General features: G+C 37.2%; 16 protein-coding genes and 2 non-coding genes across 31 annotated transcripts; 7 read left to right on the forward strand and 11 right to left on the reverse strand.

Annotated features, from left to right (window-relative positions):
- The first annotated feature begins 22,810 nt into the window (after window positions 1-22,810).
- On the forward strand, window positions 22,811-27,805 carry LOC113761319 (shewanella-like protein phosphatase 1). 2 transcript variants are annotated; one of them, XM_027304271.1, is made up of 10 exons: window positions 22,811-23,175; window positions 24,208-24,308; window positions 24,432-24,545; window positions 24,830-25,042; window positions 25,430-25,565; window positions 25,653-25,828; window positions 26,151-26,239; window positions 26,363-26,432; window positions 27,028-27,147; window positions 27,385-27,476. In XM_027304271.1, the coding sequence occupies exons 1-9, from the start codon at window positions 22,890-22,892 to the stop codon at window positions 27,112-27,114; spliced, it is 1,272 nt and encodes a 423-aa protein (XP_027160072.1). In that variant the 5' UTR covers window positions 22,811-22,889; the 3' UTR covers window positions 27,115-27,147; window positions 27,385-27,476. The 2 variants fall into 2 exon arrangements, with proteins under 2 accessions (XP_027160072.1, XP_027160063.1); XM_027304262.1 differs by lacking the exon at window positions 27,028-27,147 and having other exon boundaries at window positions 27,385-27,805.
- Window positions 27,806-28,499: 694 nt separating this feature from the next.
- Window positions 28,500-32,259, forward strand: LOC113779717 (malonyl CoA-acyl carrier protein transacylase). Its single transcript, XM_027325417.1, has 10 exons — window positions 28,500-28,948; window positions 29,851-29,936; window positions 30,056-30,122; window positions 30,616-30,758; window positions 30,937-30,985; window positions 31,066-31,203; window positions 31,318-31,398; window positions 31,467-31,643; window positions 31,747-31,833; window positions 31,972-32,259. Exons 1-10 carry the CDS (start codon window positions 28,595-28,597, stop codon window positions 32,032-32,034), a joined length of 1,245 nt encoding a protein of 414 aa, XP_027181218.1. The 5' UTR covers window positions 28,500-28,594; the 3' UTR covers window positions 32,035-32,259.
- A 115-nt stretch (window positions 32,260-32,374) lies between these two features.
- On the reverse strand, window positions 32,375-33,293 carry LOC113779726. Its single transcript, XM_027325430.1, has 2 exons — window positions 33,166-33,293; window positions 32,375-32,998 (listed from the first exon to the last, which is right to left on the reverse strand). Exons 1-2 carry the CDS (start codon window positions 33,272-33,274, stop codon window positions 32,496-32,498), a joined length of 612 nt encoding a protein of 203 aa, XP_027181231.1. The 5' UTR covers window positions 33,275-33,293; the 3' UTR covers window positions 32,375-32,495.
- Window positions 33,294-33,371: 78 nt separating this feature from the next.
- TRNAG-GCC lies at window positions 33,372-33,442 on the reverse strand. The gene has a single exon. It is a non-coding gene; the product is annotated as a tRNA-Gly (tRNA).
- A 129-nt stretch (window positions 33,443-33,571) lies between these two features.
- On the forward strand, window positions 33,572-36,782 carry LOC113751198 (probable protein phosphatase 2C 26). 2 transcript variants are annotated; one of them, XM_027295122.1, is made up of 11 exons: window positions 33,572-33,780; window positions 33,894-33,945; window positions 34,124-34,203; window positions 34,494-34,575; window positions 34,940-35,010; window positions 35,118-35,197; window positions 35,312-35,409; window positions 35,827-35,953; window positions 36,038-36,120; window positions 36,219-36,267; window positions 36,341-36,782. In XM_027295122.1, exons 1-11 carry the CDS (start codon window positions 33,632-33,634, stop codon window positions 36,391-36,393), a joined length of 924 nt encoding a protein of 307 aa, XP_027150923.1. In that variant the 5' UTR covers window positions 33,572-33,631; the 3' UTR covers window positions 36,394-36,782. The 2 variants fall into 2 exon arrangements, 1 of the variants encoding a protein (XP_027150923.1); XR_003464800.1 differs by lacking the exon at window positions 36,341-36,782 and having other exon boundaries at window positions 36,043-36,120; window positions 36,219-36,239.
- Window positions 36,783-37,139: 357 nt separating this feature from the next.
- LOC113776392 (mitoferrin-like) lies at window positions 37,140-41,217 on the reverse strand. Of its 2 annotated transcripts, none has more exons than XM_027321538.1 (2): window positions 40,060-41,217; window positions 37,140-37,772 (listed from the first exon to the last, which is right to left on the reverse strand). In XM_027321538.1, exons 1-2 carry the CDS (start codon window positions 40,861-40,863, stop codon window positions 37,557-37,559), a joined length of 1,020 nt encoding a protein of 339 aa, XP_027177339.1. In that variant the 5' UTR covers window positions 40,864-41,217; the 3' UTR covers window positions 37,140-37,556. The 2 variants fall into 2 exon arrangements, with proteins under 2 accessions (XP_027177339.1, XP_027177347.1); XM_027321546.1 differs by having other exon boundaries at window positions 37,681-37,864.
- Window positions 41,218-42,102: 885 nt separating this feature from the next.
- Window positions 42,103-44,397, reverse strand: LOC113775639 (UDP-glycosyltransferase 87A1). Its single transcript, XM_027320594.1, is given in 3 exon segments — window positions 42,103-43,078; window positions 43,081-43,104; window positions 43,745-44,397. Coding segments are annotated over 3 exon segments (1,392 nt in total). The 5' UTR covers window positions 44,250-44,397; the 3' UTR covers window positions 42,103-42,215.
- Window positions 44,398-45,278: 881 nt separating this feature from the next.
- LOC113782152 (UDP-glycosyltransferase 87A1-like) lies at window positions 45,279-47,394 on the reverse strand. The gene is made up of 2 exons (XM_027328065.1): window positions 46,824-47,394; window positions 45,279-46,311 (listed from the first exon to the last, which is right to left on the reverse strand). Exons 1-2 carry the CDS (start codon window positions 47,326-47,328, stop codon window positions 45,446-45,448), a joined length of 1,371 nt encoding a protein of 456 aa, XP_027183866.1. The 5' UTR covers window positions 47,329-47,394; the 3' UTR covers window positions 45,279-45,445.
- Window positions 47,395-50,440: 3,046 nt separating this feature from the next.
- LOC113749705 (protein CHLOROPLAST IMPORT APPARATUS 2) lies at window positions 50,441-52,012 on the reverse strand. 2 transcript variants are annotated; one of them, XR_003464569.1, is made up of 3 exons: window positions 51,359-52,012; window positions 51,028-51,203; window positions 50,441-50,868 (listed from the first exon to the last, which is right to left on the reverse strand). XR_003464569.1 is itself a non-coding variant. In XM_027293535.1 (3 exons), the coding sequence occupies exons 1-3, from the start codon at window positions 51,953-51,955 to the stop codon at window positions 50,827-50,829; spliced, it is 789 nt and encodes a 262-aa protein (XP_027149336.1). In that variant the 5' UTR covers window positions 51,956-52,003; the 3' UTR covers window positions 50,441-50,826. The 2 variants fall into 2 exon arrangements, 1 of the variants encoding a protein (XP_027149336.1); XM_027293535.1 differs by having other exon boundaries at window positions 51,028-51,177; window positions 51,359-52,003.
- A 3,627-nt stretch (window positions 52,013-55,639) lies between these two features.
- LOC113750553 (LOB domain-containing protein 12) lies at window positions 55,640-56,358 on the reverse strand. The gene is made up of 2 exons (XM_027294516.1): window positions 56,203-56,358; window positions 55,640-55,981 (listed from the first exon to the last, which is right to left on the reverse strand). Exons 1-2 carry the CDS (start codon window positions 56,356-56,358, stop codon window positions 55,640-55,642), a joined length of 498 nt encoding a protein of 165 aa, XP_027150317.1.
- Window positions 56,359-60,413: 4,055 nt separating this feature from the next.
- Window positions 60,414-63,833, reverse strand: LOC113774351. The gene is made up of 5 exons (XM_027318900.1): window positions 63,777-63,833; window positions 63,476-63,683; window positions 62,618-62,761; window positions 61,708-61,861; window positions 60,414-60,622 (listed from the first exon to the last, which is right to left on the reverse strand). Exons 1-5 carry the CDS (start codon window positions 63,788-63,790, stop codon window positions 60,414-60,416), a joined length of 729 nt encoding a protein of 242 aa, XP_027174701.1. The 5' UTR covers window positions 63,791-63,833.
- A 3,289-nt stretch (window positions 63,834-67,122) lies between these two features.
- Window positions 67,123-71,171, forward strand: LOC113780342 (protein FLC EXPRESSOR). Of its 2 annotated transcripts, XR_003469520.1 has the most exons (5): window positions 67,123-67,861; window positions 68,679-68,851; window positions 68,965-69,041; window positions 70,388-70,457; window positions 70,568-70,655. XR_003469520.1 is itself a non-coding variant. In XM_027326151.1 (4 exons), exons 1-4 carry the CDS (start codon window positions 67,353-67,355, stop codon window positions 70,667-70,669), a joined length of 861 nt encoding a protein of 286 aa, XP_027181952.1. In that variant the 5' UTR covers window positions 67,123-67,352; the 3' UTR covers window positions 70,670-71,171. The 2 variants fall into 2 exon arrangements, 1 of the variants encoding a protein (XP_027181952.1); XM_027326151.1 differs by lacking the exon at window positions 70,388-70,457 and having other exon boundaries at window positions 70,568-71,171.
- Window positions 71,172-73,504: 2,333 nt separating this feature from the next.
- LOC113761388 (transcription initiation factor TFIID subunit 15b) lies at window positions 73,505-78,471 on the reverse strand. 6 transcript variants are annotated; one of them, XR_003467140.1, is made up of 8 exons: window positions 78,095-78,471; window positions 77,817-77,967; window positions 76,875-77,505; window positions 76,433-76,583; window positions 76,272-76,353; window positions 74,780-74,985; window positions 74,627-74,659; window positions 73,505-73,947 (listed from the first exon to the last, which is right to left on the reverse strand). XR_003467140.1 is itself a non-coding variant. In XM_027304354.1 (6 exons), the coding sequence occupies exons 1-6, from the start codon at window positions 78,348-78,350 to the stop codon at window positions 74,871-74,873; spliced, it is 1,386 nt and encodes a 461-aa protein (XP_027160155.1). In that variant the 5' UTR covers window positions 78,351-78,471; the 3' UTR covers window positions 73,505-74,870. The 6 variants fall into 6 exon arrangements, 1 of the variants encoding a protein (XP_027160155.1); XR_003467138.1 differs by having other exon boundaries at window positions 74,609-74,659; XR_003467137.1 differs by having other exon boundaries at window positions 74,627-74,985.
- A 933-nt stretch (window positions 78,472-79,404) lies between these two features.
- LOC113750597 (glucan endo-1,3-beta-glucosidase 9) lies at window positions 79,405-82,928 on the reverse strand. Its single transcript, XM_027294557.1, has 2 exons — window positions 82,460-82,928; window positions 79,405-81,105 (listed from the first exon to the last, which is right to left on the reverse strand). The coding sequence occupies exons 1-2, from the start codon at window positions 82,816-82,818 to the stop codon at window positions 79,989-79,991; spliced, it is 1,476 nt and encodes a 491-aa protein (XP_027150358.1). The 5' UTR covers window positions 82,819-82,928; the 3' UTR covers window positions 79,405-79,988.
- Window positions 82,929-85,018: 2,090 nt separating this feature from the next.
- On the forward strand, window positions 85,019-88,437 carry LOC113764683 (cinnamoyl-CoA reductase 1). The gene is made up of 6 exons (XM_027308653.1): window positions 85,019-85,250; window positions 85,395-85,567; window positions 85,690-85,875; window positions 86,301-86,463; window positions 86,838-87,024; window positions 88,110-88,437. The coding sequence occupies exons 1-6, from the start codon at window positions 85,133-85,135 to the stop codon at window positions 88,252-88,254; spliced, it is 972 nt and encodes a 323-aa protein (XP_027164454.1). The 5' UTR covers window positions 85,019-85,132; the 3' UTR covers window positions 88,255-88,437.
- A 527-nt stretch (window positions 88,438-88,964) lies between these two features.
- Window positions 88,965-93,140, forward strand: LOC113782558 (gamma-interferon-responsive lysosomal thiol protein). 2 transcript variants are annotated; one of them, XM_027328522.1, is made up of 5 exons: window positions 88,965-89,539; window positions 91,118-91,183; window positions 91,777-91,917; window positions 92,148-92,240; window positions 92,619-93,140. In XM_027328522.1, the coding sequence occupies exons 1-5, from the start codon at window positions 89,273-89,275 to the stop codon at window positions 92,841-92,843; spliced, it is 792 nt and encodes a 263-aa protein (XP_027184323.1). In that variant the 5' UTR covers window positions 88,965-89,272; the 3' UTR covers window positions 92,844-93,140. The 2 variants fall into 2 exon arrangements, with proteins under 2 accessions (XP_027184323.1, XP_027184268.1); XM_027328467.1 differs by lacking the exon at window positions 88,965-89,539 and adding an exon at window positions 90,558-90,919.
- A 350-nt stretch (window positions 93,141-93,490) lies between these two features.
- On the forward strand, window positions 93,491-93,572 carry TRNAS-CGA. Its single transcript has one exon. It is a non-coding gene; the product is annotated as a tRNA-Ser (tRNA).
- Window positions 93,573-98,314: 4,742 nt separating this feature from the next.
- On the reverse strand, window positions 98,315-101,365 carry LOC113752051 (protein LIGHT-DEPENDENT SHORT HYPOCOTYLS 6-like). Of its 3 annotated transcripts, none has more exons than XR_003464869.1 (2): window positions 98,781-101,365; window positions 98,315-98,681 (listed from the first exon to the last, which is right to left on the reverse strand). XR_003464869.1 is itself a non-coding variant. In XM_027296201.1 (2 exons), exon 1 carries the CDS (start codon window positions 100,724-100,726, stop codon window positions 100,055-100,057), a length of 672 nt encoding a protein of 223 aa, XP_027152002.1. In that variant the 5' UTR covers window positions 100,727-101,365; the 3' UTR covers window positions 98,315-98,681; window positions 100,034-100,054. The 3 variants fall into 3 exon arrangements, 2 of the variants coding, with proteins under 2 accessions (XP_027152002.1, XP_027151997.1); XM_027296201.1 differs by having other exon boundaries at window positions 100,034-101,365; XM_027296196.1 differs by having other exon boundaries at window positions 98,315-99,263; window positions 100,034-101,365.
- Window positions 101,366-111,267: the final 9,902 nt, after the last annotated feature.

Raw genomic sequence — 111,267 nt, forward strand, 5'->3', positions numbered from 1 at the left:
GAATGCTAACTGATGAATTAGTGGTGGGGAGTTAGCAGTGAGGGTGAATACAACAGTCCTGAACAATAGATATTGAAGGGGTGGAGATGCGTTCAATTCACAGAGTGAGAGAGAGAGAGAGGAAAAACAGTTCGTTTATGGATAGATACTACGTAGTATAGTTCTTTTCGACGGTTCATATTTTAAGAGTCAGTTGCTTTTAGCGGACTTGTAGATTTCCTGTTTCTGTAGCCCAGCACTGCATGGCCAGATTCCATTCCACCCATTTTCCAAATTTAGTTTGTGGGTTCATCTTTCTTGAATACAAATTTAGTTAGTGGGTTCATCTTTCTTGAATACCGTATTATGGGCACTAGAGATTGTCCTGTCCTTGAACCAACTCTGCTGTAGGAATCCAGCAAGGAATTCCAGTTATTTATGTTTGTATGCATTGTTCAAAGATTTTTTGAACAGCACAGCATAGCGTTCAAGGATTATATGCACCAGAAAACACCGGTGGTGGACGCTGGGTGACCGAGGCGGGGAGGGGAGGGGACGGGCTGACGTCCCCAAGACTTCAGGAATTTTTAAATACTTCTTTCTCGCCCAATTGAAATTGAAAGTGTCATACTTTTTTTTTAAAATTTTGAAATATTCCAAAATGATGATGAAAAAGTTAAAACATTTTTCAGTACCCTTTTTTTAATATAGTCCATCCCTCTAATTAATCATATACATGTTGTCATTCAAATTCAAATTTATTAATTCGTAGGAATAGTATTAAAAAGAGAAACACGAGCATGACAATCAAATCACACTATTTTCAAAATAATTAGGATGGAGTGAGTATTTTTTTAAAAAAAAAATAATCAAAATTACTTGTTTTTTAATCTTTATAAAATTAGACTTTGTCCCCCTAATATTTTAAGAATCCCTTTATATTCCTTTGATGTTTTCTAGTTTTTCACTCATGTCCTTGAAAATATTAAACTTTGCCCATGGAATCTTTTACACAAAAATATACAGAAAAGGAAGTGGTTCCGATTCATCTTACGTGAAGGATGTTAATTAATAGTCCAAACAAAAGCTGACATTGGCCAAATACCGTGAGAGTCAGTCACACTCTCAATCGTATTTATTTTCCCCTTAATGGTACTATTTTTTAAAAAAAAAAAAAAAGAAAAAAGAAAAATGATATCCACACCCTCCCACTATAAAAGGTGACTTAAAATGTCAAGAAAATGTTAGGTGTGGATACCAAATACTACTCGAATAGATAGAACTTGGTTGTGGCTACATCAGCTAATTCAGGCTTTCACTGCCGCAGAATGAGTATGGACAGCTTCATCAATACGAATGCAATTTGATGCAGACCTAATCAAAGTAATGGGGGACCAATACCATTGTTGGAGCTTCTTCTCCTCCTTCTTTCTCTTCTTCTAATGGTACATACAGCGTAGAAGAATTAAGGCGCATCAGCGAAATTCCAGCCGCCATCTTGCAGTTTGCAGGCCTCCATTCTCGCTCCTCAGTCCACATGGTACATTAAAACTGGACGCCAGATGACAGCTGAGCCCACCCATTTATGGTTCTCATGCATGCTTGGAGTTGGAGGACCACTCTTGATTCATAGGAATATTTCCCAGTGAATGTTCTTTAGATCATATGCCCCCCCAATTTAATTTTCATTTAAATCATCTCACATCATCTACTCCGCTATCGTATGAGTATCAATTAAGTTGCTGATTCTTGTTAACATCAATTGGAAATCTCCCTTAACATTGTGCCTGAGCATTTTGGAACGATATTTCGCTTTATTTATCCTTAATTTGCGACATAACTTTTCAAGAACAAAGCAAAAAAAAAAAAAAAAAACAGAGTTACTATTTCCTAAGAGCTTTTCATTTTGTCTGAGTGACAATTAAGGAGTCCATTTTAGAAGTAACCAGTCACGTTTTCAAGTATTGTTCCTTTCCAAGAGGAAAATTATAATGATTTCAAGTATTGTAATAATTAATCGTTTTTGGTCCTTGCGAGATCGATCTTATTGACAAAAAGGGACATATTTTCGAGTACTTGGGGGCGATTGTAACTTAGAAGTACTGAAATTACTTTTTACTATAGACCATTTCACGGCCAAACAAGCTTGATATCATGCAACTTTAATGGCTTCACAACATTTTTTAACAAGTGGGTGTGTTTGGATTGCATTTTTCTGGACTTTTTGTAAAAAAATTACTCTAGCGATCTGATACATGTGAGACAAAAAGATAATTGAAAAATGTGTTCACGAAAAACGTAACAATTTTTCTTTGAAAATCTGCAATCCAAACACACTTGACACACTTGAAGTTTAAGAGGAGATATTGCTAAACTTAGTAGTATATATAGACATATTTCATTTGTATCACTAAAATAGTCCAACTTGCTCTTCTTTTACATGGCCTCGGGGGGAAAAAAGGACGATATTGTTGATAATAATGCAACGATGACATTGTTGATAAGCAATTATACTACTATTATGAGTTTTTTTTTTTCTTTTAATTATTGTTTGGAAGAACCATAAAATGGACATGACAGCAAGTCGCAGCACACATTACGTGCTCGACCATCCTATATAGTATACTACTAGTAATTGCAAACACTACTAAATAGTAAATACGTTCCCGATTAGGAAATTGGGTTCAACAAATTGGGCAAACTAGCCAGGAGATTAGAACGTACGTGTGCACAGATTAAAGACTTTTTTGGTCGGAGGTAATAAAACTCAATCTCTAAAATCAAAATTCTTCATTCTTCTTTTGTTTCAATATGTGCGTGTGAATCCACCTTAAAAAAAAAAAAAAAGAAGAAAGGAAAAAGAAAAAACTCAACATTAATTAAGGAACTAATGATCCCGTAAACATTTTTTTTTTTTTTCCCAAAACGGCCACCCCTAGTGGTTCTACGAGCTGTCAATATACACATACACACACATCTAAAGTCCCAAAAAGGCCTAGTGCGACATTAAATCAACAACAACAGAAGAAAGTGACTGCTAATTCAGCACAAGCTTCGTGGAATTCCAGAACTTCCTCCATGTAATGATTACAATTAACAGTCATCTGAAAAGTTAACTTGTCCCAACAATTTTTCCAAATGGCTTCATTCATTCAGTCTGTGCTAGTATTGTATTACGCACACCAGCTTGAGCACGTGCAATGATCGATCGTTTAGTAGTAGTAGTAGTAGCATCCAGCACTGCAGTTTCATGATCAGGATTGTGGATCAAGAGCCAGAAATGAGACCGAAATTCAGGTCGAAAAATAGAGAGCGAACATCTATCTATCTCTCAGGCGGAGCGATGAATGAGTAGTAGTAGTGGGGGTTTCTGTTGAAGCACATTGTGCGCTATCTTCAGATGCAAAGAGATCTTTAAAATATTTTGCAGTGAAATGATCACAACGGTGGGAGATGTGCAACAGGTAATCTGGTTTCTTTGTCCCCATATAGTAAGACACGCAATGCACCCTAAAGTGACATCAAAATTTTCAAAAAACTTGCATCTCAATAATTTTCTCTAAAATCCCAAGCCTACATGTGGCCGATATAATGGCCAACCAGACCTTCCAATATTGCCTCTCATTAGCAGGAGGAGGGGAGGGGAGGGGAGGGGATAAGAGTGTTGGCATTAAAATAAGTCACTTCGTCAATTGTTTGCGCAAGTCCTCATCACGAGTCTATCTCTGGTATCATGGTATTTTGGAATGAGAAAGGTCCTTTGCTTTTGGCCATCATTTTCGTTGTACAGTTTGTGTTAACGCAATGTGCATGGAAAATAAAAAAATGTGAATGATTTCGGAAAATAAGATAAAATACTAGTACCAGTAGAAGAGAGATGATGATATTATTGAATGGACCATGAAGTAGCAATAGCAGCAGCAGCAAAGCTAACAGTAGTATAGCAGTAAAAGAAAAAGAAGAAGAAGAAGAAGAAGCAGAAGAAAAGGGACGGGATGGGGAGATAGTGACCTAATCGAAGGAGTCAACATCCCACAGTTGCCCTCATACCCATAAATAAAAAAGCCTGCCACCAAATTTAAGTCAAAAGCATGTAAACCCTAAGCCCATAACTCCCTCTTAAAGGCGCCTTCTGAAGAGTACTGCTCACAACTCATACCCCCTCAGACTCAGACTGCATTTATTCCCCACACTCGAAGCCCCTTCTATTGCCACCTGCAAAAGCTTAATTCAAGTCTTCCCTTTTGACCCAGTTTGGTGCATCGAGGATCCCTTGAGAGAAAAAGTTAAAAAATGATAAGATCTAGAAAGCAATTCATGACCAACAGAAAAAAGCCTAGTTCTTTAACAACAAAGAAAGGAAGGAGGGCATATAATTAAGATTTTCCTTTTCAAGTTTCAAGAGGAAGAATGAACCAGCTGTGGCCTACGTAAGCATTGAGCATGGATGTTCAAACAGCAAAGTAAGTACCAAGGAAAAAGAATAGTTCATCACACAGTTGTAGTCCTGTCTTTTCTGCAGAAGCTATACATCTATTTTACAGGCGAAGTGGTTACCTGATCAGAAGCCCAGTTTTGGGCTGAAAAGAAAAGACGAATCATCTTACTGACCCTCATAATATTCAATATCTGGTAGTACTACTAAGATAAGTCTGAAAGACCTATGAGAGGGAAAGATCCTTCGTCCTTGAATTTGACTCCCGAAAGATTGTCCCTACAAATCAACTAGGGAAATCAAACAAAGACCAGAACTTCGTGTTGAACTATGCCCTCTCCGGGTGGAAGTGGATGGAATCAAATCTCGAGTGAAGCCGTAGCCGATTCACATGTTTAAAGAATCTGATAGTACGACTTCATGACGGTAAATGGTTAAAAATCTATGACTTCAGATCATGCTCAAACAGAACTAAACACAGTACAATAATCAAATTCAGTTAGTAGGTAGTTTGCTTCTATGGTTGATTATAAAAAAGAAAAGGAAAAGAAAAAAAAAAAGGAACATTAAAGTACTCAAAAAGAACCAGATTACATAATTAACGTGGAAACTACATGATGTTGTCTCAAGTTGACTGCTCAGAGAAGCATCGCTGCTCGGCTATTATGATTACAACAAATCTAGCATTACACTAGAGAGAAAACACATGAATTTTAGCAAGGGGGTACAAAACAGATTTAGTACTGATATTTTAAGAAGCTGACAGAACATACCAAGGTTTCGAGACGGAGGATTTGTGTGAGAAGTAGCGAAGAGTGAAGCAGAGCGAGCGAGCAAGAGGGACCCGTAAAACTCAGGATGGATAGCGCCAAAGCAATGATGAGAGAAGAAGCTGCGGTCACAATATTCACAAATCACAACCACGGCCATCATCATCACTTTACTCTCTATGGCGCTATCCCTCCTGAGCTTTACCGATCCTCCCATGCTGTTTATCAACCTGATCATCAAGATCATCTCTTCGCCCTTTTATTAAAGACAGACGAGAGGGGAGGGGGGGGGGGAAGAGAGAGAGACTGAGAGAGAGCTCACTTCAATGGTGAGGGGAGCTCAAATATGGTGCTTCTAATTTATAGGCGAAGAGTGAAAGTACGTGGCATTGGGGCTCAGAAGACCAATCAAAAGTATGGGGGGATTGGGTTGGCTGATGGGAGGACGGACTTTCCTTGGGGGTCTTATTGACTACTTATAGGAAAATATTTGGTCCTTCTCCATAAGCTATGCGTTTTACATTTATTTTTTCTTCCTCTCTACGCTGCCGACTACGTTAACTTCCAACGTTGCACTTGTTTACATACGTATCTACGATTTTATCTTATTTTCTCCACTAAGGCGGCATACTTGTAATTTTTTTTTTTTTTTGTTTTGACTTTTGGAACTCGAAGAAAACATGAAGCGAGCAAATATGGCGGTCGAGACATAATAGTTGTTAGGAATATTTATCCAATGCAGTCAAATCCAAATTCCAATTTGTAAAGATGTCAATGCAATATCTAATTATGGCCCTTGTACACTCTAATTTCAACCTTAAAGTCATGCTTGTACTAGTTACCTCCCCTTTAACCCAACGTCATTTTAGGTTCAACATTAATAAATTTTTGTACTAATTTCCAAGTAAATAATTGCATTTGGGAATAAAATGGCTATGGAGATCATAGAAATTTTTTCTAACTGTTCCTTCACTCATCTAAACCACCTAAAAGATGCCACCCTTTAGAATTCTTTTGGAGTAAGCTCGTTTTCATGTAATTATCTCTATCTATTAGCAATTGAAAGCAATAGAGAATATGTTATCCCTATATAAGCAAATGGTGATGCAAGTACAACATTTTAAAGTAAAGAAGTTGAAATGATCCCAATTTGCCAATTAATTGGTGCGTTTCATTGTTTGTACAGGAGATTATTTGAAATAATTCTTGTAATATTTTTGCGATGTAATGTATGTGAAATAAAAACGTAATTCAAAAGATTAAAAAATGTGTGTGTGATGCAGATAAATAATTTTTTGACAAATAACTCCTATCATCGTGACCAATAGAGAAGATAAAACTTAGCCTTTCATTCATAAGAAATAATTAATTAAGAAGATATTCGGGAAACATGTATGGACAAATTGAGAAGATGATATAACTTCAACTTCAAGGGGCAGACCTCATGATTATCAGAAAGATATCACAAGTGCGATGATTTGAAGATATGGTTTGAAATTAGTTAGAACACAAAGTTTTACAAAAAACTTTTCTTTTTGTCTTGTGGGCATCTCAAACACAATCCTTCTAGCCTACTAATTGGTGATCTAGTTAGGATTCTTAGACTATCATGAATTTACAAATACTGCAAAACAGTCTGTCGGACGCATAATGTTCCACAGTTATATTCTGTACAAGCAGCGGCAGAGTCACAACCTCAAGGTCAGGAAGTTCAATTTTCGACACCACATCAAATATATATAATCATAATGAATTTACAATCAAAAGATATTTATATTAAATATATTTTTTCTATTATACCAATTATATTTTGACACTATAATACAGTGATAGTTTAGAAACGTCAAAAGAGTTTGTTCTTATATTAACAATATAGATTCAACACTCTTGTGAAGCATAAAAGTTATTGTGAAGCATAAAAATTAAGGTTTTTTAATTTATTAAGGGAGGCAAATCCAAATAAGAAAGAGACGTTAAAAAATTTTAGAGGGGCCAATATAGATAAGTAAGAGAATTTCAAAAACATCGGAATGTAAAGTTGATAAGAATGAGAATTTTAAACATTTCAAGGGCCGCAGATAAAAGAGTAACTTAAACATTTTCAAAAATTCTATACCTAGAATAAAATTTTCTCAAAGTTGAGGGGGGGAGGGGCAATTGCCACCCGCATATTCATTTGGCTGCGTCCATGTGTACGAGTCTTTACTTGGTAGGAAATTCTTATTTAGATTGTTGGACGGATGAAACCTAACTAGTTCTGAAGCTTAGGCTTCTATTGAGCTGCAGGGATCAAATATTTTACGCGGCCTATGCACTGCAGGAGAAAGTACTCGTGTTGTAGATCCCCTCAACGCGAATATGCTAAGGAAGGGAAACACTTTCACATTCAAGATTACAGGCCAGCAAATATAAATATTAATGATAAAGATTTCAGCTCAAAAAGGTGTCATCGACCAATGGATGAGAGACATGGTGCATGACTGCAGGAGGAGGGTTTTCCTTAATTAGCCTCTTTTCAGATTTTGATAAAGTACGAAAATGATTTGTTTAGTGTTGTTTGTACCATGGGTCAAATAACACTAAATCATGGCTCCATTTGTTGTCCATCACCACCCGAACATCACTTGTGGAGTCATACTTTAGAAAGCCCACCCTCCCGGGGCGGATATTCGTCAAAGTAATGATAATGAGTTAATAATAATCTCATGTAGAGTCGGCAAGCATCAATTTTGTGGCTCTCCTCTACGCATTCTACCTTTATTCTACAAATGTCTAAGTTTACGTACGCCCTCCAAACGTAGAAATCCATGTTCCCGACGTCCATGCTTTGTACTCTCCTCTCTCTCTCTCTCCCTGTCTTTTTTTTTTTTAATATTTTCTATCGTGGTTATGATTACCATACCATTTGTAATTACTGCAATTAGAAATTTTTGTTCTCTTTTGTGCATCTCGTGTGAGATGTGAGGATCTCCGCAGTGAAAGAGGGGAAACTAGTGTTTGGATTGCAATTTTCTAAATTTTTTTGTAGAAAATATACTACAATGATTTGATATATATAAGATAAAAAAATAACTGTGAAATATATTCACAGAAAAACGCAGAAATTTTTTAATAGAAAATCCCTTTCCAAACAAGAAATCGCCTGGCGGAAATTGATGGCAGCATCTTAGACGAAGATTTGCTTCAAGTTCCAAGCCATTAATGTCAAAGAAAGTTGCGCAAGGTTTCTGCTTTCTAATATACCAAGTAGCAGACCGTGGTGTAGCATGCCAACAGACAGCAATTTCCATTTCCCATACCTTGAAATCCCTAATATTAGAAGGGTTTTCCTAATATTTATTTATTTCAATTATTACCTTCTTTTAAATTTATGTACATTCTTTATTTAATCTTACCTACCCTCCCTTGCATATATTTACTTTTCTTAACTAATCTTACATTTTAAAAAAATATGACACTTAAAATATATCTTAATGCGTGTCCAATGAACGCCTGTTAGAGAGACCCATAATATAATACAGTTTTGACTTATAGGTATCCAATGAGCACTTGTTGTGAAAGATGTCAAGTGTTAGTTTCTAAAAAATCATAGTTAATTTAGTTTCTAAAAAATCATAGTTAATTTGGAAAAAATCTAAATCCAAGGGTTGCAATAAATTGTGATTGTGTATATTCGCATGGTAAGTAAGTTTAGATATAATTTAGATGTATTAACAAGTGTCCATTGGACATCCGTTAAAAAAAATCCTACTATTACATAGACGTAATTTATTTTAATTTGTTGCTTCCCTAGCTTATAGACGTCATCAATTTTAATTTGTTGATTCCCATTCCTAGATGACGGGTTTGATTGTAAACCTTAATTTAAGTCCAGAAACAAGCGTGTTTGAATAATTGAAGTACGCTAGACTTCAGAAAAGAATTTCTGTTTGAATTACTATTTCTTGAAGTTTTTGTAGAAAAAATATATTGTATCGATTTGATATATGTAAATAAAAAGATGATTGAAAAATGTACTTATAAAAAACGTAAAAAATTTTTAGTAGAAAACTACAATCCAAATACCACATAAGTTTTCTCTTACAGAAGCACGTTCATACACAGGTTGGGGGGTTGGGGAGGGGGGACAGGAGGTTGTACAAAATCTACACTAAACGAGTTCATTTGGCATAACTAGTGATTGATTTTTCTTCTTTTAATTCCAACGAATCATGGAAAAATTGACCAAATAATTCATACCTATAAAAAGTTAAAAAAAGGAAAAATAATTATGGAACAATCGACAATATTTGATATGGGAAAATATTGAAGTATTTTGCTACTAATTTAGTTCCTTCTGTCGTGTATAATTGAGGAAAAAAAGGATGCATCGTATCATTGTGTCACAAGCTTCATTGAGTTAAGCTCAATGGACGTGCTTTAGAATTATTCGAGTGATGTTCATTTTGTGTCACTGAAGCTTTAATAAATAATAATAAAGACCTCCTGGCATATGTCTTGGCATAAACTTTTTGTCTGATCCATACTTAAATCATATACATTCATGAAACACACAGTGCTTATGCCATCTATCTTAATTATACCGAAGGCTGAAAATCCCCATGATGTCCTTCTAAGCATGGTTCGCAGTCTTAGGTTGCGGTCGCAATCGCGACTGTTCCACATTCGTAGATGTATAACGGTTGGATATCAAGTGATGCGCACATTATAACACATAAAATTTTCAAAAAATCTAAAAAATTATTAAAAATAAAAAAATCATAAAAAGGCATAATTTGAAATATATATATATTCGAATCGACTCCGAATTTATTCGAATATTTTGACCGATTTCATACATCACGAATTTGAATCGACCAAGTTAGAGTGAGTCATCGAAAATATGAAATTATCGACGATTCAAGAATCAATATTGTACCAGTCGCCTCCGTTCTGGTTATGACTCGACTAAGATGGATAACCATGCTTTCTAGGAGGTAGAGTGCAGATGCATCATCAAGGGTTTTTTTTTTTTTTGAAAAAAAAACTAATCACAAACTTCAATGCTGCTACAATTGGATAAATATAAAAGGATGACTTAGTCTTTCTAATTTATATATATATATATACTTGGGCATGCCTGACTATATTTTCTGTGCAAATTGCTGGCTAAATAAAGAAAGATTGAGCAGTAAGAAGTTGCTTGATTGAAATAATATCTACTGTGTTTTTCCGGCGGAAAAGGATTATTAAATTGAAGACAAAAAGAAAAATCCAAATAAACTGTAATTTTTGTCTTGACATTGGGGGTCAACGAGTATGGTATTTAAAATTTCAGGTGATTGTATCAAATTATGATGGCGAAGTATAAATTAAAATAGTAGAAGATTAGGCCATTTGGTGCTTGGTCAAACTCTAGGGAAATGCGCATAGATATATATATATATATATATATATATAATATGCACACAAGTTTAATCAAAAGTAGTAAAATCTTTAGCTTTATTCAGCAGGCATAAATAATCCCATATTAATGGCAAAATGGACATAGAAAGGAAAGGGCCCTGGGCCTGGCTACGTTTTCATATCCACGTTTCTCGACCAATTTGCGACAGGGAGAAGCCATTTACTTTTCGTCTCTCTCTCCCTTGTCGGTACTCGGGACGGACATAAAGAAAACCTCTCCGCATCTCCGGCGAGCAGCTTAACCAATATCCGGATAACTTGATACTCCTCCTATTTTCTAGCTCGACAATTAGTATTAGTTTCCTGATTATAAGTGGAAAACGTTTTCTTGTTAAACCCTTACGGGTCTATTATGGTTTTCTTGTATACAACTAATTATTGCTGGATTGGAACCTGAAACGCGTGATAAAATTTCTTACCAAAAAATTTCTTGAAAAATTATCATCCTGCTAAAGTGGCAAGACTTCTCTTAAGGTTTTCTTTCCTGTTTTTTTTTCAAAAAAATATTTTCTTTCCTTAATTTGTCATTTTCTGTTTGTTCCTTTCTTATGTTGCTTAGTACAAATGAAAGGATACCGATGAATAAGTTTTGGTTCCATGTGCAGGAAACGTTAACCCGCTCATCCATTTGGGAAAATAATGGTTCAATTACTTTATACTAACATTTTTTTTTGGGGAATCATAACAATTGTATAATCTATTCTATCCTAATCTACAGGGAAGAGGAAGTCTAAAGAGGCTTGTGTGTTAGAAACTAGTACATATATAGACCTAATTAAATCAAAAGAATACTATGACACCACGTTTAGATTTTTTTAGGCTGCAGGTGGGATTTGAACCCCACCTACAATCCAAAAAAGGACTTAAAGTCCCTCTTGGTGGCCGCTCAGTGGTTATTTACTTTATACTAACAACAGTAACATAAATGATGCTATTCATATTTTCAGGATGGAAAATAGGAATGTCACAGACATCATCGTAACTTCATATTTTTTTATATAGAAAAAAACAAAGAATGTTATAGATGCCATAGCTTTCAAAATCACATACAACTCATAACTACTAAGTAATTTTTTCTATGTTTATCGTTATTCTATGTCCCTGTATTTTAAGTATTTCTTCCCTCTGATTTGTACAGATTTTTTTTTTCTTCAAATCTTTAAAATCTCAAACGATATAAATATAGAATCAAGAAGACAACTATGGATTCACAAACCTAAGAAACAATTATTTGGGGTACAAGAAGAACGTAATTGCAAAATTGAGTCGATTACTTTGTTGGCCGATTTTCAGTATAGTGGGATTAGGTTATTTTGCAGGTGACATCAAACTGGAGCAGAATCATTGCAAGGAAGTCATTGGGTATAATTCCGAAACCACTTTAATTGGATGTGCATGTTTCGAAGGAAAGCCCCTAAATTTGTGAAAATTTTTGGGCCAATTGTTTGTTTATATGTAAAGAAATAACCAAAGGCAAAAAAGTGTGAAACAGTTTGAGAAAAATAGCTCCCTTTGTTCTGCCAATGTGAATGACTGAGCAGATAGTTGATCTGCCCAGTCCTCCAAACACCATCTCAATTCCTACCAAATTTCAAGAGAGAAGAAAATAGGAAACATTAGCGAATGAATTTTTGACTGGTTTTAGGAACTCACTCGAACTCAAGCTGAGATTGGTCCAATCTGAAGAACACCGCCACTGGATAACGTATCGTGATGTCTCTTTTGCTCAACGAAAAGCAAAATATAGGGAACTAGTATAGCTAAGCTCTTACTACTGCAGATGACCGAGAAATCTTTGCTCTTTGATTTTTTTGGGTTGTCCGTAATGAAATTCTAATCAATTTACAAAGCGATTTGATAGATGTACAGGTGTAATCCGTCGTCGTGACTCTAACAGAGTACACCAGCTGACTGAGAATGGAGCAACAATAATTCAGGGATGGTTGATTTTGTAAACGTAGAGACAAAGAACGTAAAACGTGCCCCGTCCGGTCCGGTCATTATATTCCTCTTTTATCTCTGACTCGGAGGGACGCCTCGGCACTTGAACCATACCCATACGATGGCTCAGCTGACCCCCGGGACTCACCAGTCACCACCCACCCACGAAGCTGGAGTGGAGGCTCCATTCATTCATGAGAGTATAAAAGTCTTTTGCACAAGAGGACAAGGGGTGTCAGGTCAGCAGCTAATTTCTTTCTCCTCCTCCTCCTCCTCCTCCTCCTGCTCCAGTCCTCCTCCTCCTCCTGCTCCTCCTCCTCCATCAATATCATGGACTGGCACGGAGTACCAGACGAGCGTCTCCCTCTAAGTAAAGTACTTACAAAGTATATTCACGGAAATCGAAGGAGCCCCCTTTGCCATGGTATTTTATGTTTGGGACACTGTTCAAATGACATGATTGCCCTTACAACCTCTGTGACATCAACTCATTCAATCCCCATTCGTATCTACAGATTTTGGCCGCTTTCTCCTTAAGGAAACCCGAATCCTAGGGCAATTTAGTCATGCCAGTTTCTTTATTCCTGCAACCACTAGCTTCTTCCTCTTCTTTCTTCTTTTTCGCATGCTGCTATGCTACTGCAATCTTATTTTATCCTCTCAGTTCCTGGCCCATCCAATCCAACAACTCTGCCCAAAAGGTGAAATTCATCTGCCATGGTTTTATATACCTAGGGGAGAGTTGGGGCCTGCTCCTTGCATTTAAAGATTTTTGGCACTTTTTCAGCTTTTCTTCCCGAAGTCATACTTGCTACTGAAGCACTGCTACAATTATAATGCCCTACGTGACATGAGTGGGAAGAAAATGAGATGCTCGTATCTGAGTTCTTTGACCTCTCTGCATAATAATGGGTAGTCACAGCAATATACCAGAATCATATACTACAATAATCTGATCTGATTAAATGGTAACTAATTTTAGGGTTAGTTGCATAGTTATTAAAACCAACCCAGCAGAAGGACGGGTTGGTGGATCAATGGTTCAATCGATGGGTCACGGATTGAATCATTGGTGTCACACTATATAATAAAAATATATATAATATAATTAAATATAAATATAAATTATAATATAAGTACAAAAATTCTTAAATGTTAACAAGTTATAACTCATTCATATTTCATAGTTCATACACACAAGTCATACACATACGTGTTTCTTAGTTCATGAATTCATATTAATATTATATACAAATGTAAATGATAAATCTAAGTGTTAAAAAAAAAAGAAACCATAATTTTCAAATTTCTTTTTAATTTTTCTTATCTAATGGTCAAAAAAATGACAATGCCCATGTTGGTGTGGCTGGTCAAATTTAAAAATTGTGTAAAAAGGTAATTTTAAAAAAAAATTTCAAAAACCGCCGAGTTTAATGGATCACCAATTCGACCGTCCGAGTCAAACGGTTCAAAACGAGTTATCTGCAACTTTGATCCAATTGTTAAACCGACCCGGTTCCATGGCGGGTCCACCGATTTGATCGGTCCAACTATCAAGTTGGATCGAGTTTAATAACTATGGTTAGTTGTGCTGAAACCCTCGTACAGCGTCCTCTTGAACTTCAAATAGGCAACTTGCAACTCATTCTTAGACGAAAATACCATCAAAATGTGGATTTTTCTGACCTTAACAACTTAGTATTCTTTTATTTTTCCCCCGTTCTTACAACTGTCAATGGGGCTAAGACAACCTTAACTCAACATAATCAACCCGTAAAATTTGGCTCATGATATCTGTGCTCCAAAATCATCCTTCAACGCTTCAATATTTCACTCAATAAAACACAAGATCAGAGCACCAAGAGCTGATGTTGGAGCGCGAATATCAATTGCCTAAATTTTGGGAGAAAACCTTAGGTTCAACCATACCGAGTAGAGCTTGAGCTTATAGGCTCGATTCGATTAAAGTTTGACCCAGATAATTTTGTATATAAGTATATATATTATATGTATTATAGTGAAAATAATATGTAATTATATTTATTACAATGGCAAAAAAAAATTAGTATAACTCTATAATAAAATATAAATGTTAAACATATAATTATATATTATTATATCTTAATTGTGAGATTGGGCCAAACCTATACTAGGTCTGAAATCCTAATTCTTATGTAACCCAACTATGAATTTCATATAATATGTCCAAAGTCCAAATCTCGAAAAATAAAAAAAAATTCATTAATTTTTCAAGCCGAGTTTGGACTTATTAAAATCCAACCCAATGTAGACAACCCAAGCTATTCCTTCCATCTCTTTTTGACATTTTCTTATAGGAGTAAGAATTTACGCAAATAAACCTAATCCCCACAGGAACTTCAAAAGCCGGCAACTTTTGAAGTCCTATGAGGGACTTATCTATCCAAACCCCAACCTCCCAATACCGATGTGGGATAGAAAACCCCACAGGGTGCCCCGCTGCTAAGAGATAAAGACCCCTCAAGCTCCTGAGAATGAGTTTTCTTTCTGACATTTTCTTACAGAAGTAAAAAATTACGCAAATAAACCTAATTTCCACAGAAACTTCAAAAGCCGGCAACTTTTGAAGTCCTGTGAGGGACTTATTCCTTCCATCTCATGCCCTTTATTTTTTAATGTTTGCTTACAAAGTTGCAGGTGAGAAAGTACAAATCGCCCCAGAATCCAACTTTTTAAATTTTTCTTGGGCAAAGTACTCTAAAACCCAACTTAAAGAATACAATTCCAATCAAACTTGAAAAAAATTAGTGTTGTACTTGTCTTAGCGCACATGAATTTTTCATGTTTCTAGGCATTACCACTAAGTTTGTATATAATAACAAAAATCAACTTCAATGATTCCATTTCTTCTTTTGGCAGGCTTTGTCAATCAACTCGATCGCCAAAATAAATGCATTTCTTAATTTCTTTATTTTTTTCCCCTAGTAGAAAGAGCTTTTTTTTTTTTGTGTGTAATTCTAGGAATCCATCTATCAAATATTACTCGACAGATATTCCACGGTCCGCCGAGAATAGTATCATACGTACTCCTCCCAAGTCCCAACGCATTGATTATTGATCCATTGAGAAAGCATAGGAACAGAAACAAAGCACTATATACTACTACTACTTTGGTAGTATAATCAAGAAGAAAGAAAATACTAAAGAAATACCATGGTGTACCGTATCAGGAAGGAAAGTGGAGCCAATCCCGAGAGAGATCACGTTGGTTTTTTAAGGTGGCTTTCAGAAAGGTCAAATAGTCACAACAATCATCAACCTTGGATTTGGTACAATAGTCAAATCAAGATTTTCTCATTGGGCCAAGCTTGTAAAGATTCTCGGAAGAAAAAGAGAATGATTTGGCAGAGGATTAGGGTCTAGTACGTGTGTTTAAATAAATCAAATTAAGGAAGAGAAAATATTAATGGGGATTGCAAATTAAGAAGAGAAATGCTTTCGTCTCATATCTTGAATGACAGGAGTTAAAATCATCTCTCTTTTTTTTTACTCCATTTTTTGTGCTTGCTTTGCCAAAGAGTAGACTGTAACATGCATTTGGTATATTTAGCATTTTACAAAAGTTAGCCATAAAGGTATTGTTTAGTAGCCTCCTCTTTTCCCATGAGTGCACAGTACATGCATAGCAAACACTAAAGAAAGACGAGGGATGAAAAATTACGTCACCGTTCCATTCTAGTGACATTCCTTTTCTCTTTTCGGCCTGAGAACTTGTAACTTGATGGTAAGTTTACTTTTCTAATTCACCATTTTTTATCCTAAAAGTACGAATCTACTACTCTAGCAAGAATGATTCTAGATTAGGACTTCCAAGGGACCGGGTGGGTCAGAACCCATTTAGCAGGGTATAAATTTACACAAAACCCAGAATGGCGGCATGAGTATGAAACTATGAATGTACTGTCGTGGGTTACGTGCAGTCATCCGTAATATTGGTTAGATATGAATTTCCAACATTTATCCATTTATATTTACCCTATTATTAATATTATGGGATTCAATCGTAATCTTGTACTCTAAACAATATAAAAGAAGAAGAAGAAGAAGCTCCTTTAGATTGCCGGTTTTTACAGTTTTTGTCAAATATATATATATATATTGTAATGGTGTGATTATATGTGAAGCAAAAAAAATAATTAAAAATGTGTTAAAAGAATTTTTTTTTTTTTGGCAAAACTTGCAATCCAAACAACTCCTTAATACTGAATTGAAATCCTTATATCATCTAAGAATGAGTTGTGATCAAAGTGGGGTTTGAATTTCAACTGCATGGATAGAGACTTTTTGGGAATATGAAATGTTGTGTAAGATTTTTAAAGCTTTTGATACAATTGGGGGAGCATGTGTTTAGGTATATTTACCGAAATACCCTCATTTCAGTACATTTAAAGTTTTGATTTATGGAGACATCCGTGTATATCTAAAATATGGAATTAGTTTGCAACCGTTTTTGCATCGAATACAACTCATATAAGCTTATGTGTCGGTGTAATTACTGAAATGGTGTTATACACACATTAATTGAAGTGTACCTTTTGATTTTCAACTCACATTTGTAGGAATCTTTTGAGAATGATAAAATTGTAAAAGCATTAATAAAGAAAGTATACAAGTGTATGTTGTAATTAGAATGTACTATTATTAGTTTTATCACATTTGATGACTATTTCTTTTCAGAATATATAATTATTTATCCAATAAAAATTCTCCTTAATCACAGGCATCAAATACCCACGCCATACGCAGGCACTCGCCCCTAATAGTAGTATATGAAGGAGTATCATATATCAGCAGGTGAATTAAGTAACAGGATATTGGACCCCATGCCGACACATGAAGCGATGGTGCAGACCAAGTTGTCCCAGCACAGATAATACAGCTTGCTCAAGACCCGGATCGGGCGCTTGGCCATGGGAGTCCCCGGCCTCTTCCCCCAGGCCCTGCCCTCTATTACTCTATGTTGTTGGGAGAAGATGAAGCACAAACCTCTGCTTCATCAACTACTTCGTGCCTACGGATTCTGCTGTCTTCTTGTAAGTAATTCACATGATTCTACTGTGTTACTTGGTATCATTGTATGCTAGGCTGCTAGCTACAACCAAACCCCCCCCCCCCCCCCCACGCTCTTTCCCAAAACAAGAAACAAATACCAATGCCCATTTTTTCCTAGTCCTTCCACAACATGGTACTGCCCACTAGCTTCTTTGTTTGACTTCACTGTTAAATTATGTCATTCGTTCCTAAATTAATAAATAAATCAATGAAAATGATTACGAATCAAAAAGAAAACAAGTAATCGAAGAAAAGAGAAATGGATCCTAGTCCTCGTATAGCTCTGGTTCTGCGAAGATTTTTTGAATATATATATATATATGTAACGTTGAATACACGCATGCATGCGCAGCTTTATGGTGTCTGATACACGCAGTCTGATACATACATGTATATGTGGGCTGGAGGAGGAGGAGGATAGGGAGAGCAGGTAGGACTAGAGAATCATGCATCACAAGTTCACAAGTGACTTCTTCCTTTTTTTTTTTTCTCGGGTGTTTTGTCCTCATTATGTGACCGCTGATCATACGAATGGGTTCCACGATATGATGGTCAAATGCATCAAGTTTGAAGCGTGGACTCAAAGGACCATCCCAAAATTTTCTACCCACAATCACAAATGGAACCGTTTCAAGTTTCCATTTCGCTCTTGACCAAACGCCTGAGTTCCTTCCGTTTTCACTTCTTGTTTCTTTAAAAAAAAAAAGAGTATATTCTAATCGTGGAGGTGAGGACATAGCAGAACTATTTTTTAATATCATCTTGGCGAGGATTCATGAAACATATTTTGAGGGGACATGCATTTGAGTGGTATCCGGTATGTATGAATGGCTATATGATGTTCATACTGATCATATATTAATTCGTGCTTTGGTTTGTGGGGTGTCAGCATTAGCGGTCGTGTTTGAATAAGAAGCATCATATTTATTAGTTGGTTTCTGGGCAACTTGCATTAGTGGAATTTAGTTAAAGGTGGATACTTCAAATCTTTTGTTATCATAAAGTATTTCAAAGATCCAATGATGCCGCAATGGTTTGTCATTTCGAGAAATTAGATTCATCAGGGCTACATGCATTGAACAGCTTTTGGGCAATTATGATGGTGTTTAATTTTCTGTGGCCTCTAGTACGGAACAAGGAGCCTGGACTGCCATGGATGGCGCTCTCTCTTGATCTACAAATTGGTTTTGTTTGGATTGTAATTTTCTAGGGTTTTTTTTTTTAAAAAAAAAATGTATTGTTACGATTTGATATATGTGAAATAAAAACATAAAAAAAAAAATGTGTTCGCAAAAAAACATAATCATTTTTTGTTAAAGAATTGCTTTCCTAGTTCTTTCTCCTCAAGGGAACAAAATAAATAGGAGGAAAACTTTTTATTTCTGTGTCGTCAATCCATCAAAAATAAAACACATATTTCTTAATATGAATTTAAAGTATAGTGGTGAATAAGTCGTATTCACAAAGATTGGGCTGATTTATTTCATTTCAAAATAAAGAATTAAATATACGATTTTAGATAATTAATTAATTCTAATATAGGAAAACATACAAAATTTAATCAATAATAATAGAACTCTGACCAAAGGAATAATATCATAATTGGTCCATGCAATTGAACCTTGATGCAAAGATAATTCAAACACTTATGAATAAATTCGTTATCGTTCTTAACAAGTTTTGACAATTTGTCTTTCCTTACTGTTTTGACAACCAACGCATGACCATCAGTTACTTATGTAATTAAAAGACTACCCTATGTACGATTGTAGCATTTAATTCTTTCAACATCGGTAAGAATTAGAAAAGATGTCAATTCTAATCAACAAACTCATTGCGGTGGTTCATTTAAATTGGACCATATATTTTTCTGACATAAAATCCAATTATGCCAATCACTACAAATATCAAAATAGCCAAATTATTATAGATTTGATGTTTCAATTGGCAATGCATTGTCGTGAACAGTCAAATATTAGCTACCTATTTAATTACACACAACAATCATCACGCATGTAATGTAGAAAAATATATAAATACCCATGAATAGATGAAATAGTAAAATTAAATTAGACATTACAATTATCACAGAACCAAATTTTCAATTGTCCTTTGACTAAAAAAGGGTTTAGCCACCCCTCAATCCTCATGGAGAGAACACAGCCAAAAAGAAAAGAAAAAATATTATCTACTTTTCCGGAAAGAGCAAGAGAGCCTGCCTAGAACAAGGGAGGAAGAATAGACTCCTCGGTCTCCAAGAAAAATCTATCTAATATCATCATTCTTCCACTTTCCAGAAAATTCTCTGAATGGAAAGGAATTCTACTTAATTAAAACCCAATCTGAAAAGGAATAAGACAAAGTAGTAAACTAATTTGTTTCTCCAAAAGCTTTCCTATAATAATAAGATTCTTGTTCCGTCTTCAAAATTAGAAAGTCGGTCATCGAGTCCCCTTTTATTGCTGGAATTGATCTCAAGCCCCGTGTCTTTTGAACTTCGGAAATTCTATGCACCCATACTTTGTAGAAAATATTATTTTTTCCAGAAACTCCTTTAAGTTCTTTTTCACCCCAATTTCCTGCACACAGCACCAAATATAAAATATAACCATATATAATTCACTAATTAACACGATATATGATCAAAATCAAGAGAAAGTTCACACAAAATTTGTACCTACTGGCATTTCCCCAAAATAACCAAATACACAAATAAGGGATCTTGTTAGACCAAGAAGTGCTAGGGTGGTGGTGGTGGTTAATTAGGGATTCCATCTTCATCGCCCCTTTCTTTTCCTGCTTCTTTAGAAAGATCAATTTCAATTCATCATTCCTTGTTCAAATTGTCACAGAAGCATCATCAGTCAAGGTTCAGCTGAATTATTCTTTTGTTAATTATGTACCTAAAAGATTGGCTAAGGAAAAGAAATCAGTAGCCATAATCTACTAAAGATGGCATGGCAAATTAGACAAGACAGTTCGTTGGATGTATGCTCTTAGTGATCTTTTCAGATACAGAAAATTTCATTTGGCCTTCAATTGCTTCATGAATAGAGCCCTTCAAGTAGTATTTAGCGTTCAATCCTAGAATATATTTGACGTCTGATAATATGATGGTCTGGATAGCTGAAAACCGTCGGCTGAGGGACCTCTCCGCGAATGAGCCTATCATCTTGACACTGAAACTTGAGTGGGTGTTTTGTGATATCCACATCAGTTGGAGGGCAAACAGTGAAATAACCGATTTTCTGGCAACCTTCGATAGGCTTACAATTTGGGCCGACAGACACGACAATGCAAAACCTTATCGAACTTGCCCAGATCAGAGGTCCAGTAAAGACAAGGTTTAGAAAACAGTAGCCCACAAACTAAAATTCGTCGTTTAAACGAATCCCAAAAGGCAAACAATTAAAAGAGTGAATCTAATTCCAGGGTCCAAATCTATTAAATTTAGTTAGATCCCGACCTTCATGAATTTGGATATCCAATCGGTATCTATGAATATTTTTCTAAACATATAATGAAACACTAGAGTAAAAACATTTTTGAAAATATATAGAGTTCAAGATTAACATAAATACCATCCAATTTCTATCTTCAAATAATAATAATTAACATTTAAAATGTTGAATGCAATATTATAAACTCAAAGAAAAAACTATTATCAAGTAAAATTATTTATTTTCAAAACTTTATTTGCATCTACATTCGATCTTTTATTTATTTGCTTTTACTTTTTCTCTTTTTCCTAAAAAGATTTGTACCAATTACAATGACATAGAATATTAAACTATTTTACGAATTTATTAATATATATATATATATATATTATTTATGCATGGGTCTGAATAGGATTTGATATAGATTTGAATTTGGATCTGAATCTGAATCTGAATCATAGAAAATAAAACCTTACTCAGATCCATGATTGCCTTACAGGGTTTGAATCTAAATAGGATTTGAATTTGCCAAATTAAATCCAAATCGTATCTAAGTATATTGAATTTGGGTAAAATCCAACACGTTGATATGTCTAGTTATTCGTATTGACAATCACTCGTAAATCTTTCTGACTTGAGATGCTACTCTTTACCGTTACCATCTTTCATATTCATAGCCTTTTTTTCCCCTTTTCCTTTCATACCCATTGCCGAGTATATATTGCATAACACATCAAAAGTATTTAAATTTGAGTAAATCTTATGTATACTGACAATGTATACACTATTACGGTTGGATGTACGATACATGTGCAAAATTTGGATTTCAAATTCAAATTTGCATTACGTGTCATGTATCTAATTGTGAAAGTGTATACAATATCAGTGTATAGAAATATTTTTTAAATTTCCTAACTTCAATGATATGCAGAGGATGATTTTGGTTTTGTTAAAATCATATGTGTGAGTAAGTCTAATCATGTGCGTAGTGTACCCGTCTGGTCCGGTGATGGTTGGGTCTTTACCGGTTCCCCTAGATCCATTGGGTCTCTCCTTTATATTAGAATAATGTAGGATACTGTAGATAAAATGAGGATCGAACCAAAAAAAGAGTAGGTCTAATAGTGTACTTGCCCAAATTAGGTCAAAACTGTCTGGGTCTCTTGGAAGGAGTGGAGGCTGGCTTGTAAACTTCCCCAAGAAAGTCACTGAAGCTGCTTCTTGCATATTTCACATAAATGAAAATGTCTTTTTTGTTTCAAATACTATATATCTATGCAGAGGAAGAGCAGCATCTTTTATACTCGTAGCCTTTGATTTTCTTTTTTAATTTTTTAATGTATCATTTATACCCATAGCTTATTACCGACGACGCATGGAAAGAAGTCTAAATTCCTAGCACCCAAATATAGAATTGTCAAAGACCCTATTCAATCACTAGGGACATCAATCACATGATCGTCAGATCTATGGTTCAGCTTTTAGAATCTAGCGTTTCCTATTAGCTTCTATTTTTATGAGCCTTAAAAATACACAAAAGAAAAGAAAAGGTTGAATACATATAGGCGGATGTAAAGCTGCCACAAACGCAGGCAGTAGCTCGTCTTTCTTGTTGGCAAACTGGGCTTTGAACCACAACCGGAAAAAATAAAAATAATACTCCTATGGACCTATTAAACCCCAAGAAAAAATAAATTAGAACGACAAACCAAAATCCTAAAAGCTGAGAATAATCCTGATTGAGGAATGAGTGGGATGAGTCGTCTCCCGCACCCGAGTCCTGAATGAATGGCTTCCTTTGTTTCTCTCAACTGTTCCTTCCCACTCCAACCACCGCCATCTGCTTCTTCTTCTTCTTCTTCATTATCTTCACCACAATCTCAGCCACGTAAACTTATCGACATCTTATCTTCCACCTGCCACCAAACAACAACAGCAGCAACAAGAACAACTCCCGCTTCAACTCCACCACCACATAATAACTACGGCGGCTGCAGCAACTTAATAAAGCCCATCGTCGTAAATGGGGAGCCCCCCACTTTTGTCTCTGCCCCTGGTCGCCGAATTGTTGCTGGTAAAACTCCTTTCCTTTCCTCTTCTCTCTGCTTTCCACGTAGTAGTTTGGAGTGCTACATGTTTCTATACTACTACCACTACCACTACAATTTTGGTTTCTGTCCAATCTGTTTGCTTCAACTTTTAAAGTCAAACCATGTATATCTGCATTTATATCTTCTATGTTACTACTGCGTAGGAACTAGAATTCTTTCTCCTTTTTTCTTGTGTTTACGATTTCAGTCCAAATGTGGTAGTCTACTGTTGGAGCTTAAGTGATTGAAAAACTGTACCTCCTGATGCCGTAACTATCTTTAGTTTCACTTAGTTTCTATTTTACAAACTTAAACAAACTTAACCTTGTAATTCCAACAGTCAGGTTTTCTTCCTCCTCTTTAGCTATTTATCAGGTTATTCCAGTAGAGTTCGCTCGCATTATCTGATTCTTGTCCTGGCTAATTAACTACGGATAGGTTACATTTTGGAATCGTTCGTCATTGTTACCACTTCATATCTTAAATCAGCCATGCAAACCCCGATGATTAAGCTTTTCCATTGACAACTGTGTGTACGAATGTTTTGATTTCATGGAATTGATATTTGATCAATTTATTTTTCGTTACAATTGAACATGATAAGCAGATGGAATCACCCCAATTACTGGAGAACCTAAAGGTTCTTCACAGTGTGGAATGAAGTACTTTGATAGACCCGGCCTACGGTCCTATTGTATCATGTATACCATTAGTTGTTTTGAAGCGCCATGTACGTTTTTTTTTTTTTTGGGGCATCATCACACATCACTCACCAGAGGATTTGTTAAATCATCGTACATCACCATGAGTATGTAGTATGTGAGTATAGCACATGGTCTACAAGTGGATCCATAGACCAAGCCTAAGTAAGTATTTTCCCGGAAGCCAATATGCTTTTTACTATGAGTTTGTTAAGCAACTTTAGATTAGATGGAACATCTTCTGTCGGGTGAATGGTCATTCCGCATTGCCCTGGTTGATTACTTATTGCTCTTATCTGTGAATTGGACTTTTAGTTGGTGATCTACATGGGGATCTCGACAAAACAAGATCCGCACTTGAGATTGCTGGTGTACTCAGTTCTGATGGTCAAGACTTGTGGATTGGTGGAGAAACAGTATGGCACTGCATTCTTTACACACACGCACTCACTTAATTTATATGAGGAAACACATGTCATCAAAATGTATCAATTACTCACCTGCTGAAATGGTCAATTTAATTTGTTATCTTCTACCAGGTATTAGTTCAGCTTGGAGATATACTTGATCGGGGTGAAGATGAAATTGCTATTCTTTCTCTGTTGAGGTCATTGGACATCCAGGCAAAAGCAGACGGTGGAGCAGTTTTCCAGGTTTAGATTCTTTCTTTTGTATCCACCATAAGCACGGATAAATTTTTTTCTGCTGATGGTAATGTTCCATTTTGATATGGTAATGTTTGAGGTTATTATGGATCGGCTACTATACAGCCAAGTTATTTGTTTATGGTGTGTGTCAACATTTAGAAACTTGTGTACTTGAAGCCCTTGCGGTTATTCTCTTTTATTAGTATGAGCTTCCTCTATATTTTGTCTTCTGAATTTGCTTGGAGCATTCACTGCTAAACTTCTCATTTTGTGATGAACTTGTGACATAGGTCAATGGTAATCATGAAACCATGAATGTCGACGGTGATTTCAGATATGTTGATTCTGGGGCATTTGATGAGTGCACAGACTTTTTGGAGCACTTGGAAGAATGTGAATATAACTGGGAAGAAGCTTTTGCTAGTTGGGTTGATGTATCAGAAAGGCAGAGAGACGAGAGGAAGAGGTCTCAAAGTTACTGGGGTCCATGGAATTTGGTAAAGGTATGTTTTATTCTTGAAACTGAACCATTTTCCTTCCACGTATAGAAAACGTTAAGTTGGCTTGGCTGTTTACTGCTCATTGTCTTTGGTCTGGATCTTTTTCCTTCCATGTATAGGAGATGTTGTGTGGGATACCAAAGCCTTACTCTGAAGTTGCCAGGCTTGTGAAAAATCTTAAACTAATGAATTTTGCAATATTATGGATTTTAAAAAGGAAAACCATATGATAGTAGATTTCTGTGTCAGTTATTGTGTGCTGGAATGTATTATGAAGCCTACTTTTTCCTCTCTGTGGCTGGTTGTTATTGAGAAACAGTGAATCCTGTTGGTTCTGGTTTGCTATTGTCCACTTTACCTTATGATTAAATCATCCAAATATTAGGACAGAGACAGAAGGGTGTGATTGCAAGGTCAGCCCTGCTAAGACCAGGGGGTCCATTGGCATCTGAGTTGGCACGACATGCTGTTATTCTGAAGATTGATGATTGGGTCTTCTGTCATGGTGGCCTCCTTCCTCACCATGGTAAGAACTTGGTCACAAGGTAGCATATTTTCTGCATTTTTCTTAGGGTTGAGAAATATATAATTCCTGTGGGGTCATCTATTGCAGTATCTTACGGCATAGAGAGGATAAATAAAGAAGTATCTCACTGGATGAGAGGTCTTGGTAACACAGACAGCTACTTAGAGACCCCTTTCATAGCAACAAGAGGCTATGATAGCGTTGTCTGGAACCGTCTATACTCCAGAGATATTTCGGATCTATATGACTATCAGATAAGTCAGGTCATTACTTTTCATTCTCTATATTTCTATATTGTCCAGCCAAAAGCTATACATTACTAGGTTCTGGACAAATCTTGGATCTGGAAATCTATGTATTTTGTCTCAAAATTTTTATACTTGTTAGTCTCTTATCGACCTTTTTTCTTTTAATTTAAATATTTCTTACTGAGAAACTGTGTTCAAAGTTAGAGCTTTGCTACCTTAAATGACCTATTGCAGTATCAAACTTTTGAATATTTTGTAGCCAGTGAAATCTTAATCATGATGTCATTGTAAAATAAAATGCTGACATAATGGAAAATAAATATCTCTGTCTTATCAGATTGAATCAATACTTGAAGAGACGCTGCAAGCTGTAGGTGGTCGGCGAATGGTGGTTGGACACACTCCTCAACCAATGGGAGCAAACTGGTATAGGTCCTTATTATCCCCGATGATACTTTATTTCCTGAAATTGATGATAAAGACTACTGTCTTCGCAAGGTAGATCTATATTTAGCTTCTAAAGGTTATTAATAGTCATTTACCTTGCAGCAAATTCAACTGCAGCATATGGCGAATTGATGTTGGCATGTCCAGTGGGGTTCTTGATTCAAGACCTGAGGTAAACTGTTTTATCTACCATGCCTAAAATGCCAGTGAACAAGCAAAATCTAACTTGCACTCTGCCTTGAATGTTGAGTTTGACAACAAGAAGATTTGGAATTATTTCAGTCATTGACTGGCTGTAGTTACTTAACGTGTGATTGGTTTACTCTTCCAATCGCCTTTGGAGATCTGACCCAAAATGGCTAAAGAAAAAAAGACAATCATTGTTGTCATTTTTACATTTTCACCTGGTAGCACCTCTGATTTGCAAATTCTTTTCCTTTTCGGTACTTTGAACTTGTGCAATCGCACTAAGGTGCTTTGCTTTAAAAGTATTGACTGTATCTGCTGGAAAGAGTATTTCAATCGTTGGACTTGGATTTTATCCCACCAACTGTTAAGCCCAACATCAATGTTTCCTGGGGGCTCACAACAAAGTCTTCTAAGCACTTGGAAATAACTTATTAATATCTGAAAGCCTATATTGTTCCAACAACTTCAGTATTTGCACAGTAATCTTCATCTTAAATGATCTAATCATCGAGGCTTTGTCAACATTTTGACGGTTTCTTGAGAGTGCTAAGAATGAGATGCTTAAACTTGTTAATCAGGTCCTAGAAATAAGAGGCAACAAAGCTAGGGTAATACGGAGCAAAAGAGATAGGTTCAGTGAGCTTCAGGTTGTTGATCATGTATAGAGATCAGAGGACGGGCCTGAGGTCTGAGGAATGGTAAGTGTTTCTATTTGATGTACTGCATTCAGAGTACCAGATTATGCAGAGCCCTGCTTGATTCACATAGTGGGAAAGAAACTGATTAGCATCTTTTGAAAATTTGACTCTATTTTATTTTTACCAATTTAATGTCAAGAAACTTTTCAACTTGCAAATAGAAAACAAAAAAAATTATATCGGCTCCTATCAGAGCTTCTTTTCGTCTTTAACTTGTCCTTTTGTTGTCTTTCACAGGATTTGTGTTGCACATTCATTCTAGCTAGTATAACTGTATGCAAGGCTCAAATTTTCCCTCTTCCCTCCGACACTCTGTCCAGTCGTGATCAGAATGAATCCATCCGGTTCTCCAGAAAGTGGCAAGAAGGGTTTTCCCAAATCAACAAAGCAAGCACAAAATAATCAGGTCTGGCTATGACCGCGAATCGAAATTGACATGCATTTTCTATACTCCACCATGGAACATATTGTTTGATTCGTTATTGTAGAATAAGGCATATTACCAATTGTATACAGAATGTAAATAAGAAGTGTTCGGCATTAAATCACAATTATGAACATTTGCAGAATTCTGATCTTCGAAATTACCAGGGCTAGTGTTACTGGTGGTTATGCTGCGAACAAGTCAAATATCAAATGACTTGAGAATTCAACTGAACCAAGGCATGGTTAGAACAGATACACATTTGCTCATTATCCTCATTTGATTGGATGATTTCTGAGAAGCTAAAGCTCAATTTGGATTCTGAAATTTGATCATTTAAAATTTAACGTCAATGAAACTAGGTCAAGCTCATGATAGCTTGTGACCTTGTTACATCTTGAAAGTATATTCCGGTGGAGGAGAGAGTTCCAAAATGAATAGGCTTTATTGTGATATCTATTTATCGATCGAGATGCATAGATCTTGTTTATGGATTAACGAAAATGTGCAAAAGCTCTATCTGTCTCTGTCATTCTACGAGTCTCTTCTTTTTTGCGTATTGCATCGTCACTCCTTTGGTAGTATCCATTAATTCGAAACTATAGTGTTTCTCTTATATAGGTTTCAAGTAAAAAGAGTTGCGGGTAATTAAAAATTGCATTGTAAATCACCTCAAAATACATAAAAATGCAATTTAAACGTTTCTTCATTTTTTTTTTGTTTAAAGAAAAATTGCAATCCAAGTAAGTCTCCGCAAAGGGTAAGAAAAAGGGAATAATTTCCTGATAAAAATATTACACAGGCCTTGGGGTTTTTTTTTTTTTTTTTTTAAAAAAAAACTGGAGCTAGACTAGAATTCAAGCCTGCTACTACACCAACGTTAAAATTGGTGAATATCGATTTGACCTTATTTTCTCCACGCTCGTCATTTTCTTCGTAAACTCCGCTAACTTACAATACCAACACTGGACCTGAACTATGCTATGCATTCAGCATTTATATTTAAGAATTCAGCAAAAGTAAATGCATGCCCTCTTCCACCATCCTCTAATTCGATTCGCTCCCGCTGTTTCTTGCCGTCGCTCATTATCATCAGCGCCCATTTGCATTTTCACAAACACAATGAGCTCATCATCTTTGGTCCTTCCTTCTTCCATTTCTCTCAATGGGCAGCAGCCTCAGCTCGCTCTTGGGAATTCAGTGTCACTCAGGAGTTCCAAAACGTTGGGATTTAAGAATGGGATTCGAGGTTTTAGTCTCAAGAATTTGGATACATCTAAGGTTTTCATGAGTGCTGCTGTCGGATCTCAAACTGTTGTCAATGATGCCTTGTACCATGATTATAAACCCAGCTGCGCTTTCCTCTTCCCCGGTCAGGTCTGATTTATCTAGGTTCCTAACTTGTTTTGTGGTGGAAATTCTCTGTTATTTCTCTTTTCAATATGCATAATTAGCTATTCAATATGCGTGACACAACCAATTGAAGATTGTAGATTTTGAATATTTCGTGATTGCATTGTTATGTTAATTGTGCTTCAATTGGTTGTGTTATTAATGAGTCAAGGTAGGAACTTGCTTAATCAGAGAAATGCTGATGATAGTTCATATAAAGATGACAAGAAATATCAAAGAACTGCTCCCTGAAACTCATTAAAGGTTCGATATGATCCAGCGGTGAAGTTGTGTTGCATTTTACTCATTCTCGACATAGAATCTTCTTGTGGAACAACTTGTATGTTATTGATCATCAAGATCTCGTGTATATTTCAGGAAAAGCGGTCACGAGTTTAAGTCATTGTTTTGGTGATGTTAACTTGTGTTTGAAAACCTTAAACATTTGGCTTGAATTGGTCGTACTGTCCACAGTATATGTTGCAAATTACTGGATGTGGTAATGATCGAATTAGAGAATAAGTCTGTTCCAGTAGCTTGCTATTGGGCTACAAATTCCTCTAGAGGTTGAATAAAGTTTTAGAAGATTTAGCAATTGGTAATGCAGAAGAATTTGTTTCACCGCAATCAGCAGTAGCCACAACTGAAGCAAGGGAAATTGTGCCTGATGTAGTGCCAAGTTCAACTTCCACATTGACTACTAATATAGCTTGAGTATTAGTGGCTACCTCCATTGGTAGTGGCTGATTAATGAATGCAGAAAGCACAAGGAGTTTTGTTTCTTCTAATTCTTGATGCTTTGCGTGTTTGATGTGCAAGCAACATCATGGATAGCACCGGTTTTCTGACAGATGCAGAAAGTAACTGGCCTTATGTGTGCATCGTAGGGTGCACAAGCTGTTGGAATGGGTGCAGAGGCTCAGAAGGTGCCTGCTGCTGCTGAATTGTACAAAAAGGCAAATGAAATACTGGGGTAGATCCAATAATTTGCTATTTGTTGTGTATCCTGCTTAAATCAAGTTTGAAATTATAAATGCTTTTCGTTCGATTTAAGTTGGTTTAATCTCTGATGTATTGTTTGTATTATTGAAGGTTTGACCTTTTGGATATTTGTCTTAATGGACCAAAAGAAAAGCTAGATTCCACTGTTCTAAGCCAGGTACACATCAAAATTTGTTGTTTTGAACTTCTCTTCCATGTTTAGTGGAACTTTTGTATCTCAGTATGATAATGGCACAGCTTGGAAACTTGGAACAATTAAGAAGCTTTCTGTAAATGGAGAACGAATGAATGAAAATCTCTAACCATGAAAGTTAAGGTTCCCATTCAACAGCAAAGTGACATGCAAATAGCTAGTTGCAGCGTAGTGGTGCCGGTAGCCAACTGTTGTCAATCTAATATCTTCTCTTCAATAAGACCAGACAAAAGGGTGCATAGGTGCATCTCGTCCTCTCAGATCAGTCTGAATTCAAAACCTTCAATGACTACAAAATACAAAGTAAACACGTCCTAAAGAATTTTTAATTCTCTGCATCTGATTGAACACAAATGCTTTGGTATCCAATTCCCATGCTCTTTGTTCCAGAGGGAAGCAAAATGTTTAAAAATAAAGCTGTAACCTAAACTGAAATCAGTTTTATTTCTGTTTACAGCCTGCCATCTATGTCACAAGCTTAGCTGCAATTGAAGTTCTCCGGGCACGTGATGGAGGTCAGCAAATTATTGATTCTGTGGATGTTACTTGTGGTCTGAGTCTGGGGGAGTATACTGCCCTTGCATTTGCCAGAGCCTTCAGGTGACTGGCCAAATTGAACACCGAAGTGTACAGTTATTGTTGATGTTCTTTGCTTTGTGGCTTTGGTGTGAATTCACCTATAGACCCAAATTCATTAGCCTCCACCTGTGCTGAAAAGAAAAAAGATTTTGTGGCCCTTTTTTGTCCTTCACTTACCTATTAAAATTATGGTTGTCAGCTTTGAGGATGGGCTCAAGTTGGTCAAGCTTAGGGGTGAAGCAATGCAGGTGACATCAATCATAAACCATTTGTATGATGACCAACTTTTTCTGAAATGCTAAAGCTTTACCATATCATTTTTTCCCAGGATGCTGCAGATGCTGCACAAAGTGCTATGGTCAGCATCATAGGGCTGGATTCAGAAAAGGTGCAAAAGCTGTGTGATGCAGCCAATGAAGAAGTTGATGAGGCTAACAAAGTTCAAATTGCTAATTTCTTATGTCCTGTAAGCCTTTATACTTGTCATCTGTGGTCTAGTTTATAGGTCTTGTAATTGCACCAAAACTAGGAGGTTTTCTTCTGTTCGGTTTTTGAGTCTGGTGCATCATGTCTAATTTAGGGAAATTATGCTGTCTCTGGAGGTGTGAAAGGAGTGGAAGCTGTAGAAGCCAAGGCAAAGTCATTTAAAGCTCGAATGACGGTACTTATTGTTTAAACATTGACTGCTCCTGCTTTTGCAATCTCTTGGTATCTCATTTCCCCTTTCAGGTGCGGCTAGCTGTTGCAGGTGCTTTCCACACAAGTTTTATGGAACCAGCTGTCTCAAGATTAGAAGCTGCTTTAGCAGCAACAGAAATCAAAACTCCTAGAATACCTGTTATATCAAATGTAGATGCAGAGCCCCATGCAGATCCTGAGACAATCAAGAAAATATTGGCCCGGCAGGTAAGCTATCAGTCACCAGTCATATTCTCCCATAAGCTGGATATTTTGCAGATTGAGCTGGAAACAGGAAACGCTGATTTTATGTGTCAACTTGGAAGCACAGGTTACTTCCCCAGTTCAATGGGAGGCAACAGTTAAGACCCTTCTTACCAAAGGACTGAAAAAAAGTTATGAATTAGGACCCGGGAAGGTACTTCATATCTCCTTAACAAAATTTAATGATCATCGAATCCCGTAATTTTAAATTGCTTTTTTTTTTTTGCGCTTTCTCTCTGCTTTTTAGAATTTAAAGATTTTATTGAAACCCTGATGTGGAATTATCTAACAGGTCATAGCTGGCATTGTGAAGAGAATGGATAAAGGTGCTGACCTTGAAAATATCAGTGCCTGAATGCCTGGCTTGGATGACTGTGAACTAAAGAGAACAATCATCCTTTCTTCCCCATTTTTCTAGCATCTAGTAACAATCTATGTCGGTGAGGTGTGCTTAGCCTTGTTGAGTTGAGGATGGAGTATAATTGGCTTCAATTTTGATATCTGTTGTCTTCTGCTCTATTGGAACCGTTAAATTTTGGAAAGTGCAATGATGATTATTGTATTACTAATTGATTCTGTAGATCCCAAAGAAATCTGTTTTCTTCTGGCATTGTGTTCTCTCGTCTGATAAAATTTTTTTAACTGCTGCTCGACGGACTTGTTCCTGTAATAATTTCTGTGCAAAACAAACGAGAAACGTATTACGGGAAACTTCTGATGCATCATTGGATCAGTACAATCTGAATAATCATTCTGTTTCAAACACTTGATAAACGAATGACAAAGTGGACTAGATGAAATTTTAGTGTAATAAATTCAATCTTCAACTGTGGAACCAGCCGGAGGTGGCCGTCTGATTTGCCTAAGCTGATCGATCCACTGATCTTCGGGAATCCGGCAAGCCCAATCCGGAGACAGTCCGGCGAACGAAACGCCGCGCATGGCCTCCATCACTCTGACGGCATTCTCAGGCGTCAAGGGCGCGGTCCGACGGTTCTCGTCCTCCCTGAAAGCTCTCTGTATTGCCACATCAGACGCCTCTCTCATTCTTAATTCCTCATCTTCTTCCACTTCCTTCTGCTCACGTTCGCCTTCATCGTCGCTGCTTAGATCGAGAGATGAAACTCCGTTTTCCATACAATGCACGTAACCGTTAGGTAAGCGATGATCGCTCCCACTGTCGTCGTCGGAGTTGGAGTTTTGCTGATCGAAGAGGTCCAATTCTTCTTCATCCTCACCGGCTTCAGCGGAGATAGGTTGGTAGTACTCAGGCAGCTCATCCGTATTGGTTTCGGAGTCGCTTCCGACGCCGGCGTTGTCTGTGAATTTTCCAATTAATAGGAACAAATGGTTGGGGGCCTTGGGGCATTAGAAATCTTAGGAAAAAAATGTAAAATTCTAAAAAAAAAGAGAGAGAAAAAGGACGAGTTCATGTTCCGACAACCATTGAGAAGAATAAAAATGGAGATGGTGAGTTTGAAGTTACCTTCCAGGAAGTCGTGCGGAGAGGAGGTCACAGCGTTCATTTTGCTCTTCAGTCTGCCGTCGATATTGAGGCGAATGAACAAAATAATGTCGGAGAGAGTTTCAATCATCAATGGGGTTGGGGCAAAACTCAAAAGAAAGGGCAGCAGAGCGGCCCTGGACCCGGATCCACTGGTACTATACAAAAAGCCCAAATGGAAAAGCAAATGCACCAGCCGGGAATCGAACCCGGGTCTGTACCGTGGCAGGGTACTATTCTACCACTAGACCACTGGTGCTTCTTGAAAACATTTAGCAAATAATTCAATTCAATATTAGGATTGTCGAATGGAAGCATCGTGGCAAGATGAGTAACCGGGGGACGCTAGCTAGTATGAGTATGACATGACTATGAATTGTGTCCTCAGCCATGGAGGGTAGTGGGAAAACAGGGAATCTGGGGAGGCTGCAGCTGGAAGCGGTGGGAAATGGCGGCTACCGCAGTGTCTCAGTATTACCTATCCTTCCATTCAATTCCGGAGGACGGTGGTACGTGGAGGAGGAGGACTGGTAGCTCAGTTTGTTGCACGCCGCCCGTGGCACCCATTCCCAGTTCCAGCCCCCCACCTGTTGTTGGGTAAATTCCTTTTTTGTTTCCATTCCTTAAACGCAAACTAATTTGACATTGCGTTTTTTTTTCTAGTGGTAAAACTGGTGTTGTACAATTTTGGTATGTTGGTCTTGTTTCAGACCGGAGCTATCGTTGTCTTTTAGAGCCCATGTTATTCCACACCCCAAGAAGGTACCTCTAGTTATGTTACGTACTACTAGTTAATTCTTAGTTCTTGTCATTATTCACTTTGCGGGAGACTCCGTTTTTGAGTAGTTAGTTCTAGACTTCCAGTATACTTTTAGTTATGGACCCATTTTGTTCAGTTTGCACTACATATAATAACCGCATGCTGCTCAATTTTCGGAAGGTCGAGAAAGGTGGGGAAGATGCCTTCTTTATCAGCAGCTATAATGGGGGTGTCGTTGCTGTCGCTGATGGCGTCTCTGGGTAACCGTTACTTCTTCATTTACTCCTCGCTTTTCCTTCTAGTGCATCCATCTTAAGACTATAAATTTTCTTACTCTGAATCTGATGATTTTGAGGCTGCAATCTTGTTATTGTTTCTTTTTCTTTTTACCCCTCAGGCTGGCAACTTTTCTGAGTTATGTGAATGTGAGAAGAAAGGCAAAAATTCCTGTTGTCTACTAAATTTCTGAAATCACATGATTTTTTCTCGTGAATCTAATAAGATCTCTAGGAGGTACGGGAATTCTCTAAAAAATTTTCCTACTTGGCAGCTGGGCCGAACAAAATGTGAATCCGGCGTTATTCTCTCGAGAATTGATGTCGAAGGCTTCATCTTTAGTTGAGGATGAAGAGGTTAGCAATTCTCATTTACACTCTGTATAAGCTATTGTTTAAAAAGGACTTCATGCCACGTGCTTGTCCTTGAATGCTTACATGTCTTCACTGCAGTTGTAGAGTGACTAAAGGATCTTGGAGGCTTCTGTAAATATTAGATCCAGATCCTTGGCATAAGAGCCCATATCTTTTGCGTCCTGCCTGAACTCTTTATATTGAAATCTTAACTTACATCTCTAACCAATTTGCTATCAACATTAAAAGATAAGAGTGTTTAAGATCATTCTTATTGTGGTAAAAGTAAGAAATACTTGATTGATTATCTCATGATTGTCTGTCAATGCATGCTTAGTCACTTTTTAAGTCTTTCGTGCTTTGACAGGTTAGTTATAACCCCCGAACTCTTATTCAGAAAGCACATGCTGCTACTTCTTCAGTTGGCTCTGCTACTGTGTATGTTCATTAAAATGTCCTTCCAAGTCACATCTCCAAGAACTGATGCTCGAATTGTTCATGTCGTTAACCATTTGTCAAACAATAATCTCTGTGTGACTTATTAGAATCATTGCAATGTTGGAGAAAAATGGGACACTGAAGATTGCCAGTGTTGGGGATTGTGGACTGAGGGTCATTCGAAAAGGTACTCTTTCAAGTTTTGTGTTCCTTCTGATTTCCAAAGTTACTAGGCTATCATTGTACATCTACTTTTCTTCCACTTTCATTCATGTGATTGTGTGGTTGCTGCCGGCAATAGGTCAAGTAGTCTTTTCCACTTCCCCTCAAGAACACTATTTTGATTGTCCCTACCAATTGAGCTCAGAGGCAGTTGGTCAAACATACCTTGATGCCACGGTATGAAGATCTATGCATCTAGAAATTTTCTGAACAATGATACTATCTTGTTTCTTGAATTTGTTGGTGTAAATTTCTGTAAAACAATATTAATTATAAATTCGCAAGATAAAAGAATATTTTTATGCGATCAAGCTCAGTGCCTACTTAAATGTTGGCAGGAAGTAATCTAACACATCTGTGTGTTCTCTCTGGTAAAAGTTTTGAAGCATGAATAGGGCTAGCTATAAGGTCTTGCTTCTATGCATGCAGTTACTTGAAGAAAAGGATCCTCGCGTTTTGGAGGAGCATCTTTCGTTTGTGAAGCATAACCTAGTTGTAACCTTTAAAGTGCATGATTCGCTTAATGCTGCATCAGATTAGTGCACCACCTTTCTTGTACTCGTTATTCTGAGCTCTTTGTTGGCTAAAATACAGGTCAGCAGTGTGGAATTAGTGAAGGGAGACACACTTGTGATAGGCTCAGATGGGCTTTTTGATAATGTATTTGACCATGAAATTGTCTCAGCCGTGGGTACTACGAGTGATGATGTTACCAACACTGGTAAGCTTCTTTTAGCACAGTATGATTGTTTTGACATAATACTTCTCTCAATAACATTTTGATTGATTTTGGTACCAATGCTAGCAAAGGTATTGGCTAATCTTGCTCACACGCATTCATTGGATTTGAGCTATGAATCACCTTATTCCCTGGAGGCTAGAGCGAGGGTAATTGGATTCAGAACTTTCCCAGTTCATCCTTGTTCCAGCATTGCTCTATTGACAGTCTCATGACACTGATCTTAAATTATGATCTCGACTAGCAGGGGTTTGATGTTCCTTGGTGGAAGAAAATTCTTGGGATGAAGTTAACAGGCATGACATGAGAAACTTTTCCGTGCCTTGTGTCATAACGACAAGGTTAACTCTCTCTTCTTATTTTTCACAGGGGGGAAGCTTGATGACATTACTGTTATCGTTGGACATGCGGAGAGCTCGTGAATCATCAGACCATACATACCGTTAGACATATCATAGGACGTTCTGCTGCCCGGTTGTCTCGCGGATCATCTCGTTACCCGTGTTTCTGTCCTTGAATGGTGTTAAAATAAGGAGGAAAATGGCCTATTCGTTCGTCGTGGCATTATACGCGCCACGTTATATGGACTATCTTATCTTCTTCGAAACACCTGTAAATTGCAATATCTGTTGAACAGTGTAATTAGCAGCACCTTTTTTTTTTTTTTTTTTTTTTTTTTTTTTTTGTTGTTGAAACAACTTCACCAAGCATTCTGAAGAATTTTACCTTCTGGTCTTCATGAGGGGTGGAAAAAAAATTCTTCACATGGCAAAAATATTCCTGATTATATCTATCATCTTGAATTTATCAAGTCATCATGAATAACTAATTTTTGTGTCAAAGTGCATAGCATTATTACCGTTGCCCTTGAAAATTTGGAGGGCATTAATTGTGAGGTCTCAAACTAGGTACTTTTAACATTCACATTTTTCCACACCGTTAAAGTACAGGGCAGCAAACTGGATAACTGTAACTCAGCATCAACCCTTTGTCTTTTTTTGCCATTTCATTCGTGCACCTAGTCCTCTAACCATCTTTAGACGTTAAAATTGCGGCCTCTCTAAACCAGAGGGAGATTTGTGACTCTAATTTAGCCTGAGAAAAAGGTTTAAATGGAACTGTGTTCAACCTGAAAACCTAAAAAGAGCAGGTCACCCATCTGAAGCAATAAAACAAATAACTCCCTCGCCAAAATCGGAACACAGGATGCAGGTATTGCTGAGTCCATAGAATATTTAATTCGGCAGACTAATTTCCGTTGCTGCATCATCTTATGATCTCGAAGATGCTACTACAAAGGGTACATTATTGCATCATCGTGCTTCAGGAAAACAATTAACAAAATTATGGGGCCTCTTCCTCCAAACTATGCCATCTTATTGAAGCTAACAACAATTTACTACAAGCAGATGACTTCCGGCTCTAGCGACTTGACTGCCCACTAACATCTGTTACACATCTGTATCAAGTATAAATACCGCCTGAAAGTTGATGCTGTTCAATCATTTTTGTCATCTATATATCTCTTTCAATCAAACATGGAGGGATTCCTTAGTGAAGGAGGAAAAGCAGGGTGCCTTAAACCTCATTGAACATTGCCATTATGTTCACCATCATTAACGTCCTCGAAGAAGTCTTTCGCAGATTCATACGTAGACCAGCAAATTGCAGCCGCAGGAGCATGGAAGAGCATCCTTGGTAGCCAACCTCTCATGAGACCACGATATCCATCTTTTTCTGCTATAGTCCGCAGAACATCTCTAATTGAACCAGTTACAAATCTGTCACATCCACAGACTCCCTGGAAGACCCCAATTAATGCATGTGATATTTCAAAATAAGAAAAACTCATTTAAATGGGATGTGTACAAGACTGCTGTCACCAAATATTATCTGCACAAAATAAGATAGACCGAACTAAGAATACACCATTCCCTGAAGATCTAAAGACTATTTGATGAAAATAAAGTGAAATTTTCACCATATTGAGCCAGTTTTTGTAATTCCAAATTCCACGATGAAACTAGCAATCAAAGCGTACAAAGATAATAGAAAAGAGCAATCATCTTCAGACAAGCTTGTTGCAGAACCAGAGCTCGGAATACTACTATCTATGCGTTTGTCCACTAATTTACACTAAATTTAGTCAAATGTGGAAAAATGTCAGAAAGCAACCACCATTAACATCAATAGCTGCACTGTATCCCATCCATCATGGCTTCAAGTATAAGCTAAAACTTTATTTCATCATTTTTCACCTTGAAAATCCATTGAGACGCTAAACCTGCAGTCTGATATATAAAGAGAAAAGGGAGGCAGCACGTATTGTCTAGAACAGAGGAGAATGCTAACTAACAAACCCCCCCCCCCCCCTCTTTCACTTGGGCCGTGGCCAATTTCAACTACCAGACAAAACAGGCCGCCCCCCCCATATCTCCTCAATTTTCTAGCCATTTCACTCCTCATTCATCAAAATAAATTGAAGGTGATTATTTACCCTACCATGGAAATTATTTTCATCTCAATCTTCATCTCTCCCATTGCCAAGATTAGAATATCATAGACAAGGTTTGTCCACCAAGTATCATTTGTAGAGACCAAAAGTGGTTATTTTGCTGAACTTGGCAAAAGTAAATCAAGCCTTCAGTAAATAAATGACTGGCATGCTTCAGCTTAATGTGAAAAACATCATGCTTCTAGTAAACAATACAACACAGACTTTCAAAGAAATATTGACAGAGATCTTAGCTAACAAACATGACAATGTGGTTGATGACATAGATATCCACAACTTGAAGGTCTGATGCAAAAATGGACAAGTAGAGCTATCAATGTACAGAAATACTACGTTAGTAACCAGCTATTTCTTTATAGTGAAAAGAGTAACAAACTGAACGTGGCAAGCCTATTTTAGGTGCTAGCATATAGTATAAAAACCACGCTCTGCAGCTTAACTGAGCATTGCACAGAGCCAAAAAGAAGTTTTAAATTATGCCTATACCTCCTAAAATCCAAAAAACAATAGATAATTGAACTTGGAGAATGATTTGAATACTGCTCAAATTATGTAACCAACAAATCAAGCATAAAGCTATTAAACAAGTAAAATAGAGGTCAACAACATAAACTCGACATTTCCACAATCAGGCAAATAATGAGCTTACTTGTTCTCGTCATAATTAAAACCAATTTGGTTTATTGGAAAAACATAGAGGATCTATACAATCTCAAAGTCAACAAATCATTATAATCTTGTGCTTCATCCAAGAAACAAAATTGAAAAGCAATACATCTCAACTCTGAAATTGAAAAGCTATACATCTCATTTATGATCATTTATTATCCCCCTATTAATGCATGCTTATCATAATTGAAGACTTCCTAATCTTTGAAAACTAGGCCAATCTCATATGAAGCTATTTGGCTTCACATCTAATACTAATAAAAACTATTTGCAGTCATGAAACTAAATCAAGGAGCTGCTTCACAGTGTATAGGGATTTACAAATTTGACCTGTGGCTAAGTTTCTATATGCCATGATTATCTTTAGACCAGTACCATGTCCTCATGTTTTGCGCAAGAAATTAGGGCAACAAAAGAATTTTAATCAGCAGGCAGAGTTTGCAGCTGTATATAAATCCAAAGAGCATGCACTCTCCAAATGACCAAGAAACGTGAGCATGATCAAGAGGCATTCAATTCTACTCACTTACCTCAGCAACTATACACATAAATCTTTGACCAAGAACAAATTGCAGCCCTGGCAAGCATCACAATTTCAATTGTAAAATGCAAATATATTCAAAGAAATGATCATACTTCAGCATAATTCAGTTCATATTTATATCTATCGACATTCTTAACAAATCACCAAAAGGTTTCCATTATATTCTTGTAATGCGTCGCAGAACCTATTCAGAACAACAAATATTATGAGATTGCAGCAAAATTCGCTTCATGTTTTGTATCTTAACACAATCTAAGGAATCACCACAAGGCTTCCACACAAATCACAACATCTGCACAAAGCATTGGCACATCTAAGTATGGGGGAATAATAATTAAAAATATTACTCTGGTTTAATACCTGACACTGTAGCTGAGTTTTCACAACATCAAGGGGGGTTGTGAGTGCCGCAGCCGACGCCCCAGCTGCCGCCCCAGCCGTAGCATGGACCACCCATCTCTCATCGCTGACACTGTCGGGTGAGACCTCCATTAAAGCCCTTTTGGCGGCCTCATAGATGGCAAAATGCACAGCGGTATAGGGCGCATTCATAACCACAGTAGTCTTATAAGAGGCATAAAACGCCCCAATACCCTCCTCCCTCAAAACCCTCTTGACACAATCCAATAATCCTCCATACGGACTACTATTCAGCTGCAGCCTCTGTTTAACCATGTCCATCGGCGTAAACACGGCATCGCTAGCCACGGTGGCAAAAACCCCCGAGGCAGCGTGTGCTAGAGGATTATTTTCTTTTCCGCCAGACAAAGCTTTCTTACAAGTTTCATAAACGGAAAAATAAACCGCGTGGGCGGGGCCGGCACCGATGCCCATAGCGGCAATCCCACGGTAAAGTCCGGCTGGACCTTCAGATTTGAGAATTGACCGAACAGCCTGGCTAATGCTGGCGGATTTCATGGGGCAAGAGCCCATAGCTTGCATTTGGGTCTTAATAGTGTCTACGGGGAACATGGCCATGTGTTCTACCATGCCGGCGACGGAGCCGGAAACCATGAATTGCCAGAAGTGAAGGCCATCGTGGGGTGGCTTGGCCATGGTAACTTGTGGGTGGTAAGTTGAGGATTGATGGATGGGCAAAACGTCGGAGTTTTGGAATTGGGCAGAGGCAGCAGCATCAGCAGTAGCAGTCGTGGTGGTGGCCATGAATAATATATGGAGCTAGAGATTGTAACGGCCGAGTGATAGGTACAAACAGGGACACGGATATTGGTAGCAACCTGGGTCGGGTTCAAAAAAATCCGATGGGAAATGGCTGCCATACACCCGTAACAAAAACGGAAAGCATTAGCTCCTTCGATTTGAAGAAAGAGAGATGAGAGTGGCGGCCGGTGACGTGGAAAATATTGGAAATACAACTGTACAAATGTATAGGACCGAGAGGTGACCCCCGGCCGGGGCGGCGGCGGAGAAGGCTCCAAGGGATGGACTCTGAGCGGCGCGTGGAGGTGGTGGATTTTGTTGTTAGTTTTGGACAAGAGGAAGGAAAGGGGAAGAGGAGGGGGGGGGGGGGGGGGGTTTTCTGTGTCTGGCTTAGGGGTTGCGTATTGCAGTCTGTATTTAGGGTTCCAAGAATTGTGGGGATTTAATTCAGGATTAAAGACTTTGCTATATTTGTTCACATTTGACTTTTCCAACAACAAGAAGATCTTCACAAAAATTAATAGCACTAAAATGAAGGTTACGAACCGTTAAACTTAAATCGGGTGGAACTTGGATTAGGTTTGGTGGCTTGGTTCTGCAGTTGTAATTGTATACTTAGCAGCATTTTTGCAGAATTTTACAGCCAGCCACACGGGAAGGGGGACCCGAAGAATTTCCACATTTCGTGACGTTCGGGGCAGATTCGCGTGCGCATTTCAACATTTGGACTTTCTTGTCTTCTTTTTTATTCTTTCTTTTCCGTACTTTTTCATTTTTGGTAAGCATGATTTGCTTGTCTTGATTATAATTCAGAAGATTGAATTGGGGTTCTAAACGGTCTCATTTTATTTTGTGATCCCATCTTTTCTTGTTAATTTTAGGTAGAGAATTATTATCCGCACTTCACATTTATACAACTTCTTACATAGCTTCCAAGGAGCTTTAGAAACTATTTGGAAAGTAATTGAAGATTGATTTGAAGTGCATTGTTTACCTTAGATAGATTATCACTGCACTAATATATTTTATCATGAGCACTCGTTAGCATATCTAACATTCACCTGATCTACCATGTATATACACACATTAACAATTATTACACTCGTTTGCATTTATATACTTTTTTTTTTTATCTAATCTTACCTATCTTTCCTTGTACTTGTATACTTTCTCTAACTAATGTTATATTTCCTAAAATATGCATATGTGATATATATGTATATATCTTAATTAGTACCCAAATAGACCGTTTTATCAATACATTTGTTCTTATCAATAATGCCATCAGATTATTGTTCTAACAAAGCTCGCTTGCTATCAGGTCAACGATACAATATATGAAGAAGGAAATAAATTCAACGGATGTGGCATGAAATGTCCTCCATGAAAGCATCAATGGCACTCTTGGAGGATCCACCTTTTTCTGTTGCCTGCTGGCAAATGACCTGCAATTCTTTTGCCCTTCTTCTCATTTCTCTTCCTTCGTCACTTTCCAAGTCCATAAACTTCTGCAGAAGTCTCGCAATTTCCTGTCTTGTTATTAAACTCTCATCATCTTTCTTCACTCTCCACCCAATCTTCCAGTCTTCCACAATTTGCTTAGCGTTTGTCGTTTGATCCCAGAAAATAGGAAAGCCGAGCATCGGAAGGCCTGAGAAAATACCTTCTTTAGTGGAATTCCACCCACAATGAGACCAAAACCCGCCTATAGAATTATGTGACAACACCCTCAATTGGTCACACCAAGGCACTATAATACCCTTGGTATCACCTCTTTTTGGATTATGACTCGTATCCTCTCGTGTCACCCAAAAGAACCGGACGCCACTATCATGCACCCCTGCAACAATCTCATCCAATTGGGAACTCGAGACAGAAAGGAAGCTTCCTTGTGATATGTAAAGAACAGAATTTGTCGGTTGAGCATCCAACCACTGAACATACTCAGGTTCATCGCCGCCTCCAGCATTTGTGGCCGCATTACCATTGAGATTGAAGCAAGGTATTGCAGGACCAATGGAACAGATAGGGAAGGCAAATTCTTTTCCTAGTGCATCAATCACTGAAGCTTCAAGCTCATAGGTGGAAGTGAATAAAAGGAACTGTGCTTTAGAAACCAGTGATACGCCCTCCAAGCAATCGTCCAACACTTCTTGGCCTCTAGCAGAGAAGAATGGCGTTGGAAGATCAGAAGTGCGCATTTCAGGGACCCCAGGATGTAATTAACCTGCTCCTTTCCTTTCTCTGCATCAGAAACAATGCAATACAGTAAAGAAGATAATAATGGTTTCTGTCAAAATCCTTGCTTCTTGTTCATACTCCTAAGCAGACAGTGAAATACTACCTAGTATACTAATTTTATTCGGAGTTCCCTACCCTGGACATGACTCGATCATACAAAATTTCGAGAAAGTTCCCAAACATAGTAGGGATTGTTCTTAGCTTCAGTTCAGGATTTGGAACTTAAGAGGGGTACCAGAAGGTCTCGAAGTTAATTTGACCTGGACAACTCTATCAGAACTACAGATGCAGGTTTGGAATCCATTTGTCATGTCCTGTTCCTGTTTTAGTCACCAAAATTGCCGTGTCCTCACTCGTTGAAATTAAACCGGAGGGAAAAGTGAAAGGCGAAAAAACTGTTTTAAATAAAGTTGACATGAGTTATCTAATGTCTTCTGATCAGCGGATCAGGTCATAAGCCACTCTGACAATTGGTATTTAAAGGCCAATGAATAAAAGGTGCTCAATAGTTGCTATCTATCTATCCCCCCCCCCCCCCAAACAAAAAAAAAAAAGGATTTGCACTAGAGCACAGTATTGTTATAAAGTCGTAGCAGCAGTAATTTTGATTTCTTTACTAGTAGTCTAGTACTTAGAAGCGCACCTGCCAAATTGAAACTAAAATGGCCATTTTGAAGTACGAGGTCTAAGTGATGGAAAATGGAGAAGACGGTGGCGGACTGCGTCCAAAACGAAGCCACCGGAATATTCCTCCGATTCCCTACACCCACCATCCACTTCAAGTAGGTATCGTGCACGATAACGTTAGGCTTGGGCTGCTCAAGCCGGTCCAAGAGCTGCTCGACCGGAGCTTGTAGCTTGGTCAAAGCTGCTCGAATGCAACCGGGCCAGTCTTTGGCTCGGCCAATTTCTGAAGGTATTACATTTGGGACGGTGACTAAACGGATGTTAGCCGGCCTGGGATCGGAGCTGAGGAAGCCGTACCACTCTTCAGTAACGATGAAAGTGATGAGCGTGTTAGTGTTACGCGGTGGACTCGCGGCTATGAGTTTGCAGAAGTTCATCAACGGGTTAACGTGGCCTCTCCCAGGAAACGGCATCGCCACCACGTGGCATGTCACGGTTGGCTCCAAGCTCGAAGGCTCCATTTGCAGTGCACCGATAAACCGCCGCAGTCAGTCGAAGGAATGATTGATTACAACTTACAAGGAGACGAGACAAGTAGCTAGAGCTACAAAGTCTCCGAATAGAGGGGATGATACAAGGTGAAGGAAGAAGCGGCGCAGTGCATCCGCTTTTTACGCTTGAACTTAGAATTTACTTGAGTTGAGGTTCGACAAAAACCTTAATTTTGGGGGGTGGGGGGCGGTGGCGGTGGGTCACCCGAAATCAATGCCCGAAACTAGCCCAGCTGGCTAGAATCTCTAACACCGACATTGATCGCATGTGAATTTCATTGCCCCAAAAAACGAATGCATTATTAATTTCCCGCAGCTTCAGCAGATGGACCATTTACATCATTTTTTTTTTATATATAATTCACAGGTATTCGCGTCTGTTCTACGCTCTACAATTAATTCTATTCGAATTGCGTGGAACCTCTTTCGAAGAAGCTCTCCCAATATTATCTTTTTCATTTTTATGAATTTCGAATCCGAGACCTGCTGATTAAATGATGCAAATGCCTTCTATTTGCACCAACATCCGTTGGTATTGGCCATTCACATCATTGAAGAATGGGCCACAAAGAGGAGGAACCCCATGGCCGACTTGGTAGCTTTAGGGTAAAGGGATCTGCGACGGGACTGGCTATGCTGGGATTGGATCGACTTATTCACTAGCTTGGGACGTTTCATTCGTTAACCTTTAATTACAATATAGACTTTGTCAAATACGAATCACCAAAATCACCTTCTCGTACTGAACAAATAATCTCCTGATGTCCAATACTGAGCGAGAAGGTGCATTACATGGTACCATCAAAGTTGCTCGTAGGCAGGGGAGAACTCATGACCAGAGCAAATGAAAATCAAGGATGATGATGGAATGTATCATTTTTTTTCTTTTGGCCCCAACAGTTTGGTTCCAAAGCCTGTTTCTTTTACGACTTCCTGAAATTGTGCATCCTCTCATCCACTCAAGCAAAAGCATGGGTCTACAAATGAAGAATGAGTAAGTATAATTTCACTAAGAGGTCGAAAACATCTGTTGCCTTGAAGAATTTTATTAATATTCAAGAACAAGATAGGTCTCAAGTTAACAACTCTTTTAACTTGCACAAATTACGCACTAGGCTAATCCCACAGCAATCCTTCACCTTGATCCTGTCCAAAGAATTCTTGAGTTATGCTATGTTCTCGATGAAAGCCTCAATTTCAAGCTCAGAAGATCCACCACCTTCTGCGGTTGCTCGTCGGCAAATCTCCCGGATTTCTTGGGCTCTTCTCCTCATTTCTTTCCCTTCATCACATTCCAAGTCCATAAACCTCTTCAAACTCCTGGAAATTTCCTCTCTTTTCACCAGGCCTCCATCATCTCTCTTCAGCCTCCGACCAATTTTCCAGTCTTCCACAATTTGCTTGCTGTTTGTGTATTGATCCCATGCTAATGGGAAAGTAAGCATCGGCAGACCAGCAAATGCACCTTCTTTAGTAGAATTCCACCCGCAATGAGACCAGAATCCACCTATTGAGGGATGGCACAGCACTTTCAGTTGGTCGCACCAATGCACAACTACTCCATTACCAGTATCACCGCCACTTGCTTGAAACGTAGAAATGTCTTGGCGGTCTACCCAGAAGAATCTAATCCCACTTTCATGAACTCCAGCAATTATTTCAGCCGACTGCTCATTGGATGCAGATAGAAAGCTCCCCTGGGAAATGTACAATACGGAGGATCTAGGTTGAGCATCTAACCAAGCAATATGGTCATTGTTGCTGCGGTTTCTCACATTGAAAGAAGGTATTGCCAAACCTATGGAGTAGATGGGATTGGGTAATTCGGCCTTGAGACTGTCTATGACTCGAGATTCCAGTTCATAGACAGAACTAAATAGAAGGTACTCCGCCTTGGATGCCAGAGCAACAACTTCTAGAGCTATACGGACCGCTGTCTGACTTGTACCATGCAACAATAGTTCCCTAGGAAAATCTGCAAGTCGAATAGACGGGACTCCCGGAATGCAGGTTACCCTGTGATCCCCTTCTTCTGTAGTTGGTTCCATGGCAAGTCGCAAAATTATAAATTAGTTCATTATACGATGCCCACAGAGCATGAATTGACATTTGAGAAGTCAGTCTCATTCAAGAAGATGTTTGATGATCCCTCATAATAAATAAAGGGCTTGAATCCATTACCTAATCTATTACCCAATGAAATTACCCCAATTCATAGACTAAGAACTTCGAAACTGCAAATTCGTACAAGCAACATGAACTACTGACAACATTCGAGGCCCTTCTGATGACAAGTCATTGAAAACAACCATCACAACATATTCCTTAATTGCAAAGAATATTAACAAGGTCACTGACTGTGGTTAAAGCTTTTAGCAAGGATTTTCTTTCTTTTTTTTTTTTCAAAGCACAGAGTTACGCTATCATTGATTAACCACTTTCATTTTGACTGAAGTACGAATTCCTACTACAGGCTACTGGGATGAAAATTGTTCAAAGACGAAATGGGGAAAAAACAATGCAAGTGCAGACTGATAAACACACCTACTGGATTGGAAGGGAGATGCCCATTCTCGACAAGACTTTCATAGTGACGAAGAAGCGAGAAACACGTGGTCGACATGGGCCAAAGCGAAGCTGCGGGTATATTCCTCCGGTTTGCAACGCCCAATCCCCACTTCAAGAATGAATCGAATATTATCACACTCGGCTTCGGCTGCTCCAGCTGATCGAGCAGATGCTCAACTGGACCTTCCATCTTGTTCAAAACAGCTTGAACGAAGCCCGTAAAATCTTTGGCTCGGCCTATTTCAGAAGGAATGACATTGGGGATAGTGGCAAATCGGATATTGTTTTCATGAAGAGGTTCGGAGCTAAGGATGCCATGCCATTCTTCAGTAACGACGAAGGTTATGAGAAAGTTATTGGGTCTTCTGTTGGCCATGATTTTGCAGAGGTTCATCATTGGGTTGATGTGGCCTCTTCCGGGATATGGGACGGCCACCACTCGGAATCTAAAATTTGAGTTACCATTAACCGATGAATCCATTGATCCGTCCACCGACAGTTTTTCCAACTAGAAGAAAGAATTCAGAGAATGAAGCGATGCACGTAATTACTGCAACTTTAGATTCCTTATAACCTATAGTACACCATTTGCTAAGATTTTATAGTGGAAATCTTTATTACTAATTTGTTTGGTAGAGTCCCGGAGCATTTGACATCCTTGCTGACGAAATAAAGTGGAATGCGAATTCCAACAACTGATGCTGTTCAAGTCACCAGTCACCACATGACAATGGATGCTGACTGATGTACCAAAGTTGATTTTTTCTTACTGGCTCTTAAATAGTGAGACTGTATTGTGGGAAAATAAGTCAAAAGGGAAGACGCAAGCAGAACTTTTTTGCTCCGGGACGTAAGGGCAAAGGGAAAGCAGGTATGGGGATGAGAACCTAAAGATTACACCCAATACTACCAGAATATCAACTTCTTTCTGGGAATGTACCTGCTCTAGAAGGTTTGCAAATCAATGGACGTTACTTGCAGTTTTGTATATTTCTGGCGCATCATCCTTTTGACAACAGAGCAAGAAAACACAACAATCTTCAGTGATGCAATCAGATCAACGGTGCCTATGGAAACTTTGTAATGTCCCGTATGGAAGCTTGAAGTTGCAAGTTGACAAGGTCCACGTTCACCACTTCCGGAGAACCTGGACTTAATTTACAGAGTCCAGTCAAATAAATTTTTCCTATTTCCTATCGGGCCATTCTCTATAGTCTCGTCACAAAGTCCAGTCAAATAAAGCTCACAAACTTGATTTGCCTTAGTCTAATCGTCTCCTTAAATAATTGAGATCCTCAAAGTCCCGGACAGCTTATTGCGTCTCACCGTTACCTGCTGTCTTGTCTCCCCCATTCTATTGGCTTGCCCCCCACTGAGATGTGAGGCATGTGAGAACCAAACCAAAGTCCACGTGACATCTCACAAGTCTCTACATTCATTTTCATTTTGTAAATTTCTACCCAACTTTTGTCATAAAAATAAGTTTGCTTGTGCTCTTCATCGGTTCGTCTTCCTAAGGCTACAGGCTCCAGTGCAGCTGTTATAGGCATTCTTTTATTTTTTTTATATTCTTTTTAACTAAAAATTGAATTACGTTTTGCTGGTTATACAATTTTTTTTTTTGTGTATTTTCCTTTCAAAGGTGAAACTTTAATTTTATGCTTTTTGTATTTTAATTCAAGGTTAAAAGTCATTAACCCTTTCTTCGTTAGTCAAATAAATTGCCATTTTTGACAATTACCTCTTTCTAAAATTGCAATAATTGGGAAACTAATAGATTGATTTTAGTCTAGATAATAAATATTGATTGTATAGACAACTTGTCAATAGATGAACCTTAGAATGCTTAGAATTAAGTCTTTCTACTGTTTTAGCTGAAAATAAAAAAGGCTTTGAAACTTTTGAAACATAAGAGTTATAATTGATTATGCTAAATTGACTTTTTAGGTTATTTGGAAACTTTTTAAAAATTTGAGAATCTTGTGATCACGGTGAACAAGAAAATTGACTCATTTTTTCAAGAAAAAGGATGATTGACATAAGTGTTAAATCGGTGGTAACTTTGAAACATCTACATCCAAGAGTGTTCAGATTCTCATGGCTATTTCAAAAATAGCCAACATTATCCAAGTATTTTCTGCTCTCTGAAAATTTCAATGGAGGGAAATTCCTAGAGCTGAAACTCAATCAACATATTGCCACTAATAATTATTGAGTAAAAAACTTGAGCAATCCCTAAACTATCATAGTTGTCCACTTTTGACCCCTTATCTATTTTTTGTTTTCGACCTACTCCTAAACAATTAAAAGTGTATAGTTTAAGAACTTTTGGCCATTTTAAACATAAATTCAGCCGGAATCCAAGGGCATTTTTGTCCGACAATAACCAAAATTATTAAGAACTTAATAAAAAGCATCAAGAGGAGTAGAAACCCTAAAAAGATAAAAAAAAAACCCTTCATTTTCCATGAACTCTTCATCAGATTTCTCTAAAAAAAATTCCTAAATTCATTGATTTCACACCGAGTGGCCAACGTTTAATCAGATTTTTCATGTCCCTCTCAAATATGAAATCAATGAATTTGAAAAATTTATAGAGAAATTCAATGAAGAGATTAAGGAAAATGAAGGGTTTTCTTTTCTCATAACTTCAATTCCTGTCCTCGATGCTCTTGATTAAGTTCTCGATACTTTTGATTAATAATGGACAAAAATATCCTTTGATTCTGTCTGGATTTATGTCTAAAATGATCAGAAGTCCTTAAATTATGCATTTTTACTTGTTCAGAGGCCAATTAGAGATAAAAAAAAATAAATTAATGACCAAAAGTGGACAACACTAATAATTTTGTGGCTCCTCGAGTTTTTTACTCTTATAATTATTTGAGTGTTCTGAATTTTTGTTTGCTCAATTAACTTGAGTTCATTCCTAAGTTGACATTAAAAATTAAGCTCATGTTGAGTTTCACACCTCCCCCTCCCCCTCCCCCCAACAAATACGAAACCCCTGACTTTGCGTCTCAGCCCCTCTCCTGAAAATTTTCTCCCTCCCCACAGCACCACCCCCCCCCCCCCTCCTCTCCCTCCCCCAGACCAAAAAAAAAATATCTAAAGGGTATAAATCGCATACAGCCCCAGCGAACTGTCAGCATTGCATCTTTTTGGCGGGACCACATAGGCTGAAACTAACGAAAGCAGCCTCACCAAAATATCTACCTTCGTTTTTCAATTTCAGGGAAAAGAGTCCCAAAATATCTGCTCCAAACAGATTTGCCGGCACAGAAGAATATACCAAAAGTTGGGAAACACATGATGTAAATGTGGCAGATTTCCTGTTTCTCCAATTCACATGCAGTAAATGAACGGAATATTATGATGTGTGAACCCAAAAGTTGGGAGCAAAAGACTGCCCATTACCATTAGTTGCTCGTTTACTTGAACATCTATCTATATCTATATATATGTGACACTCAATCCAAAATTGAATGAGTTTTCTTCATTATGCTCATATGTATAATTTCCTTTCCTGTTTTGTGAAAAATGGAACTCATTCGAACCCATTATGAGCAAATCAATCCAAGCTACGATGAAAATGAAGTGTAAAAAGGGCTACAGTACATTTTATACAAAAACTTCAGAAAATTGTAATTCAAACAGGATAGACCTCAGTATCATCCTCTTCTTCTTCTTTTTCCCTGTTCCAGAGGTAACTTTAAGGTCCCAATTGAGAAAACGACTCATGAGCTGATAAAAGTTTGACATGCCTCAATCTTTGCATTCTGGGACGTAAACTCAGCAGGTGCTAGACTTCTCTATAGTACAGCACAGTAGACGTGCCCCCTGCCAAAAGAAAAGAGATGTACTACTTGTAATTGAAAGACATTGATAGATCAAATCGAAGGAATCGGTCAAATATAAAAGTACTTACAGACAGGAGTTGAGTTAGGTAAGATATTTTGAGGATTTTTTTTTTCTGCAATCATTTGTGCATCTCCTCGGCTACCCTTTTCACAAAACGGCCCTGAAATGATAATTAGGAATGAAAAGATGAGTGTTCTAAAAAAATCTTCTAACGTTAGGCGAGTATGTCTGGAGTTAGACCAGACTTATAAATCAGTACACTTGATTTCTGAAGGATGGAGAAAAATTAGTACTAGTAATTGGCTAGCCAGTCACGTACCTTGAATCTTGGTCTTTTATCTGCATTCAGCTTCCGAACTTGATATCTTATCTTCTTGGAGAACAATCTGGTTTGGCGTTTTTCTTTGTACCTCAGCACACTTGCTTCCCTTCTTCTCCTCTCTTCTTCTATCACCGGCACCTCTCCCATCTACGCTTCCAACATGATGAATGAATCTTATCAAACAAAAGAAAAAGTAGCAGTATTCTTTATATTATCCTTCCAGCAATACATATGATATTACGAGGCTAGGCAGCCAACTTAATTATATTGGAAAAAAAAAAGAAAGAAAGAGAAAAAGAAGAAGAAGTGAAAGGTGGAGATGGAATACTCTAACATAGGCATTATTTGCAGAAACAAAGATTGAAGAAGATTCATCAGCGCAAAGTGTGCGGTCGGACCATGCATCCAAAACCTCTTGATAGTTTAAGCTCAGATTCAAAGAAAGCTTTTTCTCATCATCATCATCATCATCATCATCATCGTCATCATCTTCCAGCAACCCACACTCGGCCTCTTTCTTTATGGTAAACCGCATATCACCAAGCGTGCTACGTGAATGGTTCTCTCTTCCATCAATAATATCATTATCTCCGGCCTCTTCATCATCTTTGATAACTAAACCATCCCAAGCAGGAGGCATCAAACAACCCCAGTAGTTTATAAGTTGACCGTACGCGATATCCTGCTCCTCTTGAACTTGGAGGTTTTCTGCATCATCATCGTCGTGGATGTTATGGAGATTAGTGCAGTAGTCGAGCTCATCCATAAGATCAATCTCTTTCTTGGCGTGGACGTGGATGTTGCTCTCTCTTTTCGGGTTCTCTTCTTCATTAGAACTACTACTAGTAACACTACTGGCACTGATTTCTGCAGGTACTCGCATTTCTTCTTTCTTTAAACTTGTTAACAAAGTTTTTATCCTCATATCCCTTGATTTTATCTCCTTTCTTACCTCGTTTTTCTACTTTCTTGCTGCGACTTATATGGAGAAGTAGAGGATATGTCACATGAATACATCGCAAAGAGAGAAGATATTTTGGGTTTGATAGTAATATATAAAAGTGACAGGTGCTTTTTCCCACGAGACACCTTATCTCTTTAGCTATTGGTCGTCGCTGCATGGCCTACAACTTCTGAGATTATCCAGCTTGGAAATTACATCCGGGGTACTCTAGAAAAATTTTTGATTGCTTTGCCATAAAAAAAAAATAAAAATTTTATATTGTGATTCTAGTAATTTTGGCAACTCCCCATTCTATCACATCACCTGCAAGATCTGATTACTACTCAAAGAGTAAAATATGTAGGAAATATCAAAATATTACAAGAAAAAAAGAATATACGACCAAGATGAACTCAAAATGCATAAGTTGAATGAGATATAAGCACATATTCCATTTAGATTAGCCATTTTTGAGAATATTTTTAAAAAATTTTACTGTAACAGTGTATATAAAAAGTTTTTATTTGAAATTTTTGATATAATGTATGGATGAAATGTTTTTTTAGTTATTGTGTATTATTGTGGTATTGTATTTAAAAAATTTATTTTTTAAAAAAATGGTCAATCCGAACAAAGTGTTTTTCATTGGTTTATGGGAAGCTATAAGATAGAAAGGCAATGGGAGAGATTGGGGGAAAACAAAACAAAAGGAGAATTTAACCAGAAAATAAGAAAAACTAACGGAAATTAACAAAAATATGTCTAAATTTTTAGAGCATGTTTGGACTGTAGGATTGAAGTACTTGACTGAAAAATGTTAGCGGGATAAAGTAAACTATTTCATGGGTTTTAGTGTCACTTTACCCTTTAAACAATGGCGGGACGCGGGCGCATTTTTTCTCTGTTCCTGCCTTATCAGACACATGGGCCATATCCAATACAAATACTTACTGGACACAGCACGGCATTTTTGGGCCCTCTTAGCCCAGGACAGCAACGTCAAATTTCTAGGCACCCAAAAAAATAAAAAAGAATTTCACCTGGGCTTCTTCTCCTTACTGGCTATTTTTTCATGGGTCAAATTCTTACGCCGTTTGTGTGGCTTAGATGGCGAAACCTACAGCCGGGGGAATTTAAAGAAGATAACTAATGGTCAGGTCAGGTGAGAAAGTGAGATCACAATAAACCACTAACTGGCCACAATACTTACTCTTTTTTTTTTTTCTTTTCCGCGTCCAGTCGGGTCATTCGAAAACAAAATGATGATATTATTACTAGAGATAGTGACCCCAAAAAAAAAAAAAAAAAACACAATTCATGAAACGTACCTGAGGGCCACATGCCAATCCCTGGCAAGGTACTTGCAGACAAGTTTTAACAGCCCAAACTAACCAGATAGCCGTAACAAGGTAAATAACCAGATAGCCTTAACAAAAAGATGGTCGAGTATATGCTTGATCAACGAGAGTTGTTCAGAAACACTACACATGAGATTCTGAATTTAATAAGCGAACAAGTGAAAAAACGATGCTTAACGAATTTGAATCGACTTTGAAATTTAGTTTTTCAAGTAATTTTGGAGAATGGACATATTTTAGTCATGAATTTACATTTTTATTTATAATTACTAGGTGTATATTTCATTGCAAATCTAACATTTTTAAAATATTTTGTATGATTGGTCGAATATAACCAAGAACTTGATTTTAATATTTTTGAAACTTATAAAAATATTAAATAATTATGACACTATGCTAACATCAGCGAGTTTTTGAAAACAATTCGATCAGTTGATCCCTAACCCAGTAGTTCAGTCGAATGGCGCGCTATCCGATCTGTATTTAATAATATTGCTGTGAACTTTAGCAACTGATATATTGGTTTTTAGCGACACATTCGACCTCAGTGTTAAATTTCGGCAAATGAAAAAACAAAACGGCATATATATTTCCTTCAAAATGTCATCACGCATCCGTTCTGGGAGGCTCCAAGTACTATAGTTAAAGCCGGAGGTGTCTTTTCTGATTAGATTTGAAGGCAGAGGCATTATAAGTATCGAGAGGGTGCTTCAAATAATTGGAGATTGGAAAGCATTCTAGCCGTCGCCATCAAATAAATGCCGAAACCTCACATAGATCTTTAAACCTCTGCATAATTGGCTAAAGTCAAGTCGCCCCTTCTCCCACTTAAGATTGGTAGTAAACTAGTATGCGATGCATCACAATCGACCATAATAAGTGATCTAATCAAGTGGCCTCTTTTAGTGGTTTCTATCTGTATTCATTCTTCTTTTGGTCCTATTGTTCAGTCACAGATTAAGCCATTTTTTTCTTTTTCACGAGTGACAATGGAGGAAATAATATAAACACTACTCCACATGCAAAAAAGTCTTCAGAAAATGACTTATCTTGGATTCAGTTCATGCACCGCCCTCACCTTATTTGGACTTCATGAGATAGTATGATAGTAACTATATAGATTGGACACGACTAAGCTTGAAAAGGTAAAAGGGGCAGCATATAATACAAGATTATAGTTTAAAAGTCAATACGAATCCAGATTACAAGGCAAACCATTATCCTGGCCGTTAGTCAGTTTCGATTGTTATTCTGATTTTAGCTTTCTGCATTTTTGAGGGCTCGAGGCAATGCTTCCAAAAAACAAAATTACATTCCTTTGAACATCAGTTACCTTCTAGACATGGGAAATCCAGAATTCAGCTACTTTTGTTTTGTATGACTATAAGCTCAAGGAAAAGAAAGAAAAGCACAGAACCTAGAGGACGAGACGCGTATTAGGTGTATAGGCCATTAAAATTTCATGGAGACGAGCAATATATAGATGATAAAACTTGTGCAGTTTAGGGAGTAAAAGGGCGACGCATCATACTTGTTAATTCCCAGATAACAGTCAAGGAAATAATATTCTGGCTTCTTCGCTTGACAATAGATGGAACACCTTCTAGATTTCCAGGCCCATTCTCAACCAGAGCAGCAAGCTTAAAGATAATTGGATTTCTATATTATATCCTTGAAATTTAATTGCGACTTGCACGTAACTGCTTGGTTAAGCTTATGAACTTTCCTCTATTGTGAGAGAAACCAACCGAACGAGTTAAGAAAGATTTGCCCCGGTGATTAGACTTCATTTTACAGTAAAACTAACAGTAGCGGGTAAACTGTATTGCAGTAATATCGTGCTACATTAGACAAGCAACATCTTGATTATTGATCAATATGTAAGACCAGAGGGAGAAGGGAGATCTTGAGAAGAACATCCTACCATACTGCAGTTGCTTTAGAAGATTCATGAAGCAAATATTAACCCTACTTCACTCCTACTCCACTTCACATGGCAGCGTTGACCAACTACTTTATTTTGATGCATATATAGGATTTTCATGACTTTTTTCCCTTGTCTTCTTTCGATAAGCATATTAGAAGCTATTAAAATAGTGCTGAGAAAAATTCCATCTTCTTGATGCACGAAGCTGGATTAGTTTTGATACTTTTCAGTGCGTTATATCTTCCTGTCTCTGATGGTGCAATCATCAACAAAACCATGATGCCACAAACCCTTAATAGATACGAGGAAGAAACAAGTTAAAACACTTAAAGCACTTTCATTACTAACCACTAAGTAGTTAGATTAGTTCATAAAACATCGTTATGTCCAAAGAGACTCCCTCTTAAGAGGGTCTTGCATTACAGTGCTAGAAGAAGCAAAGCTGAGGTACGGTTGTAGGTTATTGAAGGTGCTAGTGGATAAGAGAAGCGACTTCTCATCTGGGACGTCCAGTTGAGTGGGCAAGGTTGCAGGCTCCTGTTGCTGCATCTGGATACACAGTATCTCTGCTTGAGCCACTGCTAACTGCATTTGTAACTGGGAAACTTGATTCTGCAGATAGGAGATAGCACCTACGCATCCGTAGACTGGGTCTCTCATTCTTGCATTTGCTTCATATACTAGACTGCCTACTGCATCTGCTCGCTGCTGAACAGGAAGCTCCTGAAGAAAGGATGGACACAAATAAAATTAATTGAAGAAAATATCAGACACAAATGAATTAAGTGCAAAAATGTTCACACGGATATACTTGTTCAGACGCGAGTATATATGATCAAAATTTGAACCCTTAACCTCCTGGTTTCCTACACTACGAAATAGAGAAGCATTGGCACATATATATAGATATGAGCCTGAGAAGAAGAAGGAGGAGGAGGAGAAACCTGCAACATCTTGCTGACGTTGCTAGCGCCGAAAACCTTGTGGACAATGGCAAACTTATGAGGATCATCAGGAGGAAAATAGGGTGCAAAAATGCAGTCTTTGGCGCAGCGACGCCGCAACAATTTGCAGGAAGCACAAGGTGAGCTTCCTCCCATGATGTGAAGCTAAAGATAAGTAGTTAAACCAAGCGAGGTGTTAATAAACTCGCAAGATGCCAGGGCTTAAAAAGGAGCTGAACTAGAGCAAGAGAGTGATTTGAAAGAGAACAGGTGGGGTGCCTATTTATAATGGTGTTAAGAAGCGTAAGGCGAAGTGGAGAATGAATCCAAGAATAAAATATTGGAAACGGTCTATTTTTTGCGAAGATAAATTGCGACAAGCAAAGAGAAGTAGAATGACAAAAGGGAGAAGTGAGAACTCTGAGATGTTGTGGGAGTTGAAAAAACAAACCCCACGAAGGTGTGAGCATCTGATTCCCGTCCAATGTTACAGTTGAAGCCTCCCATAATAACAAAGAATACTGTAGCCGTCAAGGGCAATTAAGTCTTTCTGCATAGAAATCGTCTTGAAGAATCAAGTGCGAGAAGTTGACCACCGCCATTCTGCGTGCTAGGTTGGCTGGCGATCAATGGATTTGTTTACTTTCCACGTTCGTGTTTCGCTATTACTTGTGCGATAGAGTACTGGCACTTTGCTTGCAAAACATGAACCATAGGAAGGAAATTATTGAATATTAGAAGCTACTGCCACCATTAATTAGAAATTCACTAATAGACAAACGCAATAAATTTACGAGAACAACTAGGGTTAGGGTTTAGTAAGTTTTGATATGGTGCGAAATTAACGAAGCAAAACCCTGGTCCCAACCAAAAGAAAAGATTGGCTCAACGTGAATGTTTGTTGGCGGACATTCACATGAAAACATAAAATTTGATGGACGTGCAACTCATCTCTTATCATTTGATCGAAGGTCCCGCTCAACCTCTCTCTCACTCGATCACTCTTCTTTTTTTTTTTTTTTTTTTTGTTGAACCTTTTTCTTGATCGAATTAAAGAAGGCACGAAATTAAGAAATATTAACCGTTGAATATAGCTGCTTGTTCTTATTCATCTTCTTAACCGGAAAACATGGTGAGGGTATTTTTCCTGCGATGAAGTCAAAATGAAGAAAATTGAGCTCATCTTCCTAATTAAAGAATATGTTATCGCATGCCCGGTCCCAACAACCATCGCAGCTGAGATGGTGTGATCCAAAACGACAAACAAGGGTCATAAGAGTTGAACTCAGATTTTAGACAATTTATTTGGTCAAAAATGGACATTTATTGTCCTCCATAACCTTAACATTTTTCTTTATAGTTACAAATAAAAATTAGAAAGGTCAATCAAGCTAGCTCCGACAGAGGTTGTACCAAGAGGAAAAAATGGAAATGCGAACGAAACTCCAAGATTACTCGACCGTGTTGCATTCCACTCCCAAACATTTCCTGTCTTCACCGTGTTCGGCTTTTTTGCCACCCATTTTCAGTCAAACATAAAAGGTTTTTTACACTTTTCTTAATTAATCTTAATTTTCTAAAAATTTAACGCCTAAAATACATCTTAACGAATATCTATCAGACACCTGTTAAACTGAACCAACATGATATTATCACTTCGTCTACAATATAATACAGACCCAATTGATTTTGTTTAACAGCCATCAAACTTAAAATTGATAAAAATCTTTTGGTAGGGGTATTAATTAGTTTATGGTAACTTTGTCCGATCATTTATTTTATACAGTTTTGCTGTCAACGGCTGAATTCAGGAATTAGCATTAGCATGCGAACAGGAAAAGTATGAACACGAAAAGATGTTAATGACAGAAGTTCATCAGAAACGTACGTAGTATTAGGATTTAGCAACCTCAAAGAATTCTTTTCTGAGGTTTGGAAATTTGTCAATCTATTAATCAGGAAATTATTATATGAAGAGAAGAAATATAAAAGCAAAAAAAAAAAAAAATGTTGAAGAGCTTCCAAAAAACAAAGGAAAAAAAAAATCTTTAAAAATTCTTATCTGAGGTAGGAACTTCATCAATCTGTTTTATCACCATCGTCAACTTTGTCGAATGAGCAACAAGCCTTAAAAGAAATTGACCATCCGCTCTTGTTTGTTTTCAAGAAATTTATATCATGTACATTTTATTTTGTATACTTGAATACATATCCTTGTGCGAGTTGTAGAAAGTTAGACGCAGTGAAACTCTAATTCTTCGTCTCATTCAGTTCTATCCAAAACTTATACTACTACTACTAATAATAATTATAATTGAAAAATCATTACGACAGCCATAACAACAACCCACCATGGAATTAATGATAAACAGTTAATGAGAGATCCGACAAGAAGCTGAAATCTAAGGTAACAGAAAGAAGCGTCTTTTTTTAAGAATTTTTCTTAATTTCAGAAAATTAGAATCGAGTGTGCAGGTCGTAGACCAGTGATTTTAAAACCTAGCAGTCACATGCATAGGATTAAGTTAACTATTAGGCATCTGATTCACCATTATATATGTTGGTCATGAAACAAAAGGAAAAGATTCTTTCAGATTTCAATTTGCAAGATGTGAAATTAAATCTATGTATTAGCTTGTGGGTTATGCATCACGAGGCTTCTGAACTGACACTCCTAAATTATCAGAGTTGTAGAACCCTAAGATCGATTCCCCACTCCCTTGCATTTAATGCATTCCACATGATTCCAAGCTTCTAATCTTCTATTCCGAGGAAGAAAGCTCTGTTTCCCTGGTAGTCGTAGCAAGTGCATATTTTACCAAGGTTTTTTTAAAAGTGCACTTGTCTTATAACAAGTCCAAGTCACTGTTTTGCTTACTCGTAGACTCTTTCTGGTCCTAGACTCATGTAAATAAACATGGGACCCCACCAACATTTAATTGAACTTGTTAAATGCTTGTTACCTCACAAAACGCGTATTTTTTCTGCTTGAGTTCCATATTTCAAACCCCTACGCTCTTAGGAAGAAGAGGCAGCGGAGACAGGATGAGAACCTTGTAAACTTTGTTTTATGTCTTAAGCGTGTTTTCCAAAACGATGTGCGAAGTGTTAGAAAAACAGACATCTTCACCGTCTTAGAGAAAATAAAAAAACATACGATCTCCAATGCAAACATTAAATGAGCTTTGTGATATGGAAGATTCGATTATTGGGATATGGATGTTTTTTCAAATTCTGAATCGGTGGAGACTACGATTGAAGCAATCTTTGACAAAAGACAAATAGCAATTTATGTGTTCAGGAGTTACAAAATGCTACATACCTCAGGTCCAATTGCTACTGGGTTGTTTTAGAGTAAGCATTGTTAGGTCTTCAACGCACAGATGTCTATCCAAAATTCAAGTGTCAACCCTAAGAAACCAAAATATCGAGCAGAATCAACTGCAGAATTTCATGGACTCGGAACCATATCAAGCACATATCTTGCTGCAAATGTACCCTTTCTGGCATAGAATTAATTACAGGTTCGCCGTGGCTTGCTGTGTTAGCGGACTATTAAAAATGAATTAATAAAAAATAGACTAGTAATGGCCTCCTAGGTTCATTAAGCTGTGTTTACAGTAATTCAGTGCCATCCCCAATGGCTGTTGCAGGGTTACACTGACATGTCTCCCGAAATATCAATACGTCGGGGAGTCTACGCAAACAACCATATATATATCAGAATCCATTTGTGACGTACATCATTTGTAGCAACAAGAAACTTCAAGAGAAGTGGACCAAGGTTGTTATCCTCAATTACCCCTACAAGAAGTAAAAATTTTTCATGTATATTCCTGTATAAGAATACCTTGAATCCCCCTCTGAAAATGTTCTCTTGAACTTGCAGTAGGACTATAATTTAGGTCCACCATTTCATGAAAGCATGAAGAAAAGGTATTGCCTGAGTGACAAATCAATTCTTCCAAGAGTTCCCAACCTCAGGACGCATGCATATTGATATACTACCTTGTTAAAAGCATGTTTGGGCTTCACTATCATCAAACTCACCTCTCTGGCTGTCTAGTTATACAGAAAGACAACAAATCAAGTGCTGAATATAATATTTTAGTCCAACTACAACAAAATAGAATATCCAAACAGTACTAAAGATAATAAAGGAAATATCTGAAAGGAACTAAAAATTGCTAAATTCTGTCATAAATAACCTGCTATAGACATTGGTGTTCCTGCAATTTTCGTAAATTCCGTCTTTTAATTCCATTTCTGAACAGAGTGCTTCCTGAAGAATACGTCTCAGTGCAAATGGACTCTTGTTGTTTCAGCTGCTGATTAATTTTCTTTTTCATGTATTCAGTTGCCTGAACCTGAACTGTATCATCATCAAGCTGAGTTAAAAAGTGCACACGAAAGCGCCCGGCTGTTAGTTTTAAGAATAACATAGAATTCAGTTCCAGCCATTTTCCATGACAAATGAAGCCCTTAAGAGAACGTAACAGAGCTAGCAGGTAGAATATCAAATTGGACTTTTGAAGCCTCACAACATCGAGAAACGGGATTCCAAGAGGAAAAGGCAATCCAGCCAAGGACTTGTTGATTGCTAAAGAGCAAGTCTCTTTATCAATTCTACAAGGATATACTCTTGGTGCATGGATAACAGCCTTTTTTTTTTCCTTTTACAACTTCAGAATTCTGTAGTAATATATTATTAGAATTAAGACATATAAATATGATGCAAGAATTTACTGAGGTAATCCCAAATTATAGTTTTAAATATAACTTAAAACTATAACCCAAATGTGACGTGTGCATGTGGTATTCACTTTGTGATAATTCAATGAATTCTGTTACTGAGGATGCTGATGTCACAGCAAAATGGAAGTTGTCAATTGTTTGATGAGTCTGCACCTATTCTATACCAATCTACGCGTAACCGTAAGTATGGTACTGAATATCTAGCATGGCACATTGGCACTATCTTCACAACTTAGACCCAAGTGAGGAAGAGGGGCAGGAACGGCATGGCCAAGATTCGGCAAAAAAAAAAAAATGTAAGGTTCAGATTGTATCTTGTACATCGTTTTTCACATTGTATATGAGATCCACAAAATTTTGTTCTATAATTACACATCGTTAAAAGTGAGTTACACCGTATGCATACAAAGTTACATTTTGTATATTTTACACAAAATCAGTCGAAACGATTTTCCTAACAACCGTTGGTCGGTAAACACCGCATCCTGTTGAACCTTCTTAATTATAAATATGCACTTCTTGTTTTAAAAAATGTGATTCCAGAAATCATGACGCTAGCCAAACAACATTTCGTCTACTATCACCATGATTTTTTTACCAAGGACTGTTAGAAATATGCGATATGTCCATTAGCAAAGGAAATGATTCCAACAAAATAAATAATCACACCTTTTGATGCCTCAGAAACCTTACACCAGAGGTCTTACATCTAATATATCAACAAATTGCAGATCATCTCAAGAATCTAACCTCGGTTTGTACCAGTTTGTGAAGCAGCTAATATGATAGCAGCATCCTTGAGTCTCTTAATATTCTCAGAAGCATGCTCATAATTAAAGCAGTCATCATCTTCAGTGCAAATCCCGTTGTCCATCTGAATGCATAAAAGTGCTCTCTCACATGTCTGCAGAAATAGTTATCCAGTTCAACATGAAACTTAATCACGAAAGGTGGAGGAAGCGTAAAAGAAGTTGTGCAATTTATGATGTACAAGATAACATACTTTTAAGCCAAAGGACAAAAACATGAGGACGATATGCTTGGCATTCAACAAGTGAGACAAATTGATGTCCGAATAATATTGTTATTAACCCTAACATTTATCTTTTCGCAAGACACAAGAAAAATTTGAAGCATATTAAAGAAAAGAAAGCTACTTAAAGGGGAACCAAAGATTGTTCATCACTACTTTCATTCCCAGTTTAAAAAGGACAAAAATGGTGGACCATTAAAATGTCCATGAAGTCCCATATGAGAGACTCCAAATTACTGGAAAGGTAAACCTCTCAACTAAGAAACATGAAAAGGCTTGGCTATCTGAGCAAAGGAATTGAACAATTGTTCAGGCAGGCGAACCTGAAATTGGAGTGAAGACTAAGAGAAAGTGCAGCTCAACAGTCTCTGCAATAAAATCCTGTGATGCTCTGAAAGAAATATTTCCAGGTAGTCTTGGGCATAATTTGAAACTTGAAACAAGAATGTCTAGCAAATCGTTCTGTTATAGTTTAAATTTTTTCCTATTGTCCTCACCACGGACCGTGATAATATTTTGGGTAATGAATGTTGATGAAAAATGACAGAACAATTAGCATCAGTAAAAACAGCATTAATAATACGATGACATTTCTGTGACTAATTGAGGCAACTGAACATTCACTACCTTTGTTGCAGCGGAATAAAAACCATTATCAAACAATTGCTCTGCTAATGTGAGCCACTCGTGGTATGAAACCTCTAGCCTTGTGTCACTAGATGCCTTTTCATCTCGCAGTAGCAATGCCTCATATCTCAGGGCCAAGCAACTCTGTCAAAAAGAAAAATTGCAGAATACCAAGTGAAATAAATCAATTATTGCCGCAGATTTTTCTAGCACAATCATGTAACATCCAATGCCAACGTAGAATAGGCTATTTCAGTCCCGTCGGTTCCCCTGGCTATTCCAATCATGTAACGGCAGGACTGTTATTCTTCTTTACACCCAAAAAAGAAAAAAAGAAAGGAAATACTGAAGTACCCTGACTATTACATATGGAAGATCAGAAAACTACTTGGACTCAAAACTAGACAAAGGACAATGAAGCTAGAGTACTTTCTCTTAAACACTGGAAATAAGTACAAACAACTAGCTTGAAGTCACCATTTTAGATCATGTATCAAAACAAAAACTTATGTGGATAATTATCACAACAATAATTCAAGGATGAAATGCTAGTCGAGTCTCTTTTAATCTAGCTACTTAACTTTACTTTGACCAATGAAAGTTCTAAGAGACGAACGAATAAAGACGTAATTATTTGAGCAAAAGTATGTAGTCCTATTCCTGTAGGAAAGATATGTAAAACATGAAAGAACCTATAAAGCCAATATATGATCTCATTCCTCAAATTTGCTACATAAGCGTCATACTCTCGATTCTTGGAATTTTTTTTTTTTTTTTTTGCAAAGATTATGAAATCTGAAAGCCAAATGTTTTGAGACAATGTAGTAGGATCGCGCAACAAATATCATTTAAATGTACCTCCACGTCACCAATGAGAGCGAAAGCACGAATGAGAAAATCAGCGATCAGTAGCTTATTCTCGACGGACTTCTCAGAGATTTCTCGAATAATGCTGAGCGATTCGTGTCTCATAAACTCTTTCAAAGCTGATCGGATTTCTAGTGACGATTTGACGTCCTTGGAAGCTAGAAGCGATTCCAGAATTGCAATGGTTCCGTCGCCGAATCTGAGTCAAAATAAAATCGTTTGCAACTGATCAATTCAGGTGTCTGCAAAAATGGAGGGAAGATTTGATACGGATTAGGATGAAGATTACTACATTCGATTTTGCATTTGGGTGCTAAAGAGGGAGATTTGCCGCGAGACTTCGTTGGACATTCTGTGGATTTTCTGTCGTTTGATTTGCGTCGGTGGAAATTTGGCGGTTTTTATTGAACAGCCACAGGCCTTAAAGCTTAAACAGAGCAATTTCAGTGTCGGAGTTTGTGGGCCTGAAGTAATGTGGACATGGCCCGTGTTCAAAATGAGCTAGGGCCAAAGATTAATAAAGTTTGCGACACACAAAACATTCAGTGGACGTTTAGTATTTGCGCCGGAAAATATGTAGTATGAGCTGGGGAAAAAACCCCAAAACCCAACAACCCGCCCAATCCGCCCATTAATTTTAAAGGATGAGTTGGGTCAATTGGGTTATGGGTTTTATTGGGTTGGATAAGAATAACCCAATTTATTTATTGGGCGGGTTGAATTTTTTATTTGGGTACCTAATACCCAACTTGTTTAAAAGTATGATCCTAGATGATTCTAATTAATTAGGTGATGAATTATCTAACGACTAACGGTATCAAATCAATAAAAAAATACCTTCTAATATATATTATATGTATATAGATCGTGATATTAACTTCGAATCAATGTAGTTTACTTGCATATTCTATTTGGTTTTGATTAATTATGGCAGCTTAGCAGTCCAACGATTTCATTTCGTCTAAAGTAAATACCTCCAATCTTCAACTTCATGAGAAGTTTACAATCAGCAAGACAATTAATTTTCCCTCTTAATTAGCGAGTCCAAGAACCACAGTCATTTAATGGAAGAAAGCAATTTGCATATTATCCCCATAATGTAGTTCTGATGCATGGACCTTTCACAACAGTTTGCAAAATTTCTAGAGTCATGAATCATAAAATTTTTGAGAATATAAGGACTAAAATACAAACTTATTTTCTATAATTTCAAAATTATTATACAACAAATTATATGTCTCTTACTTACATTTTCAAGTATAATATAATCTAGCATTCAATAATTTAAATACATAGAATATTACAATTTACGATAAAATAGCTATGAATAGTAAAAGTGTTAATAAGTTGTGACAAAAAATAAGCTTCAATCAATTAGTAGTATTTAAAAAGTATAAAGTAAACAATTTTTTTAGCTAATCTATTTAAATGTATAATTTATTATCTAAAATTCACAATACAAGCAATATAAAATATTATTCTATTTGTGATGTGTTTCCAAGGAACTTAAGAAGTGAGTGTATGTTTGTGTGTGTGAAAATACATTTATGCATGTGAAAATGTGTTTATATGTGTGAAAAATTTTTTTTTGTGTGTTAAAATATATGTGTAAAAGTTTATATATTAAAATGTATTAATTAATTTATTGGGTCATATTTGGGTCATGGGTTTGAGATAACCCAATATGACCCAACCCAAAATCAACCCAATCTAAAGTTGGGCGGGTTGGGTATAATCCATTTAAGTGAAAATCCAATATTAACCCACCCAACCCGCCCAACAGCCAGGTATAATATGTCGTCATAGTTTTCAAGTATCTCCAAATATTTGTCCATTAGCAAAGATATTTAAATCAAATGACAACAAAAAAAAGAGGGAATAAAAAAGAAAACTCAAAACGTAAATTCATAGAATTTAAAGAATACGATAGACATACTTAGAGAAGACTGACATTCTAATTTTTCAGTCAAGGAATACGTAATATTACCTTTTTTTTAAATAAATTATATACATTATTACTTTTGGATCCATAATACATGTACAAAAGTCAAAATTTATATAATTGTCATTCATCCAAAAATAATAGTGTATACACTAATGCATAGAAGACTAATCTTTTCTTTTTTTGGACAAAATATTTGAACACTTATTATACTATTGCTCGTATCAACTTTTGACTATCAAACAATTTTTTATCATGAATTAGCTACTAAACTAACTAATCAGCATAAGCGTAGCCATTTTCGTGAATTTTGCCTCTTAATCCATCAAAATAATCAAAACACCAAATGGTTTTTTTTTATTACTAACTCAGCCCTGTACCCTTGCTCCATTAAGTTCCAGTCCCTTTTAACTTTCTCGACGATAACAGCTACATCATTCCTCTTTGCAGAAAAATAGTACTGAGTGTATTAGATCCTATTTCTTGTAGTTTTTCAAGGTCAATGCGTGTGGTATTTTCGCCAGCTCCAAAATTCATTAAATATAATTAACACTTTGAGTGGATAAAAATACCTTTAGACCTTTTAATTATTTTGTAGATTAAGAGTCAAAATCCATGAAATGGGCATGGTTGTGCTAATTAGTTAGTTTAGTGACCAATTTGTGATAAAAAATTATTTAATAGTCAAAAGTCGATACAAGTAATAGTTTATCGGCTTATGAGATTTTTGCCTTTTTTTAATGTCTTTCTTTCGCTTCTCCAAACTATGTCAAAGAATTTGTTAATTTTTTCACATATGTAAAGAAATTTTTGATTAAAAATAAATTTTTATGATGAGTTTTCTACATTCAAAAGGAACAAGGTTACTCCTTATTTAAGCAGTAATTAGTTTTATGTTTTAATAGCTTTGAAAAATTTGTACGTAGGAGAGATGTCCAAAAAAATTGATTATTTAAAGAGGTGATATAAAAAGAATGGAAATTTCTCATAATATAAGGGGCAATATAAAGGGAAAAAGATATTTTCTAAATTCGAGGGGGGGTGCAATTATAATAAAAACATAAAAATGCGTAAAAGTTTCAAGACTATTATTTCAATTTTACAAAATTAAGGGGGTGCAATTACCCATCTTCTACACAATGTGGCTCTGCTGCTAAATATGTGTAAATTTACTAGCACTTACTATTACTTTGTATGAGTTTTTTTTTTTAGGTCAAAATAGACGTCATTCAATTATATTAATCATAAAAAGCATTGCAAATCAGATGTCATTACACATATCTAAGTAAAGTTTTGATATGAATGTGCAAATTTACATGGCGTGTGATAATATTATCATCGAATAAGCATGACAGATGACTTGTTAATTTTTTAGAATGTATTTATTGATTGCTAACTTGTGTATTTTTTTTTTCAATAAAATACTATTGAACCATACAACGAGGATTCATGCGCTAAGGATTGTGAACGATGAGGAGAGAACTCATTCCACTCCTTAGTGCCAGGTACTCTAAACATGTATGAAGAGGACTTGGTCCAATATGTATAGTTACCCTTTTGATCTCGTTTTTTTTTTTTTTTTTTGTTGACACAGGTGTCCGGTCAATTTTTACGGGATTCGACTAATCTCCTGCGAGCCCGAGCAGCTTTTTTCTTTTTTTTTTATCTCGTTTCGAGAGACCAAAAAAAAAAAAAAGTCGTGCTACGAGCATAAAGGATTCTCCAACAAGCCCGGCTTACTACTGCTGATGTCGCGAATTACGCGCCCCCTCACTGGCACACTGATTAGCTGAAAAACACCTTTTGCTTTGCTTCTTTCCCTCGTAGCCGCCCTTCCCAGAACTTGAGATCAATACTTCTGAATAAAAGAAAACAGGAAAGGAGTCCCGGCGGCAGCTGCCTTCTCCTCAAAGGCGCGAGGTAGCAATGGCCGGACGAAATCATCCTTACTCAAGACAACAGCATCGTCGTCCTTCAATTGACGGACCCCGACTTCTCCACCAAGGCCTTCATCGACCTCACCCTGCCGCTCTAATCGAGGCCCAACAGCGGGAGATCCAAGCTCTCCTCCTCGACAACCAGCGCTTGGCCGCCACCCACGTGGCACTGAAGCAGGAGTTGGCCGTCGCCGACCAGGAGCTCCGCCACCTCTCTTCCACAGCCGTCAGCGTCAAGGCCGATACCGATGCTCGGGTGCACGAGGTTTACGAGAGGTCGCTCAAAACCGAGGCGGAGCTCCTCTCGATTGATGAACTCGGTGCTGATTTGTCTCAGGTAAAAACTGATATTCAGAATATGACGGCCGACCGTAAAGAATTCACGTCAAAGCTGCGTGAACTCAACGAAGAGCTCGTGTTGGCCCACTCTGAATTGGAGCAATTGCCTGCGATCCAAGAGGAAATTCAGGACATGCGCCAGGAAATAAAAAGAGGAAGGTATATAAATACTATGAAATTCTCTCCCATTCACTTGATTTTCATGGGATAAGGCTAAATTTGATGAGTTATACCTTATGTTTTTTTTGCATTCTTTAACATAAAGGTGATTTATCTGTAAGCTAAACATTATAGCGAGCATAGAATAGGTATCGTCTTAGGGATCAAATGCTTGATCATGATTGATTAACGTATTGCTGGAGGAATTCGAATATTCGTACTGGCAAGAGGTCAATCCGTGGCATCTCAAGGGAGCTATAGTTAACTTGCAACATTTGTTGGCAAGCAAGAGGTATTTAAGCTATTTGACATATAATTGGCCAATGTAGGTTTTTTCAAACTTAAAAGAATGTGTAGCTGATATTTTTAGTGGGCATTAATGTGAGTACTGTATTGCACGCAAACGTGCTGAAGTTTTCAAGGTTGTACTGAAAGACCAATGTATGTGTAATTCGAGAAACTGAGATTGATATTTGCACAGAAAGATGAAAACAAATAAAGAAAGAAAATTACTTGATACACGAGGAAGACAGAACACTTCTCACAAAAGAAAGAAATGAAGATGAAGATAATAAAGAAAGATAAGATCAGTTGAAGGACCATATCTACAAGCTAATCCTACATGGTCTGATGAGGTTTTCCTCTGTGCTATACTTCTTGCCTCGCTAGTTTTTGTAAGGTAGGATATGAAAACAAATATGGTAGGATAAATATAGTTCTGCAAGATAAATTCATTATGTTAATGCGTTCCTATTAGCTCAAAGATTCGCCTATTATTTTATAACGTTTTCTTCTACTGTTGGTTATTTTGAAATAGGGCGGCTATTGAATATGAGAAGAAGATGCATGCCACTAACCTTGAACAGAGCCAGATTATAGAGAAAAATATGATATCTATGGCTCATGAAATTGAAAAACTGCATGCTGAGCTTGCAGATGCAGAAAAGCGAGCAAGGGCAGCAGCTGCAGCATCCACTGCAGCTACTCCAGGTTATTTTAGATTCTCGATCTCAACTTTCTTGCCTTCTTTTTCCCTCTCCCTACTGATTGTTAAATCTTTATAGCATATCATCATATTAACGCCTGGAACTTTTGTATTGCAGCTCCTGGTTATGCATCTGTCTACTCTGAGGCTGTATATGGTGGGAACTTGTATTCGGACCACTACCCAATGCAGCAGGTTTGTCTTAATACAATACAGTTATGAATTCCAGTGCATTCCATGGAAGGCTCTTTACGTTGCGCACTAAGACTCCATACTTTTATCCATTCAGTTAGAAGGGTCCATGAATCATTGACTTGCTATACATTTGATGATAACCCTCAATCTGAGACTGTCTCTATTATCACGTTTAAAGTGATTCTCATATTGAACTTTTATTCTTTTTGAATAGAAAAATGAGGCAAAAGTGGAAATGTTATGGTACATTTTGCATTTATGCTTGTCGAGCATCGTTTTCTTTCTTTGAATTAATGCATTATCAAATATGTCCATTTTTCCAAAAGATTAAAGTGCAACTACTTCCAGCAAGCCAATTGTCTTGCTGCTTTAATTTGCTCACTTCCTGGCATGCCGGTGATTGCAAGTGACATGCCATCCGCATGGGTAATAGTGCATAAACAAATTAAAGCCTGAAACTGTTGAGTAAATTTCGCTGTCTCTCAAATGTTGTCATAATCATGGACTGCCCATCAGATTTTTAATGCTGAATTGGTTGGTTAACATTTTGGTTTGATCACCTCCACATTGCATAGGTTTGTTAAGCATAATTTTGGAACTATATGCCAAACTTCCTCATCAAAGAGAGAATGAATGGCTGTCATTTTAGTTAGCAACGGTAGGTGGAGTTTGTATAACATGATAAGAGAGCTTAAACTGGAGTTGCTGGGATTCTCGCTTGTTGGCTTTGTGCAAGTATGTGCAGTTTGAGAGGACTGGCCAGGGAACGAAACAATCATTGTTGACAAATACATAAACAATTTGTCCTGCCTTTTGTATATAGATCTATCAACCCCATACTGCTTTCTTGATATAGAAGAGTTGAAAATCAAGACAAGAAGATTATCAAGATTATCTTTCTAGTCTAGTTACAAAGAGAAATGCACCGCTGTTAGATAAAGAACAGAAATCGTAGAAAAAAGGAGATCAGCAGCTCCTTATACAATGTAGTCAAGCATAAACACCTATATGCATGAAATTAGTTTATAAGAACCTCACTTCTGCCAGCCCGGAGAAATGAAGCGACTTCTGCAGTTCTGCTGCTTGCTAGTTTCCCTCTCCACCCTCATATTAGTCTGGTACTACTGATTGGTCAGCAATAGCAATCTGGCACAAACTTGTCTAGAGAAAAAAATCTTGTATTTTATTGCCCAATGTTGTAATGCTTGCTGTTTTAGATCATTTCTATCCTAATTTGTTGTTTGCTTGCCCAGTGTGGTGTAAGTGGTCTTACTCTGTTGCAGTTCTTTTTTGGCCATATGTCAAGTTTCTATTAGATGTTAAATCCTCATTTTCAACTGTCACAGATTCTTGTGTGAACTCTAGAAGAGTTGGCATTTTCATTTACACGCCCTACTTAACAAGAACATCTCAAGTGTATGAATTGTTTTCTTTATTTCAGGTTCAAGGCAGTATTTGACATTTGATTAACTCACTCTGCTTGACAGAAACATCTGAAAGTGTATGTATTGCTTCGTTTATTTCAGGTTCAAGGTGGTATTAATGTCAGTACTCAGTACGGCCCTGGAGGAGTGCCTCATGGAACTAGTGCGCCTTATGACGTTCAATGGTCAAATGTACATAGATAGGTTGTTGCTGTAGAATTTGTGAAGCTCAACTGAGAAATTTTGCTTCATTGGCTACCTACCCCGCAGAAATTTGACCAGCTGTTTAGTGACCTAAAAGAACAGTTTGGTTGAGTTAAAAGAGCGTCTAGACAGAAATACAGAATTAGGCGTGCAATTTTAAAAACATGTAAAGAGGATTAGAATTTAGAAATGTGAAATTTTAAAAACTTACAAAGAGGTGCCTACAAGCCATTGGATTCACCCCCATGGCTAGGGGAAGCCTCTTAGAATCCTCTACGATGTAGGTTTGGGTTAGAATCATATGCTTAGTTGATAGGGATAGAAAGCGCGTGGAGTTAGGAGGATTTTTTTTTTTTTTTTTTTTTGAGAATGAATTTGTGCTTGGAGGTAGAGGTGTTAAAATGGGTGATTTAGATGGATTTGGATTGGTTAAAATGGGTAATAGGAGTGAGTCAATTCATTTATATCCATTTAATTAAATGGGTATAAATGGGTAGGTCAAAAAATGAATTGGATAATCCAATTAACCATTTATAACTCATTTATTTTAACTTTTTGTAAACTTGTTTATATTCATTTTTGTAAACTAAGTTGTCAATTTATACCATCTTTTGTACCCATCATTAGTTTTAAATATTTACGTATAACGGTCAATAAGTTTAATTACCAATTTTTTTTCATCTGTATTCTATGTTGCAAAATTACATACTATTTAATAATTGAACGATAAGAATATAAAATTTGAACTAAGTACTATAAAAGTTAATACAAAAATTTAATTTAAAATTTTGAACCTCTAACATTTTTTTTGTGTGTAAATTTAAAATTTCATTTTGAAAAGATAGGAAAAGAGATTAAAACTTGTCATAAATTGGTAATGCTGAAAAATGAGCAAGTTAACAAACTAAGAGAAAATAAAATGATAAGATAAAATCAACAAATAATAATAATAATAATAATAATAATGAAACAAAAGTAGTTAATGTCATGAGAAAATGAAAATTTTGAAGAAAAAAAAATGGGTGAGAGAAGAGAGGAGATTTGGAGGAAGACAATTTTAAATGAGTTAATTGAATTTGATGAGTTATCCAATAATACCGGATAACTCATGTATACTCATATGCAAAAATTTAAGATAGTCATACCTATCTATTCATGGGCGGGTATGAAAAAATTTAATTAAATGGATTTGTTTGTCACTTATACTTGAAGGAGTCATAAGTGAAATTATCAGAGTATTTAGGTCTTGTTTGGAAAGCAATTTTTCAAATTGCTACGTTTTTTGTGAACACATTTTTCAATTCCCTTTTTACCTAGTACTATATATTAAATCGCTATAGTAATTTTTCTACAAAAAATTCAGAAAAATGCAATCCAAACATGGCCTTAGTATTTAGTGTTTCTTCTTAAATTATTTTCTGCCTGGTTACTTCTAGATTGAGGGTCAAGGTGGAAAGGAATTAGAAGTACTGCAACTATGTTTTTTTTTTTTTTTTTTTTTGTTGGTTTTAGATTTAGGACCAAATTTTTTTTTTCTTTTCAGTTAATTTTCAATATAGATGTGCCTTGCGAGTGTCTTGATAATTTGATCTGAACCATCTGCTCTGGTATGCCAGTTTCTCTCCAAGTCTTTGGCAGGGCTTTCTTTTTAGTGTTTCTGTTTCTTCTTTCCTAATTCCTATGTTGTTTAATAACGACATGGCTTCCATTCCCGGTTTCTCTTGTTGCTAATTTCCTATATAGGTCATCGCTTACTGTTGAGTAATGGCACAGTAAATTTTTAAGCAACTATCAAAGTCATTTTCTGGCGAGGGAAGAACTTTGGAAATGGTTATCGTGTCATTTACTTAAAATATTGGCGTGTAACAAAAGATCTATTTGGATGGTGTATTTTTTTTGAATCTTTATGTAAAATTTTATTATAACTTACTGTAAAATTTATAAAAGAAATCTTTAAGTATTTGGAGAAATTAAAAAAATTTCCTTTCCTTTCTTCTTCCTTTTTTCCCCCTTTATTTCCCCTCATCTACCTCCTCCCCCATCTTACTTCTCTCGCACCAACGCTGCTATTCCTCCTTCCTAACTCTCCATTGTCTCCTCACCCTCTCCCTCCCCACTCTCCCTTCTATCATCTTCTTCCCTTGTCACCCCCTCTTTCCCCTCTCATTTACCTTGCCCCCTTACCAAAGGCTGTAGGAGAGGTCGCGAGAGTGGTGAGGGAAGAAGGGAAGGAGTACAGGAGGGAAAGAGAAGAAGAGAGAAGGATAGGAAGAGAAGAAACAAAAAAATGAAAGGCAAGGTCGCAGCAGCACTGAGCAGATTGAGGTGAATGGGTTATGGTAGATTAGGAAAATAGGCGTATTTTTGACTGTGAAGGTTGGTGGTAGATTAGAAAAATAGGGGCGTTTTTAATGTTTTGAGCTGTCTATTTTAAAAATTTTATACTTTTTTTTGAAATATAATATATAGGCAAAATTGTATCTTAAACGGTAAATTGGTCACCAGATAAAAACATAAGATGCAAGCTTGATTACAGGTAAAGAGTTCAAACTTAAATAGTCACTTCTTTAATTTAGAGGTGCTAACCACCCTCCCTTAATCCAGTTAAACCCTTCCTTGAATAGGGTTGATAGAAATAATATTTAAGCTAACGGTTGATATATAAATTAAAAAAAAAAAAACTAAAAACTATCTTTCACCTACGCTTCTATCAATTGCATATATCAGAACACCCACGTACACCACCCACCCACACCCACCCCCCCCCCAAAAAAACAAAAAAAGCATATGTCACCGGACCGTGGGCAAACAAGAAGGAAAAATCAAAGTCAATTACAAAGAAAAAAATTAGACCGCTTGCCTCATTTCGTGTTTATGTATGATCTGCTCCTGAAAATAACCTTAGGATTACAAACGATATTTACATCGTCAACTAGGTAACCATCAGAAAGAAAAGGGCTAAAACGGATAGAGAGAGAGAGAAGCGAATAGAACAACAACATAGCCGCATCAACAAGCTAGGGAGAGAATCAGATGAACACCAAAAACAGTAAAAGCATTTTGCAACACTTTGAAAATGTTGCTGTCGATCAGACCCAAGCGCAAGAACCAAAGCTGACACCTTAGCCATTTGATCCCAAGTCGATCACAAAACGTAGTCCCAGTGAGCTCCACGCGTTTCTACAGCGCACCAACTTCCAAAGGTTTCAAGCCTTGCTATTATCACGAGGGTTTGATTCCGAACAGATTCAATTCCTAGGTCTACTATATAACCATGCCTAATAAAAAGATATTATTAATACAATTCCCTTGCAATATAATACCAGATTATCATTGATATGATAAATAAAACATATGGAAAGTTCCCTGCGTTAAATTGTCTTTGTTCCCTCTTACAGAGACTTGCAATCAAGTTGGGAGCAATAGCTCTGACTTTTTGGGGATTAAAAATCATAATTAGCTCCAACTCCTCAAGGGCTCGTAGAAACTAGAAAGCCCCTAAACGGAGAGGCAAAAAAACTCCTATTCAGCTTCGGAAGTTCTGGAACACGGAAGTAAATTAACCATGATATGGTCTGGAGACCAACGACAGAGAAAATTCCAAAAGTAGTTTCCGGTGAAAGCTTTTAGAACATTCTCCTCCTAACTCGTGATTTGGCTCATCACTTACAACTTTCACATTCCCAAATAACTCAAAAGTATGTGGAATCTCATATCAGCACTTTGGTATAGAAGACATAAAGGCCATAGAAGAGACAAATTATTCGATGCATGAATTACGCCATGCCAAATACAAATATCAGAAAGATGCAAAAACGTCATTCTTATATGATGCAAACATCAAAGCCAATACGCATGAACCAAGCATGCAATCCACAAAATGCATCACTTAAGACCAACTTAACAGCACAATGTAATCACTAGAAAAGCAACACTCACCTGATAATTTCAACCTACCTTAGCAGCAATTTGGAGAATATCCACTTCCCTCTATAAAAACATTCACACAAGTTCGAATCAATCTGTAGCTTGAAAAGGAAAAGAGCCCGACAACTAGTACTCAAAACAAAAGGAGAAAAAGGGTATCGCTCAGAGTAGTGAACAACCTACCTCTTAATCTCCCGTTAGAGAACAATCTGCAATGGAATAAAATAAAACCCCTCCCACCACAAGTTTTAGTACATATATGCTTGGATGAGGTCTAATAAGGGCGTGAACGGTTTCCTCCATGATAATTTCTATCCGGACCAGAACCTCCACCATCTCTGTAGTTGTCTCTACGTCTATCACCCCCATAACCGCCTCTACCACCTCCCCTGTAGAATAATCAACCAGTCAGACTACAAAACCATGAAATAAAAGACAAAATATCATCTTGTAAACGAGCAAGAGTACATTTAGGAAGAAATCATATTGAGAATTGAAGCACAAAAAATGCTAAAATTATGATTTACAATGCAATGACTCAACAGCACAAACTCAAAATTCATAGCAAATAACAAATAAGGCATAGGATACAAAATAACTTGACCACCAACACAAAGCATTAACCAAGATAAGATTGTTGCACAATCACCCAAGACAGACCCTTGACAGAAAAATCTAGAGTTAATCAATTGAATTATCAATCAAGGGCTACATCAAGAGGTGATACTAAAATCACCATCTATCCTTACAAAGACAATAGTCCGCATAAACACCAAATCAGAAAAACGGGAAGCCAAAAGATTAATAGGCCAGGGGTTCATAAGTTGAATAGTGGACAACTTCCAAGCAGTGCAAATAACTTACATTGGAGAAGCTATGCATAAAAACCCACATGCAAGCAGTAGAAAAATAATTATGAATGATTCAACATGATCAAACACGACTTTAATAGAGAACTTGCATCCAAGTGAGAAACTGAATAACCATCTACAAAAAAGTAAAACTATATCAACTACTGACCCCAAATTTTTGGAAAATGTCACTGTACATTAGAAATTCTTTTGTCAGAGAAAATCATGTTTCGACTTCTTAACCAGCTCAGGTGGAGCCAATTAAATTATACTCTGAGACATCTCCACCAGCAATATGGAAGACCACTTCATGATACTAAGATCAACAATGTAACGTACAAAAAGTCCAACCATCCGCAAGATAAGAAGAACAAAAAGAAGATAGCAAAACATATAATTACAGTTGACCACCAACAAAGGAATTCAGAGGCAAGGGAGTGAAGACTGAACTACGGTTCCTAATGTCTTCAGGACACCAATGAGCTACCAGTTATTTTACCCACATGAACTGTTTCATACATGTATAAATGCAGATTGCAGAATTTCTAGAACTCAAGCAAAAAACTTCTCAGACTATCAATGACTTTACAAACATTTGAACATTGATAGATTTCAGATTTCATATCAAATGATACACGACATAGTAAACTCGCCTCAATGTGTAAGTATAAAAGTACAAGAACTAACAGCAAGTCAACATAATGAGTTAACTCAAAAATCTTAATGCAAGATGCTTAGCAACCCTTGCAAAAGAGAACAAGACAACAAAGAAGCTCATCGTCCTGGATTTACACAATGATATTTAGTTGAGAAAGATAGAATACCCATATCCATGCTGTGAGGCAGGTTTTGGTGCAGATTTCTCAGCCATAGCCACACTGATTGCATAACCTCGTAGATCGTGATCTGAAAAAACAATTTCAAATGAGTACATGATGACTATATACAATTTAAATTAAAGATGAGAAGTCTGCTTCGGGTTTACTATTGAAAAAGCCACCAGCAGAGTGTGCTGCAGAAGGATCTTCATAAGATAAAACTGCATCTCCTTTGTTTTTTCCTTGGTCATCTGTGTACAGTTTTATACTCCAGGGCCACTGATCTTTATAACCTCGCTTTTGTTTGATCCTTGCAACCTAGCAAAAGAGAAAGGTAAGAACCCATTTCTTTTTTACTCATGCATCAGCTACTGTATCTATGTACCTGCAACAACTAAAAGAACTTGAACATAGCATAATCTGCTAGACCAATAAATAAATTGCAAAGTGATTTAATAAAATGAGATTCTCCATTTAATGCAACAATCTTTCCTTCGGACATAAGTATTTGGGACAAGATGTATAATTCCCAGATCAATTTGCAACAGCAGGCCAAATACGATTTTTATATCGTTCAAAATAATAAGCCGAAGGAAATTTGCATATTACTTGTCCAATGCTTCCAAAAAGTTCTTGAAGTTCTTCAATGGTCACATCTGGAGGCAAATTTGAAATGTAAATTCTCGAGTTGTCACACGCATCCCCACAGTTTTCATCACACTGCTTCACTTTAACAGGAGCTTCAGCTGGAGCACCACCATATCCACCACCCAGATTCCGTGGACCACCTCCGTAGCCTCCATCATAGCCACCAGGTGGAGCACCATATGATGGAGGATATGAAGAAGGCCCCCCACTATAGCTTGAAGGTGGAGGAACAGCATCTTGAGCATAATTAGGGTTTCCACCAAAACTGCTAGGTGGTGGTGCATAGTTACCACCATGTCCACCATAAGAAGGAGCTACAACAGGGCTCTGACCAAAACCACCATCATCTCTTCCTTGACCATAACCTCCATCACCTCTTCCTTGACTATAACCACTATCCTCTCTTCCATGACCGTAGCCACTGCCTCTACTGCCTCCACCTCTCCCACCTCGATTATTTCCATATCCTGCATTATTGCCATCTCTATTATAATTACCACCACCTCTGTCACCACGGTCACCAGCACCAGCAGGAGGGAGTGCACCACATTTGTTACACTTATCTCTTCTAGCAAAGTTCAAATTCCCACAGCTACAACCACACAGGCCAAAATCAATGACCATTAACATGTTTAAAAAATGATAACAAGGTTTTACCCTCTGCTTCTTTTATGTCACATACTTGCTATAGCTTCTTTGTACAGAATGACTGAAGTCAGCACAAAATTCACAAGTTAAGATCCAACATAATACAATCTTATTAGGTCCTTTATCCTTCCAAGTATCATAGAGATAATAACGTAAAGAACAATCTCAACAAAGTAATTAAGACACAGCACACTTTCTGAGGGGAATAAAAGGAAAAAAAAAGAAAAGAAAAGATGAGCACCGGAAATAGGTTACCTTGGGTTAGGACAACGCCAGTCCCCATCTCTGCCACTTCCACCACCGCGGCCACCTCCTCTACCGCCACCTCCACCACGACCTCCGCGGTCCCCCCCTTGGTAGCCACCACCACCCCCACGATCTCCTCCTTGGTATCCACCACCACCACCTAAAATGAGCAGATATCGAGGAAACAAGAGAAAAAAAAATGCTTAGTGCAAAAAATGTTTAGTGAACTTGAACGTTTAGATAGAGTAGCGAAAAACAGAAACAGAAGTGCACCAGGTCATCATTACCTCGATTCTGCATATTACCGCCGTAACCACCACCTCCTCTGCCTCCACCACCACCACCTCTACCGCCTCCCCGGCCACCGCCGCCACCGTATCCTCCACCGCTTCCTCCATAACCACCATCTCCTCCACCATAGCCACCACCTCCTCCAGAGCCACCGTAGCCTCCGCCGCCGTATCCTCCAGAGCTTCCGTTACCTCCATAACCTCCTCCGCCCATAGGCGGTGGACCAGATCCGTCGCCTTGTTGACCGTACATGTTTTTTGATATACGATGTCGGAATAGCAAAAGAGAAAGCGACGCTCAGAAGGAAAATTGGTTAAGAGGATAAAAAGTGGATTTAGGGTATTGTATTGCTTTATATAAAAGGACAGCTCGAGACTGGAAAGAGGATATTTTCTCTTCTGGTGTTGATGAGCGTCCAGCAAATCAACTTGTATGCTGTTCTCGGGTCCACGGTAGCTTACATGTGCCGCTAAATTCTGAACGGGAAAGTACGCGAGAGTCGAATCCAACTCCGTTTAAGCGTTTTTTCAAAAAAAAAAACTCCGTTTAAGCGTAAAAGGGCCAAATGGTTAACCGTTAACCTTTTCAACCCAATTGAGCTATTTGTTTTTAACCCCTCAAAAGTAACAAAGCCCAAATATATATATATATATATATATATTAACAAGTCTTTTGCAACATATTGAGTAGTAAATAAGTTTTTTTTTTTTTGCGTTGAGGGAAGATATTACAGTTTCTAAACCAAAACAAATTTCTGAGTAGCAACCCCCTATGATTAGTAAATAAGTTTCACCTGATAATATTGAAAATATTGCGCCTTCCACAACAGAAGTATACATATCATCTTTATTATGCCAAGACTTTGGGCTTAGACAAGAAGCTCTTACTTTTAAGAGAAACCGGTGTGAACTTGAATCAAGCTATGATAAAAGCAAGCTTTGTAAAAATATGGAGTAACATATAACTCGTTGAATAAATCAATCAAGTTTGAACATTTTAGCTGGTACCACCAATGGTGGGGGTGGAAGGTCAAGGGAAAATCACGTCAACTTTCCCTTCCATTAGACTAGGTTAGAGTAGATTATACAAATATTATCGATGCGACAAAGAAAAAAAAATCAAGTTTTAACATTTTAAGTTTTTGGCTTAATGGGATTTTGTCTACACTACTGATACGTTAAAAAGGCAGTACATCATACCACAAATCTGTTCAGAAAGTGCAGTATACCGCGTATAGAATGCTCCTGTAAAGTAAAAAGTGGAATAATTGCCTAAGTTCTTTACAACTTGGTAACTTTTACCTGGTTGGTTGCACATCCATCGTTTGCTCTCTAAATTACAGTAGTAAAAACTTGTTTAAAAGTGTTGGGTGGTCAAGGATGTAATCTTTGCTAGTCACCCGTTATACGGTTTGGTTTAGTCTACAGCAGTGACATTACGTATCATGACGCCTTTAACCAAATGCACCCTACTCAAGTCTAATAGTAAGTATATACCAATTCATGGTAAATCAGGAACCAAATGGCCAACCGTCAACAATGAGTTTACGAATTCCAATTGATCTACGTGAGTGCCAGGCCAGAAGGAAACAAAAAGGGAGCCAATTTGCAAAATCATCCCCTTTCTCTTCTTCTTTTGTTTTTTGTTACTTTGTATCCATGTAAATGCGTGCATATACTCGAGGGAAGTCAGAAGACGCCCTTTTTCCAGGAAGTGCCCAAGCGTAAAGGGGATAATCTATCATCTTAGTTGCACTACAAATCGAGAAAAGAGAGGTACAAAGCTCAGAATCAGCTGATGCAAAGCGTCAGCCAACATCCAAAACAGCAGAGAGAGCAGTCTGAGAGCCGCAAATATATTAGATAGACTTGCACGCTATGAAGCAAAATCTCACCAGGTTACGCATACTAAACACAACAAAATGGTTGCAACTGGCGAGATAAACCAGTGGAACTGAGAAGACCTGCGAAGGGACACTGAGAGTGAATTCCTTAGTCCAATCATGAACCGACAATTTTCAACTGAAGGATCAACTGTAGTTATCAAGCCCAAGCCCCCAAAGTCACAACTGTCTGCACTTTGATCATGCTGCTGATAGAAACTATTGAAAGCATAGGAAACATTTCCAGTCCAAGAAAGGTCAGAACAGGAACCATCAGGTGACAATGCACTACAATCCGCAGCAGAACATGCCTCCAGAGCATGTGCACTTATATTGGACAAGTCTTTGTTGTTATTCACAACACACCATTTGGGAGAGAGGTACTGGACATTCTGTGCATTTATGAGTTTTCCGGAGCCATGGACAAAATCAACCTGATATTTTGCTTGACCATCAAAAGTGAAGATGCCCCAGTGCCTCTCAAAATTTCCGGGAGTTCTGCTTCTCTGATCTTCATCTAATAGGCTAAATATGTAAGTCTCCACTGGCAGATCTCGAGGCCTTAGTGGAGTTCCTAATCTGCTATCAAGGTGGTCCACCAGGCCTTTTAAGAAAACCTGAGCTAGAGATGAGGTAGCATTTGCAGCTCCATCTGTAGGCCAACCAATTTGCCCAATGATTATATCCATCCGAGGGAATCCAGCTGTTGATAATGCCATTACAACTGTATCGTAGCTCAAATCAAAGCTGTTTTTGTATGATCTATGACTGTCATTACGGGGATGTGCACCTTCTCGGAAGAGAGCAAAGTCCAGGGAAACATTCTTATTTTGATGATAACTCAGAAAAGGGGAAATGGCAACAAAGAAAGGAGATCTGTGCTTGTTCAAAAACGTGAGAACTTCAGCCATGGTTTTGTTGAGATCTGGCCTAAATTGTCCTCTTGATGGCAGGCCAGATTCCGACTGGAAAGCGTCAAAGCTGCACGGAGTGACAACTTTTACCTTGTTTGCCAGGTTAACTTTGACCAGAGCTGTCTGGATGTTGGCAGCAGCACCAACTACAAATGGATAGAATTGCTCACCAAAACTCTGGAGAAACGGATCATCTCCAACAGCAATAAACCTGTAAATATGAGATTCAGCAGCACGTAAATCCATTGGATGTCTTTGAATGTAAAGAAACACCGATTGATCTCCTACCACTCATTTTTGGAGAACCCCCTCAGACACACATCATACAGAAAGTAGAACATAATTTTTCTTAAACACAGTTAAGATAGCATATACCCGTTACAGATCCGTGTAGACACAGCAATCACATTGTGAACCTAAGTTTCTTTGTCTAAATTAAGAACAATAACAGCAAGATTTTGAGTCTAGTGGAATATTTGCTATGAGCAAAAGCAGCAAAACAGCAGCCTGCATCAAAACCTAGCTTCATAAAGAAATTAACACTAAATAACTATAAGATACATTAATTGAATCAATAAGAGACAGGAAAGAGAAGCAACTGTCATGTAGGAAAGAGAAGCAACTGTGATGTATTTTTAGCAAGCAGTGGAATCATCCAGTTAGCTCAAAAGCCTCAGAAATGAAGGACTATAGAGTAAAAGTGCACTGCTGAATTTTTCTATATCTCTAATCCATTTCAAACAGCCATCACTGATGCAATAGCAGGAATCCACAGAAGTAGACTTTACAGGCTGATGTATTATTACCTGAAAAATTCCTAAAGCACTTGATAAAGGAAACCTCAGAAACAGAGAGAAAGGAAATAAAAATAAGTCCTAGACATTGCTCAATAACGTGCTCGAAAGCATATCAAACAGTGATCTTGATCACATAGGTCTCCCGTCGAAGAGTCAAAGGTTGACAAAAAGTATGATAACCAAAAAAATCAACAAATGCTGTAATGATAAAGTAATTCAGTGGAAAATCTTCTTAAATCAATCAAAATCCATTGGTTCTACACTTCTCTTAATAGGGTTTCATCCATTTGAGAAGGAAAACATGATTAACAAATTAAAATGCCTGGATTCAATATTTCATCAAACCAAACATGGAATTATGCAGTAATGGACGCTAATAATGCTCCGTTGCACACACAGTAAATGAAAATTGGAAGAAACGAAAAAAAAAATGAAGCACTATATGTTCTATCCAACAGGTTAAGTTTCAACTGCACTGAATGCAACCATTAATTATCTTTTTCTGGAAAGCATAAAAAGAAGACGCAAGAATCTAAAAATTGAGAGTTCCACTCCAGAGAAGAAACCAGTACTTCAGCATTCAGAAACTACAGTCCTAACTCCCAAAGTGAAGCCAAATTTCAGCTTAATAATGATGCAAATATGAAAAACGAAGGGGTTCCCCTGCTGAGAGGTTTACTTCATCCATTAACTACAGCACAATGACTGTATACCGTAGCTGGAACCAGTTCGAAAATGAAAATTAAAGTAAGAATGAAAGAAAAATACTCTACACGGACAGAGCCGGCACCATCAGAGACGTAGCGGGTGAGATTATCGTGGACCCAACTCTCAGCAGCCTTAAGAGACCAGTTCAAGCTACGAAGCATAGAATTGGGAATGCCAACAGTTACGTAAATATTAGAACCCGCAAGAGCCTGGAGGACATCTGGGTCAGCATCAAACAGCTTCACTTTAGTGACATTATTGGCCTTCAACAGTTGCACCACCTGGGCCGGGGGTAGAGGATGTGACGCCGAGGTGCCCCAGTTCACACCTATAGCTATAACCCTAGAGAAATGGACAGTACTCAACAGGGTTAGTAACTGCAAGGCAGTGTAAAGAAATGGGAGGGTTGTTGAAGCCATTGATGGATGAAAGAGAGTTTCCCTCGGCAACTTCTGCTTATTGAAGCATTGTGGGCTTAAGCTGGACTAGGGCGATGATGGTAGAGGGGAAGGAGAGGACAATAAGAACAGCACGGGTCCGGAAAAGTGCAGCTAAAAAGCTGGTTCAAAATATTTAATATGAATGGTCGGAATTTTTGTCACACGACAGCACTTTGACTAGTGAAATTAACTCTCTTTTTTTTTTTTTTTTGTGAAGGTGCTAATCCAGTTCGCGGTGAGGTGGATGACTTGTGGTGTTAACTTCAAATACACTTATTGACATTACATGTTACAAAAAAGGTCTCTAATATAGAGCTGCAGTGCTTTTTTTTTGTCCAAAAAAGAGACAAATTAACGGAAAATCCTACCTCTTGATTTTTTTTGGAATTTTTTTTTATATTTTATTAGTTAGACGTACGGCTCGTATGGATTAGGTGTTTTTTAGCATGCTTTTAAAAATTTTTACTATAATGATATGTACAAAAAAAACTTTTTAGTGTAGGTAGTTATGTGTTTTTAAGGGAGTGTTTTAGGATATTTTTGAAATCGAATTTTTTTTGGAATTATATTTTAAAAAATGAAAAACCACCCACCACCTCCTTCGTCCTCTATAAGGTGATGCTAAACTAAATAACTCAATTCAAACTTGCAAACTACTCGATCAACAACTCAACTCGAACTCATTTTGATCACATTCGAGTTCGAGCTACTTGTTTAAACTCGTGAGTCGAGTTTGAACTCCAATATTTTGTAATCGAATGTTCGATGAGCCTAAGCGAGTTTTTTATAATATTTATTTTTTTATATTTGTTATTGTGAAATATCAATAATATCATTTATTTAAAATTACATGTAAAATATTAGTTTTTATTACGTAATTTTGATTCGACTCGATTGAATTTGATTAGGCTCTATTAGATTTAATTAAACTCAAATTCGAGCTCGAGTTCAAGTTACGTAAATTGAAGTCGAACTCGACTTCTAAAATCTCGATGAGTTCGAGCTCAATTATTTTATATTGAATCGAGATTGAGTAGTGCACTATTCGAGTTCAACTTGATTCAAAATGCGCTCCTAATTCTCTCCCTCTTCCTCTTCCCTCTTCTCCCTCTTCCTCTTTTCTTTTTCACTCCCCTCCTCTCCCTTCTACTTTGATCACGGCCCACGCTCTAGTTGCAGCCCCTACTCTATTAGAGTTAATTTTAGAGTGTTACTATAAATTCCACGTCTAACCTTATTTGTGTTTGGCATACATATCATGATATATCATAGCTGAATATTTATTTTTCCATTTAGTTTTTTTTTATGAATTTATCTCTATGTATTCATCATCTAAAGATATATATTTCACTACAATGGTCATATGATAGATAGGTCTCTTTATTGGATAACTACACCCCCAAGTTTGAGGTTTAAATTTCTTTATGGTAGCACCGTCGTCGACTTTAGCATTACTAATGAGTAAGTTAGCATTGTTGGAACTCATATTATAACTAGCATTTGCTGTTAGAGAATAAACTAATTTAAAAATTGAATAACATACTCAACGGGGCATGAGCTCTAGTATCATAGGTATATCTTTGAAAGACCGAGATCTTATTGGAAATGTCATTTTTTATGTAGTCTCAAAGAAAATGCCATTTTTATTGAAAATTTTTTAAACATTTTTTCATGAATATATTTTTTAGTATTTTTTTAATTTCACATACATCAAATTATTACAATATATTTTTTCATAAAAACTTCAAAAAATAGGAATCCAAATGGATTATAAGTTTTGGTAAAAAAGTATTTATAATAACACTTTAAAATATCCTTTTAAATTTTTAAAAATATCAACAAAAATACATTCAACAGGATACCAGTGGCGGAGATGTGTAGCTGTAGCCTGTAGCTGTTGGTGAGTGGGCGATGGTGGAGGGAGGAAGAACCGGCTGTTTTGAAAAATATAAGAGTGTTTTAAATTTTTTTAGATAAACACTAAACATTTTTTCTAACAAATACTGTATAATAATTTACAGTAAAAAATTTTAGACACACTTTTAAAACAAATCATCCGAGCTGACCGAATTGCAGTTTGAGAATTCAATTGTATTGTATTATTACCCAACAAAAAAAATATATTTGTATTGTACAGTAGAATGTTTTTTCGAAAGCAAGCCAAGCCAAGGGAATCTTACACTATTCACAATTTCCTCTTTTTCGTAGGAGATAAGACATGGAAGGCGGTCACTGGCTAGGATGTGCTGAGAATTGAGTAACCATAATTTACGGAGTAAATTATTGTTGGAAGATGGCAAAGAAAGAAGAGGTGGTCTGTGTGACGGGAGGCAGCGGCTACATTGGGTCTTGGTTGGTCCGTCTTCTGCTTGACCGCGGCTACACCGTCCACGCCACCGTCAAAGATCTCAGTAAATATTCATATCCCTTTCTCTTCTATAGTAATTAACTCGATTTTATCACCCCCTCCCCAAAAAAACCAAAGGGGCCCTGATTCTGGGGAGCTAGCAATCAAGTTAGTTATATTAGTAACTAATTTCATTAAATCGGTGCAGAGGATGAGAAAGAGACGAAGCATCTAGAAGCATTGGAAGGCGCTGAATCCCGTCTCCGGCTGTTTGAAATCGATCTCCTTAACTACGACTCTATTGTCTCCGCTGTCACCGGCACAACCGGCGTTTTCCATCTCGCTTCTCCCTGCATCGTCGAAAAAGTTGACGACCCCGAGGTCTCCTCTTCAATTCTCACACTTCATTTACTTGCTAGTTGCTACTACTTGTCTCATTAATTAGTCTAACTGGTGATCATGGAAATCCATATTCGCTGTTTCTGGTGTACGCTTGATTAAAGAATGAGCTATTGGCACCGGCGATAAACGGCACCATTAATGTGCTGACGGCAGCGAAAGAGCTAGGAGTTCGGCGTGTGGTGGTCACCTCGTCTATATCCGCAATTATCCCCAGCCCTAATTGGCCTGCGGACAAGGTCAAGAATGAGGAATGCTGGGCAGACGAAGAATACTGCAAACAGAAAGGGGTAAAAGATTTTTTTCTTTTTTTATTCCGGTGATTTCAGTTTTCTAAAGTAATGGTTTTCCTACTTTGTTTGATCAAGTCCTTATAAGGGTTTTGCATCTCCCACAGAATAAAGGCAAAATATTTTTATCAAATGTATCAGATTTCTGCAATGGAACTGCATTCTTTTGGCAAAAATGAAACAGGAAGGAATATGTAAAACACTATGTTCTTTATCTCCTTGGAGATGCACACAGCCAATTGAGTATAAAATGTCTCCCTTTTTCTTTTCATCATCAGAATATGTATACCGCTGGAGCCTCGATTGCCATAATGTCACACAATAGTCTTCTTCTTGTTTGTGTAGATACTAGTATTCTTTTATGCTGGATGTCCTGAGCTTCAAAACTTTGCTGGGGATTTACCTGATGACTTTTGGTGGGACAGGTATGGTATCCACTTTCTAAAACACTGGCTGAAAAAGCTGCATGGAAATTTGCCAAGGAGAAAGGATTGGATATTGTAGTGGTCAATCCTGGAACTGTAATGGGCCCTATTCTGCCCCCAGCTCTGAATGCAAGCATGTTGATGATTCTGCGCCTTCTTCAGGGTAACCATGATTTAAACTGACCTAGATGGTTTAAGTCAATTCTGCATTTTTTTTCATGTCAGAGCTCTTAGTAGATGCATGGGGATAGCCTGTGATTTGTGCAACACATTTATACACATGTTAGGGAGCAGATTGTTTAAAGTATATATACTCCTCTATACAGGCATGATGCTGTGGTATCTTTCTGAGTCTCAGGTCCTATATCTGAGTTAATAGATTCCTTCGGCTGACTCTATGTAATAGATGTTGCTTAAAGAATGTCAAGTCCTTTACAACATGGTGTCACTCTTCTTTTTTTTGTTTTTTTGGGTTGTCCAGATGTGTACATGCTTATAATCTATGCTGAACTCTCTGTCTTTTGGTCTTGGATTTAGGCTGCACAAATACATATGAGGATGTATTTATGGGGTCAGTCCATGTCAAAGATGTGGCCCTAGCACACATCCTAGTCTACGAGAACTCCTCTTCAACGGGAAGGCATTTATGTCTTGAAGCCATATCTCGTTATGGTGATTTTGCTGCTATGGTTGCTGAACTTTACCCAGAATATAAAGTGCCCAGGTAAAGTGCCCTAGTTCATACTTTAATAAGGTGTATTTATGAAGCAATAACATATAAGCTGGAGACATATACTGCTGCTTGAAACTTAGTAATCCACCATTTTCTTGCAACCAACCCAGTTCCATTGCTAGAATTAGCACCATACATCTATTAGGATCTGCGACTGTACAGTCTGGGTTTCTGATGGAGGATGAAAGGAACTTGATTTTGGAGTTGCTCCTATAAACTCAGATCAACTTGTTGGGGTTAGTACGGCAAAACGAATTTCATTGTTTTTGGATTCCATCTTCGGAGTGTTTCAACTCCAGCTCCTGCGATGTATGATATGTTAAATGACTTAAATCCTAAAATGAAGATAATGCCCTGCACAGATTTCAATAAAAGTATGAAGCAAAGAATATAGAATACAGCCATCCTTGTAAGAGCCTAGATGAAGCCTATCTGTTAGATTGAAATTAGAGTACATTGCTGCTTTCTAAAACGTCTTATCGGCACTGTACGAGTCCTGGCTGTTGCTAATTAAAGATTCAAAGCCTGCATGGATACTATTTTGTCCTTTATCTCTAAAACTTCTTATTGGCACTTGCATGAATCATGGCTCTTGCTATTTAAAGATTTAAAGCCTAGATAGATATTAATCTCCATCTATTGCTGCGCCTTTGAAGAGTTGCAATATTCCCATCCAGTGATAGAGGTAGGAAACCATGAAGTTGGGGAGCAAAACACAAAATCACACTTTCCTTTTGTTTTGCTCCAAATATGTATGCTAGTGCGAGTATGATTTGGGAGCCTACTTTGAGAAAGATGTTTGCTATTTCAAAATCTTTGAGAAAGATGTTTGGAATTGAATGCTACGTTTAACCTTATGTAGCCAAAGCATCAAAACTTTTATGCTCTTGTGGAGCTTCTTTTTCTTTTAAAATTTTCACCAAGCAATGCGGATGGTAACTGCTAAGCTGGATTAAATGGTTGTACGTTCTTAAATCTATTTTGTTTTGGTCCCTGAAGGGGCAATTACTTGCTTGACTTCTAGAGGGCACCAAAACCGCGGGGTTAATGACTTGGTGTCACCACACTTCCTGCAGGTTGCCCAAGGATACTCAACCTGGACTGTTGAGAGCCAAGGATGGGGCTAAGAAGCTAATGGACTTGGGTCTTCAGTTCATTCCCATGGAGCAAATTATCAGGGATGCTGTGGAGAGCTTGAAGGGCAAAGGATTTATTTCTTAAGTGTCTGATGTATTGTAATTTTTTTTTTTTTTTTTAAAAAGTACCATTCTCCAATTGAATGGGCTGTTACCTCTATTCTGGCACTTAAAAACATATGCGCTGTGTTGTGACAGTTGAATTAGTATATGTATATCACGTACGCGAGTGCATTATAACATCAAAAACTGTTGCCAGTGCCTTGAATGACTCTCTGACAATAGGCATTTGCTTGCCCAGATGAGAAATTTGTCAGTATTCATTTATTTCAGCGAGAACTGCATTAGGCCTGCGGTTCGCCTTCTGTCACTTCCATCCAAGCCAAGAGTGACACACCCGGCTTGTTTGTTGATTAGTAGCCAGTAACTATAACGTTGGTAAAACAAAAAAATCATTGTTAGGATTCCGTGGTGACGATTTGGAAAGTTTCGGGCCGGGTCAATATGGGGGAAATCTGGAGGCAGTTGCCAAAATAAATCAACAATTTGGGGGGCTAAAACTGGAGGATAGAAATTTGCGAGATGCTCTGCTGTATTGCAATCGTTCCTACCGGGCTAGGCGGGTAATTTCATTTTCAGAGTTCAGTTGCGTGTGATTATTGAATTCAGCCTCCATCATCATCATCACTATTATTATATACAAAAGGACAATCTGTCCAGAGAGGAGGAGCAGTCATTTACTGACTTCAGTTCATTCAACAATGCATCTAGACTAAAAATAAGGACATGTTCACGAGTTCGTTTGATGGGTCGTTGAAGTGTGAACGTGAAAGTAGCAAATACTACTACTAGTTCTCCCTCGTGGAAACTTCAAAGCCATTAGTGGGCACATTGCTTGACTGCACGAACTTCCCCAAATTAAATTATTCCGTTGAGCGGACTAAAGCATCTCTTGCTTGTGAATTGTGAAAATGAAACTGAAAGCAACGCGAGGGCACAACACAAATATCTAAAACTTAGAGGGCACTTGGCAGACTCCAGCCAGCTTGAAGATCTCCGAACGACACAATACTAACTAACTACTCCCTACGCAGTTGTCTGCAATGGACGCTCGAGGAAGAAGACATGTACCTCTTCGATGGCCTCTGCTAATGCTATCCTTGATCATCTCCTCTTCCTTAATCTCTGCTACTTCTTCTGATAAAGTTACCCTGGAGCTGTACTATGAGACCCTTTGTCCCTACTGCGCCAATTTCATCGTTAATTATCTGTACAAGCTTTTTGATACGGGACTCATCGAGATCACCGATCTCAAGCTCATCCCTTATGGCAACGCTAAAATCAGACCCAATTCCACCGTCGTTTGTCAGGTAGTACCAAAATTGACCATCCCATTTATCATCCTCTCATTCTTGCAAGTGAAGATGTACACCTGCTTTATTTTTCCTAAAAGAGAATACGTGCGAAAGAAACAAGCTTTATATGTTTTTGCTCTGTGAGACTACTGTTTGGAGTCTCAACCACTCTTCTTTGGAAAGATGGTAGAATCTTTGTACCTAACCGTCAAGACTCGAGATTGGTCTTCTCCTTTAGCTTTCCGCGTCTCCCTTTACAGTTCTTAATTTTCTGTTTCAATTCTATAAATATGAATCTTAGAGTTGTTACTTGAAGCATATCCAATTAGCCACACAACACGCTAGGAATCCACGTTACATGTCTAACGCTTTTGTTGTTAAACTGAGCTCAGATATTTGTTGAATAGGCAAAAGTATACATCATTATAGTGAGACGGGCATGCTTGTGAGACATATACAAGAATATTTGCTTTTGATAGGTATATAGATACATAAATTAACACCGATCCTGCTGTTCTCGGGTGCAAAAAGGCTTCACAGTGTATTAAATTTTTTAACATTTATATACACAAGAAGAATCTGCCTTCTCGAAGACTCATTGTTAAGACAAACTGTGTGGTGAGTTGATAAGAGTGCACTGTTGAACTCGTGGGATTTATTTCTGCTTGCTGTTTAATTTTCTGAATTTTTAGTTATCTTTTTGAAAATTGACATGCTAGGTTGGTGTAACTTCAAGAAAAATGAGAGCCCTTATGTATTTAAGATTAGTTGACGGACAATTTTAGCCGTTAGCTTAAACTTTTACAGCAGTGCATATTGTGGTCCAGTTTAACATTTCATTACTTACAAAAGAAAGCTGAGCGGCAGAAGAAGAAAAGAATTGGATTCTCTAAATACTTAAGTTTTTCATTTACTTTTTCAAGTAAAGGAAGGGAAAATGGGAAAAAAAAAACGAAATAATAGTTGATAAATAAAGGATAACAGACTGGTGGGTATAATACTATCTTCCCAGGTTGTCTTTGTCTATGAAGAAGAATTCTTTTGCTTGTTTTACCCTATCTTTTGATGTGTAACCTCTCGCTATCATTGACGAGGAACCTGGAATATCTGTAAAGAATTATGAATTTCAAGCTTCAGAGTCATATGATTCCCACATTTCACATGACTAAGATCTATTTTCTCCTTTTCTTGCTCTTTCTCACGTTCGTCTCTCCCATTTCATGCAAGAAAGTATCATTGGGATTATCCTATGAAAGCAATTGCCCTTATAGTGTCCTTTTTGTTGTTGAAGATCTATATAAAATCTTCTATAATGGGCTCATTGATATAGTTGATCTCCATCTGGTTCCTTGGGGTAATGCCAGAATCCTTGACAACAATACCATCCAATGCCAGGTTTTTGGCACAATTTACTTTCGTTTTCTCAACCTATAAAATTGTTGATTGTTAGGCAACTGACAGTAAACAGAATTAGCATTCTTGAGTTTTTCGTTGTTGCTTTGTTAGTCACCCAGGAGATTGATACTGAAAGGAGTCAAGTATTCTACAACTGATGCACATATGTAATTATTTTCTATTTTCTGGTGGTTGCAGCATGGACCATATGAATGCTTACTGAACACCATAGAGGCGTGTGCAATCGATGTGTGGCCAGATGTGGTGAGTCCTTTTGTTTTCCTTTGATGCACCTAAATGGATATAATCCAAGCCTTATATTGCCTGATTATACTGAGAGCTTTATAACATTAGTTGCCGCTCTGTTTCTGGGGTGTAACCAATTTCGTTCTTCCACCTTGTTGTATTTTATATTTTTTATCTTTTCTTTTCCATTTTCGCTCTGAACTTCATAAATACAGTTCAGTTTGTTTATGTCGGATGATGGCATAAATTTGAGGTGTGTTCAGTAGAAAGGGGAGTTCTTACCACTTGAGCTGCATCCTTACCTCAATGAATCTTTCCTTCCAGTATGCCATATACTGGAAGGAAGACCTTTTGGTTATATCTGTGACATGTATACAATGAGAGATTATCATTGCAAACTTTCTAGCTTGTCACTAAATGAACGCATGAGCGGTACATATTGAAATAAATTCTAGCTTTGTTATTGCAGTTTTGCTTCGGATTCTTAAGGCTGAAATATGGAGTTTTTGTTTTTCTTGGATTGTTTTCCAATTTCCCCAAATGATGATATGGTTTTAATTAATTTGCTTATATCTGTAACTCGAGCCTTTTATTTTTATTTTTTTCTGCAGCATGCACATTTTCCCTTCATCTATTGCGTAGAAAAACTAATATACGATGGGAAGAAAACTGAGTGGGAGACGTGCTTTTTGAAGTTGGGTTTGGATGAAAAGCCTGTCACTGATTGCTATGAAAGTGGACGTGGAAAAGAGGTTAGTTTCCTTGGCTTATTACATACTACGAATCTTTTTTACAATGTACCTGATATGCACATGACAAGCATTTGCGAATAAGTCTCTCTAAATCGTACAACCAATGGGGAACCATGTCTGCTACTACATTTCTTTTTGTGTTCCTATCTTTTTGTGAATTCAGCGTCACTTTTGCGAATAAGTCTCTCTGGTTGACCTGTAATAAAAAGTTAAAAACCTGTCCTGTGCAGCTTAATCTAAGAAATGCAGCAGTGACAGGTGACCTGCGACCTCCTCACACATACGTGCCTTGGGTAACTGTGGATGGACAGCCGCTTTATGATGTAAGTTTTCCTTCAATAGAGTATCATGTAATTTCATGAGTATATTCTCTTTGTTTTTTCTTTCAGAAATGAGTTATCAGCTGTTTATTTAGGGTTTAAAGAATTTTCAGTGCATCGAATACTTCCTGAAGTGTAGCTGGTAGTAACATAGTTCGTGCCTAGCGCACACACTCAAAATCCCTTCTTGTCTTGTGCTTCTCTTCTTTCTCTAATCTCCAACAACACATACAATTTATCCCTTTGGGTTTGTCCAGATAGCAAGAGTGTAAGGCTGCCTATATTTAGTTGTAAGTGGAGAAGCTCATACTAGAGCAAACCGAAAGAGGAAAGTCTTCCTTATTTACTGATGAAAATCCATCATGTGTTTAACTGTTACAGGACTACATAGACTTCGTAAGCTTCATCTGCAAGGCTTACAAAGGAAGTCCAGTGCCTGCTGCTTGCAGTGGATTGTCTGCAGCTGACGTTAGCGAAAAGGGAAGTTTGAACATTTTCACTCCGGTCTGCTATACAGGGGTGACAATTAAGTCGTTATTTTCCGGCATAACAACAGCTGTAGCATCATGGGTGCGGGGTGTTACAGAGGCGGCAGCTTGGGAATAGATCCATGTTGCTCTATATCATGCTCAGGCTGCTACTGTCTAAGAAAAGACACTACTGTAATTAGTCTGTTCATAAGGAGGTTATTCTACTTTAAGCTATAGGAAAAACGTTATGCTTTTTCTACATGATTGTAAGGTTCTCGTAATGATCATATGTCGCCTGTGAACGACGCAAGTATCCATGGATCCGCGAATACAAAAACTATACCATCTTAAATGTTCTACGTGTGTAATTTGAAGGAAAAGCAGTCTTTTGCTTGTAATAATTTCGACTTGTTATATGATTCAATCTTGAATATGAGAAAGTGCAATGGGGCCAGAGTTGCAGACAAGATAAATAAAATGGCTAATTCTGTCGTAGATGCTGGTGATGGAGCTTAGCAAAACAACTGTTAATAAAGGAAATAAATTTATCAATATTAGGCGCTTCCGGTGGGGCGTTTGCTTAGTTGTTCCGTTCGGGTATAGCCGTAAAACTGTGTTAATATGATGGTGGGCTGAAACATATCCATTTTCCCCATTCATTTTGGTGGGGATGGAGCGAAAGTGTTGGAGTTGGACGCATTCTTGGTTCTCGTTTTCGGAAAATCCGTTGGTGAAGATTTCCCACACTAAATAAGATTAATGCAGGTTGTTGAGTAACAACCGGTCGATATGTCCGAGTGGTTAAGGAGACAGACTCGAAATCTGTTGGGCTTTGCCTGCGCAGGTTCGAATCCTGCTGTCGACGTAGTTTTCGTTATCTGTCGAATTGCTTTTTCCCCTTCCACGTGAGGCAATTAATTGCGTCGCAATCTCCAGAATATTTCAAATGGGAATGGGTTTCATCCAATACCGCAATTTGAAGAAGGTTAAACTTGGGCTCCTGATTTCGCGCATTACTAGGCCCAATTCCCAGCGTACGCTACCCAGTTCCACGATTCAAACCTTCAAACTGACACTCTTGGCCCCAACAACCGAATTTATCATCCTTGATTTTCTTCTTTTGGGTTTTGGAAACAAGATTTTATTGTCTTGAATTAGTTCAAAATATATTCTGCAGTTGTAATTTTTTCTTTTCCCTTATCAATTTCAATAATCTGTCGAGGGCCCTTTTCCCTCCAAATTGATAACATAATAGCCAATTTGTTTTTCATTAAACCTTAGGGACTATTTTGGTCCAGCTGCCAAAGTATGAAACAAGAAAATTGCAATTCTCTCTCTCTTTTTCTCGTTACCTATTTTGAGATATGTTAACTTGAATGTACATCTAGCTTTAATTTAAATAACTTAACAGATATGTAAAAGGCACCCCTTCAAAATATATCAAATCTGATAACCACAAAAATAGTAGAATTGATAAATTAAAAAGAAAGCTCATTTACTCCAGCTTTCACAAATATTGGGAACTACCATAAGTCACAATAAAATTAACAAGAACAGAGCCCAATATTTACAATTTAGCTAGTCAAGTCTAGTCTATGCATCCCCTTCTACAGCAATAGACTGCTATTTATTACCTTAAGGCGGAGTGAATTAGACGTTAAACAAAAGTATTGATCGAGCCTCAAAAAAGAAAATCCCCATCAACGACCAAATCAACCATTTCTCTACAGCACCCTTGGGCTGTGCATTATTATCTTCTAAGTAAACCTTATTTGGCACTTGAGTTTTTTACCAAGTTTGTCAGTTACAAGTTTTTTAAAAACTTTAGCTGCAGTAATCTCAAAAAACTTTTCAAAATTTTTAAACTATACATTTCAAAATATTCAAAAATTTACACACTTCAAATTTTAGACAAACATCCAAAAAAACTCATTTGTCAAACGGGCCTATATGCAACACGTTATTCGACCCAGCCGACAATTTAAGGCCATCTAGTCTTCATTTTAGAATGATTGGCAGCCGAATAAACAAAACTAGTAGAAAAACTGTGCTTGTGAATGGGGCAAAAGAATGAGATGGGCTGAGAATTAGTAAACCAAAAAAATAAATAAATAAAATTATAAAACCTAAGTACGTAGATGAGAGCCCTGCAAATAAGACAAGGCATATAATGTTTCTTTAAGCGCATGAACGTTGTATTTATGTTGGAGAGGATACCAGCATACGTGAGTAGAGGGCAATCATCTAGAAGAAGATGGCGTCAGCGTCACCAAAATAATTAAGTGCTAAAAATAATAATTTAGTAGTAAGTAGTACATGCATAATGGAGCACTGATTAAACAAACATATATGCTGCCAGTGCAGGGAGGCAAATGGATACGTGCGATGTCATTTCTTGAAGATTTGTGATGTTATTTTAATGTAGTATGATTTTTAAACAAAAACCAATCAAATTGTTGGATTGTCTTGCGCAAATAGTAGTAATTAACAAGAAGCGAAAGAAGAGAAAGGATGAGGGATTATCTTACCAATTCTTTCATCATCAACTGAAAACGTATGAGATGGATATTGCAATATTGCATTGCAGAAATTTCAAGACATGGTACCGGAGAACAAGTAACTTCAAAACAAAGACAAAACTATATTGAAACTGTATAACATCCTAAAAAAAGGTCTGATTTGGGATTTCAGCATAGAAAAAGAAAATAAAAAGAAGAGAAACCTCAAACTCAAACTATGAGGGGAAATGTTAAAATTTTTTTCATCTTGGTTAAGAATTTAGGGAAAAAGATGGGATGATTTAGGACGTATTGTCAACGCCAGTATTTTCTTCTGCTGCATCTGCAGAGTTACAGTTTGTGGGAGATTTTACAAGGCTTTAATTTAGCCAGTTGTCTCTTTGTTTCTTTCCAATGCGGAGGGAATTTTTGTACAGTCTGTGTTAGCCATCCATCCACCAATTTTTCTGCCTTTTGCTTCGTTTATTTTCTTCATAGATCCTATCCAATCACCGTGCTGTGACTTTTCTGCACCAATCCCAACTGCCAATGAAATGTTACGGTAGGATGCCATTTTTAGCCGAGTACTGTGCTATGAAAGCAAGATGCCAGGAGACATTCAACGTTTTTTCAATTTCTGTGCTGAAGCCTCGACCGGATTCGTCCCCCGCGTCTACCAGAAGAAGAGATCCCCAGCCATGTATAAAATCAAGAAATGGTTATTTGCTGCCTACAAGTAAGCGCCGGACTAACGTGATTCCTTTGATGGAGCAGATATACTCTTATTCTATTTCAAGATTTTTTTGCAGATTTTCATACAAAATTGCTTTCAGAACAGACCATACGTCGATAACACACAGCTTTCAACTACAGACAAGACTACTCCTGGTGCAGGTTCATTCACACGCACACACAACACACACTCTTCCTGTTTATTTCTCGCTTGTCAATTGGAGTACGCCACAGGCCCTGGCTGCTCGAGTAACGACAAATATGCATACCTACGCAGTTTCTTTTTTTTTTTTTTAATCACAAAATTGCAAGGAATAATGAAACAATTTGCCAACTTTATCTAAACAAAGTTACGACAAAATCAATTCGATAACTCATCAACGAGGTTGCTTGGATAGAAGATCATTTGAAAAAAAAGAATTTAAATTATTACGATAATACTTTTTGTAACGTGACGTATGTGAGATAAAAAAATTAAAATTATGTTTGTAATGCAAGTAAATTTTTTTTTTTTATAAATGATTGACCAACTGACTTACACTGGGTAAGATACTATATACTAGCTGCATAAAGCTTAGTGTAGTTTTCTTTTGAGACAAATTATCTAAGATTTGTATCAGCATGTATTCTGGATACGAAATTATATCAAATTTTATTTTATTTACATCAGAAACACGCTTTTAACTCTTTTTGGTTTATGTTCCCAACTGTCTTTTTTATTTTATAATAACTATTTCAAATAATAGCCTAAATGATATTTCAAATAATACTCCAAATAAGAAAAAAAAAATGTTCAAAACGTCCCTCACATTTCTATAAATAAAATTTTACATCCTTTACTTTTAAAAAGGTGGCATTACATCTCTTACAAAATCAAGTTGGTAAAATTTGGCAATTAAGGTGAGATTACGCCTCGTATAAGTCAAAGTTCGTTATTGCAAAAAAGATTGCCAAATGCACATGATAATTTATTTTCTTGCAAATATTTCAACTCTTTTTTTTTTTTTTTTTTGGCAGCACATAACTCAGTAAAATGGATTCGAGAATTAGATTCTAGTAATTAGTTCCCTAGAGTCCCATGGTCATAGCAGTTAATGGCATTCAGATTGGCTCTATGAGAGTTGAGCAGTGCAATTGTCCGATAATTAATGAGTTATGGCTCTATCAGGCAGGGGAGATAGATGGACCGAACAGCATTGCTCCAGCAGCCTAAAGTATTTTCTATCAAACTTTTTTTCCACCTGTCTATGCTGCAACAACCTAAACTATTTGTCCCGGGATTGCTCCTCCTTTTTGCCCTAAATAGAAAATCTCAAGGATTTCCGTTCATGAATACGTGTTCGTTTGGCTTGAAGCTTATTTAGAAAAATGACTTTTTTTTTGTTTGGTGTTTTTTTTTTTTTTTAATGATGTGATGTATGAAAAAATAAAAAAAGTTTTTGGAGCGTACATTCAATTCTGTTTTCCTACTTTTGGGAGATACAAATAGAGTGAGTGAAAGAATAACTCAATTGGACTCTATTTTTCTCATTTTCACTTTTGCCAAACGTTATTGCAGCAGCGACTTTGAAACACCGCTTGTGAATGGTATAAATGATTGATTCAACCAATTTTAGTATCTTATTTCTTAATATTGGATAGACGCAGCCAAGAACACTTGTGTATTTTCGTATGGTCCAATAATTGATGATTAATTGACACAATTAGTAATAGTTTAGGGGACGGAAATGAAACAAGAGCAAACTTTAGGGAGCAAAGTGCATTTTAGCTTCTCAATAAGAAATGAAAGTCAGCTGCCAACAACCAGAAAATAGTAGTGTCCTGGATAACATCTTGCATCAAGGTGTGGGGTAGGTCAATTAATTGTGTACAAGATGTTAATTGGTAAAGATTTATTACTCGTTCTGATTTTCTGAACCGGATTCGCAGGATTGTTTGGGAGTGTGATTGGTGGGTGGGTCTATATTGGATTGAATTATAAAGATACAATAATTTAGATTGCACACATAATATATACTTGATTTTAAAAAGTAGACAATGGGTAGTAAGGGTTGGCTACTAGTCCTTTTCTTTCTGATGTGGAGGTTTCTCTAAACAAAAGTAGCGTCACTCCGTCTCGTTTTTCTATTTCAATCATGCTTTCACCCTATATCTATCGTTTGTTCTTTTAGATTCCCCTTGCATCTTTCTTTCCCACAGCCTTTTATTCTTCTCTCTTTTTTCCTCCCTGTTAGTTTCCGATTGCAGCCAAAGAGATAAGTACTTTTTTTTTTTTTCCATCCTTTTCAAACAGATGAGCAATGAGAATTGTCCAAAAAGGAAAGGGGCCGGGGGGGAGAGGCAGAATGCAATAGATCCTGACCATGTAAACCTGCTGTTTCCTCTCACTATCTAGACTCATTAAATTCATTCATGACGAAGGGCCATTTAGGTTTTACAAACGAGACTGCTGATGATAAATGCAGGATGAGTTGAACCGTGTACAGAAACAGTGCAAGAAAGGCAAGACTCGGGATGTTTCTGAACTCTTTTGAGATTCCCATAAACTTTTACCAGGGTGAAGGTTCGAACTCGTACCCCAGAAACGCAATCAGCTGGTACAAAAATATCGAGTTAAAAGGACCGAATCCTGACTCTAACGATGTTGGAAACGAACACTTTACAAGCAAGCAAGCCTTGCCGTCGAGGATCCGTAAGTTTGGATTTTTTAAACACCCAAAGGGGCAAAATCAAGAACCTAAAACCTGAAAAAGGAAATGTTAGATCGATCAGTAAGTAGGACATAAAGAAGGCACCTGAAAGCTGAAAGTAAAGTGCTCTTATGTATCAAATGCCAGACCCACGTGTGCTTAACTACAAGTAGATTTCATGGCCCTTGCTTGGGTGTGGTATCCCAGCATCTGAAGCGTCCAGTTAAATGGGGGACCAAAGAAGAACAGTACATCAAGTAAGTACCAGTCTACCACTACCTGGAGCCCGAAGACAGTTTACTCATAGTTATTTGAGTGCTGTTCCCGTCCCTATTGTCATATTGTGTTTATATGCACATAGCGCTGTCGCTTCCATTTGAAAACCCTGAAACTAATGTTCTTTATGTAGCGAAGCACAAACATTGGGGTAGACCCCTGACCAACTAAGAGGGATACAAAACACTCTTTAACATGGACTGAGAGAAAAACAGAATGAATCATAAGTGTTCTAGTAGTACCTACTAGTGCCTACAGTCCCAGAATACAATCAAATTCCAAGGCCACTTTAGCAGGTTCAATTCTCTAAGACTTCTGCCAGGAGTATCTTGGGATCAGGATGTTGAGTAGGTACCATTTCTGTCAATTTTATAGATGGTGTTAAAAATCATGCGGAGTTTTCCTAAAGGGCGAAAAACATGATAATAAATTACTCATTATTTGATAGCCTATGCCCTTGGCTTATCAGCATTTGCTCTTGGCATGGATTCCTACAAGAATGTGTAATGTTGTGAAATGGCAAAAAATAGAACAGACATTATTATTGATTTGTAGACATGCATATTTGAACAATTACACATACCTCAACGATGAGAGAAGCCCAACCCCACTCACCGCAGGACATCGACCAGTATGAAGAATGCCATAGTTATACACTAGACAATAGAAGAAAAAGGATGGAGAAGTACCACTGGTCTATATCCTAGCTCCTTCCGGATATTGTCTTGGTTGCCATGAAAAAACATAAGGGCTATCTATGTACCCAAAACAAAAAGAAACAACTAAATAGGGAAAATCAGCATGACAGACGTAATGCAAGAGGAGAAAGCCGGAAACGAAGTGTTGGCAGCAAGAGAATGAAACACACTAATTAATATATATATATGCGCCTTTATGTTTTGTTTTTTTGGGCAAAATAATGCATGCGTACTTTAGCTGCCTCGTTCTAAAATTTTAACTTAAAAGCACAATTGATCAAAATAATTTCCACCGACCGACGTTCCTTCTTGAAGTTTTAGTGCAATGAGAAATTCGAGATAGCCTCGTAGTCGCAATTAGAAGGCACACAATTAGTCTAGAAAATGGGGGGAAATTTTTATATTAAAAAAAAAAAATTGGAAATGACGTACTGCTGGTAGTAATAAAATTTGCTATACTGTCGTCGTGGTAACAACCACAGTAGTAGGAGTACCTCCAGGCCCGCCACCACTACCACCATCACCTCCTCCTCCTCCTACATCCCCACCGCCACTACTACTAGCTCCAACATCACTCGCAGCCACCGACACAGCGGGCACGGCCGTAGCAGCCGGCCTTTTTCGTTTCTTCTTCTCGTAAGGTATCCCTCTAGCCTTGGCCTGGCTTTCCCTTACTTCCCTGAGATAAATCCTAACAGCTCTAGCACCAAAAGGGTTGGATTCGGGTCTTCCACCGTTTTCTTCGTAGGCAGCTCTAAGGCGTCCGATGAGGGCATCAAGACTGCCCCAAGCTTGCTTGAGCGGGCACTGGCATGGGGCTGGTGGATTAGGGTGCCCGAAATAAGGGCACCCGGCCACGTGCACCTTAGTTTTTCCGAACTGATCCAAGTACTTCAAGAACTCGATCACGTGCGCTCCGCTACACCGAGCTAGTGTCAGTGGCGGCTTGTGGTTCCTGAGGTACTGCAGGAAAGTGTTCCAATCTCGCCGCTTTTGCGACTCGTAACGACTGGGTGGCGCAGCCGTTGACCCGCCTACACCTTCGGCGCTACCACTCCCGCTGGCTGATGATGGCCCGGCCTCTCCTCCCCCGCTCAAGTCCGGTCCTCCAGACGCTGAATCCATCCACCAAAAAGACCCAGAATCTAAGAAATGATGATCTGTGGCGAAGGCCACCTTAAGATTGCAGGATGATGATGTGGGTAGGGTTTTGAACTCTTCTTGAATTTGATAGAAGGATCATGTGTGGATGATGCATATAGCCCTTCTTTCTTTTTCTATCCGCAGAAGATGTAACAGAAGCGAGTATTTGATTGGTTTTGCACACACAATAATGTAGAGTGGTGGCAGCGGTGGTGATGGTGAATGTTTCTTGGTTTCCTTCCTATTCCGTGCGTCAAGTATATTAGTAGTACTTGTTTTTCTTGCGTGAGCAATGGAAATTTTCTGTATTTAGAGCTTATGCTGATGGAGTTTGGAGGGGTATTTCTTTTCTTAGATAAACAGAAAATTCGTACTTTGTTTTTGACATGTGAGAAGGAGAGCGTTTTCGGGGAAGAAATAAGAGAAGAAAGGGGGCAGAGAAGGGGGGCAGAAGAAGTAAAATGATGGGACGCAAAAAAGGAAATGAATGAATGAGAGAAGTGAATTGGCAAAGTGTGAAAAACTAGTCCTACGGATGAGGAAAGAGTGTAAAAAAGGGGGCGAGACTCCTCTGGTCCTCTCCCTTGTCCAAAACCGAGAGAGAGAGAGAGAGAGAGCTCAGCTTATTAGTTAGGCTGCTGCTACAATGCTATTGAATACAGTTTTGATAGATAGTCTAGAGGGAGAGAGAGGACTACTGCTTGTGCTGAGATGGTGTGACTTGAGAGAGAGAGAGAGAGAGAGACACAGAGAATCCGAAGGGGAAAATGGTAATGCTAGAATTCACGTGGTGGCCCCTCATAGTGGTGACAGGTTTACTATTCAAACATTGGCGGCCCCTCCACACTCACACAGACACAAACCCTCCCTCTCTTCTTGTATTTGCGCCCTAGCCTACATTACGGTACTAGACTATATACGTCTCATTCGTACTGTTTTCTGTATTTCATTTCTGCGTCACTGTGGGTACACGCAACAGTAAATTCACATCATGCCCACGTGACAGTCGCAAATCCTCAATTCTGCGGACAAACACTTACAAGTTGACTCAATTAAAAAGAAGTGCTGCTATGATTTCATTTTGAGAGCATACTCTGACTTTCGCAGGACGGATAGCGGTGATCAGAATCGAATCCATTGGAGCACTCTTTACTTTAGAAGGCATTTCAGTCCACGGATTGGACTATTATATGGTCAATTCACGCCATAATAAATTTGATCGAATTTCAAGAGAGAACTTGTTTAATTATTTTAATGAATTTAAATTTATGTTTAAAATTGACTTATTTATGTATCGAGTCAAACTCAGACAAAATTTTATTGAACCGAACTCAATTCGAGCTCGAGTTGTTTTTTTTTTAGTTTTTACCTGTAAATTCTAATTTTGTATTAATCGAGTGAAACTCCAATCGAACTTCAAAGTTTACCAGACACAAAAAATATTATTCAAATTTAATTTGATTAGTTAGTAAACCAAATTCGAACAAGTTTTTACTGAACCGTATTCAATTCAAATATCGAATAGATTAATTCATGTTTTAACTATAGATATACTTGGAACGTCTTTGATGAATTTAAAGTTTAATCTAAATTTACAAAATAAATTTGCACGTCATTGGGAGCCCTAAATTAAATTGGCTACCTTTTCATTTTAACATATCGAACAAAAGTCCTATCTAGTCTTTCGTTCACCTGCGAGACGGCATTTGTTGTTGTATGTAGAAAGTTTACGAGGTCAATTTTAAACCATTGTAACCATTAATATTCATGTGCATCTAAACGAATGATGTTCATTCACGTACATCTAAATGGATGATGTTAAGATTCCTTTAGGAAAACTTATAAATCAATAAACTAGAAAAGGGAAAAAAAAAAAAAAAAAAAAACCCTCAGAGTATCTAGATACTCAAATATGTCTATCATCTGATAGTTCAAAAGGAAGTAACCATTAATTTGTTAGAAACTTTCTTTTCTCCTAATTTATTGCCACTCAAACATTGACTTGAGAGAGAGATATTACCTAATTGAACTTTAAAAGTTCAAGGAACTATTTTTCAAATTCTTACAAGCTACATTCATTTTTATATTAAGCTACATACCATGCTGTTGGCCCAGTACTTGTCAAAAGTTTAATGTAATGTATCTACTTGTCAACAAAAAAAAAAAAAAAAAGAAAAAGGCCTACCGGTTAAGATATTATCAGTTTTCAACCTAATGATGATATTGCATATTCGAAACGACAAGAATCTTACACACTTAAAGGGTGAAAGGTACTGTCAAAAAACAAAGTCGATTTTTTTACCCAAAAATAGGAGAATTAAAAAAGAAGAATAAGAAGAATCAATAGTGATTTTTCACTTACCCTCTTCATACTTAGATAGATTTAAATCATTATCTCTGAGGATGGGAAAAAAAATTAACCAACCACTATAGTAGAATGAAAGTTGAGAGATACTGTCCCATGGAGTGTATAATAATGTCTCTGTCATTTTGGATTACCAGAACTTTCAGAACAAAATGTTGATTTTAAGAATGTAAATGAAATCCTATACATATGTCGCACTGCTCATTTTTAATTGGCCCTTAAATTAATCCTGCTGAATCAAAGGCACGGTGATCAGTATTATATCTTGTACGGCTTCCATAGCTGTGCTTGGATTGCAGCTTATACGGAATGGTTTAATGTCCTGCATGGGAGAAGTTGGATTCCTGGATTTGGATGGATGGCTGGCTGGATGCGAGTAAGTGTGCGATGGTGTCTCATAATTGGATAAAGTTTGCTAGCATACTTCTGCCAAATGCAATTCTAGTCAAAGATTTCCGAGTGCCCGATTTTAATGCGCTACATTGCTGTCCACCAAATTTATGAGGAATATATTGTGGATCCAAAGCATTTCTATGGACCATCTTACACTCAACTTTTTCTTCCCCCAAACAAAAAAGAATAAATAAACCAATAGCCATTTAGGTTGGCGGCTATCCCTAAAGATTTTAAATTTTTGTAGGGTGTAAGATCAAGAATTCAAACCTCGTTTTCCATCACTTGTCACAATATGTGATTTTCTTAAATTCATACAGGTAATCTGATAGTGGTTCAATCCCTGTATCGGTTACCTCATAGGTCCAATTAGACCTTCCGTATTAGATTATGTTAGAGTAGGAATAGGTTTAGTATAGATAAACGAGGAATGACAAAAAAAAAAGGGTTATTATCACTTTATTCTCTTAAACTATATCACTACTATCAATTTACTCCGTAACGTTATCTTTTGATTACTTCACCTCCATAAATAATTCAACTCAATATATTACGAAATTTTGGACAAAAATATCCTTTTATTCTATAGCATTACTACATTATTGTTATCACTTTATCCCTTAAATTATAATGATATAATCACTGTAATCCCTAACATTATTTTCTAGACATTTTACCTCATCATTAATCAAACTAGTATGGTAAAATTTTTTTAAATGTATTTACCCTTTTTTATATATAATGAAAAATAAAAGGTTGGAATGGTTAGTCTTCTTTTTTTTCACTTTAAGAGATCCAAAAACATAAAAATAAAACGATTTTTTTCAAATTTCTTTTTCACATTTATTAATACTAGGAAATGAAAAAGAAATATGAAATAAGGAGATAAAAAATTAGAATTTACAAAGAAAGAAAATAAAGAAAAGTCTAACATTATCGTATTACTTAAGATTGTCGGAATTAGGATTGGAATTTTGTGATAAACAGAAAAGTAAAATAATTTTAATATAATAAAAATATTAAATTTTTTCTTATTTGTATTTAAAAAAAAAAAAGAATTGAGCTCTCTCTCTCTCTCTTTCTCATTCCCTCTCCACCTCCCCATCTTTATATTTTTTCAATATTAATAAGATTGTCAAAAAGAAATAGATTAATCATTTGATTTTTTTTCTTAATACTAAAAAGGAGAAGAGTCACTCTAAATTTTCTATTATTTTTATTATACAAAGAGGAGGGCACTCTTTTTTTAAAATTTTTTAACTTGCTAAGTTGGTTTAATGGTGGGATAAATTATTTTAAAAATAACTATAGGGGATAAATTGATAATGAGACTATAGTCTATAGGGCTAAACATGTCTTTTCACTATAATTAACAAATTCCGTTAAGTTTAACCGTTAGTGTTAGAGGTAAAGTGACTAAAATATAACGTTAAGGGAAAAATTAATAGTGATACTAAAAGTTAAAGGGTAAAGTGATAATAATCTAAAAAAAGGAATAAATAAATAAAACTAACTCAGCCTTTTCTTCTTCCCTGTTTCTTTTTTTCATTAATTTGTTTTGGTGTCAAGACCAAATTACATTTGTGTTTGAATAAGATATTATTTAAAATATTTTTAAGAATAATTATTGTAGCACTTTTTATGATATAACATGTGTGTGATAAAAAAAATGTAATTGAGAAGACAAAAATGTCCGTTAGGAAATGTATTTGTGATGCAAGTAAATCATTTTTTGATAAATAATTCCTATCCAAATTTATATGTGCATTGGCTTGAACTGCTAGTGCCTGATCCTCTTACGTGGGAAGCAAGAGATGGGATGACCCGCTACAATGGAAAGTAGACGGGTAAAAAGCTACGGGAGCCATTGGAAACAAAAACAGGGAAGACTACATTCAAGGATTGTTGGCAATGATGGGAGTCGGTTCAATGGTCCGGAGAATTTTTTAAAATTTTTTTTTGGTTGTCAGATTTAAAATTAAACTTTTATTTTTGACAATTGAGGGTCGAAGGATTTGGAGACGGGGGAGGGTTTTTTTTTTTAAAAAAAAAAAAAAAAGATTGTTGGCATTTGGGAACAATTCCGGACTTGATTGATAGACATGACCTATTGAGTACAGAAATGATGCGTTTGAGGTTATATATGCTCTACTACTACTACTACTTCATGGATATTCATCCATCGTCCCAAAATAGAATCGTGTGAATGTGGTTGGCCCTAATCCATCAATGGAAATGCCCACATAATAGATAATGCTTACAAGTACACTTGATAGAAATTTTATTTTATTTTATTTTTTATTGAGAAAGGGGAAAAAAAAGAAAAGAAAGAGAAGCAGAGAAGAGGAGATGATTGGGCGTATGTCAACCTGTTGGCAGCTGGATATTATACGGTAGGCATTTCCTTAGCCTTCAATAACAGAAAATTCAAAAAGAAAAGAAAGAGAGAATCAAATCTATCAATTTGCGAATTGCCAAAAAAAAGAAAAAACAACTTTCGTTAGAATCAAATCTCGTGCAAAAATTTATTTTCGTGGCCCTCTAATTGTGACAGGTTCCATATCTTATTTACTTTCGCTTTTTGTTTTTTTTTTTTTTTCATGATCAAGATTCGCCATTAAGCAAGGCATGCTTTATTTGTATTTCTTCTTCCCTCCTGTTCCCGTAGAAGTGGATGCTATAATTTCCTTACTTTAGTGTTTCTTCGAGTGCGGTGAAATTTGAGGTCTGAATGAATTGGGAGCAACGCCAGTGGACTTGACCTCTTTCAATTCAATTCGTGGGCCGTTTCGCAGCAATCGTACGCTGGTGATACGGTCACGGTGACAGAAACTTACCTGAGGCTCAGAATTTTATGCTGCAAGCAGCGTGCAAATTTTACTGCAGCGTTACAGAACGTCGACTGCGGCGAAATTCTGCATTAATTAACTAGTACTGGATTGATCATTGTATAGACAAGTGAGAGACCTCCTAAATAATTTAAATAATTAGAGAGATTTTAAAAAAATTTAAATCTTTTATCAAATCCATCGATCCGAACACAGCATTAAAAGAACACATTATTCATAATCAAGTAGAAAATTTGAACCAAGCTTTACTCGTATCAATAAGAATTATTCACGAACGGACAGAGTAATATGCGATTTAAAGAAAAAATATATGATCCTGCAAAAAATGGGATAAAATGAGCTTAAAAGGAAATATGAAACTTTTTTTTTTTTTTTTTTTTACACTTTCTCTTAGTGATTTACTAAAATAAATCCTACCAAAGATTAAATCTTCTACTGCTAAACAAATATACGACGAGTAGTTGATGCAGGAGAGACCGTACAAAATCCCAGACCGTCGTCGCAAACAAACGAGCAGTACAGTATACAGGTTCTTGATTTCTGCCACTGTCCCTTCCTCAATCAGTGATAAAAAAAAAAAAAAATTGCAATGGCTTCCAAGGAAACAGGCAGGTGACCATAAAGTTGCTCTCTCTCTCTGCTTTCTTGAATGGGTGAAAAAAGCTCTGGGAGCAGCGAGACCCTTTGGGTAGGGGTAGGGGGGATTGGGGAGGAGGGGGTGGGGTCAGAGGAGCAGTGTGGCCCAATGAAATTTTTGCAGTGGGATTCGAAATGTCAGCACTCAGCACTCACAGACTTGAATGAGTGAAGGAGAAAATATTTAATAAAAGATGGACAAAGGAACGGGTGGGCAGTGAGTATTGGGGGATGAGGCTTTTCGTGTGAATCTTATTATAACCTCTGCCCCCCAAATTCATTCGCCCATCTCAGGCCTACACTCTCTTCAATTATTTCCCACAAAATCCACAAAAGGGAATACGATGAGGAATTGCCTGTGTCCTCTACCGCCTTCTTTCTTACAGAACCACCGTTGTCGGGTACTCTTATTAGGAGGGATTGTCACACCGCTCGCAACAACTGGCAGTACAATATCTATCAGTAGTAGTACTAGTAGTATCTCCTCTTCTTTTTCTTTTTTATTTTGAAAAGGTATCTCCTTCTTAATTGGTTTCAAGATTCAAACTCTTCTGACACAAAGTACTTATAATTGCTCAAGTGATGCCCTGATGTAGATTGTACGTGTTACAAATGAATCATATAAGCTAATTTGCGATTAGTTCAGTCAAATGCCCAATTCCAACTAGAGTTTGATTGAAATCAAACTACTTAGTCCCCCTCGAGTTGATTTCAAACATCAAAATGCGTGGAAGTATGTCAAGCTTTTAGTGCTTTTTGTTTCATTTTTTTAATAATAAGTAATTACCTAAATCTTCATGAGACATCCACTCAAGTTTAAGCTTAATTTGAGCTCACTTTGTTTTCTCAAGTGAGCTCAAGCTCATTAAAATTCAGTCGAGTCGATCTCAATCATCGAGTTCAAATTTAATCAAATATCTTTGAGGTCGAACTCAAATATGCTAGTGTTTGACTTGACTCGATTCGTTGTCGCGTCTAGTCTAATTACACGTGCTCGGAGAGTTACTAGAAATCCATATGTACTAGATTTATGCAACTATATTCTTTGTTAGGGGTGGCAATTCGGATCCAAATCAGGTTGGCGGGTCGGGTTCGGGTCAACCCGTCAGAAAATCTGTTGACCCAAACCCGACCCGCCAACCCGTGACGGGTTAGGTATGCTGACTCGAACCCGAAAATTTCAGGTTGACGGGTCGACCCGAAATGACCCGAAACTTAATTTTAATTTATTAATTTATCACTGTAATTTCTAATAAAATCAATTTCTCACAAAACTAATTACATAATCAAGTAATAAAAATCTAAATAAATAATTCCAAACCAAATCTAAAATAAATTAAACACCATAAAAGTGTTTTATTCCAAACAAAATATAAAATAAATTAAAACAATATAAAAGTAAAAAATAATATAATATATTATTTGTCCAAATATAATAATTTCAACTTCACACAAATTAAATAAATTCATTTAGGATTAAGTAATTAATGCCTTTGAAAAAAAGAATAACTTAGTTTAGTTAGATATAATTATTTTTATATTTATTAAATTATTTTTAATTCGTAAACGGGTCATATCAGGTCACCACGGGTTGACCCGAAATCGACCTGTTTTCTTTTCGGGTTCATCGGGTCCAACCCGATTCTGACCCGAATTCCCGAAACCTCAACCCAAACCCATTAATTTTGTGTTAGGTTCGTGTCGTGTCGAAAATTGCCACCCCTACTCTTTGTGCATCAATGCATGTATATACATATGCAAAGAGATGCATAGAAATAGATTGCATTACTGTCACAAAAATAATTATTAGAGCCTATAACTTTGGAATATATTATTTGTTTTCTCAAGCATGCATTGGTCTAGCTCTAAATTTCTAATACGGAACAAGGCAAATCCGATCCTGCCGTTTGTTCCACCACAGTTCTAATCATTTCACCTTTTTATAGCATTACAGCTTTCTAATGATAAGCTTTGAGCCATCCAATTATGATCAAATCCAACTAATGTTTTCACTAAAAAGATACACGAGTACTTTAATACTACAATAATTATGGATTACTTACAATTGACTGTGTCATAAAAGATTGAGATGGTGGCTTCGTCGTACGACCTATTCAAAATTTTTTTTTTTTTTTTTTTGAAAGCAAAAGAAAGCGTATGAAATGCCTCTTCTCCCATAATTCTTCCCCGAATCGCAAAATGGAGACAACGGAGGCGTCAATTCCATAATCCCCACATAATCATTATTCTTCATATGATAATTAAATACATTATTCGTACATTTGAGATACATTTATGCCCGCCACCCCACCACCAACGATTCCTTTTGATTATCCATCCAATTAAGCACCGGCACTCTATCGCACCAAATTAGGCCCTATTGGATGGGTACATCCTATCCTAAGGAAGCACGTAACGTGTACTACTATTCTTCTTCACCGTAATGATTATCAATTTCATACACTAATTCTATTCCGCAAATCCCACATTCATTGATTAACAGCACTAATTTTATACTGAGAGGTGAAATACCTTCATTAAACGTAGTGTTAATATATATATATACACACACACACACATACATACACACACACATATAAATGTGTGTATACACCATGAGGGACGCTTAATGTATGAAAAGTAAAACAAGCTATTTTATTTTGTAGCATCATGCATGCGTGCCAAAAGAAAGGCATAACACTGCGGTGGAAGTAGATTATTATTTTTTTTAAAAAAAATATTGTAATAATTTTTTGAAATATACCCTCTGTTTGAATTCATTAGTTTTTCAAATACTATAAAAATATTTTAAAAAGTATTTTAAGAGGTACTCTAAAAAGTAATTTAATTTTTTTTAATATTAAAAAAAATATTTCAAAAAATATTTTAAAAACTCTTTTACTCTTAAATATCTCAAAATATACTCTAAAAACTCTATGTTACAGTAAAATTTTTTAAAAACACTTTAAAAAACAGGTAATCCAAACGGAGCGTTGTAACACTTTTTAAGATACTGTCACGGCTTAATTAAGCTCATACCCTTTAAAAGAATCATCCAATTATATGTACAACCCGTCTACCTACCGTAAAAAGAATCGATCCTTTTTTCTGCAAAAGAAAGAAAAGATCAATGAAACACTCTGCTATTGATTTGAGTAACATATAATTTCTTTACGCCGATGACTTCACTTTCAATAGCTAGCTTTATTATCAATCGCCTAAATATGGTAATTAATGGTTTGCGCAAAAGAACTGCTTATTGCAACTAGCAGACGATGGTGGAAGAAGAGTGTTCTCACGTCAAATGAAAAAAGAAGTGTGAGTATGATTAGACGTGTAGATTCCGAGTCTTGCAGGAATAGGGGAATTGGGACTTTGGAATTATTCATGAAATGACTTTTCAGCTGTGGCTCCATGACCAATTGAGCAACAACAGGCTATGGCCTATGGACTGTGTCTTCTAGTCCGTTAGGACAATGGGCGTTTGAGAAAGAATGTGGCATTAGTGGAAATCAAGATCCATAAAAACTAAGCATTGACGTTTTGGATGGGGATCTCATTACATATTATACATACACACGTCATTTTCTATTTAATACCTCCCACCCACCACTCATGTTTGGTGTTCCCATTTTGATGTTGGGTCTATATCCTTCTGATGGTGACCCAAAAGCCATGAAAGCTTAATAGACTTCCCAAGAAAGAGAGAGGGAAAGGGAATTATTTTTTAAAGTAAGATGATATTTTGCACTCCGGATGCATAAGACAAATGTTATGTTCGAGTGCAATTTTGGGAGTATATACAACGTCTGTTTAAGAAAATTGCAGGCTCTTGAGTTTGTTGATACCTTAAGCGCCTAATACAACTTTGAATTGGGCGTCCGTGGATTTTATCCTTTACTGGTACTTTCAAAGTTGAAAGGACAAATAAAATGGAAAATGTGAAGAAGCATTTTCTCTTTTTTTTTTCTTTCTTTTCTCTTAATAAATATTGGGACAGAAAATGGTATAGAAAGTGGGACAAACGATCTTTGCAGGTGAAAGAATTCTACTTGGAAATTTTGAAGGTCTTTAGAAATTATAATTTCATTAGTATGCTTTTGGTCAATTTTGAATAGTAAAATCGTCTTGCATTGTGATGCTTATTTAATTGGTGTAATCAATTCAAATTTTCACACAAATTTGATGAAAATTCCTAAAAGATAGCACCGCCATTATTCTTGTTGTACATCTAACTTTTAGAATTTTACAATCAAATCAAGAACTTCTTCAGTAGCATT

This window comes from Coffea eugenioides, chromosome 1 (assembly GCF_003713205.1).
Source record: "Coffea eugenioides isolate CCC68of chromosome 1, Ceug_1.0, whole genome shotgun sequence".
Classification (NCBI taxonomy): domain Eukaryota; kingdom Viridiplantae; phylum Streptophyta; class Magnoliopsida; order Gentianales; family Rubiaceae; genus Coffea; species Coffea eugenioides.

Coding starts and splice junctions, on each gene's coding strand:
- LOC113764683 (XM_027308653.1), top strand. CDS start 85,133: ATGGCAAAGAAAGAAGAGGTGGTCTGTGTGACGGGAGGCAGCGGCTAC. Junction 85,568..85,689: donor AAAAAGTTGACGACCCCGAG/GTCTCCTCTTCA, acceptor GCTTGATTAAAG/AATGAGCTATTGGCACCGGC. Junction 87,025..88,109: donor CCAGAATATAAAGTGCCCAG/GTAAAGTGCCCT, acceptor CACTTCCTGCAG/GTTGCCCAAGGATACTCAAC.
- LOC113749705 (XM_027293535.1), bottom strand. CDS start 51,955: ATGAGGATAAAAACTTTGTTAACAAGTTTAAAGAAAGAAGAAATGCGA. Junction 51,178..51,358: donor CAAATAATGCCTATGTTAGA/GTATTCCATCTC, acceptor TTGGAAGCGTAG/ATGGGAGAGGTGCCGGTGAT. Junction 50,869..51,027: donor ATAAAAGACCAAGATTCAAG/GTACGTGACTGG, acceptor TTATCATTTCAG/GGCCGTTTTGTGAAAAGGGT.
- LOC113752051 (XM_027296201.1), bottom strand. CDS start 100,726: ATGGATTCAGCGTCTGGAGGACCGGACTTGAGCGGGGGAGGAGAGGCC.
- LOC113780342 (XM_027326151.1), top strand. CDS start 67,353: ATGGCCGGACGAAATCATCCTTACTCAAGACAACAGCATCGTCGTCCT. Junction 67,862..68,678: donor CAGGAAATAAAAAGAGGAAG/GTATATAAATAC, acceptor ATTTTGAAATAG/GGCGGCTATTGAATATGAGA. Junction 69,042..70,567: donor ACCACTACCCAATGCAGCAG/GTTTGTCTTAAT, acceptor CGTTTATTTCAG/GTTCAAGGTGGTATTAATGT.
- LOC113750597 (XM_027294557.1), bottom strand. CDS start 82,818: ATGGCTTCAACAACCCTCCCATTTCTTTACACTGCCTTGCAGTTACTA. Junction 81,106..82,459: donor GCCGGCTCTGTCCGTGTAGA/GTATTTTTCTTT, acceptor TCATATTTACAG/GTTTATTGCTGTTGGAGATG.
- LOC113750553 (XM_027294516.1), bottom strand. CDS start 56,358: ATGGGAGGAAGCTCACCTTGTGCTTCCTGCAAATTGTTGCGGCGTCGC. Junction 55,982..56,202: donor ACGTCAGCAAGATGTTGCAG/GTTTCTCCTCCT, acceptor TCCTTTCTTCAG/GAGCTTCCTGTTCAGCAGCG.
- LOC113776392 (XM_027321538.1), bottom strand. CDS start 40,863: ATGGCCACCACCACGACTGCTACTGCTGATGCTGCTGCCTCTGCCCAA. Junction 37,773..40,059: donor AAACTCAGCTACAGTGTCAG/GTATTAAACCAG, acceptor GGGGTCTTCCAG/GGAGTCTGTGGATGTGACAG.
- LOC113779717 (XM_027325417.1), top strand. CDS start 28,595: ATGCATGCCCTCTTCCACCATCCTCTAATTCGATTCGCTCCCGCTGTT. Junction 30,123..30,615: donor ATTCCACTGTTCTAAGCCAG/GTACACATCAAA, acceptor TTCTGTTTACAG/CCTGCCATCTATGTCACAAG. Junction 31,644..31,746: donor AGAAAATATTGGCCCGGCAG/GTAAGCTATCAG, acceptor TTGGAAGCACAG/GTTACTTCCCCAGTTCAATG.
- LOC113774351 (XM_027318900.1), bottom strand. Junction 61,862..62,617: donor TTTATTCCGCTGCAACAAAG/GTAGTGAATGTT, acceptor CTATTTCTGCAG/ACATGTGAGAGAGCACTTTT. Junction 60,623..61,707: donor ACAAACTGGTACAAACCGAG/GTTAGATTCTTG, acceptor TAAAACTAACAG/CCGGGCGCTTTCGTGTGCAC.
- LOC113751198 (XM_027295122.1), top strand. CDS start 33,632: ATGGCGGCTACCGCAGTGTCTCAGTATTACCTATCCTTCCATTCAATT. Junction 34,576..34,939: donor CTTTAGTTGAGGATGAAGAG/GTTAGCAATTCT, acceptor GTGCTTTGACAG/GTTAGTTATAACCCCCGAAC. Junction 35,011..35,117: donor TCAGTTGGCTCTGCTACTGT/GTATGTTCATTA, acceptor GTGACTTATTAG/AATCATTGCAATGTTGGAGA.
- LOC113761388 (XM_027304354.1), bottom strand. CDS start 78,350: ATGTACGGTCAACAAGGCGACGGATCTGGTCCACCGCCTATGGGCGGA. Junction 76,584..76,874: donor TTTTTGGAAGCATTGGACAA/GTAATATGCAAA, acceptor CTCTTTTGCTAG/GTTGCAAGGATCAAACAAAA. Junction 76,354..76,432: donor TGCTGGTGGCTTTTTCAATA/GTAAACCCGAAG, acceptor TTGTTTTTTCAG/ATCACGATCTACGAGGTTAT.
- LOC113782558 (XM_027328467.1), top strand. CDS start 90,644: ATGAATTTCAAGCTTCAGAGTCATATGATTCCCACATTTCACATGACT. Junction 90,920..91,117: donor ACAATACCATCCAATGCCAG/GTTTTTGGCACA, acceptor TGGTGGTTGCAG/CATGGACCATATGAATGCTT. Junction 92,241..92,618: donor ATGGACAGCCGCTTTATGAT/GTAAGTTTTCCT, acceptor TAACTGTTACAG/GACTACATAGACTTCGTAAG.
- LOC113782152 (XM_027328065.1), bottom strand. CDS start 47,328: ATGGATTCATCGGTTAATGGTAACTCAAATTTTAGATTCCGAGTGGTG. Junction 46,312..46,823: donor TCTCCCTTCCAATCCAGTAG/GTGTGTTTATCA, acceptor AACCAACTACAG/AAGAAGGGGATCACAGGGTA.
- LOC113761319 (XM_027304262.1), top strand. CDS start 22,890: ATGGCTTCCTTTGTTTCTCTCAACTGTTCCTTCCCACTCCAACCACCG. Junction 25,566..25,652: donor TGGCCTCCTTCCTCACCATG/GTAAGAACTTGG, acceptor CATCTATTGCAG/TATCTTACGGCATAGAGAGG. Junction 26,240..26,362: donor CAACCAATGGGAGCAAACTG/GTATAGGTCCTT, acceptor TTTACCTTGCAG/CAAATTCAACTGCAGCATAT.
- LOC113779726 (XM_027325430.1), bottom strand. CDS start 33,274: ATGATTGAAACTCTCTCCGACATTATTTTGTTCATTCGCCTCAATATC. Junction 32,999..33,165: donor TCCGCACGACTTCCTGGAAG/GTAACTTCAAAC, acceptor GAAAATTCACAG/ACAACGCCGGCGTCGGAAGC.